Source organism: Heterodontus francisci, chromosome 6 (assembly GCF_036365525.1).
Source record: "Heterodontus francisci isolate sHetFra1 chromosome 6, sHetFra1.hap1, whole genome shotgun sequence".
NCBI lineage: Eukaryota > Metazoa > Chordata > Chondrichthyes > Heterodontiformes > Heterodontidae > Heterodontus > Heterodontus francisci.
The window spans coordinates 134,622,300-134,766,478 of NC_090376.1; the positions used below are offsets into that span (position 1 = coordinate 134,622,300).

Genomic DNA, 144,179 nt, shown 5'->3' on the forward strand with positions numbered 1-144,179 from the left:
GCTTGGTGTCATATTTTGCCAAAATGCATCATCTCCCACTTTTCTGTATTAAATTCCATTTGCCACTCGTCTGCCCATTCTGCTAGCCTATCTATGTCCTGTTGCTGTTGATTTGTATCATCCTCACTGTTTGCCACACCTCCAAGTTTGGTATTGACAAATTCTGAAATATTACACTCTATTCCAATCTCCAAGTTATATATATTTTTTAAAAAGCGCTGGTCCGAGCACTGACCCTTGGGGCATACCACTGTCTACCATCCTCCAGTCTGAAAAATAGCCATTTAGCACGACTCTCTGTTTTCTGTCCTGAAGCCAGTTGGATACTGACCCTTCTATTGCATGAGCCTCAATTTTATTAACCAGCCTTTTATGTGGTATTTTGTCAAACGCTTTCTTAAAATCCAAGTAGACAACGTCCACCCCATTCCCTTCATCAACCTTCTCTGTTACTTCATCAAAAAATTCAATTAGTTTCTTTAAACATGATCTTCACAAATCTGTGCTGGCTCTCCTTAATTAGCTCAAACTTCTTCAAGTCCCTGTTGATTTTTTTTTCCCTGATTGTTTCTAAAACCTTACCCACCACTGATGTTAAACTGACTGGCCTGTAGTGCTAGGATTGTCCTTGCACCCTTTCTTGAATATTTGATTTGTAACCAGAAACTTATGAATTTGAGTCACAAAGTGTTTATCACTCCGATGCGCTGATCTTTATTGCACGAGTTCTGCCCATTCTTGGCCACGGTGAAGCCAGATTGGACAATCTCGAGAGAGAGAATTGGTAGTTAGTTTATCCCACTTGAATCATCCCTTGATCCAACCAGTCAGAGGAAAACCTTTCTTTCCCTGTGGGAGAAAGATATGTGACAGAATTAGACTGTCATATGAAAAGGAAGAATGTGCAGGATTACAGGGAGAAGGCGGGGGAGTGGAACTGAGCGGATTGCTCTTTTGGAAAGCCAGTATGGACACAATGGGCTGAATGGCCTCCTTCTGCACTGTAACAATTCTGTAATACTATCTCTCTTTGAAGCATTTTGGGGTGTTTTATTACATTAAAAGGTGCTATATAAATACATGTTGATTGTTTGCAGCTAGTTATTTTTGAATAATTTATCTTAAATAGATCTTTTCTGTCTCTGCTGCCCCCCAGTTATCAGGGTTCACTATCCCTCAACAAAATAGCCATGGTTGCTGATTTTCATCGCTGTTTTGCTCCTCCTGTTGCAAATACTTGGATATGTGCTTGAGGTACCATAACCCTACATGGCTAGGGACCAAGAGTTGGAAAGTGAGATTAGACTGGATAGCTCTTTTCTGTCTGGCACAGACACAATGGGCTGAATGGCCTCCTTTTGTGGTGTAAATTTTCTGTGTTTCTAAGTGAAAGTGTTTAGAAAATAGATGGAGCTGTGGTGTGATCAGCATTCAGTATTCATTGTCCAGGTTTACACAGAATTAATGGTCCTTTGGGTGAAGTATTAGAAGGTTGATTATACCTACAGAAAAGTTCCTATTGTAAGCTCTAACCTTCAGAAGATTGGGAGGAAATAAGGAAGAAGAAACAATTCCGAAATGATTAATTTTGTAATTCTATATCTTTCTTCCAGAATGTGGCTAATGAGCAACTCGAACATTCCTTCCTAATGTGAAATGTGCAGATGTTGTGCTTCAAGCTGCCAAGTTATTTGGATGTAAAACTACTGAAGAATAAATAACATAAGGTGTTACCACAAAATCTAAGCAAAATACTGAATTTCAAGATGCTTCATAAAATGAGCTGAGTTTGAGTTGCTGGATGGTTGGAACCTTCCCTTTCAAATTTTAAATACCAAGTTATCCTTTTCGATGTTAAAAGGGTTTTAATCTACAGATTGCTGCTGAAGAAATACCGTGAAGCCTTCCTTGTACCCTTAATCATTGACGCTGAAATCAGTTTATAACTGGATATCCAAAGTGCTTTGCCTTCCCACCTAACCAGCCCATAATCAGTTGATAAATTTGATTTAAAGAAAACTGATCTATTTCTTGAATTATTTAAAATGATTGAAATTTCAAAGCAGCCTTTTTTTCCTGTTAACATAATATTTGAAGAACAAATATGTAGTTTATGGAATTATGATTAGAGCTCTATTAAGTATCTTGATATACCTTTCTAAAAATTTCCAGAACAAGAGGTAGTTCCACTTATTTGTATGGTTTTCAGCTTTTGAAATAGCTTTGCTGGTTTATTCTCAGTGCTCACTTTTTACGGTGACTATTGCATGACCTGAAACTGCTTTGTTAACACAACTATTTTCTTATTGGCTTAAAAAATGCATCAGATTGCTAGAGAAAATAACTGGAATTTAGGGAAGACTACAACTCCTGCTATTAACATTGAGGTTGTAAATTGTTACAATTACTTTTTACACCGTATTATAAAAGTGCTTCATTGGCTGTTTTTTTAAAAGTATTTTAGCAAATCAAATGAGTTTAAAAGGATTGTTCATTTTGTGCTGATTTTTAAAAATTAGATCATTTGTAAGCAAGTTCAACAGAAACCAAGTAATAAAGAAAATCAAGGTCCTATTTGAGAATAATAATGGTGATTCAGTTATGACTGAAAAAGATGTATAAAACCAGAATCCTGCACTTGTAAAAGCTTGAGGATAAAGAATAAATGCTGATTTAGTAATTCCGTTTTGTTTTTTCATCAACTCGCGGACTAGAAAATTGGAGTACTTTTAGTTTCTGAATTTGAATAAAAATGTGTTTGAAAACTTTTGTAAAACTATATTGCTTTGATTTCAGTCTAGATAACATAGGTTCTTTTGCATACACTTTAATCTTGCAGAAACATATTTGGATGTCCGCATCCAAAATATGGAAAAGCTCTTCTTATCTTTGACAAGTAGCAGAATTAAACTTGTGTAGCCTAATAAAATGTAGCACTTTCCAATGCACAAATTATGGAATCAAAAGAAGGAAGCTTGGGTCTGGAAAATACATCACGCTTAACATAACTGGTTGAATTAGTCACGCATGTATTACCCTGGTTCAATGAGCAGTATAGAAGAGCATGTCAGGTGAAGCACTTGGCTTACCCAAAAAATTAGTTGCTAACCTGGTGAAGGTCCAACACAGGACAACACAGATGCTGGACAGTGAAGCAGCATGCTACAATACAGAGCTATGCAATCTCGCAACCAACAGATCAGATCATAGCTCAGAGGTCCTGCCATATTCAGTCGTGAATGGTGATGGACAATTAAACAACTAACAGGACAAGGAGGATCCATATCCTCAATGACGACGTAGCCAAGCTCTTGACTGCAAAAGACAAGGCTGACATGTTCGCAATCATCTTCAGCCAGAAGTGCCAAGTGGATTGTCCACCCTTGCTCTTGAGGTTGCTTTCAACACAGAAGCCAGTTCGATTCACTCCACATGATATCAAGAAATAGCTGAGTGTGATGGAGTCCGTGGTTTGTGAGACCAGTGGGAAAACCTGTGCAGACTGTTGTTGGAACAGATGACTTGTTAAATTCTGTTAGGTGCATGACTCTGGTTTCAAAGCTTTTTTTTTTTGGAGACAGACCCTAACCAGAAAAGACAGTCATTTGATCAGAGCCTATTTGATGAGGGCTATCCAAAATTCGATTTCAAGATTGCAGAGTTCAAGTAGGCTGCATGCTTTTTGGCAGACAAGCTGCAGAGACAGAAGGTTGATTCTGGGAGCTGGCCATTGGTAAATAAGAGTTGCAGCAACAGCTTTTGGTGACTTATAGAAATACTGGTGGGACCACGCCATCGCATCTTGAGCTGGGCCAAGGACGTTCGAGAGGCAACAAGACCGACACGTTGAAGGGAAGACTACAACTCCTGCTATTAATGAGAAGGCATTGGTGTCTGCATCTTGGAGGTCAGGAGCTGGAAATCTACCAAAACAATTCAGAGTTTAGAAGAACTTTGTGGCTGTTCAGTAGCATTTTTGCTGAGAGGACTGCCCAGTAAATCCGTGACATCTATTTTCGTTGCATTTGATAATTAACATGTCTGTAAACTGTGATTTGGCCAGTTAATTCACGTTTAATGTTGTTTGTGGTTTGATTCACAATCACAGAATCGTAAGAGCACAGAAAGAGGCCATTCGGCCCATCGTGTCCACACCGGCTCTCCGAAAGAGCAACACCCTCAGTTCCACTCCCCTACCTTCTCCCTGGAACCCTACACATTCTTCCTTATACAAGTTCAACATAACTTCCTTGCTCTTATACTCTATGCCCCCTTTAATACTTTATTAATAAAGCCCAGGATGCTGTATGCTTTAATAACCGCGCTCTCAACCCATCCTGCCGCCTTCAATGACTTATGCACATATACACCTAGGTCCCTCTGCTTCTGCATCCCCTTTAGAATTGTACCCTTTATTCTATATTGTCTCTTCATGTTCTTCCTACCAAAATGATTGTTGGAGTAAGATTTATAAAAATGAAATCTTACCCATTTGTTTTTTTATTGGGTCCGTTCGGTAAATAATTTCTTTTTATTTGTTGCTCTCTGTGGGGATCATAACAATATAGCAAAGGCTATTGGCCCTGACAGCAATACAGCTGTAGTGCTGAAAATTTGTGCTTCAGAACTAGCTGTGCCTCTAGCCAAGCTATTCCAGTAGAGCTACAACATTGATGTGTACCTGACTGTTAAGACCGGGTGAGGAAGAGGTCTTCGGCTCCTCTCCTGCCCCTTTCCTGGTTTGGCCGTAATAGGGTTTGACTTTTAAAACACAGTATCTTTAGCTTCACCTCGGTGAGTCCTTGCTTACGCTCTCTTCTTTGTAATTGTAAACGAACCAACTAGACAGGCTTTCTTGGGTTTAAACAGGAAAGGTGTAAATTTATTAACTTTAACACTCTAACTCTGTTAAAATGACTAAAAATACGCGGCGTAACCATGCTAGTATGCATACGCGGTAAACACACAAATAGATAGAGGGGAAGATGGAATAAAGGCAGGGGGATTTGGAGTAGTAAATGGAATTCAGTTACTGTCTTTGGTTTGGATGTAAAGACCATGATTGGACTTAAGTCTTGCAGTTCTCGTTGGGGCCCAGTGCACATTTTCAAACTTGTTTCGCTGGAAGGCTGAAGACCTCTTGAGCTGCTTCCGTGGGTCCCTGAAACTTTACTGGAGAGAGAGAGAGGTGCTTTCTTCTTGAAGTTCAATTGCAATCTGCCCCAAACCTTTCTGTGAGGTACAATTCAAGCAATTCCCAGGTTGGCCAGTAGGTTAGTCATGTGACCAGCTCTTTGTTTGAAACAGCATCACCTGTGAGGGTTGTTGGTTCTTCAAAGCTTACTGGACACACTTGGCGGGGTGGGTGGTGGATGAGTGCTGGTTCTTACACAGACAAGATGTAGATCGTCACTGTTGCCCAGCCCAATCTTGCTAATTGAATCAGGGGAGCACTTCCATTGTCTCTCTATTAAATGGTCTCTCAATGCAAATGTGCAGCCATGTTTTTAGCCGTTCACCTCTATGGTCTTTTTAAACAAGTTATGTTCAATGTCCAGTAAAAGTTCAAATAGTGTTCTGTATGCTGAAATTAATGTTCCCATTTGGCAGGTGTAGTTTTGTCACACTGACAAACTGAAAAGTTGCCCAAGTATGTCCTGTCCACAAAAATCAGGACCACTTCAATTCAGTCAATTACCACACCATCAGTCTACACTCAATAATTAACAAAGTAATGGAAGGCATTGGCAACTGATGCTCAGTTTGGGTCCTGCCAGGACCACTCTGCTCCAGTCCTCATTACAGCCTTGGCCCAAACGCAGGTACTGGGGCTGAATGCCAGAGGTGAGGTGAGAGTGACTGCCCTTGACGTCAAGGCAGTATTTGATCCAGTGTGGCATCAAGGAGCCCAAGTAAAATTGGTGTCAGTGGGAATCGAGGAAGATACTCCACTGACTGGAGTCATACCTAGTACAAATGAAGATGGTGGTAGTTGTTGCGGCAAATCATCTCAGCTCCAGGACATCACTTCAGTGATCTGGCTACAAGAGCAGGTCAGAGGCTGAGTTTTCTGTGGCAAGTGCCTCACCTGAGTCCCCAAAGCCTTTCCATCATCTACAAAGCACAAGTTAGGAGTGTGATGAAATATTCCCCACTTACCTGGATGAGTGTTGCTTGGGCACCGTGGCTGCAGTGTGTGCCATCTACAAGATGCACTGCAGCAGTTCGCCAAGTTTTCTTCAACAGTATTTCCCCAAATGCATGACTTCTACTGCCTAGAAGGACAAGGGCAGCAGCTGCCTGGGACCACCACCACCACCCCACCTGCAAGTTCTCCAAGTCACAGACCATGCTGATTTTGAAATATATTGCCATTCCTTCATCGTAACTGGGTCAAAATCATGGATCTCCCTACCTAACAGCACTGGGGGAATACCTATACCACACGGACTGCAGTGGTTCAGAAAGTGGCTCACCACCACCTTCTCAAGGGAAATTAGGGATGGGCAGGAAATGAACATAAGAAATAAGAGCAGGAGTAGACAAAATGGCCCCTTGAGCCTGCTCTGCTATTCAATATGATCATGGCTGATCTTTTGCCTCAATTCCACTTTCCTGCCTACTACCCAAATCCCTTGATTCCCTGAGATATCAAAAACCTGTCTAAGTCGAACTTAAATACATTCAATGATGAAGTATCCACTACCCTATGGGGTAAAAAAATTCCAAAGATTCCCAACTGTTTGAGTGATGGAATTTCTTTTTATATTAGTCCTAAATGAACAGCCCCTTATCCTGAGATTTTGCCCTAATGTTCTAGATTCACTAGCCAGGGGAAAATCCCTCTCAGTGTCTACCCTGTGAAGCCCTTCAGAATCTTGTAAGTTTCAATCAGATCACCTCTCCTCTCATTCATCTAAACTCCACAGACTATGGACCCAATTTACTCAGTCCTTTATCATCATAGGACAACCCTCTCAGCCCAGGGACCAATCTAGTGAACCTTCGCTGTACCACCTCCAAGGCAAATATATCCTTCCTTAGATATGTAGACCAAAACTGTCCATGGTACTCTCGGTGTAGTCTTGCCAAAGCCCTGTGCAATTATAGCAAGACTTTTGTGTGGAACCTTATCGAATGTATTTTGGGAATCCAAGTATACTGTATCAGTACCACCCTACCAGTTACATTCTCAAAAAACTCTTTTATATTTGTCAAACGCGATTTCCCTTTCATAAAGCCATGTTGACATTGTCTGAAAGTACTATGATTTTCTAAGTGCATTCTTCTTCTTCTTCGGCCTTCTTGGCTCGGGAGACAATGGGTAAGCGCTTCGAGGTGGTCAGTGGTTTGTGAAGCAGCGCCTGGAGTGGCTATAAAGGCCAATTCTAGAGTGACAGACTCTTCCACAGGTGCTACAGATAAGATTGGTTGATGGGGCTGTTACACAGTTGGCTCTCCCCTTGCGCTTCTGTCTTCTTTCCTGCCAACTCCTAAGTCTCTTCGACTCGCCGCACTTTAGCCCCGCCTTTATGGCTGCCCGCCAGCTCTGGCAATTGCTGGCAACTGACTCCCACGACTTGTGATCAATGTCACAGGACTTCATGTCACGTTTTTTAGATGTCTTTAAAGCGGAGACATGGACAGCCGGTGGGTCTGATATCAGTGACGAGCTCGCTGTACAATGTGTCCTTGGGGATCCTGCCATCTTCCATGCGGCTCACATGGCCAAGCGTCTCTGGCTCAGTAGGGTGTATATGCTGGGGATGTTGGCTGCCTGAAGGACTTCTGTGTTGGAGATACGGTCCCTGCCACTTGATGCCAAGGATTCTCCGGAGGCAGCGAAGATGAAATGAATTGAGACGTCGCTCTTGGCTGACATACGTTGTCCAGGCATTGGTGCCATAAAGCAAGGTACTGAGGACACAGGCTTGATACACTCGGACTTTTGTGTTCCGTGTCAGTGCGCCATTTTCCCACACTCTCTTGGCCAGTCTGGACATAGCAGTGGAAGCCTTTCCCATGCGCTTGTTGATTTCTGCATCGAGAGACAGGTTACTGGTGATAGTTGAGCCTAGGTGGGTGAACTCTTGAACCACTTCCAGAGCGTGGTCGCCGATATTGATGGATGGAGCATTTCTGACGTCCTGTCCCATGATGTTCGTTTTCTTGAGGCTGATGGTTAAGTCAAATTCATTGCAGGCAGCCGCAATCTTGTCGATGAGTCTCTGCAGACACTCTTCAGTGTGAGATGTTAATGCAGCATCGTCAGCAAAGAGGAGTTCCCTGATGAGGATTTTCCGTACTTTCGACCCCTTTCCTATCCTGAGTGGTGTGAAACAGGGCTGTGTTCTCGCACCTACACTGTTTGGGATCATCTTCTCCCTGCTGCTCTCGCATACGTTCAAGTCTTCAGAAGAAGGAATTTTCCTCCACACAAGATCAGGTGGCAGTTTGTTCAACCTTGCCCGTCTCAGAGCGAAAACCAAAGTATTAAGTGCATTAAGACTTCCATAACAATAGATTCCAGCCTTTTCCCGATTACTGATGTCAGGCTAACCGACCTATACTTTCTTGTTTTCTCTTCCTCCTTTCTTGAATAGTACAGTTACAACTTCCAATCTGCTGGGAATATTCTAGAATCTCGGGAATTTTGGAAAATCATAACCAGCTCATCCACTATCTCTGCAGATACCTCTTTTAGAATTCTAGGGCTGGATTTTGTTTTCCTGCTGCTGAAAAAAATGGCGGGCAACGTGTGCCACCTTGCCACCACGATCTTGAGCCCGGCGGCTTATTACAATTTGCAGGGCAGCGATTTCCCCCCCCAACCCCCCGCAAATCACGTGGCGGTGCGGCCTCGACAATGCCGTAAATGCGTCAGCTGTCTCTGCACAAGTGCTGGCGCCATTTTTAAAGGGTTGCCAGCTCTGCTTAGAGAATGCAGAGTTGCCCCCATTCCCCCGTACTACACTGAAAATAAAAGTTTTTCCCCGCAACTGCACAAAGTGCAGAGTTCACCCCTTCCCTACATCCACACTAAAAATGCAGAGTTGACCCCGTTCCCTGAGTTAACCCCTTCCCGCCTCGGTGGCGCCAGCTGTCCCTGGACAGGAAAGTGAAGGCACGAGTGCTGCCTGTCGCACTGAAGATTTGGAACTGCCGGTAAGATCACTGCAGGTTTGGTTTTAATTCACGCAAGCACCCCATTTAAATATTGAAAGTCGGGTCCCGTCGCCAAGCAGCAGAAGGGCTGCCACGGAGCCTCGCCATCACTGGGAAGATTGGGCCCGGCAATCCCAGCGTCAGGCTCCGTAGTAGGCCACTGCCATTCCGATCTTCCGGTCCCCCTGCCACGGAGCCCAACGTCAGGAGCTGAACAAAACTCAGCCCCTAGTATGTAAGCCATCAGATCATGGGTATTGGTCAGCATTTAGTCGCACAAGTTTCTCCAGTACTTTTACTCTGCTGATATTAATTACCTTAATTTCCTCAGTCTTATTAGCCCTTTGGTTACCCTCCATTTCTGGTATGTAATTTGTGTCCCATTAATGAATAAAAACATTTCGCACTACAATTGAGACAAATGTTACGGTAAGAAAATTTAGTGTCAAATTTTTGTTAAAGAATCATTAACTAATTTACTAAAAGTAGTTATTACTATCATGAAATATGCAACACTGCAGCACCAAACGATAGAAATTCCCATCATCAACGCCGATGACTAAATGCCTTCACCACGATGTTTATCTTCAACCAAATCTTGCCCCACATGTTTCAACCAAACCATAACTTGAACTGGTCCCTACAGGTATAGCTGAAGTGTCACAAACAGGATGTTGTCATCTTCAGGCCATTGTTTCATGAGTGATGCCAGTGATTTTATGTAGCAGTAATTATACATCTATAAGTCATTTGATTGCAAGTCATGTATCAGCAAGAACAACCTGCATTCATACGATGCTTTTAACATTGTAAAAAGTCCCAAAGTGCTTCACAGGAGTGTTATCAGACAGAACTTCACACTGAACCACATGAAGAGGTACTAGGACAGGTGTCCAAAAGCTTGGTTAAAGAGGTAAATTTTTGAAAAATGTTTTCAAACAGGAGAGAATTCTAGAGTTTAGGGCTTATGCAGCTGAAGGCACAGCTGCCAATGGTGGGGCAATGGAAATTAGGAATGCAAAAGAGGCCAGAATTGGAGGAGGGCAAAGATCTCAGAAGGTTGTAGGGCTGGAAACCATTGAGGGATTTGAACACAAGAATGAGATATTTAAATTCCAGGTATTACCAGACCTGGACTCAATGTAGGTCAGCTAGCATAATGGTGATGGATGAACAAGACTTGGTACAAGTTAGAATATGGACAGCAGATGATACAGTATATCATATGTTGAAAACACTGCTTCCAAATATGATTTCAGCTTTTATTACATAAACAGATTTCAAAAGTTAAAAAGTATGTTTGTGCTCCCTTTTCATAGCGCTTTTAGTAGACAAGGATTAAACTTTTTAGAGGTTTTACTTAAACGTTTTGTGTAATTTAAGCCTTTTGTCTGAGTGAAGGAAAACTACTGTTTGATTCTGCCTTGTGTACTTGAGCTTAGTCCTCTTTGCATTCATTCCCATATGTCTGTATGTTCTAACTTTAAAATGTCCTCGCCTGTGCCTGTATGTGTCATAATTTGGGTGTAATATTATCATTCTCTTGCTGGTGCCCTGCTATTGGCATTTTCATCACAAACACAGCTTCAAATTGGATTTGGAACCGAACTTTTGCAAATACCTTTTGAGTTTTGTCTGAACTATAAGTTCAGCTCTGTCATGAAGTAGTAAATAGGGATTTGAGGTCAAAATCCCTGAAGGTAGTGAAGGGGAACATTTAAACATCGTGAGTTCAGACTTGTTTAAACAAAGAAGTTAGTAGAGCTGATAACAATCGGTAGTGTGGGCTGAGCCCACAGTAGTATGGGCGGAGCCCAAGTGTATGTGCCTTGGCTGCGATTGGAGAAGTTGAAAACCACTGTGAATGTGTTTTTAAATGTGATTGGATAAGTTTGAAATGATGCATCATGATGTAATGCGAGGTATAAATATTGCATGGTTCTTTGTCTTGGTGGAGAAGCCTCATGGCTTGACTAGCAGAGGTTGTCTCCCCACCGGTGTAAAAAATAAAGACTGATTGCCGATTGAACTACAGACCTCAGGTGTCGAGTGATTATTTCAGTCATTCCATCCAACAGTAATAGTAGAGCTGGATAAGGTGGTTAAAAAGGCACACGGGATACTTTCCATTATTCACCGAGGCATAGAGTAGGGAGGTTATGCTACAACCGTATAAAACACTAGTAGGTCACAGCTAGGGTACTGCATACAGAAAGGATGTGATTGCACCAGAGAGGGTACAGAGGAGATTTATAAGGATGTTGCCAGGACTGGAAAATTTTAGCCAAGAGGAAAGATTGGATAGGCTAGGGTTGTTACTTTAGAACATAGGAGGCTGAGGGGAGATTTAATGGAAGTGTGTATAAAATTATGAGCGGCCTAGATAGGTACTTCTGATACACTCTATTTCTCTTAGTAGAGAGGCCAATAATCAGGGGGAATAAATTTAAAGTAATTTATAGGAGGATGAGACTGTCTAAAAGGGTGGTAGTGGCAGATACCCCTCAACACACTAAAAGATATCTAGATATGCACTTGAAGTGCATAACCTACAAAGCTACGGACTGAGAGCTCAATAAGGCTGAATAGCTCTTTTTCGGGTGGCACAAATGGCTGCTTTTTGTGTTGTAAACTTTCATGATTCTGTGTCAACATTTTATAACTAATAAAAGATTTGCATTGCATATGTTGGTTTCTTTAAGTGCATTAATACTACAGTATTTACATAATTTAATGGAATATTAGATATTCCTTAATTGCTCAAAATTGATTTCAGTTCAAGTAAATTACATGAGTTTATCAGGAGTAGGATAGGGTTAATCTAGTTTCTTCTTATCTAATTCTAAGCAAGTTTGTTGGCTATGGTGTGGAATTCTGAAATTTCATCACTGGGAACAAGGGAATTGGGCATTATTTTCAAAGACAAGCAATCTTTTCCAGATGTGCCAAATGCTGAGTTCCTTCCATGCTATTTCCTGTTAGCCTAGATTGGAGCAGCTGCTACCATGGTTTGGGGACACCTAGCCAACTTTTTCCTCTTCCTTAAGCATGGAAAAACTTGCAGTGTCAGAGTGATTTATTGTCTTTGGTTCCCAGAACTTCTTGATCATCTGGGATCTTAGTCTGACTTAGAACATAATTGCTCTGCGCGCTGCACACTAGAATTTGGTTATTCATTCATCATGTATGTGCCGCTGGATGACTGGGTAATTGATGGTGTAGTTTGATATAAAGATGATATAAATTTGATGGTAAATAAAAGTCATTATGTTTAGGATTTTTCTTCATATAGGTATAAAAAAATGATAGAAAACCATTTTAAAGTAGGTCACTATTTTATAAATTGCTATTTTCAACTATTCTGCTTTCTTAACTGCACATACTTGTGTTTGGTACTGCTCCTACAAAATGCATCTGTCTACCAGGTGACTTTTACAACTTAGGTTCTAAGTCACATTTTGTAAAATCTATCTGTAATATTAGATGTTTTCAAGATTTAAATCTGCCATTTTTGACAGCTTCCAGCGAGAACCATAGTCTGTTTCAAAGAACATAATTCCACATTTTATTTTGTATATTAGACACATTATAAAAAGAAGTGGTTGTTTTGTCTTTCTGAATTTGAAGGATTGGTATGTTATTGCTTTATTGGACACTTTATTGCATCAGGTGCAGTGATAAATGGTTAGACCTTCTTTCGGGCACTATTTACTCTCCATCGTGGTTTATGAACAGAAGTTTAACTTACACAAAATAGCCCTCGAGATAAAAAACACACAGCTGTGGTTCAGTTGCATGTCAACATCCTTTGGCAAAAGAGGCTTACATTGGGAGACAAGTAGGAAAATATTTATGCCACATCTGTGCACTAGAAAATGTGGAATTATTTACATCCATGTTAAGTGACAATTATTAAACTTCGAAGATTGAAACAAGTTGCCTTTGGGATACAGACTGTTACTGAATTTAATATTTAAACTTTAGTTAGGGGATTTTCAAGATGGTGACCATTCACTTCTGGAAAAGACATAACAGGCTTGCTTTTGCAAATTTGCAGTCCAACCATGGAGCTTTGCACATTGGGAGAGCATATCGGGAATTCAGTCAATGAAATCAGTGGGCCTGATACTAATTTCCATCTATCCTTGCCTGAATTCCTAATATGCACTCCTGATGTACAAAACTCTGGAAGAATGCTAGATTAAGAATTCCTAGTGCTTCTCCAATTAACTGCACAATACCCTCGTGTAGTAGAATTCATGAGGAAATAGGCCCCTCTTATGTTTACACACTGCATTAATAATAATATATCACTGTATGTTACACTTGCTCCAGTGGGGTCCCCAAAGCTGACTGGAGCCCCTGGCACAGACTCCTTAGGCCTATGCGTTAATCTATTGCTGCTCTAGTGTGGGAGCACAATCCATAAAATCTACCCGAATGTGCTTGTGTCACTTTTTGGCTGAGTAGGTAGTACAATTGCCTCACGTTAGAAGGTTGTCAGTTCAAGCTACACCAGGATGTGAGTACCTAATCCACTCTAACATTCCAGTGCTGTACTGAGAAAATGTTGCATTGTTGGAGGTGCCAATCTCCAGGTGAAGCATTGATCTCAGGCCTCTTCAACCCATTCAGGTGAAAGCTATGATACTATTAGCAGGAGAACAGTGAAGCCAACATAATTGCCTTAACCAACTTTAATGCAAAATGTAAACTTGTCTTCAGTTGATTGACAAGTGAACTAAATAATATCTAGTGCCTTTCACATCAAAACATCTTGGTGCTTTTTACCCAATTAATTTTTTTGAAGTGCAATGGCAGTTTTATAAGTGAATTACCTTGTCATTTTTGTAATATTTTGTACACATGTACAGGGAACAATGAAACAGACATAACATGAGGAAAGCTTTTTATGCAACAAGTGGTTAGGATTTGGAAAGCACTGCCTGATAGCGTTGTGTATACAGACTCAATAGTAGCCTTAAAAAGGAAGTTGGATAAATACTTGGTGAAAATATTACAGGGATATGGAGAAGGAGCATGGGAGTGGGACTAAACTCGACTGCTCGTCAAAAGAGTCAGTGCAAACTCAACGGGGCGAACGGCCTCGTCCTGAGTTATACTATTCTAACACTTCAAAAAATTGATTAACTGGTCATTCATCTAATTGCTGTTAGTGGGATCTTGCTGTATATAAAATAATTTGTATACATGACTGCACTTCAAATTATGTGAAGCATTCAGCATGTTTCTGAGAGATATGATGAGGTGCCATATAAATACAAGTCTTTTAATTGGGAGTATTCATATACCATCTGAATATTGTTTTAACTAATATTGAATTGCATAGTTATAAATTACTTTGTGTAAATACTGAGTGGTTGACAATGTAATGTAACTCACTCATGGAAATACTTATTACAAGCCTATTCATTAGTAGCATAGATGTGGAATTAATTATATTTGATTTTCTAAAGTCACCACATGATTTTGTTTTGTGAAGAACAGAATGGAAAATGCAATCTTTGCACAGAGGAGATTAACTTTTGCCTACCCAGAGTGATTAACGTAAGTACAACACCACACAGAGTATTCTTCAAAACTGGCATAACAATGTTAGTTATACATATTAGGGCCAGTTTTTGAGGTTAGTGGTGAATGAACTCACAAACTTTCTATGGGCTCTTATACTGGAAGTTTCTATCAACCAACCATCCAAAAAGCACAGTGCTGTCAACAGGGCATCTGGGTCCTGTGTGGACAGGAGAAGCAAATTTGTATCTCCTTAACCAATCAGATTGAAGAATCATTAAAATGCAGCACAGAACTAGATAGTGTTACTTATTTTAATTCAATGTCATATTATGTACCGAAGGCAAAATAAAGAGGGCGATAAAGAAAAGGTTTTTAAAAATGTTTTATGCAAATTGTTTCATTTCTGAAGTCTCCAAGAATAATTAAAATCTGAACGAATGAGACTCCACACTTGTAAAAGTTAATTTTCACTGCCGGAGAGATTGCTTGGCAGTAATTAAGACTTATCAGGGTGTTAACTGGGTACTTACACAGGAATGGACAAGCCTACGTTTCTCTAGCAAGTTTAGTGCATATCGATGAGGTATGTACAGGAACTTTACACTGTTCAATGTATTTGAATGGGGAATCTCTCAGCAAAATGCTGTTGTTGTGCAGCTTTTAGAGGAGCAAGACATTCCAGACAGCAACTTACTGATTTCTGCTGTTACGACCCAGTGAGAAAGGTGTCTAGGGGTCCCTCTCAGCCTTCACCTGGTCTTGCCATGACAGGGTTTAATTTTAAACACCATGTTTTTAACTCCCACTTGGTGAATCCTTGTTCACCACTTTCCAATTATAAGGCAAAGAAAACAGCACAAACAGATTTTCTTAGGTTTAAAGAAGAAAAGTTGAAATTGATTGAACTTAAAATTAAACTCTAATTCGGTTAACATTTAAGGATACACGATGCGCCCATGCTAGCATGCATGCGTGATATACACATGCAAATAGAGACAGAAAAGAGCAGAAGAAGAATAAAGTAGAAAAGTTTGAGACAATATTTGAAAGGTTTTTGTTATGGTTCTTCGAGCTCACTGTAGAGTCCATGATGGTAGGTAGATCTTGCTTTTCGTTGGAGCCCAGTATTCTTCTTATACCTTAAATGAAAGCAAAAAACCTTAAACCTTGTTTGCTATAGGAGACTTTTCTCTCTTGGAGCTTCATGTGTCTTCAGTGGATTCAGAGGCTTGTGAGAAAGAGATGGGAGCAGACAGGAGAGATCTTATCAATCCAGGGGCAAACAGACACTCTCAGTTCAAACTGTTTGTACAGTTTAGAAAAACCCAGGTTGCCAAGCAGGTTAGTCATGTGACTAACTGGTCTGACCATGTCTTGGATTGTATCACCTTAGCAGTCGCTGGAATGCTGCTCTTACACACAATACCTGGTGATCAAGGTCCATTGTGGGTTGAATGTGTCAGGGAATAGCTACTTTGTCCTTCCGAGCACCCGTCTGATAATATGCAAATGTCTTTTCCAGCCACGGCGGATCTATTTAACAAGTCCTTTCTTCACTCCAGTAACAATTTAAAATCAATGTTCATGGCAAAATTAATGTGCCTCATTCTTGGCAGGTGGGGGCCTAGCATGACACTGTGTTTAACTGCGCATGTGTGGTCTCTAGAAGTTGCTGTCCAAATTACACGTCAATAATGATGAGTGCTGTTGGCCTCACCGTTAATTCTACTGCAAATTCCAACCCAATATGTTATTCAGTGCACAGAAAACAAGTCTTTGTTTTAAGACTATTGTGCGTGATGACAAAATCTGGTAATTCATCAATAGAATTCATTAAAGAAAGACATGGTAGGGTAAGGGTTAATTGTTTCCAGAATAAGTAATTATATAATGGTAGAACCAAATGGGGTCACATTCTCCACATGGCTTAATGATGTCCTAAAAATAAGTTGTTCTTTTTAATCCAGACTGATATCAGTGCCCACCCAGAAGGCTCAGTAACCATCCCCTTTGCTGTGGATTCATTTATACTGTACTCTTCTTTCCTGAATCTGGCAATATAAATTTTTAATGAATAACCTATTTGCATAACTCCTTGCCTGTTGGAAAATGTTTTTGATGTGAAACTCTAAATAGCTGCTGTCTGAAACCTCACCTCCCTGACCCCGTATGATGTCAATGCTTGCAACTAGCCTGAGAAGAAACAGCACAAGGGAAAAGTGCTGACAATAATTGTCCACAGCCAGTAGAACCGTTGCGTTAGCAGTGACTTTTACTTCCTGCTGCTTGAAGTCTTAAAGTTTCAGTGACTTAAACAAACGGTCATTCAATGCTTGAATATAAAGGTGAAAAACACATTCAGAGTTACATGGTGTTTACTTTAAACTCCAAGCACCTGGTTGTTTTGTGTGTTGTGTGTGTGTCTCCTCCCCACAGCATTACTGTGACAGCTTTTGGGCAATGATTCGTTCCTTGAAATCGCACTATTGGCAGAATTTCCCAAACCAAACATGTTTGTTATTAAATGGCAGTTTTGTTTCCTAAAGCCAGGTCAAGGACTGTGGCTTTGGGAGTATAGCACTAATATATTTTTTCAATCATTTCCTGAAGTAGTTTTTTAAAAATTATTTGATGAATGATGTGATTAGTTAATATTCTTTGATTTAAAAATTGTTCCTTTAAAAGAGCAACATAAAAAAGTACTTATCACACGTGTGTATTATGTTCTGTGGTATATTGCCTGCTGCATATTGTCATATGCCACCACTGCAGCAATGTCACACTCACAGCACTTAATATAAGAATATAGGAATAGATCATTCAGCCCCTTGAGCCTGTTTAAGGTCTGTACTTCAATTCTATTTGCCTTCAGTTGATCCAAGTCTCTTGATATGCTTATCTTATACTCGAATGTATAGGAAAGAGCTTTTCTGCATCTACTGTATCGTATACTTCTATCATTTGAAACACCACAATTAAATCATCTTGGAACCTTTTAAATTCAAAGGACTGAAAGTTTATACAACATGTCCTGATAATTAATTGCTGATATATAAGGTCAATTTTAGCTCGAGAGAGGAATCAGATGGGAGTGGAGTGGGGTGGGGAGAGTGGTGGGGGTTGAGTGACAAGCCCTCCTGATGATGTCAGTGTGAGTCTTTGACCATTTTATCTCCCAGAGCTCAGTAACTTTTGAAGGACGGGCTGCCGTCAAAAATGCCTGGCACGTGTACTTTTTGACATAATTCTAGAGGACTACTTAACGTGGGGATGCACCTCCTAATGCATCATCTGCTTGCATTATTTACTGAACAACTGTTCGCTGCAAAGAAAGAGTCATAGGGCTGCCCTCCGCTTTTCAGATGCCTCCCTGGGGGTTCTAGTGGAGGAAGCGAGGGCTAGGAGGGAGATACTGTTCCCCAGCACCAGCACGTGTATCCCCAAGGCCACTGTCAAGCTGACTTGGACAGAGGTCAGTGCCACCAGCATCATCCCCAGGACCTGGGTTCAATGTAGAAAGAGATTTACTGGCCTCACAAGAGCAGCAACGATGAGTTCACCTCTCCACCTCTCTCACCAGCACCTCACAGCAATCCTCCCACAAGCCCGCCATCATTCTCAATTATTGCTTCGCCTCCAGAACATCTTAAAACATACAATCGCAACACCTCTCTTGTTTTTTCCAAAATCATCTCTTCCTTTCCTCTCTTCATTCAATGGTAACACTTATGTTTCTGAGTCAGAAGGTTATGGGTTCAAATCCCACTCCACAGACTTCAGCACAAAATTCTAGACAATTCCGGGGGAGTGTTGCACTGTCGGAGATGCCATCTTCTGGATGGGGCAGTAAACTAAGTAAGGCTCTGTCCTATCAACATCAAGAGGCTCCTGCAGAAGAACAGACCTTGGAGGCAAGCAATCCTCCTGAGGATACAACTTATGGCACTCCACTCTTCAGCGACACCAGCTCAGAAATCTGCATGACAGTGAGCTAAAAGGGGATTGCAGGTGGTGAAATACCCAGGACCAGTGGGCTGCAACATGTGGTGGTGGCAGAAACGGACCAGGAGAGACTTCACTTGATAGAAGGGCCCTCTTCCAACTCTGCTGAGAAGGACACAGGTGAGGATTTTGTGGACCCAACAAAGAGAAGAAAATTGCTGGCCTCATATGCAATTCCTTTATTCAAAAAGGGAGGGAGACAGAAAGCAGGAAACTACAGGCCAGTCAGCTTAACATCTGTCTTCGGAAAAATGTTAGAAGCTATTGTTAAAGATGTTATAGCAGGGCACTTTGAAAAATTGAAGGTAATCATGCAGGCTCAACATGGTTTTGTTAAAGGAAAATCATGTTTAACCAATTTATTGGAGTTCTTTGAGTGAATTACATGTGCTGTGGATGAAGGGGAACCGGTGGATGTATTGTACTTAGATTTCCAGAAGGCATTTGATAAGGTGCCACATCAAAGGTTATTGCAGAAAATAAAAGCTCATGGTATAGGGGGTAACATATTGACATGGATAGAAGATTGACTAGCAAACAGGAAACAGAGAGTAGGAATAAATGGGTCATTTTCTGTTTGGCAAGATGTAACAAGTGGTGTGCCACAGGGATCTGTGCTGGGGCCTCAACTTTTTACAATTTATATAAATGACTTAGATGGAGACCGAAGGTATGGTTGCTAAATTTGCTGATGACACAAAGATAGGTAAGAAAGTATGTTGTGAAGAGGACATAAGGAGGCTACAAAGGGATATAGATAGGTTAAGTGAGTGGGCAAAAATCTGGCAGATGGAGTATAATGTGGGAAAATGTGAAGTTGTCCATTTTGGCAGGAAGAATAACAAAGAAGCATATTATCTAAATTGTGAGAGATTGCGGAGCTCTGAGATGCAGAGGGATCTGGATGTCCTAGTGCATAAATCGCAAAAGGTTAGTATGCAGGTGCAGCAAGTAATTAGGAAAGCTGTGGGCGGCACAGTGGCGCAGTGGTTAGCACTGCAGCCTCACAGCTCCAGCGACCCGGGTTCAATTCTGGGTACTGCCTGTGTGGAGTTTGCAAGTTCTCCCTGTGTCTGCGTGGGTTTTCTCCGGGTGCTCCGGTTTCCTCCCACAAACCAAAAGACTTGCAGGTTGGTAGGTAAATTGGCCATTATAAATTGCCACTAGTATAGGTAGGTGGTAGGGAAATATAGGGACAGGTGGCGATGTTTGGTAGGAATATGGGATTAGTGTAGGATTAGTATAAATGGGTGGTTGATGGTCGGCACAGACTCGGTGGGCCGAAGGCTGTATCTCTAAACTAAAACTAAACTAATAGAATGTTATTGTTTATCGCGAGGGGAATTGAAGACAAAAGTAGGGAGGTTATGCATCAGCGATACAGGGCATTGATGAGACCACATCTGTAGTACTGTTACAGTACTGGTCTCCTTAATTTAAGGAAGGATGTAAATGCATTGGAAGCAATTCAAAGAAGGTTTACCAGGTTGATACCTGGAATGGGCGGGCTGTCTTATGAGGAAAGATTGGACAGGCTAGGCTTGTATCCGCTGGAATTTAGAAAAGTAAGAGGCGACTTGGCTGAAACATATAAGATCCTGAGGGGTTTTGACAGGGTAGATGTGGAAAGGATGTTTCCCCTTGTGGGAGAATCTAGAACTAGGGGTCACTGTTTATAAATAAGGGGTTGCCCATTTAAGACAGAGATGAGGAGAATTTTTTTCTCTCAGAAGGTCCTGAGTCTTTGGAACTCTCGTCCTCAAAAGGCGGTGGAAGCAGAGACTTTGATTATGTTTAAGGTAGAGGTAGATAGATTCTTGATAAGCAAGGGGGTAGTGGTGAAAGATTATCGGGTATAGGTGGTAATGTGGAGAAATCAGTTCAGCCATGAACTTATTGAATGGCGGAGCAGGCTTGAGGGGCCGTGTGGCCTACTCCTGGTCCTAATTCGTATGTACGTATATATATGGTATTGGCAGATGTGCCAAAGAGCTTCAGTATTATGGCTGAGAATGTGGAGGAGTCCACACCAAGCCTCTGTGGTACTTTGTTTCATGGCATCACTACTCTGTCATCCACCCTGGAAAATGTGTTTACCTCCAGGGATTCTGCATCCAGACCCTCACAGCATAAGTCCATGCGAGTTCACTTTGCAGTTTTGATGGAAGCCTAAATGACTGTCATGGAGACCGTGGGCTTCACAATGGAGAGATTGGTAAGTTGAATTGATAAGGGCTTTTAAGGGGTCACTCATCTTCCGCAGTCTGCTCTCCCGAGATCAGTGGAAGTGACGAGCCCACGGGAGTGGGAATGGCAGTGACGTGATGGGAGCAGTGTGTGCTGGGGAAGTGTGAAGTTGTTCACTTTGGTCGTAAAAATAGGAAAGCAGAATATTTTTTAAAAGGTGTGAAACTGGTAAGTGTTGATGTTCAGAAACACTTGGGAATACTTGTACAAGGAACCCACAAAGTTAACATGCAGGTGCAGCAGGCTATTAGGAAAGCAAATGGCATGTTGGCCTTTATTGCAAGGGGATTGGAGTACAGGAATAAAGAAATCTTTCCAAAACAGTACAGGGCTTTGGTGAGACCGCACCTGGAATACTGTGTGCAGTTTTGGTCTCCACATTTAAGAATGGATATAGTTGCACTGGAGGTGGTGCAGTGAAGATTTACTAAATTGGTCCCTGGGATGAGGGGGTTGTCCTATGATGAGAGGCTGAGTAAATTGGGCCTATATTCTCTGGAGTTCAGAAGAGTGAGAGGCGATCTAACTGAGACATAGAAGATTCTGAAAGGGCTTGATAGGGTAGAAGCTGAGAGACTGGTCGTAGAATCTAGAACGTGGGGGCACAGTCTCAGGATAAGGGGCCAATCATTCAGCACTGAGATGAGGAGAAATTACTTCACTCAAAGGGTTGTGAATCTTTGGAATTCTCTATCCCACAGGGTTGTGGATGCTCCATCATTGAATATATTTAAGGCTGGGATAGATCGATTTTTGGTCTCACAGGGAATCAACGGATATGGGGAGGAAAGTGGAATTGAAGCCCAAGATCAGCCATGATCATATTGAATGGCGGAACAAGCTTGATGGACCATATGGTCTACTCCTGCTCCTATTTCTTGTGTTCTTGAATAATCTTTTCATGCACAAAGGAAGCAAATCACTTTAGGATTCCAGTTCTATCTACATTCCTTCACTGTCGCTGGGTCAAAATTCTGGAATTCCCTTCCTAACAGCACTGTGGCTGTACCTACCCCACATGGACTGCAGCGGTTCAAGAAGGCAGCTCACCACCACCTTCTCAAGGGCAATTAGAGATGGGCAATAAATGCTGGCCTAGCCAACGACGCCCACATCCCATGAATTAATTTTTAAAAATTAGAATATTTCTTTATATCAAAGGAATTATAAACTCTGTTATTTGGGAAACATAATAACATTTCAATATAGTAGGTTTTGGTGTTCCCCAGTTCAAATTAAAACACTTTACATTTCCAAATTATTTATAAATTTAAGAAATACAGAGGTTTTTGATCTGCAACTAAGGAAATGAATGTTAATCAAGAAAAAAAAGCTTGAAACAGTTTGTTTAAATATCTGGACTGGTAATATTTTTCAAAGATATCTATTCCATATTGGTGTCTTTATCTGTTCTAGGCATTTTCTAAATTAGCAAGCTATTTCTGTTTCCTATACAAAGTCATCTCTTTTATTGACAATAGCATTACATTTTTCACAGAGTGAACAGTAACAGTAACAGTAACACTTCGCAGGTTTTCACTTTAATCACTATTTCGCTTTTTCAATTTGATTTGAAATATTGCTCTTGGAAAGCATCCAATCTGTTGTTTGTTTTGCGCTTTGAGGCTTGTAATCAACTTTGCAGTTTTACTTTTCCAGTCCAGAGACGATACGCTCGACATCTTGCTTTCCAATGAAGAGTGAGATGTTCTCACTAGCGATTGCTTCAACAATCTTTGTCAAATAACACAGGTCACTTCATGCTTTAACTTGGGGGGTGAAAGTATCGAGAGAATTTTGGCTAATTAGCATGCATGACTTCATAATCCTGGATTTTCACTTGTATTTGAAAACTTCCCAAACACCTTGTCTCATTCACAAGTCCCATGTTCTCCCTGCTGAATACATCATTCTAACTACTTTCTATTGTCAGATGAATGAGATTTTGGGGCCAATAATGAGATGCATGGTGTATATTCACTACACCAGGCATGTACCAGCCTCATTGAGGCCTCATGAAAATGTTAATAAGATCATATTGTCCCATAATGTGAACTCATTGTCTGAACTTAACTTCTGGGAGCCATTTTCACTCTGGGGATCAGTGGAATACTGGTGGTTGCAGTTTGACCGCCCATTATACACCTCGTCTGATTTTGCTTTCCATTGAAGTCATGTGCAAAACGGACAGCCAATCCACAATGCCCAGGTTACTACCCAGTGGTCAAACTTAAAATCAAATCTGTGGAGCTCACTGCCTATATATAACTTGCAATATGGGCTGGGCTTTCGGCCCCCGCTGGCACTAGGATTGGAGGAAGGTGGGAGCTAAAAATAGCCTGGTTTCCTGGCTCCATCGCGCCTGTGGGTCATTTTTGCAGAGTTGGGATTGGGAACGTCAGGGCTACCTGCCCGTACCCGGCGGTTAGCCAAGTTGGCTCATTAGGATCTCCTTGAATCCAATTAAAGGAGGCCGACTGGGATTTTCCAGTCGGCCTCCAGGTTCCCACAGATGGTGGAGGCCAGTTTAGGTGCCTGGAAGTGGCCTCCCCGCAGACTGAGAGGCCCTCCCTGCCTGCCTTGGGTGCAGGAACAACTAAAGGCCGTCATGTAGAGAGGAGAGGGGTTCCCTACCTCCACCCACTGCCCTCCCACCCCCGACAGTGGTGGCCTGGCTGCAAAAGCTATTTCTTAATTTAGATTTGAGAAAGTTGGAGAGAGGTCTCCTCCATCTTGAAGCACCCTCTCTCTTACTTACCATCCATCGTAGCCTGCTGCTCCTTTCAAGCTGGAAGACCTCTGATTGGCCCTACAGCTTCGAGAGCCTGCCTGCTCTCCTTAATTGGATTGTGAACCTGTCTGCAGGCCAATTAAAGGGACACCCTCATGAAAATCACAATGAGTGACTGTTTCACCCCGGGGAGCAGGTTGGGTATCCGGAAAGAATCCCAACCTCTGTTTCCCACCTCCAGAGGGAAAATCCAGCCCTATGTGTTTGGCCCATTCAGCCATGTTGATTCCAGTTCTTAAAAGGGAGCCCCTTTGCAGTTGGTCTTACATTTTGAGTTTGAGCTAGATATTCTACTCAGGTTTAAGTTGTTAGCTAACTTGAATGATGCGCTCAATATTCTGGGAAGGCATACCAGAACATAAAACATTAACAAACTAGTCCTCACAGCTACATTCGATCAACAGCTATTATACATAATACTTTAAAAAGAAACAGAGTCCTACAATGAACTGAACAATCCCCTTCCCCATTTCATTGCTGCTGCAATATGTTTCCAGCAGCATTTTAGAAAACAATTGTATAGGCCATCAACCACAAAATTATTCATTTTCTATGCATGTCCCATCAATGCTTATGCAATCAACCAGCTAGGTTCTAAGCTGTTGCTCATCAAAAGTGCTGGGCATTGTCTGCAAATTATCTGGATTTAACTCCTTCTGTGCCATGAGTGGTTAAGAAACATATAAACATAGAAAATAGGAGCAGGAGTACGCCATTCTGCCCTTTGAGCCTGTTCCGCCATTCATTATGATCATGGCTGATCATCCAACTTAGTAGCCTGTTCCTGCTTTCTCCCCAAACCCTTTGATTCCTTTTGCCCCAAGAGCTATATCTAACTCCTTCTTGAAAACATACAATGTTTTGGCCTCAACTGCTTTCTGTGGTAGCAAACTCCGCAGGCTCACCACTCTCTGGGTGAAGTAATTCTCCTCATCTCAGTCCTGAAAGGTTTACCCCGTATCCTTAGACTATGACCCCTGGTTCTGGACTCCCCCACCATCGGGAACATCCTTCCTGCATCTACTCTGTCAAGTCCTATTAGAATTTTATAGGTTTCTATGAGATCCACCCTCACTCTTCTGAACTCCAGCGAATATAATCCTAACTGACTCAATCTCTCCTCATACATCAGTCCCGCCAACCCAGGAATCAGTCTGGCAATGGGTGGCGCAGTGGTTAGCACCGCAGCCTCACAGCTCCAGTGACCCGGGTTCAATTCTGGGTACTGCCTGTGTGGAGTTTGCAAGTTCTCCCTGTGTCTGCGTGGATTTTCGCCAGGTACTCCAGTTTCCTCCCACCACCAAAAGACTTGCAGGTTGATAGGTAAATTGGCCATTATAAATTGCCCGTAGTATAGGTAGGTGGTAGGGTAATATAGGGACAGGTGGGGATGTGGTAGGAATATGGGATTAGTGTAGGATTAGTATAAATGGGTGGTTGATGGTCGGCACAGACTTGGTGGGCCGAACGGCCTGTTTCAGTGCTGTATCTCTAAATAAAAAATAAATAAACCTTCACTGCACTCCCTCTATAGCAAGAACATCCTTCCTCAGCTGAGACCAAAACTGCACACAATATTCCAGGTGGGGCCACACCAAGGTCTTGTATAATTGCAGCAAGACATCCCTGCTCCTGTACTCGAATCCTCTCGCTATGAAGGCCAACATACCATTTGCCTTTTTTACCACCTGTTGCACCTGCTTACTTACCATCAGTGACTGGTGTAAGAAGCCAAGTAAATAATCTAGTGGACAAAAATGTTGCACTCTAGTTACAATTGCATAAATTATCTGCATATTGACCCAGCACTTTTATCTTAATTTCATGATGCTCTTGAGTTTCACTCCTGCAGCTTATTCATACTTTCTTAAAGAGGCATACTATCTGATATATGTGAGTATTAGCTCATGGAGAGGTAGGTTATTTGAGCTTGGAATAAATACAGCCACAAAGCATTCTACTGGTTATCTCTCTTTACCTAATAGATTTGGAGGAGAAAGGACAGGATCAGAGGAGGCATGCTGTACTTGTTGGCCTAGGTATCCAAGATGATTGCAACCTAATGTGCCTCACTCAACCTTAAGCTACAAAGGGCCATTGCCATGGAACATGCAGACAAGAAGAGAGTCTGTCTCCCCAACAGAAAATCTCATCCATCAAACACCTCATGTGCGTCTGTGAACATGTAGAAGCAGGCACCTTCTGTTGGCTGTGTGTTTGGGAGTTTGTTTCTTGCCACATTTCATGGGTCATGGGGCAAATGAAATAATAGTGCAGAGTGCAATGTTATCATGGCCATGACTGTGCCTTTGGAAAGTGTATGAACAGGTGCCAGAGTGCTGCACATTCTCCTAATCAAACTTACAGTGTAGTGCTACTAAGATGCATTGTACAGTAACATTGTAAAAATAGAGCGTGACCACATGCACTGAGGTAGCCTCCTTCAGAGCAGCTCCTAGGATCTAGTTTGATGATATTCACTTTTTCTACTACTTTAATCCAGGATGCTCTTGTGCTATTCGTCAGAGAACGTGTATTCTGCTCCAAAAGGGACCACCCATTTCTCCAGCAGTTCCTGCTGTAAGACCTCCAAAGTTGTATCTTGGAATGGTGCCATTTGTCAAACTGATGTTACTGCAGACATTTCTCTCTTCCAATAACATTATCCACTTTGAGATGATTAACAGCCTCTTAAGAGCTTCTAGTGCTAGATAACACAACCATTTACTTCAGGTGATCTGCACCAGAAACGCTGCAATATTATGTAAAGAGACTGACCTTGCATTATAACCCAGTCAGCCTAAAGTACTACAGGCACCACAATATCCAAAAAACAGCACTCCCACTAGCATAATGATGGTATGCATCATCGACGCCATTATGAGCAATGTGTAGTGTAGTCTGGCATCCAGCTCCGACTGGTGACCAACAAATTCTTGAATTAATGAGAAACACCCAAGTTCAGTGGTTGATATGTTGACTGGACTTCAGACACAAAAGTTCCATCATTATCCAATATTCTTTCCTTCAACCTTGTGAGCACCTAGAAAACAAGGTTGTGTTAATAAAGACAAGCAACATTATTTGGAGGCTAATTAAATGTTCTTTAAATGTGTATTGGTGTCTAGATTGGAAAAGTGGTTTTGAAGACAATCCACATAGCAGACGTATCACTATGTGCTACCTAAGCATACATTAAATCCACCCACATGGGGTAAGTCTGACATTCCAGGTTTACTGTCAATCAGTGGATGTTTTTAATCACAGAACAGTCAGCTCTTTTTTGTCCAGCTGGGATGGTCTTTGCAAACTCTTTGCTGCTTTTTTCTGGATTAATTGCTGCTTTTATTCTGCTGAGCCTTCAACCTGTGCCAGTGAAGATAATGCTGACGTCCCCTTATTCTTCCTGTTCCATCACATTTAGTACTGCACCTTGGTTCAGTCACGCCTACCATTCTGCAGTCTCCTGTAAAATTCAGCCTCTTGCACCTGGCCTCTTGATCATGCTGAAGCCTCCTCGTAACCCCTGCAAATTCACTATTAGATCTGCCAAACACAATATTTTTGAAAGGACACGTCAACTGCTGTCTTCCTGCCTTCCTAGCAGCTGCTTCTTCTGGCCTTTTGCCAAGGTTGCCTCTTATGACTTCTACAAATGCTCCTTTCTGCACTTTTTCTGCCCCGATGGCTCTCCTAAAAAGAAAGCTGACTTTTTGTCTCATTTTGCTCCTGAAATCCTAAACTCAATAATGTTCATAATGAGTTCCCTCCATGATGGCCAATATCAAGTCTTATTCACACCAACTCCATCAAATTCTCTGCTTTCTGGAGTCAATTAGATCTGATGCAATCCCATCTAGTGTCTGCAAAATGTGTGCTGCTGACTTAGATTTTCCAGAAGACAATTGATAAGGTGCCACATCAAAGGTTACTGGGAAAAATAAAAGCTGGGGGTAACATATTGGCATGAACAGAAGATTGGCTAACCAGCAGGAAACAGAGAGTAGGCATAAATGGGTCATTTTCTGTTTGGCAAGATGTAACGAGTGGTGTGCCACAGGGATCTGTGCTGGGGCCTCAACATTTTACAATTTATATAAATGACTTGGATGAAGGGACCAAAGGTATGTTTGCTAAATGTGCTGATGGACACAAAGATAGGTAGGAAAGTAAGCTGTGAAGAGGACATAAGGCTACAAAGGGATATAGATCGGTTAAATGAGTGGGCAAAGATCTAACAAATGGAGTATAATGTGACTGATTGACACATCATATAATGTGAAATTGTCCACTTTAGCAGGAAGAATAAAATAGAAGCATATTATCTAAATGATGAGAGATTGCAGAGCTCTGAGATGCAGAGGGATCTGGGTGTCCTAGTGCATGAATCACATACGGTTAGTATGCAGATACAGCAAGTAATTAGGAAAGCTAATAGAATGTTATCGTTTATTGCGAGGGGAATTGAATACAAAGGTAGGGAGGTTATGCTTCAGCTATACAGGGCATTGGTGAGACCACATCTGGAATACTGTGTACAGTATTGATTTCCTTATTTAAGGAAGGATGTAAATGAGTTGGGAGCAATTCAGAGAAACTTTACTAGACCAATACCTGGAATGGGCGTGTTGTTTTATGAGGAAAGGTTGGACAGGCTAGGCTTGTATCTGTTAGAGTTTAGAAGAGTAAGAGGCAGCTTGATTAAAACATATAAGATCCTGAGGGGTCTTGACAGGGTGGATGTGGAAAGGATGTTTCCCCTTGTGGGAGAATCTAGAACTAGGGGGTCACTATTTAAAAATAAAGGGTCGCCCATTTAATACAGAGATGAGGAGAAATTTGTTTCTCACAGAGGGTCGCGAGTCTTTGGAACTCTCTTCCTCAAAAGGCGGTGGAAGCAGAGTCTTTGAATACTTTTAAGGTAGAGGTAGATAGATTCTTGATGATCAAAGGGGTGGAAGGTTATCGGGGGTAGGTGGTAATGTGGAGTAATCAGTTCAGCCATGAACTTATTGAATGGCGGAGCAGGCTCGAGGGGCTGTGTGGCCTAATCCTGCTCCTAATTCATATGTTTGCATGTACTGCAAACCAAGTTTTTCTATTGTTCGCATACCATCTATCATTCTCTTTGGAAGTGTGCTTATGTTCAACCTGTCCCTAAGAAAGGGCTTCCCTCTTACCTTAATTGTGGCTCTGTTACATCAGTAATTTTTTTAAAGTTTCACTCCAGTTTCATTCTTACTAGTTATAATCGAGCCAGCACATCTCCAGAACTGGTTTCCCTTGCTGCTACCACATGGTCACCTCCAAATCCCAAGGCTCCATCCATGGTTCCCTACTCTTCATTATCTGCACACTGTCTCTGGGACTAAAATGTCACAGCACTTCTGCTGGAACACTGACAGGAGTGTAGTGGAAAGGTCATAAACTAGGCCAGGATTCTGAACCTTTGCATCAAATTCCCAAATGGCCATGTAAGAGATGGAATCTCCAACCACCCCTTACAAAGCCAATGATACAGAAGGAACAAGTGGTCATATCAACCCTTTTCCCATAAATCACTGAAACGCTTCCTAAAAAAAAAGGTCCTTTCACCATATTTTTCTAAATAACTCATATTCTCAATCTTCAAAAGTATTAAACAAAATTATAAAAAATTCATTTCACAATATGAGTAAATTACCCAATAAATTGTCTTTATATGGTTTTATTAAGTTTTTAACTTGAAAATCTCAGCTTCTCCCAAAAACCTGAGCAGTCTGAGCATGAGCAATGGTTTTAATTTCCCAGATACATCAGCTGTGTTCAGTCACCCGAGATAATGAAATATCTTACCCAAGTATCTAGCAGTGTCTACGCCATTGATTTTAAAATTATTGGAAGAAAAAGCTAGAGGACAAATTTTAAAAGCTTTATTCAGGTACCTTTTAGAGCTAGTGTTCTTTGTATGGCAGTGTGGCTGTAAGTGTGTGTGAGGGAAATGACAGTGTACTGCTGACAAAGCTGGTGAAGCTTTTATTGTGTGTTAAATAAATTTTAGAAAGTTTTGGGCCTAGATGTGATAACTCTACCACCTGGTTGCATGCCTCCTGGCATTAGCTGTCTTGTGAATAATGACCATATGGGCAAGGTACTGGAAGACTCCCAGTAGCTGTAGAATTTTACCTCAGCAAGGAACCAATATCTTCAGGAAAGGATAGAGAGGGAGTATAATGGGAAAGAAAGCTTCATATAAAAGAGGCGGGGGAGGCGGTGGTGTAGTGGTATTGTCACTGGATTAGTAACCCAGAGACCCAGGGTATTGCTCTGGGGACATGGGTTCGAATCCCACCACAGCAGAAGGTGGAATTTGAATTCAATTAATAAATCTGGAATTAAAAGCTAGTCTAATGATGGCCATAAAACCATTGTCGATTGTTGTAAAAGCCCATCTGGTTCACTAATGTCCTTTAGGGAAGGAAATCTGCTGTCCTTACCTGGTCTGGCCTATATGTGACTCCAGACCCACAGCAATGTGGTTGAATCTTAGATGCCCTCTGAAATGGCCTAGCAAGCCACTCAGTTGTATCTAACCGCTACGAAGTCAATAAAATGGAATGGAACCGGACGGACCACCCGGCATCGACCTAGGCACCGGAAACGACAACGGCAAACCCAGACCTGTCGACCCTGCAAAGTCCTCCTTACTAACATCTGGGAGCTTGTGCCAAAGTTGGGAGCCTGACATAGTCATATTCACGGAATCATACCTTACAGACAATGTTCCAGACACTGCCATCACTATCCCCGAGTATGTCCTGTCCCACCGGCAGGACAGACCTACCAGAGGTGGTGGCAGAGTGGTATACAGTAGGGAGGGAGTTGCCCTGGGAGTCCTCAACATTGACTGTGGACCCCATGAAGTCTCATGGCATCAGATCAAACAGGGACAAGGAAACCTCCTGCTGATTACCACCTACCGCCCTCCCTCAGCTGATGAATCAGTACTCCTCTATGTTGAACACCACTTAGAGGAAGCACTGAGGGTGGCATGGGCACAAAATGTACTCTGGGTGGGGGACTTCAATGTCCATCACCAAGAGCGGCTCGGTAGCACCACTACTGACCGAGCTGGCCAAGTCCTAAAGGACATAGCTGCTCGACTGGGTATGCGGCAGGTGGTGAGGGAACCAACAAGAGGGGAAAGCATACATGACCTCGTCCTCACCAATCTGCCTGCCGCGGATGCATCTGTCCATGATAGTATTGGTAGGAATGACCACCGCACAGTCCTTGTGGAGACGAAGTCCTGCCTTCACATTGAGGATACCCTCCATCGTATTGTGTGGCACTACCACTGTGCTAAACGAGATAGATTTCGAACAGATCTAGCAATGCAAAACTGGGCATCCATGAAGCGCTGTGGGCCATCAGCAGCAGCAGAATTGTACTCAACCACAATCTGTAACTTCATGGCCTGGCATATCCCCCACTCTACCATTACCATCAAGCCAGGAGACCAACCCTGGTTCAATGAAGAGTGCAGAAGGGCATGCCAGGAGCAGCACCAGGTATACCTCAAAATGAGGTGTCAACCTGGTGAAGCTACAACACAGGACTATCTGTGTGCCAAACTGCGTAATCAGCATGCGATAGACAGAGCTAAGCGATCCCATAACCAATGGATCAGATCTAAGCTCTGCAGTCCTGCCACATCCAGCCGTGAATGGTGGTGGACAATTAAATAACTAACTGGAGGAGGTGGTTCCACAAATATCCCCATCCTCAATGATGGGAGAGCCCAGCACATCAGTGCGAAAGATAAGGCGGAAGCATTTGCAACAATCTTCAGCCAGAAGTGCCAAGTTGATGATCCATCTTGGCCTCCTCCTGAGGTCCCCAGCATCACAGATGCCAGACTTCAGCCAATTCGATTCATTCCACATGATATCAAGAAACGACTAAAGGCACTGGATACTGCAAAAGCTATGGGCACTGACAATATTCCGGCAATAGTACTGAAGATCTGTGCTCCAGAACGTGCCGCACCCCTAGCCAAGCTGTTCCAGTACAGCTACAACACTGGCATCTACCCTGCACTGTGGAAAATTGCCCAGGTATGTCCTGTACACAAAATGCAGGACAAGTCCAACCCAGCCAATTACCGCCCCATCAGCCTACTTTCAATCATCAGTAAAGTGATGGAAGGTGTCATCAACAGTGCCATCAAGCGGTACTTGCTTAGCAATAACCTGCTCAGTGACGCTCAGTTTGGGTTCCGCCAAGGCCACTTAGCTCCTGACCTCATTACAGCCTTGGTTCAAACATGGACAAAAGAGCTGAACTCAAGAGGTGAGGTGAGAGTGACTACCCTTGACATCAAGGCAGCACTTGACCGAGTATGGCATCAAGGAGCCCTAGCAAAACTGAGGTCAATGGGAATCGGGGGAAAACTCTCCGCTGGCTGGAGTCATACCTCGCGCAAAGGAAGATGGTTGTGGTTGTTGGAGGTCAATCATCTGAGCTCCAGGACATCACTGCAGGAGTTCCTCAGGGTAGTGTCCTAGGACCAACCATCTTCAGCTGCTTCATCAATGACCTTCCTTCAATCATAAGGTCAGATGTGGGGATGTTCGCTGATGATTGCACAATGTTCAGCACCATTTATGACTCCTCAGATACTGAAGCAGTCCGTGTAGAAATGCAGCAAGACCTGGACAATATCCAGGCTTGGGCTGATAAGTGGCAAGTAACATCCGCGCCACACAAGTGCCAGGCAATGACCATCTCCAACAAGAGAGAATCTACCCATCTCCCCTTGACATTTAACGGCATTACCATCGCTGAATCCCCCACTATCAACATCCTAAGGGCTGCCATTGACCAGAAACTGAATTGGAGTAGCCATATAAATACCATGGCTACAAGAGCAGGTCAGAGGCTAGGAATCCTGAGGCGAGTAACTCACCTCCTGACTCCCCAAAGCCTGTCCACCATCTACAAGGCACAAATCATGAGTGTGATGGAATACTCTCCACTTGCCTGGATGGGTGCAGCTCCAACAACACTCAAGAAGCTCGACACCATCCAGGACAAAGCAGCCCGCTTGACTGGCACCCCAACTACAAACATTCACTCCCTCCACCACCAACGCAGCAGTGTGTACCATCTATAAGATGCATTGCAGCAATGCACCAAGGCTCCTTAGACAGCATCTTCCAAACCCGCAACCTCTACCAACTAGAAGGACAAGGTGAGCAAATAATGGGAACACCCCACCTGCAAGTTCCCCTCCAAGTCACACACCATCCTGACTTGGAACTATATCGACATTCCTTTACTGTCGCTGAGTCAAAATCCTGGAACTCCCTTCCTAACAGCACTGTGGGTATACCTACTCCAAATGGACTGCAGCGGTTCAAGAAGGCAGATCACCACCAGCTTCTCAAGGGCAATTAGGGATGGGCAATAAATGCTGGCCTAGCCAGCGACGCCCACATCCCATGAATGAATAAAAAAAAGGCATTGAAACAAAAACCAGATACAGCCTTGAGAGAACTGTAATACGTATGATTATACCATGAAAGTGACTCCGGTGGTTGCTACAAGCATGGGAAAATTATCAAGTATTATACTAGAACACCAAAGACAACAGGGATAGACTTTCCTTTTCAATGCTGGAACTTAAGAATTGACCGAGGTGGAAGTCCAATATAAAGGAGTTGCTTACCATTTTTCAACCATCAAAACAAATGGGTAGAATACTGCGAAGCAGCTTGCTCCTAATTTTGTAATAGGGGCTTCTGCCCACCAAGCTCTTAACCCTGAAGAGGAAAACAGATTTTCCACATGGTTCAGGGAGTGATTGTTAACTCTGCATTTAAACTTGGAAGCATATTGGCAATATTTAGAGGGGCAGAGGTGTGGCAATGCCTTTCACCATCTCTTTCTGTAGCCGATCTTACATTTTTATCTCTCTATCTCAATAAATATGTTTGCAAGATTTCTGCCCAATACCTTGGTCCCTGGCTTTTGAGATGGATAAGCCTCCCTGTGTCTCCTGTTACTATATTAAATACCTCTGCTACCTTCACTTTTGTAGTGGGAGAGAGTGTCTAGGATCATTGCTGGGAAGGCCTTCTCCAATGCTCTGAAATTGGTCCAGTTCATACAGTGATACACTATTTAATCATTCCTTTTACTGTTGTATTATACAGCACTCAGTGTTTTATCATCCATGCTTCATTGTTTGATCACAGTTTTGAAACATCAAGTACAAATAACTCAAAATGAAAACGTACCACAGACATTTTTAATGTTTACATCACAGCAGGATATGAGTGTTCCCTAAGCAAGCTGTAAATATTCTGAACAACGGAATAGTGTAACCATGGACACCCTCCATCTGATTTGTTTGTGTTTTCCAGTGTTTTCAAGTGGAGCTGAATTTTACTTTAAAAATACAGTAAACCTAACATGTCAGATAACATTGAAACTGTTTGCAGAGCTTGGAAGCAAGTCTTGAGTCATTTCTTTAAGGAGACAGCTAGAAAAAGCAATAAGCCTAACCACTATGATCTCAATTTCCAGCAAAATGTGAGGGCCAGCTCAAAGCCAAGCATCAAACACATAACATTCATCACAAATTCTCACTTGACTAGATCTGGAAGGATGGTAGTCAATAGGACCCCACTAATGCAAACTTTCTGGTGAAATTCATGCCATCAGACAGAATCCCTGGAGACTGTGAAAAGTCTTGACTTGTCTCACAATCTCCCCTTTCCCAATCCCTCTTGCTGTCTGTTTATGTTTAGAGATACAGCACTGAAACAGGCCCTTCGGCCCACCGAGTCTGTGCCGACCATCAACCACCCATTTTATACTAATCCTGCACTAATCCCATATTCCTACCGCATCCCCACCTGTCCCTATATTCCCCTACCACCTACCTATACTAGGGGCAATTTATAATGGCCAATTTACCTATCAACCTGCAAGTCTTTTGGCTTGTGGGAGGAAACCGGAGCACCCAGAGAAAACCCACGCGGACACAGGGAGAACTTGCAAACTCCACACAGGCAGCACCCAGAATTGAATCTGGGTCGCTGGAGCTGTGAGGCTGCGGTGCTAACCATTGCGCCACTGTGCCTGGTTCAACCTTACTAACTTGCACTGCTCTCAGTAGCCACAGCATAATGCACATTTAAAATATTGCACAACCTGACCACTTCCAATACAAAATGAAAAGTCAAAGAAGTATGGGTAAATGTAGCAAACTACTTAAATAATATTCAGCCCGATTGGAATATACCACAGCACATTTGTAGACAGGCCTGCAATACAGCTGAACATTTAAGCAGATATATTATAAGCCTGTGTAAATTAATAAAATATAATGACGTATTTCCCTCAATTTACTCTCTTAACACACTGGGCATCAAGGCTGCCTATGAGTGTCCAGTTTTGCTTGGGTCAGGGAGAGTAAGGGATAGGCAATTTTGACAATCACTGACCAATTTTCCAATACAATGAACTGCATTGCTTACAGCAACAGAAGATGTCAACATCAGTTTTCTTTTAAATTCCTTCTACATTCTTCAAACCCACAGCTTATTAATACTGTGACAAAGTACCAAAACAACATCCTTCACCCTCTGTCAGCCAGGTGCCCTAGTTATGTGGGAAACAGCTTGGCTAAGAGATGTTAAATAATTAGACTCTGGGATTTCAGACAGAGTCAGTGTCCTCCAACAGTGGGTGGGAAGTTCTGCTCCATCCCTCATCTGCCCTCTGGCATCCCCAGCAATTTCATATCTTTTGTCTTTATCCCTTCAGCAGAACATGTCTTGTGTATCAGCCATGGCTCTGTTTGTACTCTGATGAAAGGTCACAGCCCTAAAACGTTAACTCTGTTTCTCTCTCCGCAGATGCTGCCTGACTTGCTGAGTATTCCCAGCATTTTCTGTTTTTATTGCACTTATGTAACACCTTTCACGATTTCATGATGCCCCAAATTAAATACTTTTGAGGTGTAATTGCTGTTGTAATGTAGGAAACACAAAAGTGAGGTCCCACAAATAGCAATGTGATGATGATCAAACAATCAGTTTTAATGATGTTGGTAGAGGGATAAATGTTGGCCAGGACAGTAGGGAGAACTCCCCTGCTCTTCTTCAAAATAGTGTCAGAAGATCATTTTTTGTCCATTTGAGAGGGCAGATGGTGCCTTGGTTTAATGTTCCATCTGAAAGGCAGCACCTCCAGTGGTGCAGCACTCCCTCAGTACTGCACTGGAGTGTCAGCCTAGATTTTATGCTCAAATCTTTTGAGTGGGACTTTCAGGCTTTGGGCAGCAGTCAGTAACCCTGCAGCCAGCAGTAATAGCCGCTGTCTGCAGGCTTCGTAGACCTTCATTTCCCTCTCCTCATTCCAGGCCTGCCAGTCATGAGCTAGGGAAATGTCAGACCTATGGTAATGATCTGAATCCAGAAATATAAGTGTACTCCACTTAACTTGTGCACAAACAGGAATCAGGAGGAGAAGGCGTGTTGACCCTGCCATCAACAAGTAGAAAACTTTCTTGACTGCCTATCATGTTTTGAGAACCTGCTGATGTGGGAAAGAGATAAAAAGAGACACTGTAAAGTTAGGAAGAGGGGCTAAATAGATGGAAGAGAAATCTTGTTGGCCTTTATAGCAAGGGGATTGGAGTACAGCAATAAAGAAGTCTTGCTACAGTTGTACAGGGGTTTGGTAAGACCACATCTGGAATACTGTGTGCAGTTCTGGTCTCCGCATTTAAGAAAGGATATACTTGTATTGGAGGCGATACAGCAAGGTTCATTAAATTGGTACCTGGGATGAGAGGGTTGTCCTATGATGAGAGACTGAGTAAAAATTGGACCTATAATCTCTGGAGTTTAGAAGAATGAAAGGCAATCTCATTGAAACATACAAGATTCTGAGGGGGCTGGATAGGGTAGAAGCTGAGAGATTGTTTCTGCTGGTCGGGGAATCTAAAACACGGGGGCACAGTCTCAGGATAAGGGGCCATTCACTTAGGATGGAGATGAGGAGCAATTATGTAATTGAAAGGGTTGTGAATCTTTGGAATTCTCTACCCCAGAGGGTTGTGGATGCTCCATCGTTGAACACACGTAAGGCTGGGATAGACAGATTTTTGATCTCTCAGGAAATCAAGGGATATGGGGAGTGGGTGGGAAAATCGAATTGAAGACTAAGATCAGCCATGATCGTATTGAATAGCGGAGCAGGCTCTATGGGCCATATGGTCTACTCCTGCTCTGATTTCTTGTGTTCTGTGTGGCAGATGGTATCTCTAGCTCTTTTGGAAGCAGGAATGATGATTGTTGTAGGGACTTAGTGGCCAATAATTATAAAACCAATTATCTTCCAGTCCTATGGGAGATGTACCAGCTCTTTTGAAATCCTTTTGCCACCAGCTGTTGCTGGTTTTGCGCACAGTTGGGATACTTTTGCATTAAATTAGTTGTATAACACTGGGAATTTGGGACCCATTGAAGTTGATATCAGACCCGCAAAAATGTTGAGAGGATGGATTTTAACCTTATGCACCAGGAAGAAAGGTTTTAGAAAGGTAATTAAACCACCTCCCTGGAGCCCACAGATGTATGTGTTTGGCGGGGAGGGGGTTCGGTCTGATGAAGTCATTGTATTTTGCCTGCAATTGTAACTCTGCCCTGTGTGGGGAAGCTGCTGCAACCTTCACAGCAGGTTAAGGCCTGTCACAGGAGGCTTGTAAACAGATGAGACAATTCACAGCAAGTTTTCTTTAACCTTCCTTTGTGGGGCATGGGGAGCAGGACTACTTATTTAGATCCCATCGATTTTTCCCCCTACCCACCGTGAGATGCCGTTGGAGCACCCGATGCCTACAGTTACCTGAATATTGGTAGGCGGCCAAGAGATGCCCAATATTTCACAGGCTGGCAGCCTCTCCCTGCTCACACCAGCTTGTTCAGGGTGGGAAACCAAAGGGTGAAAAATGAGATTCAGTTGCGCATGGCCTCATTCTGCAGTGGACAGGCAGAAAACAAAATCTCCAGCCTGATCTCTTACTGGAAGCCCACTGCAACACCCAACATCCAACCTACCCCCTCACCCCAAAGTCTGTGTGTTATGCCAGGCTCAGTGCAACACTTAGAACTGACGCAGTGTGAACGGTTAACCCATTTATTACTATAAATCGAGTGATTGATTTACGCCAATAATCAATTTAAACCTGGATCTGGACAGGTGAAGTGAGGCACACGGACATGAATAGCATGCACACAGAGAGTGGCTTTGATCTTCACTGTGGAGTACTGCACTTGCTCTGCCTGCATATATATAATGACAGTCCCAGTTTCAGGTGAAGCCAGCAACAACAAAGTTAACTGTCAATGGGATTGATTTAATCCCACAAAAGAAGTGGGCAAATTCTTTATCCAGAGAATGGTTGTAATGTGGAACTCGCTACCACAAGGAGTTGAGGTGCATAGGATAGATGCATTCAAGGGAAAGCTTGAGGAGGACATGAGGGAGAAAGTAGAGAAGGCTTTGTTGATAGGGTTAGATGAAGTAGGGTGGGAGAAAGCTCGTGGAGCCTAATCACCGGCATGGACCAATTGGGCCGAATGGCCTGTTTCTTTGGATTAATTTCCATGTCATTCTATGTAATTCATATACATATCACCTATACAATAACAGGGTAACAGTAGCATTAAATGTGACCATGAGGAGAAAAAGAGATCAAATGCATGGTATTTCCTCTTTCCCATAAATGTTTACCCCATTCGGTTGTTCAGAATATCTACATCCTGTTTATCAAATACTCACATCCTGCTATGAAGAAAGTATCAAAAATGTCTGTGGTGAGTTTTTATTTCAGGGTCTATGATCCAAACATGATGCACGGATGACAAATTGGCAAGGACTCCTTTATACAAGAGTGAAAAGAACAAACTAAACAGAGCGCACCTAGTGTTTAGATAGCTGAAGTAAGCACATTAAATGCTTGCAACACATAGGTACTAGCATGGCCTCCAGATCATGGTTTTGTCATTATTCCATCTGTAACCTTCCGCTTTGATATATCACTTTGTCTTCCCTCACTCCCAGTCTTTCAGACTTCTGTTGAGACTGCAAATTTTTATTAAAGCATACCTTAGCTGAACCTGTGTATATTGAATTTCACCATTCTTCTTCCAGACAACTGTGGAAATGGCTAAAAGTTTTTTGGCTTGTAAGGCTAATGTGGAAGTAACTGTTTAAAAGCTAATTCCTGTCTACAGCTTTAGCTAACAATATTTTTGGCCAGTGCTGATTTCTAAACACAAAAAGTTAACCTATTGAAGCATAATGTTTTCAGCAGACCATTATTCAGGCTGCAAGTGTTGCAATACTATCCTGCTGTCATTCGTTCAGTTATAATTTTAGTTTTACTTTATCATTGGTGATTAAACTACCTCCCACAGTCTGCTTTATATGGGAAAATTCAGCCATGCAAAACATTTAAGACAGAGCATATTTCTGGAATTTTTTTTCCCCTTCCAATGTCTCTGCTCCTGTCCTGAAGACAATGATTCACGTTGTCTTATGGTTCCACAATCAGTGGCTGTCTTATGGTAATTTGCCCAAACAGTCATTCTTCATGGTGGGTGCAGAGTGTTGTTGGACAATTTGACCATGAAAGTCATCACAGCTGAGCTCAACACTGTCCTTATCTGATATCCTTGCGCATGTACTCCAGCATTGGAAAGCAATCAGAATTAGGCCCATGACTGATTCCGTTTTCCTCCTTAGTCTAAAGGGCACTGTTCTTATTGACACCCGAGCTGGGACCAGTTAACTGGGGATCTTCCTAGTAGCACATAAGGAAGTCTATTTACTCATTGATATCAAATTGCAGCTCACTCAAATTTCCTAAATTTATCCAAGTTCTCAGAACTGTAAATTTACACACAGCATGACACAAATTAAAATTTCTGGTGTTTAACGCAATGTTTTCATCATTTTTTTTATTTCCCCTCATTGAGACCTAAAATGTATTCTCTGTAACCTTTATTGAATATTTATGGAATCAGAATATGCACTAAAAATTCAAAAACTTGCATTCATGCCTAATGTGCAAAAATGGCACCCTGATAACTTCAAATTTTAATTTTCATGCATAAAGAGGGACTTGAAGAGGGAATATAGTGCCAGTTCGATGTTTTGCTCAGGACCCTGATTGTTTACACTGATTTCCACCTTTGTTAACGTTCTGGAATATGCTCATGTGTTAGGAAGATCAATGCAAGTTTTGGTGTATGTTTCAGGATAATTTACCAGTTACGCTATATCAGGAAATTCCAGGTCATGGTTGTGAAAGATGTTTAATTATCCAAAAATAGATACGGATAAGGAAAATGTTTGTGGTGAGAAAGGGAAGTTTTTTTTGCTGTGTGTTCAGGTCTGTTTTCTCAGTCAATATGTTGCCAATCCAACAGAGAAGGAAACACTACTTAGCCCAGTTCTGGCTAACAAAGTGGAAAAAATAGTCAACCTAAAAATAGAGGAACGCTTGGGAAGCAATGGCTGCAATATAATTAGATTAAGAGAAAGAATAGAAAAAGAAAAATTGAAGATGAGGGTATTTAACTGGGAAAAAATGTGAGTTAAAATGGACCCTTAACTATAGTAACAAATAGAAGAAAAAATTGGCAAACAGACCTGTAGATCAGCAATGGGAAATATTTAGACAGGAGATGGAAAGGGAAGGAATCAAGTATACTCTAATAAGGGTACAAGAGAGTGTATTAAAGACTGGGAAGTCATGGATGAATAGCAAGATTGGGACAAATTTGAAATGTTTACATTTTTCAGTCATCTAACCTTCTTAACCTAGATTATTTTGGCTCTCATATTGGTATGACTCACATTGGTAATTTCCAACCTTGAAATTGAGGTAAACTTTTGGTAAAGCATCTGAGAAACAAACAGCAACCCCTATGTGGTATTGCTTTTAGCTAGTGGACTTATATTTTCGTAAGATGGTACTCTGAGTATTTAAAAGTAATGGAACATTACGACATACTTTGCTTTCAGTTAAAAATATCAAGTTGTTTATTTACAGCAGGCAGCCTTCCATCTAACACCTTGAATGGACAAGGTAACAAAAAAGAAATCACACTTCTAAGAACTAAGCTAATCCTTTGGGAATAACTTTTAAATAAATGCAGTATTTCTCCTTTTGTTAAGGAATATCAACTTGTTTGTTACAAATTCATGGATTTGCTTTAGATACCTTCTTGTGTTCAGTGGATCCCATGCCCTTTACATGGTGAGGTTGACTTACACTTGCCAATATCTACTGATCTGATATTGTAACCTAAAGGTTGTAACAAAAGTGTCCCCCTTGTCGGAAGAAGTCATCATCAATGGAAACCAGAATAGTGCAATTCTGTAATCATCAAGAGAGAAAGCAACATCATTGTGCTTGCCCCTAATCCTGGGCTCCATGTCACCCTACCCATTGATCCAAGGTAAACTGCAAAGTTTCTATCCATGCATCAGTGCACATTACGTGAACAGAATTCTCCATGTTGGCTGCCTTATCACCCAATAGATATATCTTCAAATGACTAACAAGTTTGCAAAAGCATCCTTCTTTTGGACAAGTACCAGAGATCAGCTGTGGATGGATAGAATTCCACCCTTAAGCTAGGCACTTCTTGTTCCACCTGTGCCACCATCACTGCTCAGTTGTTCTGTGTTTCATTCAGTGCAATCTGCTCAAAGTAACTTTCTAAATTTCTTGGGATGGATCTACCTTACCTGTCCTATTGCTCACCGGGGTGAGATGCACGATTCTTCCTTGTCACTGTCTCTACCTCAGCTTCTCCTGCAATAACAACAGAATCAGAAGGGTATAAACTATAATGCGTCCTTTTCAACATGTCCTTATTATAGGGGTGGGGTGAAAGTGGTTACACTGTACAGGCTCCTACTTAAGGAGATGATACTGGGAAAAGAGGCCACTGGGAAGTGTAGAACATCCTGAATCCCCCACTATCAACATCCTGGGAGTTGCCATTGACTGGAAACTGAACTGGACCAGCCACATAAATACTGTGGCTACAAGAGCAGGTCAGAAGCTGGGAATTCTGCAGTGAGTAACTCACCTTCTGACTCCCCAACGCCTGTCCACCATCTACAAGGCACAAGTCAGGAGTGTGATGGAATACTCTCCACTTGTCTGGATGGATGCAGCTCCAACAACACTCAAGAAGCTCGACACCATCCAGGACAAAGCAGCCCACTTGATTGGCACTCCATCCACCACCTTAAACCATTCACTCCCTCCAACACCAATGCACAGTGGCAGCAGTGTGTACCATCTACAAGATGCACAGCAGCAACTCACCAAGGCTCCTTAGACAGCACCTTCCAAACCCGCAACCTCTACCAACTAGAAGGACAAGGGTAGCAGATGCGTGGGAACACCACCAACTGCAAGTTCCCCTCCAAGCAACACACCATGCTGACTTGGAACTATATCGCCATTCCTTCACTGTTGCTGGGTCAAAATCCTGGAACTCCCTTCCTAACAGAACTGTGGGTGTACCTACACCCCATGGATTGCAGCGGTTCAAGAAAGCAGCTCACCACCACCTTTTCAAGGGCACTTAGGGATGGGTAATAAATGCTGGCCTGGCCAACGATGCTACATCCCACAAACTAATAAAAAAAAAAGGAAACTAGACAAAGAATGTGTGGGGAAGAGGAAATATTTCCTGTTTGGTAATAGCTGCTAAGATGACTGGTGAGCCAATGGTACTTTTCCTGATGTGCAGATGGCACAGCATGTGATTTATGCTGGTGTCCTTGGACCAGAGGAAAATTGCTCCCATGCAGTTCTTAGCCAAAACTTGGTTCTGTGAGTAGCATGCCTTCAATACACTCTGGAGTCTCCAGTTGTCCTCTATTCCTCCTGCTGCTGCACTAGATATCAGACACACTTCATTGCATCCATGCTGTATGTCAGAAATGTGCTTTGTGTTTGTCAAATCTGTCAGTGCTGTGGTGATACTTCAAAACGCTGCTCTTCACTCTGCTGACTGATGTTAAGTTTGTTGTTAGGCCTCCCTACACCTCCCTTCTCGTTTAATATTCTCCTTATAACCTACCTTTTTAACCAAGCTCTTGATGACCAGTCCTCATATTTCTTTGTGTGTTTCAGTGTTAAATTTTGTTTTATAATCGGTCCTGTGTAGTGCCTTGGGCCATCTTACCATGTTCATGATGTTATATAAATGCAAGTAGTTGTTGTAAAATTGAAACCTTAAGGCTCACTTTTTACTTACAAGAAGGCATACGGCACGCTTGCCTTCATCGGTCAGGGAATAGAGTATAAAAATTGGCAAGTCATGCTGCAGCTGTACAGAACCTTAGTTAGGCTACACTTGGAATATTGCGTACAATTCTGGTCGCCACACTACCAGAAGGATGTGGAGGCTTTGGAGAGGGTACAGAAGAGGTTTACCAGGATGTTGCCTGGTCTGGAGGGTATTAGCTATGAGGAGAGGTTGGATAAACTCAGATTGTTTTCACTGGAACGACGGAGGTGGAAGGGCGACATGGTAGAGGTTTACAAAGTTATGAGTGGCATGGACAGAGTGGAGATTCAGAAGCTTTTTCCCAGGGTGGAAGAGTCAGTTACTAGGGGACATAGGTTTAAGGTGTGAGAGGCAAAGTTTAGAGGGGAGGTGCGAGGCAAGTTTTTTATACAGAGGGTGGTGAGTGCTTCGAAACTGCTGCTGGGGGAGGTGGTGGAAGCAGATACGATAGCGACGGTGAAGAGGCATCTTGACAAATACATGAATAGGATGGGAATAGAGGGATACGGACGCCAGAAGTGCAGAAGGTTTTAGTTTAGACAGGCACCAAGATCGGTGCAGGCTTGGAGGGCCGAATGGCCTGTCCCTGTGCTGTACTGTTCTTTGTTCTTACATCCACTCCCATGCATTTTTGCTGAAGTCTTCATGATTCAACAAAGTATTAAAGAACAAAAAGCAGCTTTTATTCAAGTTTTGTTGATTTTCTTTAAACACATTTTTCGATTGGAATAATTCTCAGTGCACTCCCAGTTATCTGCTGCTGCTCTCTATATTTTATGACTTTTTTAATGTCTATTTTTTTCTAATGATTACTGAACACAGGAAAATGTGGCCCAAGCCTGCAGAAGCTGCCACTGAAAGCTGATTGTAAAGCTTCTTCTTGTGGGGTGTTCCCTGTAATCAACAGTGAGAGTCCTTACTCTATAGTCCTTACTTTTCCCCAAAACACTGAGTTACTTACAGTTTCACTTCCAAGTACCATATAATTTCCAATACTCAAGCCCACACATACAATCAAGACATTCCTTCCTTATCAGAATAAAACAGGTCCATGATTTTCCTGCTTGGCATTTGTAGCTTAAATTCCATCTCTTACCAAACATGCCGTAATAAATTTTGTAACTAAAGTTAACAAAATATTATTTTCCTAACACACTGAGTAAATGAATTTCTTCAATTATGTTTGCTTTCAAGGGCAGCGTATGGCATAGACCCTTTTTGTTTTGAACATAATCACAACACAAAATCTTCATATCACTTTGGCGGTCTCCTCTCGTGGTTTACCTGTTGTCTCAGGAACTCTGGTCACCACGTCAGGATTAGCGAATGTCACCAGCCCCTCTGGAACCGATGTTTCTCCCTCTGGATAGCAAACTGTCTGCCTGCCAACAGTATCACTAGCTTCTGAATTGCTGAATATCAGCTTCACCTCAGCTCCTACATCTGGTTCATCTGCTGCTGTATCTTTGTCAACACAATACTTTTTGACGCATGAAGAATTTCTGTCATACTGTACTCCTTTTGGCGACTGCACAATCATACTGTTTCCCTTCTTGGCAATAGCACTGTACGGCTTTGGATAATATAATGCATCCATCTCACTCGGACTCTCCTGTCTCAGCAGTACTTTGTCACCTGGCGCCACATCAGACTGTCTAGCTCTCTTTCTGTGTTTCTGCATAAAACTTTGCAGCACCCTTTTTCTTAGTATCATGATATTGAACCTCCTGATCAACTCTAATGTCCCTCAGCTCTGGTATCTTGGTGCGTATTTTGCGTCCAAATAACAACTCAGCTGGGCTCTTTCCCGTTGTGTGAGTCATTGCTCTATACATGGCCACATATGATAACAACACCTCCTTCCAGTCTTTACCTTCAGCCTGATCAATCCTCATCCATTTCTCTAAGGATTGGTTTTGTCGTTCCACTTCCCCATTTGCCTGTGGCCATTTAGGTGTTACTCTGTGATGGTGAATGCCTGTGACTTGCATGTAATCTGCAAAGGTCTGTGAAATGAATTGTGGGCCATTGTCTGAATACAAAGTGACAGGTAGACCGTGTCTTGCAAATATTTCAGTCAATGCAAACACTGTTTTATCTGCTGTTGTGAACTTCATTACCACAAACTCATAATAATGGCTGTAATAGTCAATCACCACAATTTCCTGATGGAAAAGGCCCAAAGAAGTCAACTGCAACATCCTCCCATGGTCCAGCCAGTAACAGTGTGTTGCGTACTGGTTCTGGTGGATTGGGTCTACTGACAATTTGACACCCATGACAAGTTTTGACAAACTGCTCCATATCTTTCTCCATTCCTGGCTACCATACTTTGGTTCGTAAGTTTTGCTTAGTACAAACCACTCCCAAGTGACCCTCATGAGCTAGTATTGCCAGTCTAGTCTTAAGTTTTTGTGGCACTACAAGTCTGTTACCTCTGAGAACACATTTCTCAATTGTGCACAGTTCATCTTGTATAATAATGTACATTCTGAATGGACAATTCTCCCAATTTCCAGCTTGGATTCTCTGTCTGATGTCATTCAATTCTGGATCTTTGTTTGATTCTCTTTCAATCCCTCTAGTTGTCATTGCTCTGGGTGCAGATGAACTGCCACAAATTGCAAGAATGATTCAGCTTCCTTCTCAAGTGGAGATCTGTGTGCTTGTCCTTCAACTGGCTCTATGATGTCTTGGTCAACCAGTTCCTTGAATTTGCCTCAACTTTCCCTCTCAGACCAAAAGGTGTTCTGTGTACAGGCTGAGCTACAGGCTTCACATTCTTGTCCATTGTTAATCACACTTGGCAGTTGTGCAACTTCACAATTACTTGAAACACTGGCCCAAACTCCTCTCGAAGCTCCACATAGAATTTCACAGAATTCATTGTCAATCCAATGTGTAGCATCCTCAAGGCTTGGCCAGTTTCTCTACTCAGAAGAGGCTCACCATTCTCCTCAATCACTACGAATTCTGCCTCCACACTCTGATTCCCAGCTCTCACACTCCCAGTTAAACATCCAACAGTTTGAAGTAGGGTTTTTGATGTGTAAGGATAAAGCTTTTTGACACACTTTCGAGATGTGCACTTGATTCTCTTTGTCTTCAGTTCCTCCCACAGTGTTCTGCTGATGACATTACTGTCACTGCCTGAATCTACAATAATGCTCACTTCAACACCCTCAGCAATCGCTGGAACTTTCTCATGGTTGCTTCCATTGACAGATAACATGTATCCACAATTGCTATGCATGTCCTCACGCTCTGTATCTTCTTCAACTTGTCTCACAGTTGTAATACTTCCATCTCTCTTTCCTTTACATGGTTTGCCAGGCTTCCCACTCTGTTCAGCTTTGCTCCTGCGCTTCTTGGCAAAATGGTCTCTGCCCCCACATTTACTGCATATCCTTCCCTTGGCAGGGCAGTAATCATCTTTTCCATAGTGCCCCAAGTTGCTGCAACTGAGACTCTTTCTCTCAGACCTTTGCTGTTTACATTTACACGTAGCTGGATTCTATTGTGTCACTCGATTAACCTCAGATTTTGTCATGCCAATGGCAGAGGTGGGACCAGTTTTCATGCTGTGAACTTGTCCATCCACTGCTTCCAATGTAGCCACAATTTTCAAAGTGTCATTCAACATTAAGTAACCACCTCTTTCCAGCAGCCTGCGCCTCAACTTATCCAACTTGCAATGTTGGATCACCTGATCCATATTATGGGTATTCAAATCCATCGCAACATAATTGCATCCACCTGACACCTGCCTCAAATAAGTCACAAATTGGGCTACTGTTTTCCTTGTTTTTTGTCTCATTTGACGGAAAATGTACCTTTGGAATGTGGCATTTGGCATCACCACATAATGGTCCTTCAAAGCTTTCACTGCACGTTCATAATATGTCTCTTTGCCCATGTCAGGCAATGTCTTGAAAGTCTCTCTCACTGATGCACCCACATTGAACAGCAATAAGGTCCATTGCTGTGCTTTCTGCACCACCGTCGCCCCATCCAAAAACAAACTGTGACTGTCAGCATACGCTTCAAACTCCTCCAGCCATGCTTTCCATTTTACACTGATGGTACTGGCATTACCGGTTGGATTAAACAGCTCAATTCCCTGAACTGCAGACATATCAGCTCCAGCAAATGTCATGACACAATCCCAAATATCTCCGAATTTACTTTTGTATTGTTTCTCTTTTATATCCTCATTGCCAATGTCACATCTCAGGCTGAAGAATCACACTTGAAGTCACAGATTTAAATTTAACAACGATTTAACAAGCTTTAACTGCTTTAACAAGCTACAGCAAAAACACTGAGTTACTTTCAGTTTCATTTCCAAGTACTATATAGTCTCTAATACTCAAGCCCACACATACAATCATGACAGTCCTCATTTTCTGGACATTCATGTTGAAACTTATAATGAAGCTTAATTTGGGAGAGAAATCTCAGGAGAACTGCACTCTGCCTGAAAATATGGTCCACAGAGCAGTTTTATCATTCCCTGTGTGACTTATATTTGAAGAAGTCATTGTCTGTATATATACATACATATATATATACATATAGGGTTGTTCTACTTATCTTCAGTAGCAATGTTACTCTGCCATCTAGATTTATTGTAGATAGTCTTTTGTACTTAAAGGAATTTTTTTTTGTATCACAATTTAATATAAACTGCAACATTTATTATTACCCTGAGTAGAAAGTATAACACCTATAAAATGTACTCCTAGTACTAGTAGAGGAAGCATGGTATAAGAAACACCCCAAATGATCTCTCTTAACTCCTTCCTCCAAGTTTATATGAACAATTTGACTGACATCTTTGTCAGATTTCAGGATTCAAATAGCTCCAGGCTGTAACGTGCAATTTAACTGAGACTTCGCCTTTTTATCTACAGTCCTAAGTTAGTATTCTGGCTATGATATATGATTTTTATGCCACAGCTTACTAAATCAAATAGCCCACAGGAATAAAGGCACAAATTGCTATGCTGTTTCAATTTAACAGTGGCATGGAATGTACAGACCACAAATAGCAGCTGGGTTTTTAAAAAATATTATTACTTAAGGAAAATATTAGGGGTGGATTTCCTCTGTGGGTTATGTGCAAAAATCATAAATCTATTCATAAATACATGTACAATTCCACTACCCATTGTGCACAGGGAAAATCTGAGCTAGATTAGTTGTTCATTACATTGAAGTACCAATGTACATTTTCACCATGAAAGGGAATATAGATTCTTTCCCTTTCCCCACACACGCAATTTCCTCTTTCTGTCCGACACATTCGGGTGCTGACAGCATTCCACTACCTTGTCCAAGCTGTTATTCATCATTTATGAATTGTTTGCAAGCTATTAAACTGTGGGGTCTTCACATGTATCCAAGCACATGTGCTTTTCAGCACACATCACTAGGTAAAAATCATGAGTGGGAATCCTGACTCATCGATCCTTAACCTAACTTACTCAGTACACACAGGGGAACGGTCATGAGATATTTCTGGTCCATAACTCTTAGAATCATTGAACATTTACAGCACAGAAGGAGGTTATTGTCCTCAACTCCCCTCTAATCCTTCTACCAATTACTTTAAATCTATGTCCCCTGGTTATGGACCTCTCAACAAACGGGAATAGGTCCCTCCTATCCACACTATCTAAACCCCTCATTATTTTATACACTTCAATTAGGTTTCCCCTCAGCCTCCTCTGTCCAAAGAAAACAACCCCAGCCTATCCAATCTTTCCTGACAGTTAAAATTCTCCATTCCGTGCAACATGGGGGATGGTAACATAGTGATAATGTCACTGGACTGGTAATCCAGAGGACTAATACTCCAGAGACATGATTTCAAATTCCAACACGGCAGCTGGAGGAATTTAAATTCAATTAATTAGTAATGATCATGAAACTATTGGATTGTTGTTAAAACCCATTTGGTTCACTAATGTTCTTCAGGCGAGGAAATCTGCCATCCTTACCCGGTCTGGCCTACATGCGACTCCAGACCCACTGCAATGTGGTTGGTCCTTAACTGCTCTCTGAAAAGGCCTAGCTAGCCCTTCAGTTGTAGGTGGCTCACCACCAGCTGCTCAAGGGAAATGAGGGATGGGCAATAAATGCTGGCCTAGCCAGCCATGCTCACATCCCAAGAACAAATTAAAAAAACATACTCGCAAATCTCCTCCACACCCTCTCGAGTGTGATCACATCCTTCCCATAATGCAGTGACCAGAACTGTACACAGTACTCCAGCTGTGGCCTTGGTACCACACTGCGTGGTGCATTTAGCCGCTGTGCCACAAGGGTTTGGGGGGATTTAATGCATTGCTAAGCAAAGCTGCTTACTAGAAGTCAGGGAGGAAGGGCAGCGAGAATAATTGGAACGGAAATGGCTGCAACCTGCCCACATCTCATAACCATGACAACCTTATATGTGGGCTGGGGAGATTAGAGCGATGAGGGAAAAAAAAGCAGCTCAACTCCAACTAATGTTATGTTGAGCACTGTATCCATGAGAAAGAATTGGATATCACATTTTCACAGAACAAGACTATGGCAGATAACAGTTTTATTAGAGTTTTAGCTAACCTGTCAAACCACTAATAATCTCAGTGTGGGACACAGATAATTTTAGAGCATTACTCCTCAGCGTTATGATTTGTGTAAGTGTATTGGCATTTCACATAGTAATTGCACTGAAAGCCATGCTGGTCTTGTTCAGTGCCAAGCTCTGCATTTCATTAAATGGTAGAGCAGGTTGATGAATGAATAAAAACTTTATTTGAAAGGAGCTCAGACCCGAGTTTGTGTGGTTCTCGTAACAGCGCAGTTTTACAGCAGTTATGTGCTGTTCTGAGAGTTTGCTGTGTGTGCAACACTTACCATTCTAGACTGTTTTGTTTATCAGTTTGTATTCCTACCAGTGTGCTTAAAAATGCTTCCTGCCTTCAAATTATTTGACAAGGTTAAGCTGCACTGATGATAAACAGTTGAGTACAGCTCTGTGTCTTTTTTCTGTCTGTTTGTTTTCTTAAATAGATCCCTGGCAATATCACTGACATGAACCTAGAGTGCTTATTTTTGCAGTATGTCTTGAGGTCTGGTGAGATGTACTGATTATGTGTTAGAACCTGGATTTCTAAAGTACTTGCATTGCAATGAATGAGTCTGAGTTTAGGTTCACACATGGCAGAAGTGTTTAATGGAACATTTTTGCTTTTGTAATTGCTCACTGAGTTTTCTAATAAGTAGCTGAACTAGGCTGAATTTGACCTGTGGTTGGTGCAGAGTTAACTGATGTCAGGCAGGGTGGTGATAGGGATGCTGTAGTTGGCCTCAGAGCACCCAGTTTTCAGAGGAAAAAATGGGCCAGGCTTCCTGCCCCTGATTGCCTTTCAGTGCTGATTGCTGGAAAATGTGGACATCAGGTGAGGATGGGATCAGGCCTGGATGTGACACCCCCATGGTCAGATAACTTGCTGGCACCTGCTGCTAAGCACATACACATAATTAATGGCCGCTTGGGTGAGGTATCGCCGGGTAACTAGCACAACCCACTGGGGAGTTAATGATTTCAGAAGAGGAGGGGAAGGAGGAGGAAAACATTTTGCAATAAGAAATAAAGCACATTTTTTGTGCTCAGGTGGACATTTGGTATTTTAATCAAATTTATTTTATCTTTATTTAATATATTTTGTTTTCCAGCTCCTCGGGTTCTCTTCTTACAGTGCACTCCAACTAACAGAATGGAGGAACCATCTGCTTTCCATTCCCCACTAGTGCCACTTCTCAATCCATCTCCTTGTGCATTGTAACAATGCTATGGGTTGGAATTGGAAGCACGTGGTATTAAATGGACACTGGTTACTTGGGTGTGTAATTGTTTAAGGGATAGGATGCAGTAAGGTCCCCCAGGGGATGATATTAGGAACATTGCTTTTCTTGTTACATATAAATGACCTGCAATTGGGTATAGGGAGTACAATTTTGAAATTTGTAGATGATACAAAACTTGGCAATATAGTAACTAGTGAGCAGGATAGGAACAGACTTCAGGAGGACATAGGCAGACTGGTGAAATGAGCAGTCACATGGCAGATGCAACTTAATATGGATAAGTGTGAAGTGATACACTTTGGGAGAAACAATATGGAGAGGCAGTATAATCTAAATGGTTTCATTTTGAGGGAGTGCAAGAGCAGAGGGAGCTGGGGTGCATATTCACAAATCTTTGAAGATGGCAGGGTAAGTTAAGAAAGTGTGTGGGATACTTGACTCTGTAAATAGAGGCATTGAATACAAAACCATGGAAATCATGGTAAACTTTTACAAATCATTGGTTAGGCCTCAGCTGAAGTATTGTGTACCATTCCGGACACCACACTTTAGGATGTCAAGAGAGTACAAAGCATATTTACCAGGATGATACCAGGGATGAGGGACTTTAGTTATGTGGAGAGATTGGAGACACCGGGATTGTTCTCTTTAGAGCAGAGAGTGTTCAGTGGACACCTAATACAGCAATTCAAATTAATGAGGGGTTTCATGAATCAGGCAGGCTAGTGGGTCAGTAACTAAAGGTCATAGATTCAAAATAATTGGCAAAAGAACCAGATGGAAATTGATGAGAATTTTTTTTCACAGAGGGTTGTTCAGATTTGGAACACACAGCCTGAAAGGTTGATGGAATCAGATTCCATCGGAACTTACAAAAGGCAATTGGAGGTGCATTTGGAGAGAACTCATTTACAGGGTTATGGGGAAAAGCTGAGGTGTGGGACTAATTTGGGCAGCTCTTTCGAAGAGGCAGCACAAGCACGAGGAACTGAATGACCTTCTTCTGTGCTGCAAGTTTCTATAATTCTCAGTGATATTTGCCTTGCAAAGAGAAAACAGGTCTAATTGCCAATTGGATGAATAATTGAATTACTTTCAATTCCACAGACTTACCAAAAGTCTACATTTTTTTTTGCAAATTTTACTCTTTCAGGACACAGTTAATGTCTGGGGAAGAGGCTTTCTTTCCATTGTTAACTCTGAAGGGAAGTCTTCTCATGCTGGTCCATAATTAGTTTATTCTCAAATCACAATGTTGCTTATAATCCACTAGCTGGCGATGTCTTTATGTGAAATATATGGTTGGCATCCTTCCATCTAGGAAAGATAATGGACATGCATCAAACAATCCATTTAGGTGGAATAAAAATAAGAAATGCTGGAAATACTCAGCAGGTCTGGTAGCATCTGTGAAGAGGGAAGCAGCGTTAACGTTTCAGGTCAGTGACCCTTCATCAGAACTCTTCTGTTCTGAAGAAGGGTCACTGACCTGAAACGTTAACTCTGCTTCTCTCTCCACAGATGCTGCCAGATCTGCTGAGCATTTCCAGCATTTCGTGTTTTTATTTCAGATTTCCAGCATCTGCAGTATTTTGCTTTTAATATAATTCATTTAAGTGTTGTGTCTTCTCTTGCTGCACCTTTGCTGATGGCTGTGAAGGCCAATCCTTGAGAGGCAGGTTCTGCCACAAGTGAGTTTTAACCCATTTTACCAGAACATCTAATTACAGCACATTTACACTGCAGGCCACTTGACTGATCCTTTGGCCTAAAGGCATCTGTAAACACCACCACTTTCAAATTTTTAATTGATCACCAAATGTTTTAGCTTTTCAGTCATTCTAATCACCATTCTATTTCCTACTGTTCTTTCCACTGAACTATCTGATCTACAAGTATTAGTATTATTTCTGGAAAAATATAAAAAAGATTGAACTGTACCTATAATAACAATTTAGAAAAAATATTTTTGACATAGTGGTCTGGAGCTTCTGCTTGGTTGTGTTTCCTTCAACCAGAAATTGGCCAAGCCAGAGCAAACGATGGAGAAATTTCAAATGTAAATTTCCATGATTTATTGCCTTACTTTAAAAAACATCGCCTTAGAAGCTGGCCTCACACACTAAACTGGCCACATCCTCAACTGAGTTTATCACCATGGCAAATTATCCCAAATTATGCCTGCTTGCAGGCCTTTGAGCAGACCCTTAAAATTAAGCTTTTTTTTTTAGACACAAGGACCTGAATTTTACCGGCTCCTAGGTGGCAGGAGTGGAGGCAGAGGGGCCGGTAAAACAACGTGAAACCGCATCGGGATGGCTCCCTGTCACTGTCCTGCCGCCGGGCAAGTTTCCCAGCGGCAGGCAGGAGAAGAGCCACAAGGTGGATCGGCTGCCCGCTCCATGGAGGCAGGCAGCTGATTTGCATAATTAAGGGCCCAATTATGGACCATTTTACCAGCAGTGGGGCATCCTCCTTGCCACGTGGGGAGGCCACCAACTTCATGTAGGCAACCACCCTGTGGCAGCCTAGGAGGCCATCGGAGCCAGAGGCTCCACGGCCCAAAGAAGGGGCGGCAGGTACGAAAGCTACCCCCACGGCCCCAACTATCTCCCAGGAGGGGTTTCTCCTCCATCCCATAGGGCCTACCGCCCTTGGCCCCTGAGATTTTATATCTGTCCAAGAGCATCTCCATGCTGAGGTGCCTCGCTGTCCCCAAGCTGCCTCAACAATGTCCACTTCTCCTGTGGGGTCACCAATGCTCTAGAGCTGCTGGGCCTCTGATTGGATGGTGGGCCTACAGGCGACAAATTAGGGGGCTGCCTTTGGTAAAATCGTTGAGCTGGTCCCGCTGCTGGCAAGTGTGGGCACAGGAGTTGCTTTTCAGTCCAATGTGAAGGCTGTGGCAAAATTCAGTCCAAGGACACCAAAGGGTACATTTTAAAAGCTTTTCAAATTTTAAAAATTTACTAAGAAACTGATCGTTATACAGCAATGAATTTAGTAGATGGTTCTGTATAGTGTTTTAAAAGTCATTCTCAGTTATTTAAAAGCGGGTTACTCACAGATAGTGGACTAGATTAAAATGATTATTTTTTTGTGATAAATCCATGTTCAGTTGTATTGATAAAATTGCACCAAGTTAACATTGGAATATTTTTAAAGACAAATTTTTTTCAAAAAATTAGCTTTAAAACACTGCCTGGTTCATGGAGGATTTTACATTCGGTGATATGTAAATGAGTTTGAGTGGAAACGTGAGGAAAAAAACTTGTTAAAACTGGTTCAATTCTGAGTGCAATTTGTGGCCGGAACGCTGATTGCACCCAAAGCGGAAACTCTTGGCCAATAAATTTTTATTCCTTATTTGATTGCTCACCAGGCTATTATCTACTGAAATAAAAATGGTATTTTATAGCATGCTATGTACAACATTCTCTCACACAGGACAATACAGAAATGTTGCTAAAATAACTTTTTTTGCAGCAACAAGCATTCCTCAGCAAGTTGGAAGTGGAAATAAATCAATCCAGCTGTTGGAGTGTGTTTGCTATGGTAACCATGCAGCAATATTTTTGCAAAGTATGCGAGAGGGTCATTTGATATGAGCATCGCTGTGCAGACTATGTAGCAAACCCTTGTGCTAGCCTCAGCCAAAAAGAAACACCAGTACAAGTACACACAAAAGTAGGTCAGGACACTGAGGTAGACAAGCCATGACGGTTCATGGCTCACCACTACTGTGATGACTGGTTTAAATACCAGCCAGCGATTGACGCTTGAATCTGCCAGCCATATGTGCAATGCTGTTTGCCAGTTCTGAGCATGTGCATCTTATCTTAGGGACATAGAAAAGCACGCGAGTTATTAGATTGTGACAAGTAGGCAGGTAGGATGACCTAATGAAGAACTTCCACCGATAACGCATTTTTCAAAAATTGTGTAGAATGTACAAATATTGTTCAAATGAAATTACATAATATTACTGTGAACTTAAATTGTGGAGATGGAAGATACTGCAAGTGAACTTGTCAGTGAACCGCATAACAGTCAATCCAATTGAAAGATTTAGGCGGTCTTATAAACAGTGAGAGTAAAATGCAAATGTCACTGAGGAGGCAAACGTTGGAGAAATGGAGAGAATTGCAACGCACAACACTGCCAGAAATTACAATGAGGTGGACTGAAAAGTGGCATTTGCAGAACACAGAAAACATGTTGTTCCTCCACTCTGTTCATTGGGATGCAGTGATGAAAATGTAAGGAGTTAGATAAGAAAATATACTTAATGGGGATAAAATAAATTTGATTAAAATATGTCAGCTAACCTCTGAGATTGTACAACTGACTTAAGTTCACTTACTCATCTGTTATATCACATTTATTATATTTTAAGCCAGAATATTAACTATCATCATATCTCTTGTTCAATTTTGATATAAACCCGTCACCAAAAGAGTCTCATGATCAGAGCCAGATTAAGATACCTTGGGACTGTGGGCACAATGAACATTCTGGGCACTCTGCACAATCCATTCATCGATCCACTAAAACATAAAAAGGTTGTAAAATTCTTGATGAAATTGGCCCACACAATGATGACCTGCTGCATGAATAAAGCAAATAATTTCACAATATATTATGCTTCTTTGCTGTTTTTCTGCATTATAACAGGTTTTACCATGACCCCTGAAGCAATTTTGATTATTGACACTTCTCTTTGGGTGCAGCGCTATGAAGTGTACTGAGATTCTCTTTTGAGTTTTTGGACTGAGCAACCTCAAGTATGAAACACTTTCACTTCTCCAAATATTAGTTAGATTTAAAATCCATTTAACCATTTAAAATGTTGAGTTTGCAGCTGATTTTAATTATTTTGCCAAATGGCTAATTTGTACTCATTGGAGATATTTTGATGGTGGCCGAAAGGGTAAAACAGACAAAGACAATGGAAATAAAAAGGGGGAGAGATGTGAAATGTCCTGCCAGTTCCTCACCCATTTTACAATATTGCACAAGGACCAAATCTAGCCCAATGTCTGTTACTACTAACCCATCCACACCCTCCCCATTCTGGGGGCCAAGCTCCTGCCATTGAGTGACACCTCATAACAATCTCTCTCCAAACTGAGTGCTCGATGGTCCTTTGTTTCACAGGATTATGGCTCATGAGATTAGGGGTAATATATTAGCATGGATGGTTAACAGACAGAAAGCGGACAGTAGAAATAAATGGATAGTTTTTGAGATGGCAGGGTGTGACTAGTGGAGTACTAAGAATAGTTTTGGTTTATTTACTTAAGGAAGGATATATTTGACTTAGAAGGGGTAATTAAGATTCATTATATTGATTCCTGGACTGCGAGGGTTATCCTATAGGGAGAGATTGAGTAAAATGGGTTGATATTCTCTAAAGTTTAGAGAATAAGAGGTGGGGCTGAATATTTACAGCTTGCTGCCGATCTCCGAACGGAGATCCAAAGACGCAGGAATTCTGGCAACCGGCTGGAATTTCAGTGTGGGATGGCTGTCGGGACGGGGAAAGTGATTATGCACCGATTAACATTTATTTAAATATTTAAATTAGGATTCTGTTGTTGAGCAGCGAGGAGGCCACCATGAGGCCTCGCCGCCGCTAGTAATATGGGGCGGGGCCTTCCCGGCGTCGAGGCCCGTTGCAGGCCTCTCCTGGAGGTATTTTCCGGCCACCCCTGCCACGACCCCCGACGTCGGGGGGGCTGGTAAAATCCAGCCCGTGATCTCATTGAAATGTATAAAATTTCTTTGAGGGCTTCACAGGGTAGATGCTGAAGAGGCTGCTTCCCCTGGCTGGAGAGTGTAGAACTCGGGTGCATAACATCAGATAAGGGATAGGCCATTTAGGACTATGATAAGGAGAAATTTTTTCATTAAGAGAGTTGTGAATCTTTGGAATTCTCTACCCCACTGGGCTGTGGATGTGTGGATTCAAGACTGAGAGCAATAGATTTTTGGGCACTAAGGGAATCCAGGGATATAGGGATAGGGCAGGAAAGTGTTGATGTAGAAGGTCAGCCATGATCTTTTTGAATGGCGGAGCAGGCTCAAGGGGCTGAATGGCCCATTCCTGCTGCTATTTTCTATGCTCTCAATATTTGCTACTCGGGTTGCCTGGAGATGCTGAGCAGAAACTTCTGGTTGTTTGATTCCCTGGAAAATTATTGAGAGCAAATGAATTTCAACGACATAGTGATTTGCTGATAGGAGAAAGCAGCGAGGAAGCAAGTATGAATTGAGATATTTGGTAAAAACTAGTTAATTCAGATTTAAATTGGAATAAGTTAGGCGGAACAGGAGTTAAAGTCAAGGTGCCTACTTGCTGCTCCATTCCTGCCCTACGTAAGATTTAACTCACCTCTTTTTGCAGGTGGCCGAAGTGTTTGCCTGACTTCGGTAGACGTCTCATTAATATATGCTAATTGGCTTGCATTAGACTCCAATGACATTTTAACAGCATAATGTGTATGTGAGGTGTCCATCGTGAGTATTCTGCTTAGTAGAACCTGTCAGGGAAGAAGTAGAGGCCCTAAACGGTAAGTTCCAGGCTCCACCAGGAAAATCTGGGCCACTGCTGCCTGGGCTGCCTTCTCTCTCACCCTTGAGACCCCTGCCGATCACTCCCCCCCGTAACTACCTGAGCGTGGGCGGATCTTCGCATGTAGGCAGCACGCCAGTTATGGCTTTACGCCCCTTTCAAGATGTATATGGGGCGTGGCCGCCAATATTGGATTGGCCAACCAGACAGACTGTTGGGCAGACAGCCTGTGCATTCCAGCAGCTTCCAGTTTGAGAGTTAAAGCTCCCCACTGTGGAAGACATAAATAGGAATTTACCCAGTCCTATTGGCAGCATTTATTTCTACCTTCCAGTTCCCAACTACATAGGAAATTGCAAGTCCAAGCAACAGAAGACAGCCACATTAAATTATCAGTACTACTACATTAACTTGGAGCACAAGCAGCTCATTATTTTTCCATGCATTTGGGTTCCTGCCCATGCAGTCTCTTTAAATCAAAACATATTCATCTCCAACTCTTTTTCTTCTCTTCAGCTATTTCCTTTTCATTTCTCCCATTATTGTCTTCTTGTAAATCATTTCTTAGCTGAGTGAAGAGAGTCTCAAAGGGGTGACAATCATTTGTGAGTATCAGGATTTAGCTACTCCCTTGTACCAAATACTTAACTGACAGTTGAGAATCTGACTTCAAACCAGAAGTTGGAGTGTTGAATTCTCCGAGCTGTCTGTCATTGATGTCAGGTGACTTTTATCAGCATGCCATTGAACAACTGGATGAAATGGTATGTACAAGTGAGGGCTTCATCTGACAAGCAAATGTTGACACTAGCTGAATGTCTATTTTCTTTAAAACCGTGGTGGAAGTTCTTCTTTTGAGTATTGCAATTCAATATTATGAAATAAAGTTAATATATGTAAACAATACTCACATAACCAGTAAGTGTATATAGATCACACACAATAAATAGAATTAGGTTTTAATGATCATTTCCCCTAAATCTATGCAATTACAAGTGTATGCCATATACATTGTGCAGTGTATGTTATCATATGCTTTGTTCTGATCTATAGGGTATAACTTTAAAAGAGAAAGACAGCAAAGGGATATATTTTCAATATACTCGCCAGCTGTACAGTATAAGAAATCACCTAACAGTTATTCCCTTTATTAAATTAAAAGGGCTCTGTTTGTGTCTTGAGAGAACAAAAATGCTGCAGTCTTTCAAGTTTTGACCAAGTCAATGCAACCTAGCTGCACAATTTAACCCTTTAAGCCCTGCTGTCAATCTGGCAAATCTCTGTTTTACCCCTTCCTCGGTCAAAATATCTTTCCTGAGGTACAATGCCCAAAGTTGAACACAGTACTCCAGATTGGGTCTGACCAATTCTCTGTACAACTGAAGCATATATTCCTCTCCTTTATATTCTAACCCCCTTGAGATAAATTCTTTCAACATTAAGAAAATACACTTACCTGCTTTCCTTGGATCCAAAGTGGATGATCTCACACTTCCCCGTATTGAACTCAATCTACCATTATTTTACCCACTCACTTAATCAATATATGTCCATCTGTAAGTTCATGCATGCTCCAATCTACATATCTCACTATGCCTCCAAACATGGCCTCATGAAAAAATTTGGATATACAGCTTCATTCCCCATGTACTATCAGGATAAATATATCCTAATTTTGCTATATAACCAGGTCTATGTAACTTGAGGTTAGTGGGACAAAAGGAATTAGTCTTGGATAGAGCTAAATAGGGCTAGTCGCAGAGTGTACTAATTGTCTTAAAATAAGTACTGTAGTGGAGATAGGCATGATGGGATACTTGACCAGTGTCAGTCCTGGGACTGCAAATTCAGCAACGTGATAATAAAAGCCTAGCAGTCTGTGTAAACATGTTATTCTGTGGGAATGAGATAAAGAGGAAGTGATGGCCAGACAATCACCAAGTAACTAGCACTCTCATGGCCAGGCACTGAGATAGCAGGGAACATCTGCTAGATTGGTATTGTCCATTGATCAGGTTATTAACCACATGATGCATGTAATGAATTAAAGTGATTAATGATTGATGGCAGTCATAGAATTGTATAGTAAATCTAGGAAGTTAAGAACTAAAAATATTGCTGCAAACTCTGTATTGCTGAGAAGTTCTTTGGGATACTAGAAGCTTCACCCTTGCATATGCTTGAATAAACATCTTTGCTTGCTTAAATCCCATGGACTCAAGAGTGGTCAGTTTAATTCCATAACATGTGTTCATTGACTTGTGCATTTTGGCTGCTGTCCAGACCTGAGCCCCTCGCTTCCATTTCCACTTTTTCTCCCCCTTTTTTCTTCTTTTCTCTTTAGGCTTCCTGGACCTCTCTGTCCTGTTGTCATGCCTCCTTTAATTTCTCCCCTCTCAGGTATTCTGTCCTCCCAAATACCTACCCCAAACCTTCAGCACTCCTCAACCTTTCTACTCTCCTGCTACAATCCCAGGCTTGACTCCCTCTTAGATAAGCATACAGCTCCACTCTGTGCCTCTCTTGGGATCCACTGAAATGCCCATTGAGGCACACACCATTGCCTCCTTAAAGGGCAGTAACCCCAGCTGTCCCATGCAACTCTCTTGCCGATCGTTCCACCCAGTGAACTGGCTGGGGGGTAATCGTTCCTACTTCCTCCTGTCCCTCCCGATACTGAACCTTTTGACTCTCAAGGAGGATCAAATATCACCGCCCCTCTAGGCAACCCCTCTAGAATCACTTCTAAACAAGGCCCTTGCCATTCATGAGGTTATTGTGGATGATTGCATTGACATCATGGCCTTGATGGAAATCTAGCTGAGGGGTAATGTCAACTTCTCCTTAAATGAAGCCTTGTTGGCTGGCTATATTTTCCACCACTTTTCCCTGCCTAGACCATCGCGGTGGTGGTATAGCCCTTATCACCAAATCGACCTTGGCCGGATCCCCTACTCACCTAGCACCTTTTCCTCCTTTGAGTATCTTACCTTGTTCCACTCCTCTTGCCTCTCATTTAAAATCTTTGTCCTCTCCCGCCCACCCAAGTACCCTGCCAACTTTCTTACTGCGATATTCTCACTGTTTTCTTTGCTCAGCCTCTACATCAAGGAAATTCTCATTCTCAGTGTTTTCAACCTCCATTTCAACTCATCATGCTCGCTCTCCTCTGAGTTCACTGCCCTCGTATCCCCCTATCTCTCTATCAATACCTCTCCTCTACCCATATTCTCAGTCCCTCACTTACCATCTCACATGGCTTCATTACTCCCATTGTGTAAATCACAGATAAGGCCATCTCTGATCACTTCCTTGTATCACTCGCTACCCACACCCCTCATCCCCTGCCCATCCCTACTTCCTTCTGTGTCTGCCTCTGGAAACACTATCCCCCAATTCACTTACAATTGCACTTGCAAAATCCCAACTGTCTAGCCTTTGGCCTTCTATTCACCATCCCATTTCTGTAGCTAGCGATCTGCGCAATCACACCCTCACCTCTACCTTTGATGCCCTAGTTTCCATGAAAAACATTACTTTCTTTCCCCCGGTCATTCCCTGGGTACGGCCCTTATCTCTGCTCCCTTAAGTCCAATGGATCCAGTCTTTAAACCATATGGCACACAACTGGATTAGCAATCCATCCCCAGATCTCATTGGACTAGATAAAGCACTATTGGGTTCTGCAGTCCTTTGCCAAAACCGCTCACTATTCCAGGATGATCCTGGAGTGCAAAGATAACCCCTACCTTGGTTTCTCTACCACAACCTGTCTTCTTAAATCTTTCTCTCCTGTCTCCTGCACCCTGACCTCCAATAACAAGAGCGAGGAGCTCATGGATTTCATTGCCATCAAGATTGAGACCATCCAATCAGCTGCCTCTGCCACTTGCCCCCCTTCCCCTAACTCACTGGACTAAACTTCTTCCAAGTTTCCCCCTGCCCTAGTCCTGAAGTTGTATCTTTCTCTAGTTTCTCTCTTATATCCCCTCATGCCCTCTCTAAGCTCATCTTATCCATGAGCCCCACCTCCTGCTCTCTCGACCCGATCCCCACTAAACTACAGACCACCCAATTTCCCTTCCTGCTTCCCACGTTGGCCTGTTAACGATTCTCTCACCTTCAAATTTGCCGTTATCATCTCTCTCCTCAAAAACCTAATCCTTGACCCCTCCGTCCTTACAAACTACCGCTTCATCTTCAACCTCCCTTTCCTCTCCAAAGTCCTTCAATGTGTTGTTGTCTCCCAAATTCATGCCCATCTCTCCCGGAACTCCATGTTTGAATCCCTCCAATCAGGTTTCCTCCCCTGCCATGGTACTAAAATGGCTCTTATCAATGTCACAAAAGATATCCTTTGTGACTGTAACTGGTATTTATATAGTAATAAAACATCCCAAGGTGCTTCACATGAGCGATATAAAGCAAAATATGACACTGAGGCACATAAGGAGATATCAGGCTGATGGCCAAAAGCTTTGTCAAAGAGATTGATTTTAAGGAGTGTCTTAAAGGAGGAAACAGAAGTAGAGAGGCAGAGGGAGCTAAAGGCTTAGGCAGTTGAAGGCATAGCCACCAAAGGGAGAGCGATTAAAATCAGGAATGCCCATGAGGCTAAAATTAGAAGAGCGCAGATATCTCGGAGGATTGTACAGCTGGAGGAGATTACAGAGAAATGGGAGGTGAGGCCATGGAGGGATTTGAAAAGAAGATTGAAAATGTTAAAATCAAACTTTTGCTTAATCAGCAGCCAATGTAGATCAGTGAGCACAAAGGTGATGGGTGAACAGGACTTGGTGTGAGTTCGGACACAGGCAGCAGAACTTTGGATGACCTCAAGGTTACAGAGGGTAAAATATGAGAGACTGGCCAGGAGTGCATTGGAATAGTCAAGCCTAGAGCCTTTTCTCATGGTTGATCACACCTCTCCTCCCCCAACACCTCTCCCCTGTCATCCAGTTGCGTGTGACTGCATTCGCTTTGTTCCATTGTTATCTATCCAGCTTTAGCCAGAGAATCACCTGCAATAGTTTCTCTTGCTGTTCCCAGGGATCTATTCTCATCTCCCTCCTATTTTCCATCTAAATGTCGCCCCTCGGTGACATCATGTGAAAACACATCAGGTTCCACATGTACACTGACAATACCCAGCTCCACCTCATCAACACCTGTCTCGACCCCGCCACTGTCTTTAAATTTTCAGATTGCTTGTCTGACAACCAGTTTTGGGAGAGCAGAAATTTCCTCCAACTAAATATTGTGAAGTCTGAAGCCATTGTCTTCGGTTCCCACTACAAACCCCGTTCCCCAGCCATGAACTCTATCCCTCTCTCCAGCTAATCTTTGAGGCTGAATCAGACTGTTCTCAAACTCGGTGTCGTAACTGTCCCAAGTGAGCTTCTGACCATATCTGTGCCATTGCTAAAACTGTCTACTTCTGTAAGAAAGCAGAACCTTATCAAATGCCTTCTGGAATTCTATATAGCCAACATCCTTAGACATTCTACTAGCCACCATTCTAGTGAACGCCTCAAATATTCACCCAGATTAGTCAGACATAATCTACCTTTCACAAATTCATACCGACTCTCTTTGATCAACTCATACTTGTCCAAGTTCTCAGTCTGGTGGGGTCTGACGATTGATTTCTGAAACGTAGTGCTGTGGTGACGTCACCTTTAAGAAACCGTACCTTTAAGAGACCAGGCCATTGATGCAACTGATGACATCGTCATGCACTTATATGGAGGAGACACCATTTTGAGACACACACACACACACACACACACACACATGGAAAAGACCTGGACCTGCCATCATGCAATGTAGATAAGTAAGGCAATAAATAGTGTTTGTGTTGAATCCAAATATATAGTCTACATCTGTCTTTAAAGAAGACTTAAGAACATAGCACAACACTACCATTTCTGGTGACAAGGAGATAAAAAAGAAAAAAAGCCGAAGCATGGAAGGTTCCAAGGACAGAAAGAAAACACAGAAAAACAAGTCAAGAGAAAACCAAGACTGGAACAATGTGAAAAGCTAGGCTCGAACAGCAAAAAATACATTTTGCAGGTACACAGAAATAAGGAAAATAAACATGATGCAGCCATAAATTAGTTATTAAAAGAGGTGTAAACCTGAACACACCAGCCATTTTAAGAAAAAAAGGGTTTACAAGAAGGCAAACCACACAGACAACCCAGGAAAATACAGAAGACTTGCATCAGCGATTCCAAATTTAAGCAAAAGCAATCGACATGGATTGGATTTTATAAGCTCAAAAATGGCGGGCTGCACACCAAAGAGTCGCCAAGATCTCAAGCGCGGCGGCTCGTTTAAATAGCCAGGGTGGGCCAACCACCCCTATCACGTGGAGGGGGCGGGCTGTCCGTCCCTGGTAATGGCATCACCTGCTGATGCGCAGGCGCTGACACCACTTTTAAAGGGCTATTAGACCTACCGGCTAATTTAAATTTTTAAAGACACAATGAATTAAATTAAGTAAAAATATTTCTTTCGCCCCTCTTCCACCCACCCCCAAGAACAATTAATTATCTGCCCTTTCTCCCTCAAAAACACTTACCTTTACCATCTGGCCTTACTCCCTCCCAAACTGTATAAAGTTTAAACACCAACCCTTCCCACCATCCTCTACACCCTGACGTTAATTTGTCCTCTCCCACCCCCACCGCACTGATAAACCTACCTCCTCTCCCCTCCCCACCAGTGTTGCACCTTGTTTCCCCGGATGGTGAGCCGAAGGCACGGAAGTGCCGGGCCAAAGATTGCAGCGGGACATTGAGATTAATGGTAGGTATATGCAAATCTATTAATTTACTTTATTTCCATATGGTGATTGTGCTCTCATCGCCGAGTGGCGGAGGGCTGCCATGGTGCCCCGCTGCCACTGGGAGGATCGGGCCAGGCCCTGCTGGCGTCGAGGTCCGTGGCGGGCCTCATCAGGGGCCATCTTCTGGCCCGCCATGGATCCCGACGATGAGGGCTCCTAAAAATCCAGCTCCATGCGTGCGCAACAGTTGCCAGTCTTTCCAGCCTTTATGGAGATGGAAGGCAACCCAGGGTCAATCTGGAGCCAATGGCTAGCAGGATTTGAATGCCTAATGGTGGCATTCAATAGCAATATATCCCGAAGAAAGAGAGTGTTACTCCTACGCTATGCTGGACCAAAAGTCAACAATATCTTCGATATACTCAGGCATTGGAACCGACGATGATTATGACACAACGAAGAATGCTCTAACAGGATATTTTCAACTGAGGGCAACATTTTTTTTGACCCTGTTCCATCCCACTCCCAATAACAATTAAATTAATTATCTGTTTATGTCTTCAGGCAAGCAAAACAAGACATGTGCGAGACTCTTGACCATTACATGATGAGACTCAGAAGTCTGAGCCAGAATTGAAACTTCACAGACATGTGGAAAGAAGTCATCTCCCAGATCATTATGATCTGCTAATCACCAAGACCAAGAAGGAAAGCTCTTAGAGAATTGTTAAACTTGCAAAGGTTGCTTGATATTGGCAGAACGCTGGAAGCCAGCGAAAGACAAGCCATTGTCTTAGAAGGGAAAGAGGCAAATAACATAAGATGAGAATCCCCTGAGGCCAGGTTCGGATCATCAACAGAATTTGTGAACACCACAATGGGAAGGTTTCACCAGAGAAACACACCAAATACAAGCGAACAGACGAAACCCAGGGTAAGGTCTGAGGCACGTCAAGGAAGACCAAGACATAAGTCACAATCATATCATTTTCCATCATACAATCATTATGGTTGTGCATATTGTTACGACCAGGTGAGAGTAGTCTGGGGGCGGGGGGGGGGGGGGTTCCCTCTCAGTCTTTGCCTGGTTTAACCGTAACAGGGTCAATTAAAAAAAAACATGTTTTTATCTTCCCCTCTGTGAATCCTTGTTCACTGCTCCAGTTGTATGGCAAAGAAATCAATTCAGATGGGTTTTCTTAGATTTTAAACAAGAAAGGTAGAAGTTTATTCATCTAAAACTATAATCTGTTTACCGACTACAAATATACGACGAGACCACACGCAGATAGAGACAGAAAAGTAGAAAAGGATAAAGGGGAAAAGTTTGAGGCAATAGATGGATTTCTATTTTACTGTCCTTTGAGTTTGTTGTGAAGTCCTTGGTTGCCAGTCAGACTTGCAATTTGTTGGGGTCCAATGCACACTTCAACTTGTTTCAAGGTCGGAGTCTTTTCTCGCTTGAGGTTTACATGTCTTCCGTGGGTCCGGTGGCTTGGGAGAAAGCGAGAGAGAGAGAGAGAGAGAGAGAGAGAGAGAGAGAGAGAGAGGCTTCCTTGCTCCAGGTTCCAGTTCAAACAGCCTTCTGAGTCTTTCTCTGTGGCACAATTCAAAAAAACCCAGGTTGCCCAGCAAGTTAGTCATGTGACTAGCTGGTTTGACCACTTCTGTTTGTGGATTCTGCCATCTTAGCAGCCATCCTGGAATGTGAGCTGACTCACCTTCAACGTCTGGTGATCAGAATCCATTGTGGGTTAAGTGGACCAGGGAATAGTCCTTTGTCTCCACAAGCACTGTCTGTTAGTATGCAAATGTCTTTCCAGCTAAGTGTCTGGTGATTTTTTTAACAAGTCCTTTCTTCACTCTACCACCAGTTTAAAATCAATGTTCATATGACAAATTAATATGCCTCATTCTTGGCAGGTGGGGGTCTGCATGACAATATGCTCACGACAAAACTTGTCCTGCGAGAGGAAAGAAGTGTAAAACCTGCAGAAAAATGAGACATTTCACAAGAGTATGCTGATCGAAGTCTGCACAAGATATTAGTCGAGTTAAATGCCAGAAGGAAGATTACATACTCGCAACACAAGAGAAGATTTTTGTTACTCGCAACCACAAGTATCAATGCCTGCCCATGTGTGATGTGTTCATAGACAATTTGGCAATGTCTGCATTAATTGACTCAGGAGCAACAGTCAATATATGTGATGACCCAACATTCCACAAGTTTTTAAAATCTTCTTCTACGGATCAGATACCCTGTACTGGTCCTAGGGATGATCCAAGTTACTCTCAAATCCTCCGATGGGTCCACATGTCAGACTGAGTTCCATGTTATAGACTAAAGCAAGGGAAATCTGCTAAGTTTTGAAACTGCTAGCAAATTGAAGCTGATCATGATCAACATTGTCAGAGGACAGAACTACCTAATGAAAGAAGACATCCTGAAGAAGTATCCACTGCCACAATTCATGCTTACATAACCCAACATGCACCCAATGGAAAGCATGAGGGATAGAGAAAAGAGTCAAAACAGAGGATAATGTAATGTAGTGCAGTGGTGACTTCACCTTTAAGAAACTGTACCTTTAAAAGATCAGGCCACTGGTGCAACAGATGACATCATCAGGTATATATTGTTATGAGTGCTTCCAATTTTTATTACATTTTGAAGATTTGTGTTTTAAAACTGAAAAGGAGTCCATGGATGTGTTTTTTTATACAAGGGTTACTGAGAGGTCTGAATTATAAACAGTTACTGGAAGGCACCCGTTTTCAAATAAATTACCCAGCAAGAGTTGTTTTTGACTTGGTGAAAGATGTTTACTGAAGTGACAGGTCAAGATTTATAGGGGCCAGGAGGCTTGATTATTGTGACATTGGTTTTGGTTTTGCTTTGGACAGTGAGTTGGAATATGGACAATGGTTTGAAAAAGACAGTTGGAGAAAACCTGCCTGTTCCAGCTCTTTGGGAAAGCCTGCCATTTCTCCATCTCTTGGAAGCTGAGAAGTGTAAGAAACTGCCTGAAACCCTTGTAACTGCATTTTCCTTGCAAAGCCTGTCAGAACTGATCTTCAGTGTCACCTGACAAAAACTGTTCTCAGAAGATCCTAGTGACAGCCGTCTACATGTATTTGGGATGCCAAACTGATAACTTTTCATATCTTTTTTTTCCTTCAAGAATTAGCAAGTATTTTGGCCAACGTATTCTATTTTTGTTTTTTTTTGTACTAGAGCTCTAAAGAGTAAATCTCTACTTATTTGATTAACGTGTGTGTGTGTGTGTGTGTGTGTGTGTGTGTGTGTGTGTGCGCATTTTTGCTAACTGAATAGATTATCCAGATCGTCCTCGTTAGTGGGTCATTCAAAGTCATCCTGAGGCATTCATAAGTGGAGACATCCCTCCAGGACGTAAACACTGACAACACCATCTGAGAGAGGTTTTGGGTTTTAGACTTTGGATCTCATTTAAAAAAAAGGGAATTGAGAGAACCATATAACTGTCTGTCCATCGCTGAAAAAACTGGCAGTTTTGTTAGACACGAGACAAGCAACAACTGAGTGTGCAGCAACAGAAAGCTGTGTGCTTCCCTTTTTTTTCTCTTCAGAAAACATCAAGTTTGAAAACCGTCTGTGACTGTGGAACTTCCAAGCCTACAGACCGCTACAGCCAGAAACCAGGGGAAGAGAGCCAACTACAATTCTGCCTCCAAGAAAACCCTGAGCAAAGCAGGACAGCCACAAAGTGCACTTTGACCAGCCAAGACTTCAAGAATACAACTCCAGCTGGAAGACCAGCGAATCATCCAGCCTCAGACTATGTATTAAACTTTTATTTATTCTGGACTTTAATTCCACCAAAAAAACCTACTTTCCACTTTGTAATCCATTTGTGTGTGTCTGATTCTCGTGTGAATGTGTGCATTAATGTGTAGCATATTTTTATTATTTTTAAATCGGGGTTAGATAGTTAAGTATAATAAACTTACCTCTTTCTTGTTTAAACTCAAGAAAACCTGTCCGATTGGTTCTTCATGATCACAGTAAAGGTGAAAGGTAAAACACTCACAGAGGTGGTGTTCAACTCCAGAAAGCTGGTTGTAGAAGGATAAGGCTGGAGCCTATATTTACTCAGTTTCACATTTATTGTGCAGAATAAAAGGATTACAAACATGTAGGTCATCACACTAATCCCTCTCCCAGTCCTACTGAATATCTGTTTTTAAGTGCTCAACTAAAACCCCAATTAATTCCCTTCACCTGCTTATAATCACACAATTAACAGGTGGTAAGCACAAATATTGTTTAAAAGGAACAAACCCTGTTGCGGTCAAATAAGAGGAAAGGAAAAAGGAGTGACTGTGAACCCCTCCTCACTTGGCCGTATGACCTGCATCTGTCTTTAAAGAAGACTTAAGAAGACAGCACAAACTACAGGTTCCAGTAGCTTCCCCATAACAGATGTTAAACTGATGGGTTTGTAGTTACTTGGTTTCATTGTGTGTCAATTGAATAGACAAACATGTGGCAACAGTTTATACACTGCATGAGGAGGAGAGATTATGTGTTCTGGTGATGAGAATGTGGTCGATGAGTGGAGAAGGTATTTGTCTGGAAGCAAGAACAGAATGGGGAAAGGATGTAGCCTTGGAGAACTCAAGAGTTAATGGAAAAAGAGTCAGTGGATGAGCCATCAACTATACCACAACCAAAGTAATTTGGGAAGACTCTGCAACAAAGTTAATTAAAAGTGTTGAAGAATCTCCCCATGTGGGGGAAAAAGCAGCCCAAATTCATTATTCCGATTCTCTTTAACTGTGGCTACCGTAAAGGCATTATGGGATTAATGAAGATATCAACAATGAAATTCCAAACTGTTGTTTCATCTCCCCTTTGGTTTATGCCAGATGTCAAAATGGGTAGAATAAATTTTTAAAAAAGCCTTCCCCCCGCACCCTCCCTCCCCCACCCCCCCGCGCCCCCGCCCCCAGCTCCATGAAGCTACCCCCAAGTGATGCCATGGGAAATTAAATAGTAAATGTTTAAAAACTGTGACATTATTAGGGAACTTATAGAATTGCCAATATGTTGGTGAATGCCTGTGCTATTTTCAACAAATGATGAAAATAACATATGGGGACTTTTGAAATAAAAACAGAAAGTGCTGGAAATACTCAGCAGGTCTGGCAGCATCTGTGGAGAGAGAAGCAGAGTTAACGTTTCATGTTTGTGACCTTTCATCAGAACTGGCAAAGGTTAGAAATGTAATAGGTTTTAAGCAAGTAAAGTAGGGGTGGGGGGAAAGAGAACAAAATGGAAGGTGATAGGACAGCGTACCGGAGAGATGAACTGACAGGAAGGTCATGGGGCAAAGGCAAAAAGAGTATGCTGGGGATGTGATGAAAGACAAAGCATTAGTGCAGAAAGAGTGTTAATGACAGAATAACGAACAGCCATAACCAAAAGCCCAAACATGAAAAAAACAGTTTAAGGCAGGCACATGGTAAAAAAAAAATAAAATAAAATAAAATTATCAGTTAGATTATTTAATGTAATAAAACATCCGCTGAAAGTTTTCCCTTTTTTTGATGGTTTAATTGCATCTACCCAACTTCTCACCAGAACCCTCCATCCTTCTCCTCTGGACACATTTCCAAATGTTTATTGAATCAATTTACGCTTTAATTGGTTTCCTTATTACATAAGTCTTTTATCCTTTAGATAAACATGCTATAGTTACTTTCCCTTTTAATCCTAAATTCCTAACTTTTAATTTGTGTCCCCTGATGGCTGAACCCTTCACCATGGTTAATAGTTTACCTGGGTCTATTTATTCAATTCCCTATATAATTACAAAAACTCAATACCAGCTTCCGTTAGTTTTCCTCATAATTTATATTCCTGATACCTGGGATTATTTTCATTTCTTTGCTATATATCCTCTCAAGGAGGAAAATATTCATTCTATGATTACATGACCAGAACTGAACACAATATTCCAAATAGAAACTGTATGATTAAACCTCTTTATATGTATATTGTACTTCTCAAAATCCAATCAGTCTTGTATTTTCACTTTTTATTACATAGCTTTTCCTTCTAATCAGCGTACTGTATCACTGTTCCATTTAATGCTTGCTCTCTCATTGGTTCCTTACTGCCATACTAATTTATTTCCAATTATCGACACTATTGCATTTACTACTGATTTGCCCAATTATTTAGAAGACCAAAAGCTTCTTGATTGAGCTTGTACTGTTTCTTATTGTTTCATCTGTCTGCTATTTTGGTATCCTTTTTAGCATCATACTTTATCTCCTAACTCCCTGGAACTTTGCAAAAGCTTTCTGAAAATCCAAGATCCTAAAATTATAATATGAGATATCTAATGTAATGTGCTTTTCTGAAATTCTCTTCTCCACTATTTTAATGGTGATGTTTGCTCGTATATTTAAAATGAGTTAATGTCGCTATTATAATGGTGAAGGGAGAAAATTTAGGTGAAATATAGCCATTATGCTAGTATCACGCTGTGTAATTTCAATGCTCAAATGTATAATATTAAACTGCATTTCTATGTTTACCTTGCCAGGAATGTCTTTGAAAAATTCCAGAAGGAATTTGCATTCCTGAATCCATGCAGACTATTCTTTAGCAACATGCACTTTTCCAGGTGTTCACCCACCAGGCCTCCAGAATGCTTTCTGTTAAACTTACTATTCTGTAATTTTCAGGTATGTCTCTTCACTCTTTTTAAATAATGGAGCTTGTTATAAATTCCAGTCTGCCATTGATACCTTCTCAGGTTCATTCACATCTGTCACTCTTGTAAGCTTTTATGGGAATTGACACACAGCCCTATATCTACTTGTAGGATAGTATACCTTAGGGATGTAATGATATGACTTGCTTGCGATCTGGACTGAATAATTATATCTTTCACATGTATTTCTCTCTGTGGACCACGCAAGCAATTGGTGAGATGAGACTTGATATGGTCATTAATCTGCTTTGATTTGTTGTAGAACCACCTTAAGAGGCTGTAAGTGAAGGTCACTGGAGGAAGTGATATCACATTATACAGGACCAGGGAGTTATGGGTGTAGCCTGATAGAGTAAGATGTGTGTAGATGTGCTCATATTGTAGCTGTGTATGTATGCATGCATGTATGTATAATATTATATTATATTCCAGTTAAGTTATAATAAAACCCATGTACTTCTTTGGATATTACTTGTAATGAATCTTACAACTGTTCACATACCAAAGGAGCAAGTAATATTAAATGGTGGCAACATTTGGGATATATTTTTCTGAACACCACCAAATATACATCATGGTAATGTTCGATTTTTTTTGTCTGAAGAACACACTGAGAGAAAAAGGAACAGCAGGTTGCTTACCAGGAGTGCAGTTGGCAGCATATCCCACAACAGTACAATGAGCTAGGACTGCAGACAGGACCCCAGAATGTATTGAAACACTGTGAGTATAGAAGGCAACTGCCAAGGGATCAGACCTTTCAACTAATCTGGTAGTGGGTCAGAAAATTTGAAAAGAAGTAGCTGTAGCCATTATTGCATTTGTTTTCCCAGGTTTATTTGCTTTGTAGCCAGGGCCGATGCCAAAATGAGTGGGAAGAGCTCAACAGCGCCACTGGAGGTACAGCAGAAAATAAAAGTTTGGTTGTGGCAGCTGCTGGTACTACAAGCTGCAGTTTTGAAGAAAAAAACTGCTCTGTTTTAAAAAAAAAGTGAGCAATGTAGACAAAGAAAGCAGCTATAGTCTCTCACTTTAAAAGCGGCGGGCCTGCAAAAACAAATCTATCTAAAAAAAAAGGAAATAGAAAGCTGTACCTGTGAGACAGAAAACCTGTAAAGCAGACAGCCTGTTAAAGAAGTGTGCCTGTGAAAAAGAAAACCAGTATAAGTCCTATTTTTTTAAAAAAAATCATCCAGAAAGTGACTCCAGTTATGGGTTGGAAGGTGTCGGACAAGGTGTCTGAATTTAAACTGTTTCGCCAGCGGATGGAACTGTGTTGCTTAGATCAAGAAATGAGCAAACCAGAGAAACAAGCTATAAAAATCAATATTGAATGGGACAACAAAGGCCTGCAGTTGATTAACACATCAGGATTGTCAGGTGAGGATATGAAGGACTCTAGCTAGCTATGGCCATTCCTGGAAGATCGACTCAAGGTAAAGGTCAATTTCTGAGTACATAGGCTTGATTTTATGACCTACCGGCAAAGGCAAGATGAGTCCATTGACCAGTTTGTTGCAAGGTGCCGAGACAAAGCTCAAGAATGCGACTTCGCAGATACTGAATTGTCAGAATGGGTTATAGAGCTAGTATTTGCATCTACCCCAATAGAGGCCTTTCAAAAAGACCTGCAAGAGAAGAAGAAAGGGCACACCATAGATGCACTACTCAATGATGCAAGGAAATTTGAAGCCATCATGACTGGGCACCAATAGCTGGGGGTGCCTATGACAATTGGTATGGTAGCCAAGGCTCAGAAGTCTGCTAAGCCATGTGGCAAATGTGGTTTGACTCACCCAATTCACAGTTGTCTGGTGTACCAGGACCTGTGCAAAGCTTGTGACACGTGAGGACATTGGGCGAGGCAATGCAGAAGACTGAGCTCAGATACAGTACACAGGAATAGTGGCAGATCACATGTAGAGAGAATGACTGCAAGACAGGATGGCAAACACAATAAAATATATGCTAATGCACAACAAAAGCCCAAGCAGGTCCATCAGGTCAGCAGAGAGACAGATTGCTAGAAGGACACGGATGAAGAATGCACTCATGCAAACACGAGCAAGCATTTCACATAGTTAATTTGGATCAACATGTCAATGCTATTATGCAATCTGAGGCATTTGCCATAATCAGAATTATATGTCCACAGAAAAGTGGCAAGCATAAGCTCAGAGTAAAAACCAACACTGGAGCAAGTGCAGATATTCTGCCCACCCGTATACTGAAGAACATGTACTTAAAGAAATAGGAATCCATGGTGCGACCCAACATAACTAGGTTGACTGCCTATAATGGTTCTCTAATCAAATGCATTGGAACAATAACCTTGCAGTGAAGCTATAGGAGCTCCAAATGGGTACCACACATATTTTATATTCTAGACACAACCGGACCAGGACTTCCAGTATGCCAAGGTTTACAAATTGTCAGGATACGTGAAGTCAGTAATGCACTGAAGATGGTACAAAATATCCAGGTCGAGCATATCAGGTGACCCCATCTAAAGGACGGCACAAAGGCAGGGAGTCTCGACACGAAGAGACGATATGACTGGGAGTCTCTCCTTGGGCTTCAGTTTGTTGCAGCAAGTACCCGGAGGCCAGAGGGATTGGTGATGTTGGCAGTCATTATTTTTCCAAGCTTTCCAAACAAGCGAAGATGAAGGCATCATATGACAGGCAAGCAGTGTTGTATAAGGGGTTCAAAGGGTTAATATTTGAGACAGTGAGTGTAACCCCTTGCAGTGTAGTGGTGATGTATTAGTCACATGGGTGTAGGCTTGGAAGAAGTTAACAGCATCATGAGAGGTGCTCACTGGACATGCTTAATGAGAGGGTAAATAGTTATGTAAATAAAATAAACGAGTTACTATTTAGTAATACAAAGACTCCGAATAATCTGTAATCAATGCTTGAACTATGCTTACAACAATATACAACAAGCAGGACCAGAATTAGCTTAATTGCGAGTAGGACAGAAAGTCAGAGTCCTCAATCATGCGTCGGGAACTTGGTATCCTTCAGAGGTTGCTAGGCTATGCAACCAGCACAAATCGTACGAGGTCCAGACACCCTATGGTGTGATTCTCAGATGGAACCAAAGTCAACTCAGAGAGCTGTACGACAACACTACATGTGACAACTTTGTGGCATCGCGGACATATTCAAAGACAAAATCTCAAGATGAAGGTACAGTGGCTATGAGCACAGAGGAAGAACATGCTAACCAGAGCTCCGAGTCACCAGAGTCTCGGAGTCGCCAAGACCAGCTCAGCTCTGAGAAGAGGATGACAATAGCAAGATCGGGATGAATAAGTAAATCTCTCTACATTTTAGAGAGTCTTCAACTTGCTTACTTGTAAATAATGTTTTGATTTAATCATGTTATAGTTACTCTGAACCGCAACATCATTGCATATTGTACATATGTTTTTATCTTTGGAAAAAAGGGGGACGTTGTGAGACCACCTTAAGAGGCTATAAGTGAAGGTCATCAGAAGAAGTGATGTTGCATCACACATGACCAGGGAGTTGTAGGTGTTGCCCAACAGAGTAAGATGTGTGTGGAAGTGCTCGTGTAGTAGCCATGTACTATATTCAATATCAGTCCAAATTCAAATTCCACTCTGTTATGCTGAACGCCAGGCTCACCTTGTACGGATCTGGTAAAACAAAGTCCCCTCCACCTCCCCAACAATGATGCAAAATGAAAGGACATTCCCCACCTCTCTCCCCGCCCTTCATACTGTCAAACACCAGCAGCCCTGCTGCTGTACTGCCAAATCCAGGACTGCCTATCTCTCATTCTGTCAAGTTTCAGGATCATTCGCGAGGCTATGAAAACTCAGGACTATATCCGGTGCTACCAAAGTGCAGGACTGCCCCAAATGCAGCTAAACACCATTCCCTATCACCAACACCACTAGATAGTAGAAAGCTACTTCTAGTTGGTGCATCTTGGAGAGAATCTTGCTGTGTATTCTCAGCATTAAATTGGTAAGGGCTAAAAATTAAATACATTGGTAACGGAATGTACAAAAAATGAAATCCACTCATCTACAGTTTTCACAAAATAATGAACAGAGCCATGGAATTCAATCCTCAAAAGAACTGAAAATATCCCACAATATGATTTATTAACAATGGAATTTGATGCAGTCACAGGAAGCCAATGAACCTTGCTGTTATCACCTACATAATCTAAAAGTCTCTATGATTAGAAAACAGCAAAACCTCTGACTTACCATGAGCAACGCTGTGCGACACCTACTAAATATACTACTCATTATTTGTGTATTGTTTGGCAGCCCTCTGCTGTCTCTGGAAATCTATGGGTACAATCTCAGTGCGGGTTGTCCCGATCTCCCGCTGTAACTTCAGCAAATACCCCGGGAAAATGGGACAATTTGCTGTTTCTCTGCAGATTCCACCAGCCTTCCCCTAAAGTTAGGGCGGGACATCAGAGAACTTCTGCAGAAAATATACGCTGATATTTTGCTTGAATTTCCCTCCTTTCTGTTGAAAGATGTGAAGATAGATTACCTGAATTACCTGCTTTGTACACCAGAACTGCATATTTAGAATTTACAGGAGGCCAGAAAAATTTCTCTGTTTGAAAATTCTTACAAGGCCCGCTGACCTCCGTGCTCAAATTCTTAACATGCATCCCGAGACGCAGAGTTCTGTACCAAGAGCACATGTTGTCCAATCTGGTACAGAAAGAGAAATAAAGAGAGGGAAATGAAGATTGGATTAAGAGAATGAAAATAGGGACAGAAAGGAAAAGTAAGAAACAAAATGAAAAATTTAAAATTTGACATTTTTAAAATCTCCTGAAACAAGTCAGAACCTGAAGGAATGAAACTCCACACTAAAAATGGTCAAATTTCAACGTCAAAGAAGTTGATGGGCAGTCTTTGACATTTACCACATTGCTAAATTGGTACTTATGCTTGTAATTATGAGACCTAAAAATTGGCAGCGTGTTTAGTTCATATCTACTGAGCAAATACAGCAACCTCCTGTGGGGGACTTTATCAAAAGCCTTCTGAAAATCCAAGTATACCACGTCCACTGACTCCCCTTTATCAATTCTGTTACTAACATCCTCAAAAAACATGATTTCCCATTCATAAATCCATGTTGACTATGCCCAATCAGATCATTATTATACCCAATCAGATCATTATTATGTTTTGTTAACTGCTTTGCACAATGACTGAATTCAAAGAAATAACTGCAAAATCAAAACTAGTTTAGGTCCAGAATAGCCTCTGCCCACATTGGCTGGTGAGTGAAGAAACACTCCTGCACTATCACTAAGTATATGTGTTTCTTCTTAGTTTGTTTCACTGCTCTTTTCATTCCTATCTGGATAATCAGAAGCTCCCATCATTTATATTCAAGCTTGGAAATTACTATTTAAGTTATTCATGGACAAATGGTTATCACACTGATAATACATTTTTCTGCGTGCAAACCATGCTGTCTTGGCCAATGTCCAATTGTTGCTAGGCAGGTAGGAACATAAGTTGTACTAAACATGAACCAGCAGTCAGCCACAGAACCAACCAATCAAATTGTTCATTTCCTCCCAAGATCTACCAACCTGAAACCAACTACTAATACAAAACAAAGAACAAAGAACAAAGAACAGTACAGCACAGGAACAGGCCATTTGGCCCTCCAAGCGTGTGCCGATCTTGATGCCTGCCTAAACTAAAACCTTCTGCACTTCCGGGGACCGTATCCCTCTATTCCCATCCTATTCCCATCCTATTCATGTATTTGTCAAGATGCCTCTTAAACGTCGCTATCGTACCTGCTTCCACCACCTCCCTCGGCAGCAAGTTCCAGGCACTCACCACCCTCTGTGTAAAGAACTTGCCTCGCACATCCCCTCTAAACTTTGCCCCTCTCATCTTAAACCTATGTCCCCTAGTAACTGACTCTTCCACCCTGGGAAAAAGCTTCTGACTATCCACTCTGTCCATGCCGCTCATAACTTTGTAAACCTCTATCATGTCGCCCCTCCACCTCCGTCGTTCCAGTGAAAACAATCCGAGTTTATCCAACCTCTCCTCATAGCTAATGCCCTCCAGACCAGGCAACATCCTGGTAAACCTCTTCTGTACCTTCTCCAAAGCCTCCACGTCCTTCTGGTAGCGTGGCGACTAGAATTGCACGCAATATTCTAAGTGTGGCCTAACTAAAGTTCTGTACAGCTGCAGCATGACTTGCCAATTTTTATACTCTATGCCCCGACCGACGAAGGCAAGCATGCCGTATGCATTCTTGACTACCTTATCCACCTGCGTTGCCACTTTCAGTGACCTGTATGCCCAGATCTCTCTGCCTGTCAATACTCCTAAGGGTTCTGCCATTTACTGTATACTTCCCACCTGCATTAGACCTTCCAAAATGCATTACCTCACATTTGTCCGGATTAAACTCCATCTGCCATTTCTCCGCCCAAGTCTCCAACCGATCTATATCCTGCTGTATCCTCTGACAATCCTCATCACTATCCACAACTCCACCAACCTTTGTGTCGTCTGCAAACTTGCTAATCAGACCAGCTACATTTTCCTCCAAATCATTTATATATACTACAAACAGCAAAGGTCCTAGCACTGATCCCTGCGGAACACCACTAGTCACATCCCTCCATTCAGAAAAGCACCCTTCCACTGCTACCCTCTGTCTTCTATGACCGAGCCAGTTCTGTATCCAACTTGCCAGCTCACCTCTGATCCCGTGTGACTTCACCTTTTGTACCAGTCTGCCATGAGGGACATGGTCAAAGGCTTTACTGAAGTCCATATAGATAACATCCACTGCCCTTCCTTCATCAATCATCTTCGTCACTTCCTCAAAAAACTCAATCAAATTAGGGAGACACGACCTCCCCTTCACAAAACCATGCTGCCTCTCACTAATAAGTTCGTTTGTTTCCAAATGGGAGTAAATCCTGTCCCGAAGGATCCTCTCTAATAATTTTCCTACCACTGACGTAAGGCTCAGCAGACTATAATTTCCTGGATTATCCTTGCTACCCTTCTTAAACAAAGGAACAACATTGGCTATTCTCCAGTCCTCTGGGACCTCACCTGTAGCCAATGAGGATGCAAAGATTTCTGTCAAGGCCCCAGCAATTTCTTCCCTGGCCTCCCTCAGTATTCTGGGTTAGATCTCATCAGGCCCTGGGGACTTATCTACCTTAATGCTTTGCAAGACACCCAACACCTCCTCCTTTTTGATAATGAGATGACTGAGGCTATCTACACTCCCTTCCCTAGCCTCATCATCCACCAAGTTCTTCTCCTTGGTGAATACTGATGCAAAGTACTCATTTAGTACCTTGCCCATTTCCTCTGGCTCCACACATAGATTCCCTTCTCTGTCCTTGAGTGGGCCAACCCTTTCCCTGGTTACCCTCTTGCTCTTTATATACGTATAAAAAGCCTTGGGATTTTCCTTAATCTTGTTTGCCAATGACTTTTCATGACCCCTTTTAGCCCTCCTGACTCCTTGCTTAAGTTCCTTCCTACTGTCTTTATATTCCTCAAGGGATTCGTCTGTTCCTAGCCTTCCAGCCCTTACGAATGCTTCCTTTTTCTTTTTGACTTGGCTCACAATATCCCGCGTTATCCAAGGTTCCCGAAACTTGCCAAACTTATCCTTCTTCCTCACAGGAACATGCTGGTCCTGGATTCTAATCAACTGACGTTTGAAAGACTCCCACATGTCAGATGTTGATTTACCCTCAAACAGCCGCCCCCAATCTAAATTCTTCAGTTCCTGCCTAAATATTGTTATAATTAGCCTTCCCCCAATTTAGCACCTTCACCCGAGGACTACTCTTACCCTTATAATGAATGGCGGAGCAGGCTCGAAGGGCCTACTCCTGCTTTCTATTAGACGAGCTTTTAATTCCAAATTTATTAATTGAATTCAAATTTCACCAGTGGCGCAGTGGTTAGCACTGCAGCCTCACAGCTCCAGCGACCCGCGTTCAATTCTGGGTACTGCCTATGTGGAGTTTGCAAGTTCTCCCTGTGTCTGCGTGGGTTTCCTCCGGGTGCTCCGGTTTCCTCCCACAAGCCAAAAGACTTGCAGGTTGGTAGGTAAATTGGCCATTATAAATTGCCCCTAGTATAGGTAGGTGGTAGGGAATATGGGATTACTGTAGCGTTAGTATAAATGGGTGGTTGATGGTCGGCACAGACTCGGTGGGCCGAAGGGCCTGTTTCAGTGCTGTATCTCTAAACTAAAACCATCTGCCGTGGTGGGATTCGAACGCATGTCCCCAGATTATGGGCATTGGATTAATAGTCCAGTGACATTACCACTATGCCACCGCCTCCCTGCACAATCAACTCACTGAAACAGTTTCTTTCTAATTTCTTTGACTGCCATTTTGTTTCTTCAGCCAGATAACCATAAAATTTATAATATAAACACATAAAAACTTTAATCACTTACAAAAGTCTTAAACTTGCCCATAAAATTGTTACGTCCTGTTGGAAATTCATCCAATATGTTTTCCTTCAAGAGACCCAGGTCCCTCAGGGCTTAGGGGTTAGGTTTTACTCCTTACTTGCAGCTTGCCTTGTTCAGCTGTGCCTTGCTTCCTGATATTTTTTGTACATCAACACATGTGCAGCCTTTCGAGTCATTGCACATGTGTGACTTCAATGTCCAGTGCCTGTCCGATCATCCCACATCCTCATTGTTCACTGTGGAGGTTGGAGTGATTTGCTGCCAATTCCCCATGACAGCAGCAAAGGTCATGCAAGGCCACATGATTGAAAGCTAATTAAGGAATAAGATGAATGATTTTCACGGGGAAAAGTTCAGAATAAATATGTATCATTAGGAAATTTCAATTTCAGGGTTCTACTAACAAATAAAGAAGTTAGAAATAAACTAAAATTGAAGAAGAAAGCATGTGGGGTATGACAAAAGTATGATGAGAATACAAACATAAGGAAAGAGATCCAAAGAGGGAGAAGGAAAGCAAAGAAGGAGTATGTGAAGAGAATCTCAAACATCATTATATGGAACAGTGAAGTATTCTGAAAGTTGTTAAACGTGGGGTGGGATCTTTTGACAGGAGAGAATAATGTTAGGAGGCAATAAATGGAAATTGCTGGAAATAATTAATAAATACTTCACATCAGTGTTTACACAGATATTGGGAGGAGTAAACCGTGAATTGATTAAAATGGGATAAGAAATATCATAATGAATAAAAGTATTAGAGAATGCAAAATACTGGGTTAACGGTAGGGTTCTTGGGCATGTGGAGGAGCAGAGAGACCTTGGGGTCTATGTGCATAGATCATTGAAAGTTGCAACTCAAGTGGATAGGGCTGTGAAGAAGGCATATGGGGTGTTAGCGTTCATTAGCAGAGGGATTGAATTTAAGAGCCGTGAGGTGATGATGCAGCTGTACAGGACCTTGGTAAGGCCTCATTTGGAGTACTGTGTGCAGTTCTGGTCGCCTCATTTTAGGAAGGATGTGGAAGCCTTGGAGAGGGTGCAGAGGAGATTTACCAGGATGTTGCCTGGAATGGAGAATAAGTCTTACGAGGAAAGGCTGAACATTCTAGGCCTCTTCTCATTAGAACGGAGAAGGATGAGGGGTGACATGATAGAGGTTTATAAGATGATCAGGGGAATAGATAGGGTAGACAGTCAGAAACTTTTTCCCCAGGTGGAGCAAAGCGTTACAAGGGGTCATAAATTTAAGGTGAAGGGTGGGAGATATAAGGGGGATGTCAGGGGAAGGTTCTTTACCCAGAGAGTGGTCGAGGCATGGAATGCCTTGCCCGGGGAAGTTGTTGAGTCAGAAACTTTAGGGACTTTCAAAAGGCTTTTGGATAGGTATATGGATAAAGGAGAATGATGGGGTATAGATTAAATTGTCCTTGACAGAGGACAAAGGATCGGCACAACATTGTGGGCCGAAGGGCCTGTTCTGTGCTGTATGTTCTATGTTCTATAAGCCAGTTAAGCTAAAGGAGAACAAAGTGCTGAGACCTGATGAGATATATCCAAGAGTCCTGAGGAAAAGGGGGGAGAAATAGTGGAGGCTCTTTTTCAGGGCTCTATTGAGAGTGAATGCGTGTGGGAGGACTGGAGACTGGCAATCTAATATCCATTTTTAAAAAGGGAGACGGAAATAAGCCCAGTTATATACAAAGCAGTTAGTTTAACATCTGTGTTGGGGAATGTTTTGGAATTTAAGTGAAATTGCTAAATATCTGGATGAAGAAAAATATAATTAAAGACAGCTCACTTGGATTTCAGAAAGGAATACCGTGCTTAACAAAACTTTGAGGAGGCTATGAAAATGGTAAATAGGGGAAATGTAGTGGATCTGGTGTACATGGACTTTCAGAAATTCTTGAACAAGATACCACATAGGAGACTACTAGAGAAGATTAAGGGCTGTGTAATTAGGGGAAAGGTAAATTAAAATTGGTTAGAAGGGAGCAAGCACAGAATAGGAGTTAAGAACAATTTCTCAGAGTGGATAGAAGATGATAATGTTCCACAGGGTTCTGTTCTAGGACTGCTTCTGTACATCATTTACATAAATATTTTGCATACAGGCCAGAGGCAGTGGTGTCCAAATTTGCAGATGATAATAAAAAAGGAGGCATAGAAAATAAATGTGAGGGCTAAAAAAAGCTGCAAGGGGATATTAATAAGATGGAGAATGGGGAAACATGGAATTCGATGTTTGTCTGAGTTAGTACATGGTAAATCAAAAAGGTAAAAAAAAAAGTTCTTCTACTTTGACGGGGAGAGGCTGGGTAACGGGAATGGATTCTGAATTTCAGGTTCACAAGATATTAAAAGCAGCATCTCAAGTGGAGAAGGCCATTCAAACAAATCTAATGGAATGCCAGGTTTTATGACAAGAGGTGTGGAATAGAGGCGTAGAGATGTAATGGTGAATCTATTAAAAACCTTTAGTAGGGCCATAGTTGGAGTACTATGTGCAGTTTTAGGTTCCGGAAGGAAGTTAAGGCAATAGAAAGGGTACAGTGCAGATTCACTAGGGTGCTGCCTGGTATGAGGGAATGCAACTACAAAGAAAGGCTTGGAAAATTGACATCTCTTTGTTACAACATAATTATATAGATTATACACACACACATATGTATATTTATATAAAACACACATATATATATATAAAAGCAAAATACTGCGGATGCTGGAAATCTGAAGTAAAAACAAGAAATGCGCGAACCACTCAGCAGGTCTGGCAGCATCTGTGGAAAGAGAAGCAGAGTTAACGTTTCGGGTCAGTGACCCTTCTTCGGAACCAGGGTCACTGACCCGAAACGTTAACTCTGCTTCTCTTTCCACAGATGCTGCCAGACCTGCTGAGTGGTTCCAACATTTCTTATTTATATATATATATATATATATATATATATATATATATATAACATCCACAGTGGTTTATGAAATGATTTGAGGAATAAAGGGAACATTTCCGGTGTATAAATTAGTACTATTGCTCATAAAGAGAGTAAAGTACAATATTGAATTATTGGACAGAATGGCTTGTTTCCATTTTGCAACTTCTGTGTAATTTGATGCATTTGAATCTTTCAAAAGAAACTGGATAGATTTTTAATTTAACAGGTGAGAAGTGTGGTCATGGACACAGAAGCAGGAATAAGACAAAATAGATCTGTTCACATTCTGAACAGGAATGTAACTGATACATTGCGGTGGAAGGACTCATCAGTTGTATCAATTCTGTCTTTTTCAGTTCTTTTGTTCATTATCAGACGTAACGGGACCTATCAGAATCTAAGATAGAAATAGGCAGTACATTGTCTGTGGTACCAACTTTATTCGCTTTAAAGATAAAAATGACAAATATAAATGCAAAATATCTTTTCTTATTTGAATGGTAGATTATCATTTAATATATTTGGCAGAACCTGTGTACTTAACAGGCAGATTCTAACTTATGAGTTACATTTTTTTAAGACAAGACATGAATGGTGTTTTTATATTTTACCTTTGCTTTTAAATGTTGACAAGAGTGTAGAGTGATGGTGTCCCTGCCTCAGGAATGTTGCTTGGGTTGGACTACTGCTCTTGTTGTTTTGTTCATTTTAGTTCTTGTTGCTTCTGTTACTATGGGAAACCCAACATACAATATATTATGTATCATTTGATATGTAGCTACTTGTCTGATAAATTAGTACAAAAAATGCAGTAGACATTTTTGATATCTATCTAGGTATAATGGGGTGGTTTGAAATAAAGTCAAGCTTCTACCTTCCTCTTGTCTTCAGGGCTGTAAAGATAGCTTTTAAGAATGCATTGACTCATAGCCCTAAGTCATCTTCTGCAGTTTTGCTGGATTTCAAATCACAACTATTGCATATGGGAAAAACCTGGATGGCTAAAAATAAAGGAAACTATAGCTATGTTAATGTTCGGTTACCAAACAACCTATTATAGAAATTCCAATCAAGGCTGAAATGTGTGTGTGCCAGTCAATTGGGCAGAACTCCAATAAGAATAAGGAAATGGCCTAAAGGACTGAAAGAAAATGCATCGCATGTAAATTAAATGAAAGTTGGCAAGCCTGTAAGTAAATCCAAAGGAAATACCTGGTTTTAAAGACTCTTTGCATGTGTATAAAGGATAATTTATTCAGAGTCTTGAAGAGAGAAGTCAGGAAATTACAGACTGGACAGAATGTGAACTGAATCTTGGATTAACAAAAGGAAGAAATTATATTTGGGAAATCCTGTGGGGAAAAAAATTAAGAATTGAAAATATACCATGACTGGCTAGAGTTAAGGCCAAGAAGACTCAAATAAGGTTTTTATGGAAGGAAAAACTCAAATTCAGGTTATCTGCAGAATATCAGGGGTAAGTGTTTTGGGTATTAGAAGAATTTAAATATCTGTTAATGCTAACTCTCGCAACTTTAAGAAGACATGAAATGAGAAAAGGATATTTGCCAATTATGCCATTCCTTTCTACAGAGTTGTGCACTTCCTGACTTATTTATTCATTTATTTGACTTTTCTTTACGCTCATCAAGGTGACAGCAGTTACAGCTGGGAAATGAAACACTTTCAATTTTGGGCACAAGTTATCAGAAGCAGGTTTTTCCAGCCATTCCCATTTCCTGTACCAGCCACCTTGAGATTTCTATGAGCAATTTGCTGATTTTGTGTGAATTGATGTGAAATTAGGACCATTTGTGCTGTGGAAGCTAGATTAAGTAACCTATTTTGACTTGCACACAAATGTTTTTGATACACATCCCAACATTTCATTAGCTTTGTTGATAACCACTTCAAATTGACTTGATAATTGCAGTGTATGGTTCATAATCATACACAAATATTTTTTCTTTCACAAGTTTTGTCAATTAACACCTTTCTATTATGTATGCGTAATCGATGTTTCCTGTTCCGGCATACATAACTTTATATTGATCCACATCACAGAGCCAATTCCGCACTCTGGCAGAGCAGGTGAACAGCTGGTGCAAAGGAAGTGCCTAATTGATACAGTAAGATTTGTGCCAGCTTCTTTCTGTCCTCCAATGCTGCAATTTTCTACTATTAGTGTGCTTGTTCCTTTTTTTTAACAAAAGCTCCCTTGATGGCCCAGCTTAAATGCAAAAACTAATGAGATGAATATCTCGCAAATGGCATATGTTAGACTTTCTCTTTTTTTCTTTGTTCTCCCATTTCGACTAGGAGCAAGGGGAGGATTCATGGGACTCAGCTCCTGACCTCATTACAGCCTTGGTTCAAACATGGACAAAAGAACTGAACTCAAGAGGTGAGGTGAGAGTGACTGCCCTTGACATCAAGGCAGCACTTGACCGAGTATGGCATCAAGGAGCCCTAGCAAAACTGAGGTCAATGGGAATCGGGGGAAAACCCTCCGCTGGCTGGAGTCATACCTAGCGCAAAGGAAGGTGGTTGTGGTTGTTGGAGGTCAATCATCTGAGCTCCAGGACATCACTGCAGGAGTTCCTCAGGGTAGTGTCCTAGGCCCAAACATCTTCAGCTGCTTCATCAATGACCTTCCTTCAATTATAAGTGGGGATGTTCGCTGATAATTGCACAATGTTCAGCACCATTCATGACTCCTCAGATACTGAAGCAGTCCGTGTAGAAATGCAGCAAGACCTGGACAATATCCGGGCTTGGGCTGTTAAGTGGCAAGTAACATTCATGCCACACAAGTGCCAGGCAATGACCATCTCCAACAAGAGAGAATCTAACCATCTCCCCTTGACATTCAATGTCATTACCATCGCTGAATCCCCCACGATCAACATCCTAGGGGCTACCATTGACCAAAAACTGAACTGGAGTAGCCATATAAATACCGTGGCTACAAGAGCAGGTCAGAGGCTAGGAATCCTGCGGCGAGTAACTCACCTCCTGACTCTCCAAAGCCTGTCCACCATCTACAAGGCACAAGTCAGGAGTGTAATGGAATATTCTCCGCTTGCCTGGATGGGTGCAGCTCCAACAACACTCAAGAAGCTCGACACCATCCAGGACAAAGCAGCCCACTTGATTGGCACCCCATCTACAAACATTCGCTCCCTCCACCACCGACGCACAGTGGCAGCAGTGTGTACCATCTACAAGATGCACTGCAGCAACGCACCAAGGCTCCTTAGACAGCACCTTCCAAACCCATGACCTCTACCAACTAGAAGGACAAGGGCAGCAAATGCATGGGAACACCACCACCTGCAATTTCCCCTCCAAGTCACACACCATCCTGACTTAGAACTATATCGCCGTTCCTTCACTGTCGCTGGGTCAAAATCCTGGAACTCCCTTCCTAACAGCACTATGGGTCTACCTACCCCACATGGACTGCAGCGGTTCAAGAAGGCAGCTTACCACCACCTTCTCAAGGGCAATTAGGGATGGGCAATAAATGCTGGCCTGCCCAGCAATGCCCACATCCCATGAATGAATAAAAAAAAAGAAAAAAAAAGTTCTTAAATAGTCTTTGCCATTTTATTGTTAAGTCCCTATTTATTGCAGCATTCTTTATTAAACATTTATTTCCAGATTTCTGATATTTTTAATAACATGCAATTTAAAAAAAATACAATTTGTAGCTATTTTATTCACCCTACATGTTTATTTGAAAGCACGGTTGTCCAAAATACGGGCTGCCAAAAGTTTCCATCCGGCTCGTGGGAGTAAACTGTATCCAGGCTGTTCAAATTCATCAGGGGTCAGTGACTGCAGAGGAAAATTTTCCCATTGTTTTCTTGCAGATTGACTTTAAAAAAAAATCATGCTGAGTTTCACAGCTGACAGATCCTGACATGGGGAATAACAGTTTCTGAACTTCAGACAGATTCGTGATTTTTTAAATGGCCGCCCGAAAACCCTGAATCTATCCAAAGTTCAGAAACTGCTATTCTCCATGTCAGGATCTGTCAGCTGTGAAACTGATTTGAGATTTTAAAAAACTGAGCAACCATCTGCTGAGTGTTCCCGCTCTCTGCAACTGTCAGAGAGAGAGGGGGGGGGGGGGGGAAATGGAGGGGGAACAGAGAGAGGGAGGGGGGACAGAGAGGGGGGTGCAGAGAGAGGGGGACGGACAGAGAGGGGGGTGACAGAGAGAGGGGGATGGGGACAGAGGGGAATGGGGACAAAGAGGAGGGTGACAGAGAGAGGGGGGTGACAGAGAAAGGAGGGAGAGAGGGGAAGAGAGGGGGGGACAGGGTGAGAAGGGACAGAGAGATGGGGGAACAGAAAGTGGGAGGGACAGGGAGAAGGGGCAGCAGAGAGGGGGGGTGAGGAAGGGGGGGGGGGACAGAGAGGGAGGGACGGGGGGACAGAGAGCGGGGGGGGGAACAGAGAGAGGGGGCACAGAGAGAGGGAGTACAGAGAGGGGGAGGCAGAAAGGGGAGGACAGAGTCAGGGGGACAGAAAGGGGGGATAGAGATGGGGGGACAGAGAGGGAGGGACAGAGAGGGAGGGACAGATGGTGGGACAGAGAGGGGGGACAGAGAGGGGGGACAGAGAGGGGGGATAGAGAGGGGGCAGAGAGTGGGGTCAGAGAGAGGGGGGTCAGAGAGAGGGGGGTCAGAGAGAGAGTGGTCAGAGAGAGGGGATCAGAGAGGAGGCAGAGAGAGAGGGGACAGAGAGAGGGGGGACAGAGAGGGGGGCAGAGAGGGGGGCAGAGGGGGAGGGAGAAAGAAAGAAAGAGAGAAAGGGGAGTGGGGGGGCAGAGAGGATGGGCTGAGAGAGAGGGGGCAGAGAGAGGGGGGACAGAGAGGGTGGGACAGAGGGGAGGCAGAGAGAGAAAGAGAGAAAGGCGAACAGAGAGAGGGGGCAGAGAGAATGGGCTGAGAGAGAGGGGGGAAGCAGAGAGAGAGAGAGAGGGAAACAGAAAGATGGAGCAGAGAGAGGGGGCTGAGAGAAAGTGAGGGGGCAGAGAGAGAGAAAAGAGAATAGACAGATGGGGCAGAGAGAGAAAAGGGGACAGAGAGAGATAGAGGGACAGAGAGAGAGGGACAGTGAGAGAGGGACAGAGAGAGAGAGAGAAAGGGGAACAGAGGGAGAGAGAGAAAGGGGGTCGGTCATAAAGGGAGAGCGAGGGGGAATCAGAGAGATGGGACAGAGAGAGTGAGCGGGAAGGCAGAGAGAGAGAGAAAGGGGACAGAGAGAGAGGGGAGGACAGAGAGTGAGGGGGGTCAGAGAGAAAGAGAGAGGAGCTGAGAGAGAGAGGGGGTGACAGAGAGAGAGGGAAGAGAGGGAGAGGGGGCAAAGAGATAAAGGGGACAGAGAGAGATAAAGGGGGACAGAGAGAGAGAGCGGGGAACCGAGAGAGAGGGAGAAAGTGATCAAGATCATTCCTGACAGAATGACATCTATCCAGAATACTCTGCATTACTACAAGAAGTGTGCAGGCAAACATTGACTACTTGTGCAAGCAAAAAATCAGCGTCCAACATAGTGACCAGAAAGTAAGTCAATAAATTAATCCTCATTTAAATCTTCTTCACAAAAATGCACCTTTGTTGTTGTTTTGATTAATAGAATGATAAATCTTAATGCCTTCCTCTTTCTGCGGTTGTCTCATCGGCCCCCAATGTAAGACGAAAATTGTAATGTGGCCCCCCCCCCCCCCCTCCACGTGAAAAGGTTGGACAACCTGTTTTAAATAATCTCAAATAGAATACTGCATGTTTGAGGTGGTACAAGATGAAAGAAGGGATGCCAGAGAAATCAGCAAACTCTTGAGCTATCTGCAAATCACCCTTGATCACTACTTAGTTTGCTACAGTTCAATAGGACAAAACTTTGTCACCTGTAACTTAAGGACAGCACAACCAGTGGTTGGCAAGATCACTACTGCTCTCAATTATTATACCCTTGGCTCATTCCATGCTAGCACTGCAATATGGATCAAAAAAGAAACTGATGCTTTAATCAGCATGACCAGCACTTTTAATTCCTTTACAACTGAATACCATGTTATGCATGTCTAATATAACCACATTGGGGAATTATAAAAGTGCAGACATCACTGTGACCACCCTGAAGTCCTCAGAAGATGTGAGTGTGACAGGCTTTCAATTGATGGTTACATCTTGACTGTGTGCCTGCTGAGACATGACATGTGCTAAAAGAGCTGTATGATCATTTGAAGGCTTTGCATGGATGAACAGTAAACATGGAAGAGATTAACATGCTACCCTAGAACTTTGTGCAGAAGCCCTTTAAGGAGTGTATGCTCCGAAACAGTGCCCCCCAAACCCTTTCATATTCATTATACTCCATATGCAAGGGAGCACAGATAAATTATTAAAATTAACTTGCCTGCTGAATCTAGCTCCCTGTTCCAGGAATGTGCTGTCACACACAACAATCTCTGGGCCATTTGCCCTAGAATTAGGGAATTGGCACTCATATTTCATCCATTGTTTCAAAGCCAATCAATTTTATTTATTCATATTTATTTGCATGCCAACAATTTCCCTTACTTCATCAACCAGTTACATTACTTGCTTTTATTATTATTAGAAATATTCGCTCAGCATTTCTGCCAAACAAAGCCTTTTCTATTTACTTTCACCATGGATGTGCATTTAAGGGTGATAAACTTGCAGGGCTCCAGGCTTAGAGCAGGGGAATGGGGCTGATTGGATTGCTGTACAGGCAGCTGGCATGGACTCAAAGGCCCGAATGGCCTCCTCCTGTGCTGTAATGACTGTATGACTCTATGACTGATGTCTCCATTATCAAGGGTTTTCAGTTAATTTACTATTAACATTCCTTCAGTGTCTTGCAGCACTGCCACTGTACTCTCAAGATTCAATAATTTGTACTTTTTTGGTTGCAGAAAGGTTTGATTTAGTAATGTTTATAGGATGCCTGCTTTAATTTTAATTTGGTACATGATTTTTTTTATTAGAAGGGATAAAATGGCCTTACTAGTTAGAAAAATTGGAGGAAAACTGGATCAAAGTTAGCACTGGAGGTCTCAGCTGTAATGGCCACATAGTTCATCCAGAAGGGTTAACACTGATCTGAGGCTGCAAGAAGCTGCTCCCTGCTGTTTGTCCAGCAAGGACAATCCCACCCATTGAGCTAACAACTCGCAGTGTTGTCTGGAGCCAAGTGGGAAGAGTCCTGAACACCAGTGACAGGTTTAGCACTCCATGTTGCATTAATGAGCCAGACTGACTGGTCAATCATTGACATCGTCCTGGAATGCTGTGGGCTTGCCAGGAGCAGGTATTGGGTTACTAAGTCTGCCAAAGAGGGTTGACTTAATTCTGAGCCTGAGAAGGAGGGATGCAAAAGGAGGCTGTCATTTAGTTGTGAATTCTGATCTCATTGTCTAAGCAATGGCAGTTAATTCATGTTTGACTTAAGAATACTGTGATTATCCACTTGCACTTTCTAAAGGATGCTAGCCAATAAATGCTTCGCTTTAAGGCGTAAGAGTGGCAGTAATATTTGGATCTAAAGTCATAAAAGATCAAAAAAACGCAGTGAGGAAAATGTTTTGTTTGCAAGGTGGCACTTGTAAATTTGATGTTACCTAATACAATAATAGAAGGTTTACATGATGTAAACCTAGTTGATTAAAACACTTCTACTTTTCAAAAATGGATTAGCCTTATTTAAGCTGCTTTATAGAATATGTTGACATATTAGAGAAGCTAAAGTACAGAGCATTAATACAATACAAATAAGTAGCTTTCCTTTATTATTTATGTGTAAATCATTGTATAATAGCATGCTTTTGTGGCAAGGCAATATAAAATTGCAATGCATTGTCTATATAGTACACCCGAAACTTTTGTTCTTTTCCCCTACAGAACACAACACTCAAAGGGGCCAAACTACTGAGTAATTCCAGAGCAAAATATTTATTGTCAACCATCCTCTTTGGCAGAGGCACACTGACCTGCATCCAGTATACGTCACCAGCATACTTTATGGTATGAACTGATGCTATGAGATTTCTAAGTTCACCAACTTCCGTGATTGCAGTTTCTTTTCTCATACTGGTGTGGGCAGCTGACATTTGAAAGTAGCCACCGCTGTGTGTGTCTTTCCAACTGGGCTCACGCTGTTTTGTTTCCCATTGGGTCAGTGCATGGGAACTCAATACCTACTGTTAATCTTGCACAGGCCATTACAGAAATTTTAGATCCATTTATGTGTGGTGATGAATCACTTCAATGTTTGGCAAATATTGAATAACATCATTTTGCTAACATGGAAGTGTGACCTGCAGGCTGCAGCTGGTTGTACATAGGTTTTACTTTCTGCAGCCCGCCTTGCCCATTCCTCTTCACTATCAAAGCACAGTTGGTTTCTGTCTGTCACAATCAAGGCAAAGACATTTCCGAACTGGTAATTACTGAATGGATCCAGTTCTGACGGCTGTTGCAGCTGCCAGTCAATGGTGCACCAGGCTCCTTGCTGAGAACAGTGTGTCTCCAGTATGCTAATTTATCTCACTTAACCTATAAGAACTGGATCTTTGTGCAGGCTCCCTACATGTGCCATGCAATAATAATATTCAAGGCTATGTTTAAAATGTAAAATCCGCCCTATGTGAGGGTTTGAAGTCTTTATTAGCTGAATTTGTTAGTACATGAATTGATATGCACACTTTAGTTTTTGTTCTCAAAGTGCGAGGATCCCTTTTTCTGTGCCTTTATGGATTGATCATTGTACCCGTAATAAACTGAATAACATATACCTGCACACACTTCCTGCCTATGGAACCCTTCTTGCTGCCATCATGTTTTTGTCACAATTTTATTTGTCAGATTTTCCCATTATAAATTTCTTCTTGCATATTTATAATGAAAACTGTTCATGTAAACATATCACAGCATCATTGCACAGTCTGCTAGGGAAGCCTCAGCTTTGGGTCTCCCAGCTACTCCACATGTACTACAGAGAAACTCATATGTTCCAGCCAATTCTTTTACTCAATTTCCCAAATTATTGTACATTTTGCTACTTAATTGTAAATAATCATATCAAACCAAAGTATTATATGAAAATAAGACAAAATGTATGACTTTGAAATACGGAGTGCATTACATCTATGAACACTGGTCCAATTATCTCTCAACTTCTACCCTTGTTTCACCTGAAGGTCACATTATTACAGCATCAACAACAACAACTTATATTTATATAGCACTTTTAACGTAATAAAACGTCCCAAGGTGTTTCACAGGAGCATAAATAAACCAAGTATGACATCGAGCCACATAAGGAGATATTAGGTCAGATGATCCAAGGCTTGGTCAAAGAGATAGATTTTAAGGAGTGTCTTAAAGGAGGAAAGCGAAGTGGAGAGATGGAGAGGTGTAGGGTGGGTATTCCAGAGCTTGGGGCCTAGGCAACTGAAGGTACGACCACCAATGGTGGAGTGACTAAAATCAGGGATTCACAAGAGACCAGAATTAGAGGAGCGCAGACATCTCTGAGGGTTGTGGGGCTGGAGGAGATTACAATGATAGGGTGGGGGGTGAGGAGCGAGGCCATGGAGAGATTTGAAAACAAGGATGACAATTTTAAAATCAAGCCGTTGCTTGACCAATTGGCCAATGTAGGTCAGTGAGCACAGGGGTGATAGGGGAATGGGATTGAGTGCGAGTTAAGAGATGGGCAGCAGAGTTTTGGATGACTTCAAGCTGAAGGATGGTGGAATATGGGAGACCAGCCATTACACTAAAAGTCTTGTATATGCATGCACTTCCTGCTGGTAGGATTACTTAATACCAGTGTCATGATTTTGTCATATTTATGTGACATTTTCTCATGTCTGAATAGTGGGCTGCAGTGTCTGGGTTAGAGCATGGCTACCTGACCTGAACCCGACTAGGCCCGACGACATGTGTCGGGTTCAGGTCGGGTCGCTCTTCCGGGTCTGACATTCGGGCTCAGGTCGGGTCGAGTCGGGCCGGGTCGGACACAGTGACAGCCAGGACGTCAAGGCAGGAAACGTGCATTTGGACTCCGCACTAGTCTGAAGTGAGCGATTCCATCCAAGGTAGAGCACAACCTCTTCAATAAAGTTGATTATATTCCGGAGGTCAAGTCAGGTCAGGCGCGGGAAAAAATGAAAGGACTCGGGCCGAGTCCGGCTCAGGTCGGATGTGGTTCTGTCAGGCTCGTGTCGGGCTTAATTTGCAGATCCGAGCAGGCTTTTAGTCTGACTTACTTTACTTTGCATTGCAGGTCTCCTGACCTTGGGTGACACTGTTCATCTCTTTTTTTGTCTCCCAAATCACCTGACCTAACCCTTCCTTTCTTGATGGCCTTGCTGCTCAGCATCAAACTCTGCCCCATTCCTCTTCTTCACCCTATCATTTGTTTCCCAACCTGTGGCTCACTTCCTGTTCTGGCTTGCTCAACTCTACCCTCACTTCCTATTATCCAGGCTGTCCCATTCACCATCCTGAGCACCTTATTTTTGCAGTTCTGATGTGACTGTCCCAGGGAAGCATAGATCTGCTGTCTGCCTCTGACATGCCAGCCTCCAAAGCCCTGTGTAGGAATTATCTTCAACAATCCTCCGCCAGAACACATTCTTCAGATGTCTCACCTGGGTAATGTTGTAATAAAGCCTGTTGTGATCATACGAATGTCTATGTAAAAACAGAAAATGCTGGCAAAACTCAGCAGGTCAGGCAGCATCTGTGGAGGGAGGCAGAGAGTTAGGGTTCCAAGTTGAAGTGTTTTGTGTTGTGATGAAGACACAGATGGACAGAGGGAGAGAGGCAGAGAGAAAGTGAAGGACCAAAATCAAAAGAGAGAGATGGGGTAAGTCAGTGAGAGAATTTTAAGTGCTATGTTTTGCTATCCCACAACTGTTGCCCAAGATGCATCCATATTGGCGCAGGTACCGAACTATTTTATGTAAATTGCCTGAGCTAGGAAATGTGTTAGGACTATTCTTCCCACAGAGAGTGGGTGGAGGATGGGAGGCTGATTAGGAGATCATTAGAATTGACGAGTCCGCAGGTGACAAAGGCATGGGTGACAATTGCAGCAGCAATGGGCTGAGACATGGGGAGAAACTGCCATATTGTAGAAGTAGAAGACAGCAGTCTTTGTGATGGCAAGGATATAGGGTCATAATCCTCGGTCAGGGTCGAATTGGACTCTGAGGTTGCGAACAGTCTTGTTCAACCTAAGAAAGCATGCAAGAACAGGGATCGAATTGGTGAGAAGAGCATCAACCAAAGAAACTTGAAGATTATAATTATTTTACTTTCTTACCTGCCCCAAGGTAAAATATGAATGGTGATTATTAGAAAATGCTACCAATGTATTTTTATTATGTGCTGTTCATAATAATTGTGTAACTTTCCCAGTTAAACCCCGAAAATGTTACAAAACCAAAATATTGCGGATGCTGGAAGTCTAAAATAAAAACAGAAAATTCTGGAGATATTCAGCAGGTCTGGCAGCATTTGTGAAGAGAGAAACAGAGTTAACGGGCTGAATTTTACGCCACCCCAGAGGGTCGGATGATGGCGTGGGGGCGGCGTAAAATTGAGCGGGAGGCTCCAGGAGGCCTACCTGATCCGCTCCTACCTCCGGTGAACTTTACGGCAATTGGGCGGGGGGAGGAAATGGCCCGCCCGCCCGAGGCCAATCAAGGCCCTTAAGCGGCCACTTAACGGCCACTTAAGGGTCCTCGCCCGCCTCCATAGGTATTTTACCCATGGCAAGCGGGCGTGCAGGGGGCGTGAAAGGCCACCCAGCGAAAGCTGCCGGCCTTTCATGCCCTGTGGGGAGGGGGCCATGGCAGTTGGGCACAGGGTGTCTGATTGAGGGCTGCCCCTGCCTTCCAACCCACCCCCAGGACCCAAGACGCCCCTCCCCCCAAACACCACCCTAGCCTCACCAGGGCATGACCGATCTCCCTGGTGAGGCATGCCCCTACGTACCCACTCTCTAAGGTCCATGGTTTCGGCTGGGCTGCAGTCCCAGCAGTGGTCATCGCTCCCGGTGGCGCTGCTGGGACTAAGAACAGATGGCTCGCTGATTGGCCGGCAGCTCACTGAGGCGGGACTTCCTCCCTCAAGTGGATGGAAGGCCCGCCTCGGGACAATTAAAGCCTGGGGACCCGTAAAATACGGGACAGATCCCCAAGCTAGGTGGAAGCGGGTTCGCCACCGACGCAAAAGTCGGTGGTGAATTCCCGTCCGCCTAGGGTAAAATCCAGCCCAACGTTTCAAGTTGATGACCTTTTATCAGGTTGTAACCTCCACCCTGATTTTGTTTCCTTTTTCTTTGCTGGTTTGTTTTCTCACTCGCTTATTTTTCTCTCATTTCCGTTTCCTTACTTTCAGATGGCAGCTATCCTTTATCCTTTCATGCATGCCTCCTCTAGGCACATCTTTTGTTTTTTTTTTACTTGTCCCATTGCTCCCTCTGAAAATATTAAATGCTTGCAGCTAAAAATTTCTCTCTGTATGATTTTTGCTATCTTGATTTTCAAAAATCGGTATTTTCCTTCAGTGAAACGTACTAAGTGGACATATTGATTTAATTTCACTAAGGTGCGTGCCACAGCTGTAATCCATTGAAATTTCCCACTCTCAAATTCATGGTAACCCATTCCAGTAACGTTCTATCTAAGCTCGGGTGAAAAAATGAAACACGTTTAGTTGGGGTTGTAAAAAAGAATCCACCCAAAAGCTTGAGCCAATTTTACAGAGCTGTAATCGTAAACAAATGTACTTGTTGAAAAAAATGTTAAATAAAATGATGCTAAGACCAAACATGCTGTTTATTATGTGACTTAAATGTCACCTGAATATTAAATGTGAATAACATGTGATGATTTGTGACAATACAAATTATGACTTATTCAACTGAAAGACCTCACTTGTGAAGCTAAATGTGACACTTATCATGCCTTGTCTTCCACTTACCACACCTGTGTCTGCTGGGAGCTGTAGCTGTATTTTCTGTTATTTTCACATTACGTTGACAAGTTTCAGATGGTTGGAATGATCTCCAGAGGAGAAACCATGAATGCTGGAAACTGGAAGACAGAAAGCTTGAGAGTTCTAATAATAATTCCCACGTGAAACCTTTAACCTATTTTCCTCTTTCAAGTGCTGGCTGACTTGTTGCGCATTTTCTGTGATGGGTTTCTTCATTTTTACTTCCTAATAATTGTCAGTGTTTACAATCTGGGAAAGAATATTGCGTGTGTTGAACAGAATATGCAGGGCCTCCGCGTGAGCTAATCTTTGTGGTTGCACTGATCTGTTATCCAATCAGCCTTACTCGTGCAAATAGAAATGATATATTGTGATGAATCACTGACGATCCTATTTATGATTTACTTTGAGTTTGTGTGATACACCTGTGCTATTTAGAAAGGTAAATATTTGTTTCTGTCTTACATGAGGGTGTTGTAGTTTTAAATATTAAATGAGTGGCATAAAAATTGCATTGTACAAATTTCTTTCTGGTGTGCTATATGAAATATGCCTTGCTGGCACAGGCTGTTGGCAATTCAACAGACTGCGCCATGACTGGACAAAAAGATTGCACATTTGAACCTGTGATTTCCAAATAGAGGTTCCTGATATCAGCCACATGCCCAGATGAAGTCACAGAATAGAGGCTAGAGGAGGGAAGAAATCCAGAAGTGACCCATGCTCGATTCATCACCTAGTAACCAGCTCAATAGTATTTTTGCTACTGGCTTGAAACCAGCATCTTGATTGGGGAACAACAGGCAACCTAGAAGAAATGTAAATCTTTTTGTTGAGAAATCAAGGAAAGCAACAAGCTTCAGAGTGCAGGACATCACTAAGATTGCAAGAGTAGAAAGAAGACACGGTGAATCAAGAAGTAGTTATTAGGTGATCTTAACAACAGCAACGACTTATATTTTTGTAGTGTCTTTAATGTAATAAAATGTCACACGGCACTTCACAAAAGTGTTATAAAACAAAATATGACACCTAGCCACATAAGGAGATATTAGGTCAGATGACCAAAAGCTTGGTTAAAGAGGTCTAGGTTTTAAGGAGTACCTTAAAGGTAGAAAGGCAGAGAGGAATGGGGTGGGAATTCCAAAGCTAAGGGCCCAGGCAACTTGGAGGGTTGTGAGGCTGGAGGAAATTACAGTGATAGGGGCAAGGCCATGGAGGGATTTGAAAACAAGGACAAGAAATCAAGATATTGCTTGACCGGGAGTAAATGCAAGTCAGCGAGCACAGGGGTGATAGGTGAACGAGACTTGATGTGAGTTAAGACATGGGCAGCAGAGGTTTGGATGATCTCAAGTTTATGAAGGGTAGAATGTAGAAGATCAGCCAGGAGTGCATTGGAATAGTCAAGTCTAGAGGTAATGAAGGCATGAATGAGGTTTTTAGCAACAGATGAGTTGAAACAGGGGTGAAGGCGAGCGACGATATGGGGTGAAAATAGGTGGTCTTAGTGATGATGTGGATATGTCGTCGGAAGCTCAGCTTGGGGTCAAAATGACACCAAGGCTGTGAACAGACTGGTTTAATCTCAGACTGTGGAAAAGGAGAGGGACGGTGTCAGCAGCTGGGGGGGGAATGGAGTTTGGAGCAAGGACCAAAAATGATGGCTTCAGTCTTCCTAATATTTAATTGGAGGAAATTTCTGCTCATCCAGTACTGGATGTCGGATAAGCAGTCTGATAATTTGAAGACAGTGGAGGAGTTGAGAGAGGTGTTAGTGAGGTAGAACTGGGTGTTTTCAGCATACATAATGAAACTAATGCCGTGTTTTTGGATGGTGTCGGCGAAGGGCAGCATGTAGATGAGAAACAGGAGGGGACCAAGGATAGATTACCATAGGTAACCGTGTGGGTGCGGGGAGAGAAGCTATTGCAAGTGATACTCTGGCTACAATTAGATAGCTAAGAATGGAACCAGGTGAGAACAGACCCACCCAGCTGGACGATGGTAGAAAGATGTTGGAGGAGGATGGTGTGGTCAACCATGCTAAAGGCAGACAAGTCAAGAAGGATGAGGATGGAAAGTTTACCTTTGACACACTCACATGGGAAGTGATTTGTGACTTTAATAAGAGCCGTTTCCATACTGTGGCAGGGGAAGAAACCTGAAAGGAGGGATTCAAACATGGAGTTCCGGGAAAGATGGGAAAGGATTTGGGAGGTGACAACATGTTCAAGAACTTTGGAGAGGAAAGGGAGGTTGGAGATGCGGTGGTAGTTTACAAAGTTCAGGATTGTTTTTTTGAGGAGGGGGTGATGATGGCAGATTTAAAGGTGAGAGAGACAACACCTGAACAGAGAGAACTGTTAACATCGGTGACATGGAGACCAGGAGGGGAGGGTGGGTGGGGAATAAGGTTGAGGGAGCTGTAAGTGGGTCTCATGGAGAAGGTGAGCTCAGAGAAGCCATGAGGGGAGATAGGAGCCAAACTAGAGAAAGCTGTGAGTTCTGGGCTAGGGCAGTGACGAATTATAAAGGTAGTTTGACCCTGTTGGCTAGTGGAAGTGAGGGTCGTGCCAGAGTTAGCTGATTAATGTTATCTATCTTAGTGCTAAATAAGTCCATGAGATCCTCCCACTTATTGTTGCAGGCGAGGGTAGAGAAGACAGGATCGAGGGGTTTAAGATGACAGTTTGAAGTAAACAAAAGAAGCCGGGGGTTATCTTTGCATTCCACGATGATCCTGAAATACTGAGCAGGTTTAGTAGACTACAGCAGGACCTGATAGTGTTTTACGCAGTCCAGCCAGATCTGCCAGTGGATAGCTAAACCAGTTGTCCACCATATTCTTTCAAGTCTGAATCCCTTGGACTTAAGGGAGCGGAAATGAGGGTTGAACTGGAGAAATGCCCTAGGTTTTTTTTCATTCTTGGGATGTGAGTTTCGTAGGCAAGGTCAGCATTTATTTCCCATCCCTAATTGTCTTTGAGAAAGTGATGGTGAGCCACCTTCTTGAACCACTGCAGACAACGAGGTGCAGGTATACCCACAGTAATGGTTTTATTGGGGACTGGAGCATCAAAGGTGGAGGTGGGGGTGCAGTTAAGCAAATCAGTATCTGCAGAAATGTTGTGATGAATGGAGGGCCAAAGGCTAGATAGTTAAGATTTTGAAAGTGCCACTGTAAGTGAATTGGCTTTTTCCAGGGATGGATACAGAAGGATGTAGGGATGGGACTTGGATGGGGAATGTGGGTGGAAAGTGATACAAGGAAGTGATCAGAGATAGCCTTATCTGTAATTGATACAATGAGACTAGAAAAACCATGTGAGATAGCAAGGTCAAGGGGTGGGGGGGGGGGGGTCGTGAATACGGTTTGAGCAGTTTACCTGGAGGGAGAAATTTATGGAGGATCAGAGGGCTGTGAACTCAGAGGAGACAGAGCATGATGAGTTGAATTGGAGATTGAAATTCACTGAGGTTGAGAGTCATTCAGTGCAGAGGCTGAGGGGAGAAAGCAGTGAAGATGGCTCGGTGAGAAAATTTTTAATCGTACTTGGGAGGGTGGTAAAGAAAGAGCATTTTGAATGAGAGTAAGAAAGATGGAATAAGGTGAGATGCTCAAAGGAGGAGAAAGTGCCAGAGGAGTAGGGGGTCAGGCCAAGGTGTGATTTAATGATAAACGCCACACCACCACTGTGACGGTCTTGACAGGTCAAGTAGTGGAAGATGTAGCCTGGTGGGGAGGATTCATTAAGGGGAAAGGTGTCATCACTCCTCAGCCAGGTTTCTGTTAAGGCCATGATGTCGATGCAACCATCCACAATAGGTTCATGGATGGCAAGGGCCTCGTTCACAAGTGAATGGACATTCTGGAAGGAGGTGTGTGGAAAGGTGGTAAAGACAGAGTCCACAAAGTCAGCAGTGGGAAGGGTAAGTTTGACAGGAAGGAAATTGGTAAGATTAGCCCCCAGCACACTGGGAGGGGAAGGTCAACAAGAAAGTAAGACGGAGTAATTGGGATTTCTGCACATTACAAGCTGCGCTGGGTGCCTTGATCAGCCCTTTGGAGGATGCTGAGAGAGAGGCACAGAGGGAAGGATTATCTAATAGGGAGTCAAGCCTGGAACAGCAACAAGAGAGCAAGAAGGTCGAGAAGTACTGAAGGGTTGGGGTAGGGAATTGGGAGGGCAGAGTGTCTGAGAGTGGGGAAGTGAAAGGAGACATGATGATTGCTCAGGTTGGCGTATGGCAGGTGTTGTATTTCTCCTCTGCATGGGTTCCTCACAGACGTCAGTGGCCATGTTCTCAGTGGGTAGCCCTTGTCTCCAAGGATCCATCCCTGGAGGTGCACAAGGAACGAAAAAGTTCTGGCACCTGGGACTGCCAAAGTATGCAGGTGTCATGGCTGCTTCCCGGGAAGCATGCACACACCTGTAGGATCCGTTTGTGGTGTTCACTGACCAGTTGCACATTGAGCGAGTGGAAGCCCTTCCTGCTTACTGGTCAGTGGGAACTTTGATGGCCACACGCATGAAGTCGATGACACCCTGCACCTGGGGGAATCCAGCGATGGCCTCAAATCCTATAGCCCTCTCAGTACCACTGGCATTGGGTCCCCACCAATTCTCATGGAGCTTAGCTCATCCTGCATCATGTCACACAGATCAGTGACAGCCTCCCTGGCAAGGCAGAGTCTTTGGAGACACCACATCAACAAGGCAGATAGTTGAGCCTTGGCTGGTATACTCGGACTGGATGGTAGCTTCTTCTGTGTGCAGGAGGCTGTTGGTGTGCTCCTCTCCGTCCTTCTCCAGTGTCCCGTTCCTGAGGCTGGCCCTCCTGTGGACCCCCAGGCTGCGGTGGTGCCCCTTCCTCCCTCTATGCTGCACCTCCTCCTCAATGGGGGCCTCGAAGCCAGGGTAAATGAGGTGCAGAACAGGTTGCCTTTCTCTGAGTGCAAGGCCTTCACGGTAAATGGCCTCCCTTTTTTCCCTCACTTGTCACCTCTAATGAGGTGGCACCACCCCGATGGCACCCTGGTATGGCTCCCCGCAGTGCTGGCACCTTTGTTCCCACTCCTGATCATGGTTCCTGATGCCCTTCCTTCTCCATCCTCCATGCCAAGCGATGCTGCCTCACCTGACAGCTTCCCAGTGAAGCCAGCACTGAGCTCCCACCTCCTTTAATCAGGCGAGGCCCTGAAGCCCCGTGGTTCCAGTGAGCCATTAGTTAAATTGAACCCAGTGAATAAAATTGTTGTGTATTGGGCTCTTAAATACACTAATTGGATGTGTGAAGTCTGCCCTCCATGTCAGCTGCCGGCAGTAAAATGCAGAAGGGATGTCAAGGCTTCGGACTTCTGGTCCCTATTTTATGCCCCCGCCAGCCCTGCGTCCGGTACCCTCTCCAACAGACCCTTAAAATTCAGCCCCTGGTTACATAAAAATGTTGATACAAAAAGACCTGATGGCAAATGGGAAATAGGAAAAAGATAGGTGATAACATGAAGGAGTCCAGAATCAAGGTCAGGGATCTTGTGGTGGGAAAAGAATGACCTAGGCAGGGTGGAGCATTGACGAATTGTTGTCTGAGCTTGGAGATGGGTGTAGTGAGTGAAACTATTTGAGGATATTCCCCTTTACTCCAGCTGGGGTTTAAAACTACATAGGTTGTCGAATGAAGGGAAGAGCGAGGCAGGTAAGAAGTTCCATAGTTTTGAGCTCCTGGGAAAGAATGAGCTGGATTAGGAATCCGTATGGTGGGGCAGAATGTGCTCCTGTTTTATGGATGTAAAATGTGTGCAACAAAGGCCAATTTCTGGGACCTACATCCGAGAAAGTGGCCTCCACCAAAAAGGTAAGTTAAAAAAAAAATTAAGCTTAATGTGGAGCAATGAGGAGCAAGGGTGATCCACTGCACTCCCGAGGTCTGTTGCTATCCTGCGATTACATCCCTCCTGTTTGCTGTCCCCCTCCTGTCCCCCAAGCACTTACCCAAAGGCTGCTGCTGTTGAGGCAGGAGGCTTGAAATGGAACACCTCAACATGGCTAACATGGGACTGGAATGAGGTTTAGCTGAGTTTAGTATAGGATATGTGAGACAGGCTGCTGAACATAAAGGCTTCTTCTTTAGTCTGTTTTACTTTCACTTTCCCTTTGCCAGCATGTGTGTTCTACAGCAGCTCCAAGTGTACACAAAGCACAATGCAATTGCAGTTTCAAAACGCTGCAACACTATAGGCAGCTCGCCTGCAATGTTAAAACGTGGCACCAGGACCAATTTCACATGGTCCTTAGGCCGTCCTCTTCTGACCGTGCCCACTCGGTTCGTGCCCAAAAGTGGGTGGGAACCATTTGTCCCTGATCAATCAACTGATGAAAGGAGGAGGAAAAGTGGGAAGCATGGTGCACAGACTGATTTTGTTGCTCCAGAGGAGCAAGAGAGGAAAGTTCAGTAGGGCAACTGCCATAGTAATATCCATTAAATAGAGAAAGACAAGAAAGATTACAACACAGTGAAAGGTCAGGGACCAGAGTTGATTGCCTATCAAATAACAAGCAAATGAAGCAACAAAAGGCATCAGGAAAGGGCAAAAGTAGAGTGCGAGAGTATCAAATATCATTCAACAAATCTTTACTAAATTTTACTGAGTTGGAGTTGATTTTAAGAAATAATATATTCACGTACAATAGAAAGTAAATTATTCACATTAATACTTATTAACTCTACAGTACAGGAACTGTATTGTCCAGGCAAGGTTAATATGGCCTGTGATAGAATATTAACATTAAACATTACAAAACAATGTTAACATGACTAGAAATATTCATATTTCTAGAAATATGTATGAAAAAAGGAAAAATCGTGTAAAAGCTCAGAAACAACAGGCAGGACTAAAATTAACAACTTCTGGAATGTCAGAACAGAACAATAATCACTTTGATTCTAATATTTGTCTTGATGTAATTTACTGCATTTATTGCCATAAATTATAGTACTGTATTTTATTAAAATTTGGATGAAACCATAAATTGAATGACAGCTGTGTGCTACTTATCCTCAAGATCATACGTATTGCAGGAAACCAAAAATAACAATTAGTATGTTACATTTTTCTTTAGATCTAAACGCCAGTTATCCCAGTGAGCAACCATTTTGCTCATTGTGCTTTCTTTGATTTAGTACCCTTGGTGTAGGAGAATGTTAAATTATAGTGGAAACTGGTTTAATACTTTCAAACTCTATTCACATGAAAATTGCTGCTTTTAAATTTGCTTGCAGGTCTCATCAAATTACACAATTATAGCTCTGAATGTTAATTAATAGTTGTGTCTTTTTGAAGTGTAAAATATTTAAAATATTTCTTCTGACATCAAAACTAATTGTTGTAAAATGTCTCACAATGTGTATACATTTTCAAATCTTTCTGGGCAGATGCTTTTGTGTTTAAAGCGGCTGCACTCCATAATCAACTGTTTCTGGTTTTAAAGTTCATAATTATACTTGGTTATGCATCAACAACCACCTTCCATTTGAAGTCTCTTTTCACGATATTCAGGGATAAATTTTATTCTAAAGGCGGATTTGTTGATGCAGCAAGTTAAGGCTTGCTTTCACCTCTATCTTTAAATCTGATTACACGAAACTCTCCTTTGTTTGCTATATGTTGGGTCCAATGCAAAACAATTTTGGGCTGTCTCAATGCATTTCCTGCTATCTGTGAATCCAGAGCTATCTATAATTCAGTGTAACTTAGTAATCTCATAGAAATCATTAAGCATCTTAAAGATAACAGCAAAAAGAAGCCACCTACTGGGTCCTACTCTTGCGAACCTAGTTCCCCAAAACAGGAGACCACCAAACTTCCCTTCTTGGCTTGGAAAAGTTGTAAACACTTACCTCTCCTCAGGTATTACCCCCCCACCACCCCCCCCCCCACTTCAATTCTGTCATGCCCATCCTCCCCTTGTAAGAAGCCATCCTTGACCCTTCTGTGCCGCAAACTGCAACCCCAACTTCAACATTCCTATCCTCTCCAAAGTCCTTGAACATGCAATTGCCTCCCAAATCTGCCCATCTTTCCCACAACTGCATGTTTGAACCTCTCCATTCAGGTTTCAGCCCATTCCACAGAAGAAATATGACCTAATCAAAGTTACAATAACATCCCCTGTAACTGCAACTCACCAAGACTCCTTCGGCAGCACCTTCCAAACCCGCGACCTCTACCAACTAGAAGGACAAGGGCAGCAGATGCATGGGAACACCACCATCTGAAAGTTCCCCTCCAAGCCACACACCATCCTGACTCGGAACTATATCGCCGTTCCTTCACTGTCGCTGGGTCAAAATCCTGGAACTCCCTTTCCAACAGCGCTGTTAGTGTACCTATACCCCAAGGACTGCAGCGGTTCAAGAAGGCAGCTCACCACCACCTCCTCAAGGGCAATTAGGAATGGGTAATAAATGCTGGCCTAGCCAGCAACGCCCAGATCTCCCAAATGAATAGAAAAAAACTGTGACTATGGTGCGCTATCAGTCCTCCTCTTTCTTGACCCCTCTGTGACTGACTACATTATTCTCCTCCAACACCTCTCTTCTGTTCTCCAGCTATGTGGGACTGCCCTCACTTGGCTCCCCTCTTACCTATCCAGTTGTAGCCAGAAAGTCTCCTGTAATGGCTTCTCTTTACAACCCCATACCATTACCTCAGGAGTTCCCCAGGATTTATCCTTGCCCCTTCCTATTTCTCATCTACATACTGTCCCTGGGTGATATCATCCGAAGACATGAAGAGAACTACATTTTAAAATTTTGTTCATGGGATCTGGATCTCACTGGCAAGGCCAGCATTTATTGCCCATCCCTAATTGCCTTTGTGAAGTTGCTGGCAAGCTGTCTTCTACAACTGTTGCAGTCCATGTGGTTTAGGTACACCTACAATGCTGTTCAGGAGGTTATTCCAGGACTTTGCCCCAGTGACAGTGAAGAAGCAGCAATATAGTTCCAAGTCAGGATAGTGTGTGACTTGGAGGGGAACATGCAGGTGGTGGTGTTCCCATGAGCCTGCTGCCCTTGTTCATCTAGGTGGTAGAGTTCACATGTTTGGGACATGCTTGGTGAGTTGCTGCAGTGCATCTTGTAGATGATACACATTGCTGCCATTGTGCGCTCGTGGTGGTGTAAGTGACTGTTTAAGGTGATGGATGGGGTGCCAATCAAGCAGGTTGCTCTGTTTTGGATGGTGTCAAGTTTCTTGAGTGTAGGTGGAGCTGCACTCATCCAGGCAAATGGAGAGTATTCCATCACACTCCTGACTTGTGCCTTCTAGATGGCGGACAGGCATTGGGGAGTCAGGAGGTGAGTTACTCACGATAGAATTTGAGAATTGCTGAAAACAGAGACTCTCTTCTCATATAGTATAAATTTGCTGCTTCCCTTATATTGGTATTCTTTCGAATTGTCCTGATGAGTGCAAGATAACAAAATGTCTCTGTTTTCAGCAATACTCAAGTTATGTACTGCCAAACAACCATCACGAGAGGATTCCTAGCCTTTGACCTGCTCTTGTAGTCACAGTATTTATATGGCTGGTCCAGTTAAATTTCTGGTCAATGGTAACCCCCAGGATATTACTGATTGGGGATTCAGCAATGGTAATGCCATTAAAACTCAAGGGGAGATGATTAGATTCTCTCTTGTTGAACATGGTCATTGTTTAGCAGTTGTGTGGTGCAATTGTTACTTGCCGTTTATTGGCCCAAGCCTAGATGTTAATCCAGGTCTTGCTGCAGGCGGGCACGGACTGCTTCAGTATCTGAGGAGTGGCAAATGAAACTGAACGCTGTACAATCATCAGCCAACATCCCCAATTCTGACCTTACGTTGGAGGGAAGGTCATTGATAAAGCAGCTGAAGATGGTTGAGCTCTGGACAGTGCAGTTATGTCCTGTGGCTGAGATGATTTGTCTCCAACAACCACAACCATCTTCCTTTTTACTAGGTATGACACCAACCAGTGGAGAGTCTTCCCCCCCAATTCCCATTGACTTCAATTTTGCCAGGGCTCCTTGATGCCACACTCGGTCAAATGCTGCTTTGATGTCAAGGATAATCACTCTCACCTAACCTCTGGAATTCAGCTCTTTTGTCATGTTTGGACCAAGGCTGTAATGAGGTCTGTAGCCAAGTAGTCCTGCCAGAACCCACACTGAGTATTGGTGAGCAGGTTATTGCTGAGCGAGTGCTGCTTGATCGCACTGCCAATGACACTTTCCATTGTTTTGCCTTTGATTAAGAGTAGATTGATGGGCTGGTAATTGGCAGGATTGGATTCATTCTGCTTTTGTGGACAGGACATACCTGGGCAATTTTTCACTTTGTTGGGTAGGTGTCAGTGTTGTAGTTGAACTGTACTGATGTATCTGTATTACATAGATGCTGATGACAACAAGCTCTACCTCATCAACAGTGTCCTGAACCCTCCACTGCTTCTGTGTGGTCAGCCTGCATGTCCATTATCCAGTCCTGGATAAGCCGCAATTGCCTCCAATTAAATATTGTGAAGTCAGAAGCCATTGTCATCGGCCCCTGCTGCAAACTCTGTTCCTTTGTCATCAATTCCAACAGCCCTTGCACCACCACCCAGCTCCACCCCAGACACTGTCACAGGCTGAACCAGATGGTTTGCAACATCAGCATCCTATTTAAACCAGAACTTCCAACCCCATATCCTCTCCATCACAAATACCATCTACTTCCACCTCCATAATATTGCCCATCTCTACCCCTTAACCCATCTGCTGTTGAAACCCTCATCTAAGTCTTAGTTATCCTAATGCATACAAAATCCTGTTCCCCCATCACCCCTATATTATGTACACAGACTCCCCATCTACCAACACCTCAATATTAAAATGCTCATCCTCATGTTGAAACCCCTTTATGGCCTTGTCCCTGTCTATCTTTGTAACCTCCTCCAACCCAACAACTTTCCAAGAACTTTGCATTCCTCCAACTATGGCCTTTTGTGCATACTGGAAGGATGCTCATGTAGTTCCCATTTAAAAAAAATAGACAAAGCAGTACCAGGGAACTACAGACCAATTAGTTTGATTTCAGCTATTGGAAAAATGCTCAAAGGAATCATAAGAGATGCTCTACAATGACCATCTAGACAGAAAAGGAGTCAGGGTCACCCAACATGGCTTCTGGAAAAGAAGCTCATGTTTTACCAATTTGATTGAATTTTTTTGACGAAGTCACTAGATTGGCAGATGAGGGTAGCCTACTAGACATTGATAAGGTACCTCACAGTAGTTATTCCACTAGATTATCTCCTGGACTAGTTTTGATTACCTAGAGGGGTTGGAGACAAATTTTCCAGATTTTGCTTTGCTAATTGACCTTGGGTTTACTCTTTTCCCAGGAGACTAGTGGGTAGGGAGTTTCCAGGCCTGATGCTTAAGGCATCACAACGGTATGTGGAAGCCTAGATGAACCAGCTAATCTTTCCCTGTCTAACACTTTCGTATATTCATGACAGTTTATTTCAGTGTTTCTAAATCAGGATTTGGAAGGGAGATAACAACCTGAAATACTTGGGGAAAAGATTTTTTTGTTGCTTCTCTTTTGCACTGGGAGAGGAGAGAGATTTTAAGGGGTGTTGAATATTTGTGCAGAGAGTATATTCACCCTCCGCTATGTGACATTCTGCATCCTTGGCGTTTAATCAACACAGAGGCTTATTGGTTCAAGTTACTGAAAAAACAGATATTATTGCTTAATGTTCAGCTACAGGGAGCAATCAAAAATAATTAAACTTCAACCAGAATTGTTACCTTGTTTATAGTGTTATGACCAAGTGAGAAAGGTGTCTGGGGGTCCCTTTCAGCCTTCACCTGGTCTTACCATAACAGGGTTTAATTTTAAACACCCCGTGTTTTTAGCTCACCCTTAGTGAATCATTGTTCACACTTTCCAATTGTAAGGCAAAGAAACCAGCACAAACAAGCTCTTAGGTTTAAAGAAGAAAAGTTGAAATTTATTAAACTTAAACTCTAATTTGGTTGACGCCTACAGATGCATGATGCGCCCACGCTAGCATGCATATGCGATACACACATGCAAGTAGAGACAGAAAAGAGCAGAAGAAATGAAGTAGAAATGTTTGAGGCAATATCTGAAGAGTTTTTGTTATGGGTCTTCGAGCTCACTGTAGAGTCCTTGATTGTAGGTAGATCTTGCTTTTTATTGGGGCCCAATATTCTTCTTAAACCTTGTTCATTGGAGGAGACTTTTCTCTCTTGGGGTTCATGTGTCTTCAGTGGATTCAGAGGCTTGTGAGAAAGAGATGGGAGCAGACAGACAAGAGAGGCTGTGGCGAGCCAGCCAGGAGAGATCTTCTCAATCCAGGAGCATTCTGCTTTATGCCCCAAACTGTCTGTACAAATTCAAAAACTCAGGTTGTCCAGCAGGTTAGTCATGTGACTAGCTGGTTTGACCATGTCCGTTTACGTAGTCGTCCATCTTAGCAGTCAACCTGGAATGCGAGCTCCCCCACCTTCAACGTCTGGTGATCAAAAGTCCATTGTGGGTTGAATGTGTCAGGAAATGGCTGCTTTGTCCTTCCAAATACTGTCTGTTAATATGCAAATTTCTTTCCAGCCACGACTGATCTGTTTATAAAGTCCTTTCTTCACTTCAGTAACAGTTTAAAATCAATGTTCATGACAACGTTTATGTGCCTTATTCTTGGCAGGTGGCCTAGCATGACAATAGTGTCATCACGTTTACTCTAGGATCAGTAGCCAAATCTGTGCTGATAGACAATAAGGAGCAGATGCATCTTCATAACCATACAAAATAAATTGTACTTTTACATGTACTGTAATGTGTGCAAAGATTTCACACACACATGCCAACTAAAAAGGTGCAGGTGCAGTCGGAGTAACTGAATTAATTATAAGGGAGAATGAAGCAGATGTAGGGGTAAACACTGTGCCTGTTTTCACTGTGTGACCTCTGACCTGGTTCTGGGATAAAACCCCAGCTATATTTGAGTTTGCATTATTGCAGGACAGATTGAGAGTGTAGAAGTTGGCACGTTTACCCTGGTAATTGTAGATTAGATTTCAGAAGTCATTGAATCCACTCTGAATTCTACTTATCAAGATAAGGAGAGAGTGACTTAAATTACATATATTTGTAGATGCTGAGCAGAAAATGGGCACATGTAGTTGTCATATTCTTTCTTTGCTAAATGTCCAACAGATCCATTATTGGATTGTTTTTCCCCACTGGCATTCCTCCACTCATGGCTAAAAGAGGTTGTCATTAGGTTTGCAATTCAAGCCCAGTAACATTAGAGGTGAAGCATGAAATATGTCTCATGGATGTGCAGTGTATCTTGTTGTTAGAACTGTGGAGGTCAGACACAAGTTTTATTGTGAGAAATATCTTCAAATTAAACTTCTGAAGAGTCCGACAATATTATTATAGAGTTGACACGTGTAGGGAGATTAGTGAATGTAAACTATTTGTTAACCATGAAGAGCTTTTGTTGTATGCTGTAGGTGAGACAGATGAGGGGGGTGGACTACTTAAATGAGCTGCACAAAGAACCTGTTTGTGAAATGACAAAGGAAGAAGAAACAGTTAGCAACAGTAAAGAGAAGTAGTAATATAGAAAGATCAATTCAGTACTGCAGGGAATAAAAGGGTTGAACAAATTTCAGATAAGAAAATGAAACAAAGCAATGTAGAGGGAGAAAGCAATACTTGATAAAGGAGAGGGAAGGGTAATGGTAGCAGGAGGCTTAAAGGTATAAAATACTTCTTCCTACCAGAAAAGAATTGCCTGCCTTTGGCAAAGGTTGGGACTAACGGTGAGAAGGTGGATAAACTAGTACAAAGCCATTGGCATTAAAGATAACTAGGTCTGTTTCTTGGATCAACCTGGCAGAAGTAGGCAGATCAGCCACTTATACAGGAAAGTACACAGAAGTCAAGCAGCCTGAATTTTCTGCCTTTTTATTACCTTGCTTTGGGAGAGGCGGATTCAGAACATGAAATAATGCCATGTTGCCACCCCTAACAACATGTCTTGTGGACTTTCTGCCCTAAGAGGTCAGCAGTGGAAGCCCCGATACAAATCTTGGTCCTCCTTGGTGATTTTTGGTGGGTTTGGGGTGCCAGGCTTGTGCTTTTCTTCAGGAGTCTTTGGGATTGTTGTGGGCCTTATCTCAGGACAGGAGAGATCGCGGAGGGACTTGCTGCACTCTGTGTTTTACTTGCTGCCGCACAGGGCAACTTAATTCAGGCTGCTTTCTGCCAAATGTGCAGGCATCCGAAGATCTGGCAGGAGGACAATTAATTTTTACTGCTTGATGTACCTGATCTTCTGTTTTGCTCTTTTACACTTTTCAGGATAATAGGCCCTTGGCTTTTCATCTTGGATCACCACAAAGAAGTCAAACAAATCTAAAAAGAGAGAGGCATTCTCACACAAATACAAAAAAAGGGATACATGTATATCATGAGAAAGCCACACACAAGAAAACCTATATGCATAACTCATGGACCAGCATGGTAGTTGGACAACACACCTCTGTCTACGATGCATTGAACCGAGTGCATCTGATATTAACATTGCCTGTGATTAGTCACTTCTTCTGACAAGTTTCCATTTTTAAAATTAGTAATTCATATCAAAATATGTTTCTGAGGATATGATGATTTTGACACATTTAGATTCGAAAATCATTAAGATATTTTTACATCTTGGTCAATATTTCAGCACAGTAATAAGCATTTTGATTCTGCTTCTCTGCTGATTTCACATGCATGAGGTCAAAAAATAAAGATTAATGAAGGCAAAAAGTAGTCAGCAAATATAAACCCTGAAGTCTTGCTTCAGGAATTAATTTCATCAACTGAATATTAAAAACTGAATTTTAACATGAAATTCAAATGTACATATTGATAGGATTGTTAAACACCTCGAACAAAAATGTTTGACTATTTGTGATCTCTGATATATTATTGCTGAGATGATAAAGAGCTAAAATTTCTGAACTGTAAGGATTACCAATTATAATTTTATTTTAATTATTACTTTGCCAAAGCTTTAATGCTGTTCTATTTGCTTTTAGATTGACTGATTTCACAGTACACAATAATAGTGGCTACATTTCCAGCTTCCTCCCCCTCCGAGGTTACTCTTTGAGCTGTGTTTGCCAAGGTATCCTATCTCTCCCCGGTACATTCTTTCCCAAGTGGCTACAGAGCCTGTTCATATCCGGCAGACCCAGGAACTCCATGGTGACTGCATGAACAATTGCAATGATGTGACAAAAAGTCATAAAAAGGCTATTTGCTTTGGGGCGGATATTGAGGGACCTCTGATATGTGACTACACAGGTAAGTGTCTGCAAACATCCCTTCCAAGTGCACAGACAAGGAAAGCTTAAAATGTGCATAGTTACTTATCATCATTGTTTACTTTTGCATATGGGTGGATGACAGGAACTGGACTGAAACTAATTTTTTTTCCTTTCAGTCTTTCCAAAGACCAAGCAATCTGGATTCAGGAACTTAGTTTTTGCATCATATATTACAGGTTACTCTTAAGATGGCGGTGTGATACTGATGGCTTCCTCTGCTCAATGCTGGTATATTGAGGCTTATAAGAATTAAAGAATATGAGAATATGAGATATGAGGCAGTCAGATATGAATTTTATCCCTATGCATGATCTGACCTAGTAACTCACCTTTGTCATGAATTACATATCGAGTCAGATCACAAATGATATACTTCAGCACTCACAAGTTTTAAAAAATGGTGCGGATATGTATATATTTTAATAACGTAATTAAAAGCAATGTATATAAGCATGGTATTAGAATCTATACTACTTAAAATACATATACAACATTACATACACCTAGCTGTACCAGGAATCAAACATGACGGAATACTCACACATTCCCAAATATTCTTCACAAGATTGCTTTTATAACATATGTAACATCTGTTCTTGTTTTCTACCATATTGAGTTCTACATCATAGTAAATTTAAACTGCTAGGGACACCAATGAATATGCATACTACCACTAGTACATCCAACTTCATAAGTTTATGCCTCTCTATCACTGGACTGACAGAAATTAGATGCAGAGTAACCAATAATTCCCAAGGAAGTAAAAATACAACCTTTACCTACACTGTTCTGCTATGGTATATTATTTACTAGACTGCCAGGATTAGATACACACACAGCACTGCTTTTTCAGAGAATTCAGATGCATTCTACCTTTTTCCCTCCCCTCACCCAAATAATAGTACCTTTCAGTGATAGAGCATTTGAATGATAGCTCTTGCCCTCTCCATTAGACTGCCAAGCATCAGATGTGGACTTAGCAAGAGTGCAATTGTGTCCTATCCTAGATCAACTCATACTTAGGATTGCCAAAATATTGCATCACCCTCCAGATCATCAGATCTATTTATTTAAAGCTTTTCAAAAAGCAAATGACCTTTATAGGCAATTTTCTCCCCTCCTCGCCTCCTGAAAACATTGGTTGTGTTAACATTCAGTTTCTTGGGCTCTAGGTAACTGCTGCCACCTCATGAGTGGCCACCCTTCTTGTAAGAGGCTAGAATACTGACAGACTATTCAACTATTATATTGTTCTCATATCTATGCTTTCCAGCAAAACTTCCAGAATAAAAACCACAGATGATTTTAATCCCTTCCCTAACCCTTGGCCGCTGAATGCATATGTAACCCTAGCTGAGATAGGTGGCTTAGAATAGGCTTTGAATTGAAACTGGCACCTTCTGGTCTGCATGACTCAGTTATTATATGTATATACATCTCTCCCAATAATTATTTCCATTGAAGTCAATCAGAATAAAATTTGGGATGGAGATACAAAACAGTCTGCCAATTTGCTTTCACCCATTTTACAATATCGCACAAAGTCAAAAATACCCCCATTGTGTTCCTGCAGCAGTTTGTTTAAAGAGACAGTTTCACTCCAAATTCAAATATTTGCACAGTCATTCAAAATAATCTCATCTGGTTGTTTCAGGTTTTCAGTTCATTTCAGTGCTTACCCCTGCTGCATTTTCTAGATGTGATTACCACTGTCCAGCATGGTTGAGGTGCCTTCTCCTGCAAATTAAGTAGTATTAACAAATAACTTTTATTTATTTTCTTTCTATGGGGTATCAGTAAATGGGATATTTCTCTGAATTTCAAAGAGTCAAGGTTATGCAGCATAGTTTAGCCTATGTCCTTCTTGCTGAACTGTGCCCACTATGGTGCTTTGAGCTTGCTAATCTCCCGTCAGGGGAACCAATTTGTGCCAGCTTTGTAAGACCTTTTGCAGCTCAATCAGGGTAATACAAGCTATTGAAATTGTCAGTAGAGAGAGCGTTCTCCTTTTGCTTGCTGATTAAGCAACTCTACTTTTTCTGGTCTTATCTGAGCTGGTTAGAAAAGCAAATATCGGGCTGCACATTCTTTTTGTTGACGTGCAGGAGGTCACTTTGCATGTCCCATGAAACCCTTGCTTTTCTGTTTATGAGTGTACAGAGACAATCCAGAACTTATTGGAGGCAGGGACATATGCAGACTGCAATACGGTGTTTTAAAAAAAAATTTACTTCCTCAAATCAGATTGCCAGCAGTCTAGTTTTGCAGCAAATCACAAATGTTTTTCTTACCATTACCCCGATGACTTTTGTCAGCTAAGAAATAATAAGGCATTCCATGCCAGCAGACTTTCAGGTATTAGGTAATTATCGCCTTGCTAGCGGCAGCTGAATGCTGAATATTACTTTCAGTCTAGCTTGGGAGTGGTTCGGTTAGCAAGAGAACATACCAAGAACATATATTAACCTCAAACAGTATTTACTTTATCTCCATTTACACAGATCCAGATTGAACCCGAGTCAGGATTTAAGCACCAAAATACTGAAGCCATTTGGAATGACCATGAATTATTGTTACATATGCAAGGCTGTGAAATCATTCATTGTTACACTGATATTTATCTAACTAAGATAAGAGTATTTATAAGAGTATTACGCTTTAAGTGTTGTGTATTTTTACAAAAATGTAATTTTGCACAGGCTTAAAAAAGCCACAAGTTGTGACCACTGTGACAAAGCATTTATTTTTAATGAGACATGCACTGAAGCTGGTATTAAAGATAGACAATCCAGTTTCTGCAATGCCATGACTCACAGCTTACTTCCAACTGAGACAATGGGAGTCAATGTACTCATCCCAGGTTCATCGAGCCAGAATGGTTTGCATATATTGGAGAAGAGCAGGAGGTAGTTCTTAAGAGTCATACTCCAAGGAGGAAGGAAAATGATGTGTTTTTTATTGACAGTCTGCCTGCCCGCCAAATCACTGAATGGGGAAGTTGTTATTGTTTTAAACAGGAGAGAGCAAGGCAGTCAAGGTCAGTTTGTGCAGTGAGAAGTTGCCTGGAAAGAGAGGTAATGCCAAAAACAGGTAAGTCATACCACAAAAGGAGTATGGTGTTGTTATGGACAGATGAGAGATGATAGGGATGGCTCCCCCTTTTCCACCTCTCGACTGACCGAAGACAGCATGAGTGCTTTAATTGTCAAGAGCAGACAAATGACAGGTTTTCTCATAAGTTTTAAAAGAAATATAAATGTTTATTATTCAACACTCAAAATATATGCAACTATATCCACTCTCACACTCATACAGATACATAGACACTGAAGAAGAGATTGAGATTACAAAGTAACATGTCTTTATGTCTTATGAATTTTTAAGAGTTCTCTGTTGCACTTGCTTTTCCCCGAGGTGAAGACTTGAAATGGTACAGGACTGTAGTTTTTTCCTTGTTCACTGAAGAAACAACTTGGGAGGTTTAAAAGGATGGATGCACAGTTGCAGATTTCTCTTGTTATATTCCAGTCAAAGGTCCATGGCAAAACCCTGGTATGATTTCACGGTGGGGAGTTCAAGGCCAACTCCAGTCTCTGCCTACATGTAGCTTAAAAGCTGGTGGTGTTAAGCAGAGTCATTTCTCTTCAATGGCACAGATGCTTCTCTCTCTGTCTTTTGTCTGGCCAAAATATACCTTTATTAAAACTCCTTATCAGAAAATCTATTTCCTGTCTTGTGACCAGAGTTTTTCTTCCATTAAATTCATAAATAGTTTCTGATGGTTAGGCCATTGTCAGACAAAAGAGTTCTGGTGTCAATCATATACAATCTTGATAAAGTAGAGATTTTCACGCCCATTCTCTAGAGTTCAAGGCTGGAGTCAAAAAGTCTGCAACAGTATTGTTAGCCCAATTGGTTGGAGAGATGCAGTCATTACCATAGCAAGGGCTATTTGCATCTTAATACCTTCTCAAAGATATGTCCAGAAAGATCATTTGTATTTTAATGATTTCACCAAGACTTGTCCAGACATGAAAATTAGCTCAGCGTTCTTGCAGTTTTATGTGTATTGGCAGGATAGGAAAGTTCACCTGACCTCTCAAGTCCATTTTGTTTCACAGGAAAAGTACCCATTTTGGGTTGATTTCATATGTTCATAAATTTGTATTGTGTGAGCATGACAGTTTGTGGTTTATTATTTATTTAGAGATACAGCACTGAAACAGGCCCTTTGGCCCACCGAGTCTGTGCCAACCAAGAACCACCCATTTATACTAACCCTACAGTAATCCCATATTCCCTACCACCTACCTACACTAGGGGCAATTTACAATGGCCAATTTACCTATCACCTGCAAGTCTTTGGCGGTGGGAGGAAACCAGAGCACCCGGCAAAAACCCACGTGGTCACAGGGAGAACTTGCAAACTCCGCACAGGCAGTACCCAGAAATTCATCAATGGAAAGATTGAAGAATCACTTGTCAGGACATGTGCAAAATATACAATATCCAGTTCATATCAAGAGGTTCCTAATGCTATACCTCCAGGTTTCCGTTATCATATAATTAGATATTTGGCAGTTTAAGCACACTCTTGAATCTAACAAGATCGGACCACTTATGGGGTGAACAGCATCTGAGAGGATATCTAAGGCAGGCCTGAAATTTGTAACAACTGTAAAGTTTCTCCATCCTATTCTTTGATGAGGGCACATATCTACTCATGCACTTCTGAAGAATAACTATATACAATATTAAACAAATCTTTGCTAGATGTTGACATAAATGATGTGCAATATTTTTCTGTCAAACTAAAAGTGAGGCTAATGGGGTTGTTATTGATGCACAAATACTACAGTAACTTCAGGCAAGGGGCAAATGTGTGGTTAATAGCTAAAAGTTGCCATCCAAAATGCACAGTTCTGTCCTTAGATTTGCGTAAATGACAGTTTGTCGTCTGCCTCACCATTTACATACAGTAAATGTTGTCAAGTTGCTATATTTGCATGAACTGAAACCACCACAGATGTTTAGGGCCAATAATTACAAGTCTCAGTACCCTTTTAACAAAGTGATGTGTTAATGACTGTCAACCAACCTCTCTGGCACCGAAAATCAACTGTTGGAGGTATGCAGGCTCTTACCTTCAATTTGTGAATTGTTTTAAGAGATTGTAAACATGCCAAATTTTAATTGTTGTTCTTACTTTTCCTTTCTGTCTCTTTTACTCTGTCTTAGTCCAATCTTTATCTCCTTCTCTCTCTATTTCCCTTTCTATATCTGATTTGCCTTTGAATTCACCCTCTTTAATTCACCCTCTTTCTCAGCCCTTCCACTGTTTATTTCCCAATCCTTAACTTTGATTGGTTAAGGAGATACCCTGTTGGTTGACTTGTTCAGTGAAGTCCCAGATGCTCTGTTTCCCTCACTGCAATGCTATCAGCTTGTACTTTCAGCAACTTAGTGGGCAAAATTGTTTTGAACCAAAGGATGCAGGGGCAAGTCTAACTAATCACAGACACCATCAGATGCACTGTGACAACAAAATCCAGTTTATTCTTGCAAATGAAAAAGGGACACTTCAAGATTATCCATCTTTATCTCCTGTTTGCAAGTGCCTTTTTTTAATCAAACATTTTCCATTTTTGGATAGTCTTTTCCAAATGTTCTGACACAAGGAGATTAATTTTTTGCAGCTGTACAAATGTATGCAATACACATGGAGTTGAAGCTGGCACAAAAGGATAATTCTGTGTACAATGATGAACCAAATAATGATTTTGCTAAGTGACTTTACATTCATTTCCAGCATATTTTTGCATCAGCCAGCTGGAATCTTGACTGAATTTGATGGAAGGCAGAACCTCACCATGTAGTGGGAATTTACCTAGCAATTTCCATTTTGGCGGTGGGACTGGGAAAAAAATAACCAAAGTAATTGCAGAACCTAGGGAGATATTTCAAAGGAAGAACCAGTGTTGTAATATTCCCTGAAATACTACCTGTGCCATTTGTAGGAGCAGAGACACAGGCTAGGATCACAGGAGTCAAAATATTTTTAAAGGTGCATTACATATCACAAAGTTGTAGGTTCTTACGGAACTACTGTGCTTTTTGGCAAGGAGATTTCCTGTATGGATCAGATGAGCTTTATTAAACTGAACAACAAGTGCTATCAGGCCTTACTCTCCTCTGCCAAAACTGTCTACGATTCCAGTATTATCCTGGTAAATCTCCAGCTTCTATGCTCTGCTACCAGCCATATTGTTAAACCCCTCAACACTACCCCTTCGTTCTTACCTCCAACAATAAATGAGAGCAGCTCATGGACTTCTTGACCATGAAGACTAAGAGCATCCATTCAACTGCATCTTCTGCTATTCCCCTTTCCCTTTGCTCACCAAGTCAAACCTTCACCAGGCTCACCCCTGCCCTTGCTCTAATTTCTTTCCTATGTCCCTTCATGCCTTCTCCGACCTCACCTTGTCCATGAGACTCAATGCCTGCATCCTTGGCCCCATCCCACCAAACTGATGCGTGGAACTATGCAGAATGGATTAGAAATGAAGGTGTACTTGACTACTGACCATGAATGAGGGCATTATGGCAAGAGCTGAGGTGGGCAATTGGGGAACAGTGATCATAGAAGAAGGGAATGTAGATGTTTCAAGTCCTTGCCTAAACTTTGCACAGCAGGAATGAACACTAGAAAATTATGGGCCCATTGCCTGTAATTTGCTGTTCATTGAAATTGGTTTTCTGATGAGCACTTATAGCAAGAGATGTATCTCACTTCACATGAGGATTCATAACGTTTACCCTCACATTTTTTTTTAGATTGGCTGGGATTATGAAATTGGAATTATAATAGATATGGTTCCAGGTGCGGGGGGTGGGGGCTGCGGGTGGTGCGGGTGGGGCAAAGACAAATTCCAGCTGTAGAGAAGTATTCTGGAAAGCAGTTCAGCAAAAGCCCTGGACCAGGTTACACAGGGATTGATAGGCGGGGGAAAGACAGCTTGGGCCTTTGGAGGGGCCAAGTGGGGGCCAGGAGACTGGGTACCAACAAGTATCATTCTACTATTTTTGCTGGGATTACACATGCACATTTTCAGGACCGTGAATCTTATAACTGGGCATAGACCATCTCACATACATAGACACTCCACAATATGTGTGTAGGTGTAATCTAAAACTGTGTGCACAATAGTCAGTGTCATGAGATATACAGATCTCATGGCAACCAGGCTATTCAGTTTGTCCTGTTTGGTTTTCTCTCACAAAACCTCACGACAAGTTTGGATGTAGAAGGCCCTTTGACTTATTTGATCTCATTCCTCGAGAATGTTTTTTTGGAGTTGGAATGAGGATGAAGTGAGACAATAATTTATGGAGAGGCATAATTCTGCCTGTTGCTCCATAAAACTGGAGATTGCTTATGATGGGTAAAAGAATCGGGTTTCTATTTAAAGCAATGATAGATTTGCAGAATTGTTGCCTTGCACCTCTTGAAGGTCCATTGGAAAACTTAGGCCCATTGCCTACAAAGTCAAGATTTCTCACCATTGGAGAGGAGTTGTATATAATTTAGCTGACTGTTAAAACTCAATTGGGGTAATTTTGACTTTGGATGATAGTGTAAAATGGGCAACATAGATTCATGTCAATGGGAATGAAAATCAGAAGATACATATAATAAGCGACTGGATTAATATTGCTCATGTTACACTATCATGCAAAGTCAGAAATCCCCCCAAAATTAAAAATATTGCATCTTTTTGTGTTGTTTTCAGCTTTGGAAACACCTGGATGAGAAACAGATGATGTGCCTAACCAAGCAATGAAAGCGGCACTGTGGCGCAGTGGTTAGCACCGCAGCCTCACAGCTCCAGTGACCCGGGTTCGATTCTGGGTACTGCCTGTGTGGAGTTTGCAAGTTCTCCCTGTGTCTGCGTGGGTTTTCTCCGGGTGCTCCGGTTTCCTCCCACAAGCCAAAAGACTTGCAGGTTGGTAGGTAAATTGGCCATTATAAATTGTTCCTAGTATAGGTAGGTGGTAGGGGAATATCGGGACAGGTGGGGATGTGGTAGGAGTATGGGATTAGTGTAGGATTAGTATAAATGGGTGGTTGGTGGTCGGCACAGACTCGGTGGGCCGAAGGGCCTGTTTCAGTGCTGTATCTCTAAACTAAACTAAACTTAAAGGGACCCCAGCAGGATTCATAATGGCAGAAGTGCAGCATACAAGGATACCAGTGGAAAGGAGCAAAGAACTGCAGAATGGATGGAAGAGATGGAAAGGCTGCTCCCCCCCAACCCCCACGCCAGTTCCCAGAGGTGATGATTGATTCAGTGAGGGCACGGAGAGAAGTCCTCTTCCCTGTGGTATTCAGGAGGAGGCCAGCTAGCCTCACCAACCAAGCGAGCATGCCGAAGAGTGGTGTCAGGGATTTGGATCCAGTGACGGAAAAAGTTTAATGACCTCATGAGGTCCGGCAAGGTGAGCATCCTGCAACTCTCAGCTGGCAGCCATCACTCTCTCACCTCCCACCCTAACAGCACTCCACCAACTGACACACCTTGCTGCCACATACATTCCTTTCTCTCCAGCTTGCTCCTAAAATCTCCATCTCAACAGACAACACTCACAGTCACCCTTGACCTATCACCCTCTTGCACCCATTCCTTAAAGTCACGTTCCTCAAATGTTCACCTTCTATCCTCAGCAATACTCACACTCCTAACACTGCCTTTTCTCATTGTAGGAGAAGAGAGTCCACAACTCCAGAGAGGGGCAGAGAACTGGGGGTGGACTGCAGTCATGGCCACAATAAAGCCCTGGAGATCGACAGGATGGCACCAGAACAGGTTGTGGTGATGGAGAAGTGGGGGTGCCCCAGAGACCCGATGACAGCATTAGATATCACACTGCCACTTGGCACTTAACGTCCATTAATGCTGCATTGATGTCACTAATACACTAAATGTCATGATCTGCACTATGCTAACTTGCAACCCTATTTCACTTACGCTTAGTACGAACCCATGTCTTTCATCTCCCACAGATGTATTGATGGCGCCGATGGAGGAACCTGAGAGTCCTCAAGAAGGACGAACACTCTGAGGATGCATTATCACATGACTCCTCCGCATCCTCCACCAGTGCAGATAGACGCACCTTTGGTGGGTCCAGCATCCCAGATAGATGGGGTGGCACATGGTGATGAGCATCTCACATGCGAGCAGGTGTTGGAGACAGAGACAGCAGTGGAGAGTCCCCGTCGGAGGGTGTAGGACACTCCAAGCTCAGTTCAGCTGGTTACAGATGCTGAGCCTTGGGGGTCATCTATGAAAAGGGAACTTGTGGATCAGCAACAGGAAATGTGTGTGCTTCTGTCAGCATTTCCAGAGGCGGTGTGCACCACGGCACAGAATATGGAAGAGTCAATCTCTATCGTGACTGCCATGATGTCTCAGGCATTTGTGCTAATGACCACCTCCATTGAAAGATTGTCCAACCTCCTGGAGAATCAGACGGGGCAGGCCACTGAGTACATGTTGGACCAAACTGATGGCATGCACACTCTGGATGCCAGTTTACAGAAGATCACAGAAAGCAGTGCCTTGGTGGCTGAACTCCACACTCACATGCAGTCAAGTGCTCTCCTGCTCTTGGTTACCCCAAGGACTGCAGTGGTTCAAGAAGGCAGGTCACCACCACCTTCTCAAGGGCAATTAGGTATGGACAATAAATGCTGGCCTAGCCAATGACGCCCACATCACCCAAACAGATATAAAAAAAGGCCCTGAGAGGGAAGATGGAGAAAGGACTCATGGCAATGGGGGCTCTTCTCCAGGCGCCCACCTCACGGCCATTGCCCTCCCCCTCCCTAGCCAGACCCACACACGCTGCCTCCTGTCCTGATGACCAAGTCAGCACCTGCACAGATGGAGGTGGGGCACTCTTTGACAGGGCCCTCACAAGCTCCAAAACTCAGAGGACTTCTGCCACGGGCATCTCATGTGTCAGAGCAGGAGATTGAGCAGCCTATCTCTAGCTCAACTGAAGCCATAGGGTGGCACCGCATAGAAGTAATAGAAAGAGTCTTAGTCTCATAAACGGATTCATTTGGGTACTGAGAACATTATTACTGTTTAACTGATCCTCTTTATTTGAATGAAAGGAGTTTATGTGAATTATTCATTGACATGCCCTCTGCTTTGTTCACTCTCCCCATTAACCAAGTTTAGTTTGATTCCAGTGAATGGAATGAGCAGCCTTGAAGGCTGTGAATGAGATGGTTGGCTGGATGATTGTAGGCAGAAGGTTTGGTGGTGGTGGGGAGTTGCGAGGGTTTCATAGGCGTTTTGATGGAAAGCAAACTTTTCAAGTGAAACATGCCTGGATGAGGGTGCCACGGGCTTTTCTGGCATGCAGGTCTGTGGCTGCAGGAACAAATGGTGCATTAGGACATACCTCCTCCTTTTCCTCCTCATCTTCTGAGGGTGCCTGGCAGCTCCAGTCCTGTCTGCAGAGCCATGTAAGAAAGGCACAGCAGACCACAACAATTCTGGATACTGAATCCTGAATTCTCTACCGCAGAGGTGAACAACTTCAAGACAGAAATCGATAGATTTCTGGATACTCATGACATCAAGGGATATGGGGATAGTGGGGAAAAATAGCGTAGAGGTAGATGATCAGCCATGATCTGTTTGAATGGCAGAGCAGGTTAGATGGGCCCAAATGGCCCACTCCTGCTCCTATTTCCTATGACCCTATGATCCTATTATACCCATTGCTGGCCAATATTGAAGGGCACCTCCAGATCAGTAAGGCAGTGGAACCTCATTTTGGAGGCGTCATCGCTCCTGTTGTGCCTTTGTGCTTGGGTTCCTCATTGGTGTCATCAGCCAGTCTTGAGCCAACCGTTGAGACTGTCTGGTGGCGAAAACAGCTGTGGAGCTTGATTCGGGTGAAGGATGGAAGAATCCTGGCAGCTCCCTGGATACCTGGTGCATACTTGCATGATGTTCTTGCAGTGGTCACAGACCAGCACATTAAGGGAGTGGAAGTCCTTTCGATTAACAAAGATGCCTGGCTGATCTGATGGTGACTTGATTGCCAAACAAGTGCAGTCTCTGGGCTGCTGCACCTGTGAAAATCCTGAAAGGGAATCAAAGCCAAGAACACTCTGGTTTTGACTGGCCTCGTCCTTCTCAAACTGAATATAGTTCAAGGACTTCACATACAAGACATTGGTGACCTGGGTGATGCAGTTGCTGACTACAGATTGCGAGATCCTATGGATGTCACCAGCAGATCCTGAAGGATCTGGACATTGTTATGAGAGTGCTTCTACTTTTTCTTTGCAAGATATGTTTTAAGGACTTACAGTTGAATTATGGACATTGATTCATCTGGAATCTTGAATAGATGCTGAAATTTGTGTTTTTTAAAAGAAGTCCCAGAAGATTCCTGGATTTGACTTGTAAACAAGTCTTACTGGAAGGCACCTGTCTGTGGACAATCACCCAGCATCATTGTTTTTGACTCAGGGAGATGTTTACAAAGAAGTAACAGGTCAAGATTTATAGAGGTCAGGAGACTTGACTTCTGGAATGTTTTTTGTTTTAATTTGAAGTGTTACAACAGACAGTTGGTTTTTGGCCTGACAAGAATACCAAGCTCATTTCTCTCTCTTGAAAAGGAATCCTGCTTTTCCAGTGCATCAGTTTCCTATTTCCAACTGAATTTGAAGAAACCCTATGTATCGATATATGAGGACTGAAACCTTGTTGTTGCAATCCTACTGTAAGACCTATCTGAAGCCTCGGTAGCTGCATGTCTTGAAAAGCCTACCCAAACCGATCTTCAACATCACCTGGAAGTTCTAGGAAGATCCCAGTGACAGCTGTCTATACACATTTGGGATACCAAACCAAAACAAAGGACATCTTTCCATACCTTTTTTTTGTCTTCAAGTATGATCAAGTATTCAGCTTAAGTGGTTTTTCTTCGATTTCTTTTAACAGCGCTTTAAACAATAATCCCTTTTATTTTTCTGGTTAACTGTCGTGTATGTATGTGCGTGAAAGTGAGGGGCAAAGATAAAAAAGGGAGCTTTAATATTTCAATCTGTGTGTTTATGTTTTACTTCATTATTAGCTAAGACTTGTTTTATAATAAACTGACAATTTTGTTGTTTATTAAAGAAACCTGGTTGGCGTGTTTTATTCTGGAGGGGCAGTGGGGGGGAGGAGAGCCAGAAAATGTCTCTGGGAGAGGCCTGCCATGGGACTTGACACCGTGAAGGCCCGGCCCGATATTGCCAGTGGCGGCTTGTCTTGTGGCAGCCCCCCACCGCCTCTCGGCAACGGAGACCAATCTAAATATGTAGATTTATTAAAATAAATGATTTAAATACTTAACTGCATCCACCGTCACTCCTGCTCCAATATTGTAGCCAGTGGCTGGCACTCCATCACCTTCGGATCTCCGTTCAGAGATCTAATACGGGACACTAGTGGGGAGGGGGAACAGGTAAGTATTTCAGTGAGGGATTGGGAGAGTGGGGTCAAACTATTATGATTGATAAAGGGGATGGTGGGAAGGGTTAAAGATAAAAGTTGGTGAACTTTGGGGAAGGGATGGGTCAGGTACACGTGGTAAGTGTTTTGATGGGGAGAGGGCACGGAATGAAGTGTATGGAGTTGGGAAAGGGGCTAGAAACATTCATTTAATTTATTAAAATGAAGTTTAATCCAATTTTTCTTTAAATATTTAAATTTCCATGTTGGGCTCAAAGCCCTTTAAAAATGCTGTCGGCGCCTGTGCAGTGGCACCTGACACCATTGCCGGGGACGGAGCACCCGCCCATCCATGTCATCGAGGTGGCGGTCCGCCCCGGTCATTTAAATGAGCTGCCATGTTTAATATTGCGGCGGCTCAGCGACGAGTGGTCTGCACATGCGGACCGCCATAGTTTACGGCCGGTGCTGATGTTGGCAGCAGTGATGAAAAATTCAGCCCAGAGTCTATGATTGGCCCTATCAGTAAGTGGGAAAAAATTTAAATATATGTTGTGACTTGTGGAGTAGTGGGACTAGAATAAATAGTGCACTCCTCCCGCCTCAGTCATAACGACATGGTGAAACTGAGGGCTGTGGTCACCTTAACCACCACGGGCCATCTGCTCCTCGTGGTGTGATGTCTGCTTCCAAAAGGCTGCAGATGTCTGTGACTACCTGCTGTAAGAGCCTGAGCCTTTGGAGGCACTGTCGTTTGGACAAGTTAAGGAAGCTGATCTTTTCCCTATAGACCGTCTCCTGAGAGTATTGCCTCCTTCAAGGCGCAGCTCTGTGTCCATCCCCTCTGTCCCACAGAGCTGCATGTGGCTGTGGATAAGGCAGCTGCTGCTGGGGCTGCTGTGCTGGAGTAAGCTGCACCTCCTCCTCAGTTGACTAAGCAACCCCAGAATATGTAACTCCCATGTTGTGGGAAAGTCTCACAGGCAAGATGTTGAGATTGACCTCAGTGGAATCCAAGGCACTTGAAAGTAACTGAACAACGTTGCTAATCACAAAGAAAAATCAGTGAATTTAGGCTGATAGAATGGCTCCTGTCAGCACAAGCCTTTCGCTGTGGCTAACACAGGCTTGCTGATTTCAGCCTTTATACTGTTGCTATCAGGTCAGTTTCACTCACCAATGACTTCCCGCTGTGCACTCGCTTTCTCAAAACTGGCCTTCTCCCTTCCACTCCATTGCTGGGGCCTGCCAGACTGGCCCCAGTGACCTTGCCTCACATAACTGGTGTCCTGGGCTTCAGCGCTGGGCCTGCTCCCAGGTCTCCTGTAGTACCGTCAGTGGCCACCGCTCCCCATGGTGTTGCCAATACTACTGAGCTGCTAGCCCTCTGATTGGCTGGCAGCTCTTGGAGGCGGGTCCCTGTCCTTAAAGGGACAGGAATCCTGGCGCTGGGCACTTAAGTCCCTGAGCGCTGCTGAATCGCACCAGGAGGGCTCCAAAAGGCCGAGGTGGGGTTCCCCTCACCTTTTTGGCCCAGTGCCGGGAGATCCGCCAGCACGACTAAGTCCAGCCTAGTGAAACCCGCCTCCCCTTGGCTGGGAAAATTTCCCCCATTGTTTCATTTTGAAAAGAAATATGTGTATTTTAGAATGCAAATAATTACTTTTGAAACATGGAACTAGTCCTGGCAAATCAAACTTAAATGGTGCATAATAACTTGTTTTATTTCTTATAAGGTCCCATTCCACCAAACTTTCCCTCCTCCTCAAAAAGCAGCAACAAACATTTGGTCTGTCCTTCATTAAACTGCACCTCAAACACTGGTTTACTGGGCTAGATTGGAAGAAGAATAGAAAGAACGGAATCAAAATTACTTTATGTTTTGGATTATCCCCTTAATCATCACCAGTTTTGAACCATTATTTATGACATATATCTCTGGTAGCATATTTATCTAAGGCAGCTGTTACTACAGTAATTGTTGCCATAAAAAATAAACAGAGGTGACTAAAATGCCCTGTCATTTGGGTATATACTCAGCGTGTACACTTACCGCTTCATTATGTTAGTTGTATTATGACTTTGCTCTACAAGTCTTCTCAAAGTAAGAATTTAAGAAAAAAAATTGATACCATATCATAATTAAATAAATGGTGGATATAATAGCTACCACATGGCAGCTAATTCAAGTAATAAAAAGTAGGTGTGGGGCAGAGAAAGGAATGTACAGAGTTTATTCAAGTGAGACAGTATATGAAGCAATAAAATTTGACTGCATTAGATAAATGGCAAGGTGGAAAGTTTTCATGCTAAATAAATTAACTCATAACAGATTTTATTGCTATTACAGCCTGCTTTATGTAAAATTATTGAAAAACCATGAATGCAATCTAAATCAAAGTGAACACCCTGAATGATGTAAATTGGGTAGTTTGGGCATTCATTGGGAATAGTTGAATTTTGCCTCATTTGCACCATTTAGGTTTTGGTTTTAGCCTGCTCCTCTAAAAATTACTTATGCACGTATACAGATACAAAATGCCACTCCGGATAGGTATCACATTTTGCTTATCGTGCTGTAAATTTCTATGCCAGTAAAGGCTTGCAGCAAAGAAAAAACTGGTTAAACTATCCTAAGCAATGAGAGATCGCTGTTAAAGTATGAAAAAGAAACAACCAAACTATTGAAAAAATTAAGCACAATTTCTCATAGCTTCTAATGTATATTTTCTACCTCTGTTTTACATAATAATGTGTTCTTTTGGGTGACTCTGAAGTATCTATTTTTCTCTCGATCCAAGTCTCACTCAGCCACATGCTTCCTACAACTCAGAAGGCAGGCAGGAGATCTGATTCCTGGCTTCAACCAGAGCAATTTGCCACCTAGAGGAAACACAATTTTCTGTCCTACTTCTTGTCCTTGTCAGTAGATATTTTGCCTCTGCTTGAAGCCCAGCAGTGTGGCTGAGATTAGACAACACACTGCAGTGGTGGGGTGCGGATTATGTTGTATCCCTTGACTTCATGGTACTATGTGCCACTGCTCCAAGTGCTGCACTACCTCAATCCCATTAATCTACATTTGGTCATGCGTGTTTTGTTGACGACCATCCTGCTGAGCCGCTTTAGTAAAAACAAGTGCTCACTTGCAATAAACCTGAAACTCTGATGCTTATAAAACTCAAGGAAAATGCAGTTACTTTTTTGGTAAGAGGGTGACAGAACGTCTCTAGCTCACACAATAAGGTTACCATGGAGACCTCTTGGAATCATAATTTAAGTTTTTGCAAAGTGGAGCCAGTTGACATGTAGCTGCTTCAACTGTAACCACTTGGCATGCAGAATCTTTGAACTGGAAAATATTACTGATGGTCAATCCCGTTGAATCCAACTGATTGACTTAATCAAACCAGTAAGAATACCTGCAGCTTAAAAAAATGCCCCATTGTCTCTGTCTCTGCCTGTGTGTACTTTGGTTCTTTAAGGAACCCTGCTTTTGTATCTTTTTTAACAGAGCTGCCTATGTGATATCCATTGAATTGGACTGTATTCTGCATTGCTGCACCTCTTTTTCAAATACAGCTCTGGAGAAGATGCAAAATATGTTTAAAGTCATATGTTGATCTGAAAGGCTGTAAAATATGTTTTAAGTCATTTATGAAAATTGCAAGGATTGTTGTGTTAGTTTTTTTAATGAAAGTTCTTTTGCAAGATGGTGCCATTAAGTCTGTGGTGAGACAGGGGAAGCCAATCGGGATAGGACAAAAAGTATCAATTGTTATAAGGTCAGGAAGGGCAAGCTAAACAGAATTTGCACTTTGGCACATATAGGCAGCTCTGAAAAAAAGATACAAAAAAGCAGGGTCCAACCACAGAACAGGCAGAGACAGAGACACAGCATGAACCACAGAAGAAGATCCACGCAGAAGAAGAAGCCAGAGTAGAAGAAGATATCAGAGAAGGACCAAAGACAACATCACCTGTGTCCAGGCAACTTTGAGGAGCAAGGATCAAAAGCAGCTTATCTACTATCACCTATTGTTAAGTATTTTGTTTAAGCATTCGTTCTGTTGACTTGTACCAAAACCATCGTCTGTTGCCCTTTTTGTCTTGTCCAAGAACTCGGCTAAGGTCAGGGCTCTTACAGCTCTGCCCGAAATGTTACGGCCATGTGGCGTAGGGTTTGGGTGATTCCCACTGTTCAGTTCCCACCTGATCACAGCAAGTGTGTTTTGTTATTAGGATTTAATCCCTTTGTGCTTCATTTGTCAAATAAACAGACAGCGATAGGTTTTCTTGTAAGTTTAAACAGAAAATCAGTTATTTAGTGATCAATACGCCTTAACCTGAAATTGTCGTAACCACATCCACTCACGCATTTGATCACGTGAGCACACACACACAAGAAGAGACAGAGAGGAAAAGGGGTAAGTGGCTGTAAGTGGGAGTAGGTTTCAAGGGTCACAGTAAACCTGTTGGATTCTCTCGGAAGTCAAGCTCTTGTTAGTTGCAGGCCTAAGGTGTGTTTGTAGGTTTCTCTCTTGGTTGAAAGTACATTTGAAGGCAGTGGATCACTTCTAATTCATTGCTGTATAAATGTAGATGTAGAATTCTGACTTGCTGGAATTATCCCAGCCTCTTTCGCTGGAAAAGCTTCTTGGATGCTTCTTTCTGGGTGCCTCTCTCTCTCTCTCTAGGGCTACCTTTTAAGGTAAAAATTTGTTACATCTTGCCTCTGCTGGGAGATAGTATTTTCTTCCCTGTAGTGACAGACAATGGCCCAGGATGTGGCTACTTCATACCTTTCTTTCAGAAGAACCCATTCAATTGATGGGTTCAATTGACACCTCTCAAGACAGTTAGGCATTCTTTGTTCTAAACAGACAGTGTGGGCATGTTTGAATGCATATGTGGCCATTTTTAACAGCATTGTTCACTTTTTAAAAGGCCCATTTTTTAAAAGACAAAATTCATTTTTGTTTCCTCTCCAGTTTTAGTCCATAATTTTTCATCGTCGTACTTCTTGTATGCATGACAGATCGGAAACAGATGATGGAGTAAATTAGAGTTGCACAAATAGTCTCCCAACTCTGATATATGAATGATGCAAATTATTTTTCTTCATGTTGCAGCAAGAGAATCGTACATGCTTAGGTGTGGCCGTGCATCCCCAGCATCACGCAAACAAACAGTGTCGGACACGCCTTCACCCCCAGCACCAACTAGGCAGAGTCAATAAGCCCAAATTCTTATGGAGCATGAAAAGGCCATGCAGTGAGCTGTTGTATACTGCAATTGATGGCAAAGTAATTATTCTTGTAATTAATTTTCAAAACATTAGATAATCATTGTTGGTTTCAACAGAAGTTGTTGGATCACTATGACATTTGCTGCAGTGCTAAACTTGCCTTAGAGTTCAGAACATCACATACTCTCTCAACAGGAGCTTGCAGGGAGGCCTCTTGTTTTGGAAGTCTGTGAATTTATCTTTTTGTCTTATTTACATCGTGCTTCACACATCACCTCCAAATGCAGGGGCTGAGTGAGGGATCTGTCAATTGCTGACAAAATACAAGACCTCAATAGAAGACCAAAATCTGGCAAGCCATCAAACATCCAAATGTATGTTGAAGTTTCGTCTGTTGATTACAGCTTAACGTTTTTGCACTTTAACTGCTGTGTTCACTTCTTTCTTGATTTCTGCACTATGTTTAATTTGTTTTTGCTATTTAACAGAGTTTTGTGTTTTTCTGCATCACAATAAAATTTGAAATGAGCAGCACATCAAGAGTGTATTTAGCTTCACTGCATGACCACAGCCCACACCACATAGGTAATTTTCACTTGTTAGTGGTATTTAGCACTTTTTGTAAGTTTATACTCTGGCCTCAAATGGAACAAGTTAAGCCTGAAATCAGTCCAACTGGTCTCAACTGGAGCAAATATAATTTTCATCTGGAACCAGTGCAACTGGTCCAGTTGTCCATATTTCCATGGTCAACTGGTTCAAGTGGATCAGTTACAACTGGTTTGGATTTATGTGGTGTTATAGCGGGCAGGATCCATTGTAAGATTACAGCTCAGTGATGGAAAATAGGCCAATCTGTTACAGGTAGCCCATCTCGGAAAGCACACTACTCTGTACTGGTACCAGCATTTGCTTTCAAAGCAAGGAAGGTCATATTATGACCAATGCAGTGAATTAGCCTATGAGCTGACTTGTTTATCTCCCATAATATTGTTTTAAAAAAAATTGGAGTTGGGAATATATGGGCTGGATTTTAAGAGCCCGGCAGCTTGCTTGCCAAAGGTCCGCAGCGATCTCTCGCGCGACAGCTCATTTAAGTAGCCGGGGCAGCTTCCTCCTCCCAATCATGTGGAGGGGGCAAGCTGCCCATCCCCGGCAATAACGTCAGCTGCCTATGCACAGGTACTGCCGCATTTTTAAAGGGCAGCCAGCCCTGCCGGCTCATTTAAATTTTTAAAGAAGTATCCACTCAAAAAATATACAATAAATTTCTAATGCCCCTTTCATGCTAGGCACCCCCCCCCCTGCCAAGAATGAGGCACATTAATTTTGACATGAACATTGATTTTAAACTGTTACTGGAGTGAAGAAAGGAATTGTTAAACAGATCAACCGTGGCTGGAAAGACATTTGCATTTTAACAGATGGTGGTTGGAAGGACAAAGGACCATTCCCTGACACATTCAACCCACAATGGACCTTGATCACCAGGTATTGTGTGTAAGAGAAGCATTCCAGAGGCTGCTAAGGTGATACAATCCAAGACGTGGTGCAACCAGTTAGTCACATGACTAACCTGCTTGGCAACCTGGGGTTTTCTAAATTGTACAAATAGTTTGAACTCAGAGTGTCTGTTTGCTCCTGGACTGAGAAGATCTCTCTTGTCTGCTCTCATCTCTTTCTCACAAGCCTCTGAATCCACTGAAGACACATGAACCCCAAAAGAGAAAAGTCTCCTATAGCGAACAAGGTTTAAGAAGAATACTGGGCCCCAATGAAAAGCAAGAATTACCTATGATAAAGGAATCTACAGTGAGCTCGAAGAACCGCAACAAAAACTCTTCAGATATTGCCTCAAACGTTTCCGTTTTTTTTCTTCTGCTCTTTTCTGTCTCTATTTGCATGTGTGTATCACGTATGCATGCTAGCGTGGGCACATTGTGTATCTGTAGGCGTCAACTGAATTAGCGTTTCAGTTCAAGTTTTAAAAATTTCAACTTTTCTTCTTTAAACCTGAGAAAACCTGTTTGTGCTGGTTTCTTTGCCTTATAATTGGAAAGCGGTGAACAAGGATTCACCAAAAGGGAAGTAAAAACACGATGTTTTAAAAATTAAACCCTGTTACAATAAGACCAGGTGAAGGCTGAAAGGAACCCCTAGACACCTGTCTGACCTGGTCGTAACAACCTTTTCCCGCCCCCCAATAATATTTACATTAATTATTTGCCCTTCCCCACTCCCCAAAACACTTGCCTTTTCAATGTGAGCTTCTTCCCCCAGACTGCACAAAGTTTAGAGGTCACCCCTTCCCACCATCCCCTACACTCATTGTTTGACCCCATCTCCCCCCACCCCACACTGAAAATCTTAACTCTTACCCCTCCCCACCAGTGTAACACCACCTTTCCCCGTACGGGGAATTGAAGGCACAGGAGTGCTGGCCGCCGCGCCGAAGATCGCGGCAGGCTCAGAAGATTGAAGGTAAGTCCATTTAAATGTATTAATTTTATTAATTTAAATATTTAATTTCAGGTCCCGTCGCCCAGTGTCAGGGGGGTTGCCATGGAGCTTTGCCGCCGCCGGGAGGATCGGGTTGGGTCCTCCATGTGTCAAGAGCCGTGGCGGGCTTCTTCCGGACCCATCTTCAGGCCCCCCCCGCCACGGATCACAATGTCAGGGGCTTGGTAAAATCCTCTCTATATTTATGAAAAACGTTGATTATATTTGTTAAACACCTACACAAAGAATAGATTAATATACGTGCATGCCACATTCTGTTACTAAAACAACTTTTTGCTGCATTAAGTAGGGGCAGCTTACTGACATTGATAGTCTTCATTAATGAATCACTACGTTTCCTCATTAAGTGGGATTGCTTTTTGCAGCAACTACTGGAAGGAGCAGTAGTTTGCAAACACAGTTAAATCCTCATAAATTCAATGACCAAGTGATTTTTACTTGTTTATAATTGTAGAAGACATTCTCTTAGAGCTTTTAGAGCAGTATTTTTTCACTTATCTACTGATATTTTCACCGCACCATTTCTAAACATCTTTTCTTGATTCCTGAGTGGAATTTACAGATGACCAGCAGAGCTAACACTTATGAGGTTGTGTTTATACTAGTGCAGACTATGAACATCCCAGACAAGATTTCCAAGGAGGCCAGCAATACAGTAAGATTCTGTTTCTATACTGGTGCCCCCTACATGTTGGAGGCATGCAATGCCAATCAACTGAAACAAACTCTTTTTGTGTGGAGCCACATCTACACCATGGTGACACTGCGTGTATAGAATGGACGCCATCAGCTGTTCCGCTACACAGGTCCCAAATCAACCAAACAGATTATGGTGTCATTATTACATTGCTATTTGTGGGAGCTTGCTGTGTGCAAATTAGTTGTCGCATTTCCTACATTATCAAAGTGACTACACTACAAAAGTACTTTATTGGCACTTTGGGAACATCCTGAGGTCACAAACAGCACTGTATAAATGAAAGACTTTCTTTTCTTTTTGTTACTTCTCTTTATTGGACACTGTGTATGAGCTTGAAGGTCTGATTTGACTAAGATTTACATATTTTGAACACAATAAGTTGGTCCAATTTAGAATGCTTCAGTATCCCTATATAATTTAGAACTCATCTTCACATATAACTGCAATTCAATCCTATCTAACCTATTACTAACTTGTTAGTCAGACAGGTCATGAACCTGAAACCCTATTTTAAAGTACATTTTATATTAAGCCTCTTTATTTTTTTCTTGTAAGTGCTCAAATTGAAAAACTAAATTCAATCTTTTTATATATTTCACTCTTCATTTTCTTTACTGGGTGGCTTCTCCAAATAAACATAAAGGGACACTTCATTGCATTCAGTGACTTATGGAAAATGAGTCATCAAGTGGTACAGGGCATGTAACTTAGGGATAAGTGGTTTATTTACCAGAAACCACCATTTCCTGATGTACCGTGGGTAGAAATTAAACCTTGTTGTGCTCATTTTATGCAAAATGGGCACAATGAGGTCCAATGTCACGTTGGACTATTTTTCAGATGTCCCTAGAGTGAGCTAAAACAGGTGTTAGGCCTTTACATGTGTAAATAAGGGAGACTGTCTAACACCTGTTTTAGGACCTATCGGAAAATTGGTGCCCCGGAAAGCAGTTGACAAGCCTCTTCTGTTCACCTTCTCCTGGGGTCAATGCAGTCTCGGAACCGGCTCCACTGAAAAGGTGAGTGGGAGTCCTTTTTTAAAAGTTCATGTGGAGTCCTGAGGAGCAGGAGCAATAAGAACACGAAAAATGGGAGCAGGAGTAGGCCAAGTGGCCCCTCGAGCCTTCTCTGCCATTCTTCCTCACTCCACTTTCCTGCCCTATTCCCTTACCGTGTCCAAAAACCATGTCTTAAATATACTCAACGACTGAGCATCCACAGCCCTCTGGGGTAGAGAATTGCAAAGATTCGCGGCCCATTGATGAAGAAATTTCTTCTCAGTTCAGTCCTAAATGGCCAACCCCTTATCCTGAAACTACACCCCCTAGTTCTAGACACTCTAGTCAGTGCTCCCTCTGGCTCCACAGTACTTCTGTCCTCGCCCCCCCGCACCAATCCTGCCCCACCCAGGCATTTACCTGAAGCTGCTGCTGCACGGGCTGAAATTCACTCCTTCAGACGGACTAGTTGCACTGGCAGCCTTGCCCATGTTATTTAGGGAAGGCCCAATCCAGGCCTTCTGGTTTAAGTGTTGCTTGAGGCCGCATCGCAGCGTTCACACCCGCTGAAGAATTTCTCCTTATGGTTTATTGATGGTTGTTGTGTTAATGATATATATTTTTGTGATTTAATCCTGTGCTTTGTCAGTGTTTCGAATCTGGTTTTTTTCTCCAACAGATGAAATGTGGTTTAATGCATTGGTGGAACTTACAGCTTTCAGCATCGACGTGTTTGGGTCAAAATTTACATCGGGGGTACTTCAAATATTTGTGTTTATGGAAAAAAATACTTTTTTTATTCATTCATGGGATGTAACATCACTGGCTAGTCCAGTATTTATTACCCAACCCTAATTGCTTTTGAGAAGGTGTTGGTGGAGCTGCTTTCCTAAAATGCTACGGTCTACTCAGGTATGTCCATAGTACTCTTAGGAAAGGGAGTTCCAGGTTTTTGACCCAGTGACAGTGAAGGAACGGCAATATTGTTTCAAGTCAGGATGGTGTGCAGCTTGGAGAGGAACTTGCAGGTGGTGCTGTTCCATGCATCTGCTGCTCATGTCCTTCTAGGTGACAGAGGTTGCGGGTTTGGAAGGTGCTGTCGAGGGATCCTTGCCAAATTGCTGCCAAGGTGGTGTTGAGCTTCTTGAGTGTTGTTGGTGAGTGGGGAGTATTCCACACACTCTTGACTGGTGCCTTGTAAGTGGTAAACAGGGCAATATGTTGAGGAAGTTTGATGAATTACAGAACACAACCATTAGGACCGAGTAAATTTTAGACAGAATAAAAGAGTGAAAAGTGGTATCTAGACAAAATGCCAAACGGACAGACCCGGGATTTTCTGGGCACTGACTGCCTGACATGGGGCTTAAAGGAAAGGGATGTTAATGCAAACATTGGGCTGAATTTTACTGGCCCCCGATGTTGGGGGTTGTGGCAGGGGGGGGAGGCCCAGAAAATACCTCCGGGAGAGGCCCGCCACGAGCCTCGATGCCGGGAAGGCCCCACCCCATATTACTGGCGGCGGCGAGGCCTCGTGGTAGCCCCTCCACCGCTCGAAGATGGGACCATCATTTCAATATGTTAATTAATTAAAATTAAGGAATAATTACTTACCTCGTCACGCTGGCCGTCCCACTCCCATATTATGGTTGGTGGCCGGCACTCCCATGCCGTCTGATCCCCGACCACTGAAAATGTCGGAACGCTGGCGGGGAGGGGGGAGCGGGTAAGTTTTCAGGGCGAGAGGGAGGGGTGGGAGCTGAGTTAAACAATTCCGATTGGTCGAGGGGGTGATGGGAAGGGGTAAAGGTAAAAGTTTCTGAACTTTGTGGGGGGAAAGGTCAGATACTGAAGGCAAGTGTTTTTTGGGGGAGGGGTGGGTAAAAGGGCAGTAATGACATGTAAGGCTATGTGGGGGGGGGTGTGGGAGAGGGGCTGGAAAGACTGTTTTTTTAATTAGTTTTATTAATTTTACATTAAATGTTTCTTTAAAAATGTAACTTGTCATTTAGGGCTGTAAGCCCTTTAAAAATGGCACCAGCACCTGCGCAGCGGCGCCGGACACCATTTCCGGGAACGAAGTGCCCTCCCCTTCTACGTCAGTGGGGGGAGGGGGGGGTGTTGTGATCCACCCTGGCCATTTAAATGAGCTGCCACGATCAACATCGCGGCGGCTCTGCGATGGGCAGTCCGTGATTTTGGAAGCTCACTGCCAGGATCGGTGGTGAGCTACTGAAATGTGCCCATTGTAAATTAGTTCCAGCATTCCTGATAAAGACCCATGAACCAATAATTATGAACAATTGTTAGTAACAACACATGTTTTGTATTAATAAAGGAGAGCAAAGTTTGAGAACTCTTTCATCTACGCTTCAGCATTCTGCCCAATACCATGTTTTGCCATTTCATCTTTAATTGGCCAGAGTGTGGGCTAGAAATTCATTTGTGCTCAAAATGGGACCACAGCACTTGAAATTGGTGTTGGCAGCTCATTATCATGAAGCAGGCGTGGAGCCAACACTACCCACATTTTTCATTGGCTGTGTGTGTGTGTGTTTGACCAATTCCACTTAAAGGTAACCATCACCTTTTAAAGGGAAGATGCACTCTGGCTGCAGATAGGAGGGAACAATTGCAAGTGGAGAAATGGCTTCAGGAGGTCCAGGAGCCAAAGGTGTGAGAGATTTTCTAAAAGCTATACACTGTACATTTCCCAGCTCATTATAGCTTCAAGGATGTAATTGGGCTTACTCAATATGATTTGAAAGACAACATTACCAAAGGCTACTAAATAGCTATTTGACCCCAAAATTCTGGTATGAGGACTCTGATTTGGGTCTTAGGCTACAGGATGTAGTAACTACTGCTTTAGTCATGTAAAATCATGTATAAATATGGTGGTTGAATTTACTCTTCAGTTCTGCTTTGCTGCGGTGTCGTTTCAAGGATACAAGTCTCCTCCCAGTACTGCACCGTAATAGTCTTTATTCTCATGTGTAGCCTTTGCACTAAATGTCAACAGGCATTTTGATCATGGGAGAATCACAGCGAGCCCAATCCTATGCTCACCTAATGTCTACAAACATAATTTCAGTAGGGATGGCTGGATATCATTTAAGTCTGAGGATCCTGAGTGATTTTTTTTCTTCTCTAATTCCAAGGTCCTGAAACCAATTGCAGTTACCCTACTGCTGCTCCAACTGAGATGATTTAACTCAGCACAGGCTGTGGTCCAAACCTTGGACCTTCATTATCTGTAGATCCAGTCACAAAATGAACTGGCGTGGTAACTGGCACGGGGAGAGGTTGTTGACGATGCTGGAACCATCTAATACTCACCCTTCCAACTTGACATCACAATGGTTGAGATCATACCTATTTGATTGTCGTAGGGCACAAGAGTCATGGCAGCTTCCTGGATATTAATATATAGAAGCTGGGTTTGACATCACAAAATACCTATACTAATATCTGTGTATTTTGTGGGGCATGGTTTGGCCTGATGGAGCTCGAATGGGGAGATGTGTGCAATCAATGATGCCCTGTACCCTTGGAAAACTCTCAATATCAAAGATGCTTTGCTACCTGTGTCTCTGCTTCAGCATTTAGCTGCCAAAGTGCACAAAGGAGGGGAAGGGTACTTTAGCAGAGGCCCACTGGCATTGCAGCTACATTGCTATACCTTGAATCGGCTAATTCCTGTTAAATCCATGAGACAGCTCAGCAGGAAGTGAAAGTATAACAATTTGGGGCTGTCGTCACTTTAAGAGCAATGAGAGAATGCACTGTTGATTTGCTTTTGTAGGCCAGGTCGGGTGCCAATAATTGATACAACTCATTAAACAAATAATCCTCTTCAGTCCTATAGTTAGTTCTGAGGCTGTAAACATGTTCCATGGGGGTATGTGCATTCCGTGCTCCCTGTCAACGTTTGTTTTTAGTGCCTAGACAAGGAAAGCAAACAGTGGTAATGTTGTTCCCGTTGAAAACTGCTTGGAATTTACTGCCCTCTAATTATTTTAACTCCTATTCAAAACAGGAGCAAACAATAAGCACAGTTTTTATGTGAAAGTTAGCAGAGGGCAGTGCTGTGGAAGGAAATATTGTGGGAGTGCAGGTCATTAGCATGAAAACCAAAATTGACATGAACGATTTTTGCTCCATCTTTGGATCCATCAGTGGACTGCAATTCTTGTTGGAAGCAACCTTTGTCACTGCTGGCCCACTTTTCTCTGTTCTACAGCAGACGTAGTGCTGACAGAAGCAGGTGCTAGCCCAAAGAAACTCCAGCAGAGAAGTTACCCACTAAAGCACTGATACAGACGTGTTGTCAGACAGCAAATTAAATGTATAGTGCTCAAGTATTTTTTGATTGAAATGTCCCAGGATTAATTTACCCAATAAGGTAATTGGCAAACGAACCAGAGGCGAGATAAGAATATTTTTAAAGCAGTGAACTGCTATGAACTGGAATGTGGGAGATGGAAACAGATGCAATAAAAACTTTCAAAACTGAATTGGATAAATAGAATCGCAGAATGGTTACAGCACAGAACGAGGCCATTTCCGTGTCTGTGTCCGCTCTCTGCAAAAACAAGTCACCAAGTCCCACCTCTCTGCCTTTATTTATATAATTAAAAGGAAAAAAAATTGCAGAGTTATGGGGAAAGAGCAAGGGAGTGGGACTAATTGGATAGCTCTTTCAGAGATCCAGCACAGGCACGATGGGCTGAATGGCCTCCTGTTCTGTATTATTCTATTATTCAATGATTCAATTAGGGTGACTGGCTAATGGTGAACTTTTATTTGATCTTTTGTCTCCTATCACTACTTGTGACCGTTCAACCCAATTTTTTTGGTCACATATTTCCTCCTTTGTATGATTATGCCCTCTTTATTTTAACTGTTATGCAAATCAATGTATCACACATTTCCCACCTATGTCTATCACTTTCTGTAATGTTGGACAGAATCTTCCAAACCTTGGAGGTTCCTTCACAAGTGGGGAGGGAGGGGTAGGGAGGGGGGGGTGGGGTGGGGTGCTGGTGGGGGGTGGGGAGGTACCAGGAAGGAACCGGAAAACCCTGTCGGGATTAGTCCTGGATGGACTCTCAGTGCTGGATGGGCCCCCTGCTGAATCCAGAGCCAGGCAACTATTTGGAGGTGGCCTTCCAGCGGTTAAGACGAAAGGCCATCAGAGTCTCCTCTGTGATCCCTCAATGATGGAGCCACAAGGCTGAAATAGCCATCGCCATGGCACAATCACTCCTGTGGAGGGGGAATCCCCCTCCCTCCACCCAAAAACTCTGGGTCATCTTTTTTGATAATGTTCTGCAGCCATCTGAGAGCACCTCTATTTTGAGGCACCCTCATGCTCACCTACCTGCCTCAGCAGCGCTGACCTCTCCCGGGTGGGCTGCTGTTTGTCCAGTGCTGTGGGCCTTCTCATTGGGCCTCCCATGTTGCGGTCCTGCCTGTCGTCCTTAATTGGACGGCGAACGCAGAAGCGCCTGTTAACTGGCCACCTCCCATAAGATCGCGACGCTGTGCGAACAGTAGACAGCAGCGGGGTCAGGCCCGGAAATGGTCCCAACCTTCGATTATTTTCTATGTCGGGAAGATTCTGCCCACAGTGTGACTACCCATTGCCGTACAAATCCATCCATGCCGGGAAAACGAGGATGGATTTCCCTATTGCTGTGGAAGAGGAAATAACAAAGAAAGGAAATAAATTAAAAACACACAAGTGTGGACAGAGAGTATCAGTAGTACAGTGTTAGCAATTCATTGCTGCATTAAGCTACATTAATCTAGTTTGCCACTTCGTATCACCTGGAGATGATAAAATGTTTGGCCAATGGGCTTGGCTTAGTTTCAGTTCTATGTTTTCCTCATGTGGAGTCACAGCTTCAGTTGTGTGTCTAACATTATTAATACGTGTGTTGAATAAATAGCCCTCTGTTCATAAAGCAGCTTAAATGTGTACATTTCCACACAGACATACTGAAGAGGGTTCCCATGAAGAAAAACATTTCCTCAGTGATTTGTTGAGGAGGTACTCAACGAATGGAAAGGGTATACTCGTTGACTCAAACTCCACATATGCATCTAAATTCCTTCGTGTTCCGCTAACAGATGTTTGTTAAGAATCGAGCTGGAATTAGACAATGAAATTAGTGTCATAGCTAAATAAATAGTAGCCTGAACCATGGGATGCACCTGCCATAGTCCACAGACATGCTCACTCAGGGTAGGCGTGACAACTGCAGCAGCTGTTCCATAACCATGACAACGCAACTATTTATCAAATCCGTAAGCATCTGCAAACTCTATATACTGCATTCTGCCAGAAGTGAGATTTATAGTTGTGTTCAGAAAGTAGTATTACTAATTAAAATTATACCAATGTGAAAATGAAGATTCATTAAGTTGCAAGCACTTTCCAGAGTTACACAATACATTGATGTCACCATGTGTTATATTAGTTTGAGGGTATAACAGATTTGCAGTGAACTAGACATTTTGGTCACTGAACTGAAACGTTAACTTTGCTTCTTTCTCCACAGATGCTGCCAGACCTGCTGAGTATTTCCAGCACTTTTTGGTTTTATTTCAGATTACCAGCATCTGCAGTACTTTGCGTTTGTTTTATTTTCTGTTGGTTTGTGGGAAAGAGTCCCTAAGCATGGATGAATGAACAGCCCAGGAACAGTGTCTGAGCATAGTTCAGTTCGATCTCAGTCAAGCCCATTGAACCTGAACTTGCTACGACCTGTTAAACATGCTGTTCCTCCAGCTCAATGTCAAAGTGAAGACTTGGCTCAGTGACAATTTTTGTTTCTTTTCAGTGCTTCTGCATTACATTGGAACCCATGTAAGCCCAAACCATAGAAAGCTTGTTTTCTGCTTGACCAAGTTTTAGAAGCCATGTATTTTCTTTCCAGAGATGGGGAGGAGCAAGTGGAGTTTACATCCTAGCGCAACACACTATTCATCCTTAAAAAAAAAAATCCCTTTGTGTTACCTGTTGCTATATTCCAAGCTAGAACCCAGGAAAATGGACCAGAGATTTTTTTTTTACTGGTGAAGCAACACCAATTCCACTTCATATGGATCAACTAATAGATGGCATCCTTCCAATAAATTGATGGAACTGTTTCCTTAGCAATTCCACCTCTATAGTGACCTCTAGAGCTGCATGGGTCTTGAATCCGTGCTTTGCTTGTACCAATAACCGGAGCTACAAAGGGAAGCTTTTGTAATCTGCCTTTACCTTCAAACTGAGTTCTGACGAAAAGTCATCAACCTGAAACATTAACTCTGTTTCTTTCTCCACAGATGTTGCCTGTATTGCTGAGTATTTCCAGCACTTTCTGTGTTTTTATTTCAGATTTTCAGCATCTGCAGTATTTTTATGACCCTGTGTACTTTGGGGAACAGAACAGTAAAATTGGGCAGCTCTGCCAAACTGCTGCTGCCGCTTCGAAGCTACCTGTCTGACACATAGGTGGACAACACATTGGATAATACTGTTGATGACCCCTCAGCTAATCTGGAGTTAGAACTTCACTGCTACTCATAGTGCTGGAGGTGGGCTGCAAATCTCATTGGCACTACTCTATAAGAGCATTCCTACAGGTGAAGCTTGTGGAGGCAGCTCTCCATCATTGCCAGGTCGATGTGTGTGGGCGTTAGCGTAATGCTGGGTGCAGCTGATCCACCTTTGGTGTAATTTGTTATCCCTGTCATTTGTTCTCCTTCCAACCCAAAATCACTCCGTCTATGTGCACCACCAATTAAGCCTGAATTCTGCATTTACCAACATAAGATCAGTGATTATACTTAAAAAAAAAGAGAAGTGGCTGAACGCGAAACACTTTGGGATATGCTGAGAGATGTAATAAAGTGTGACACAAATGCAGGTTCATTCTTTTCCATTAATCCCAGTGAAGCACTGGAAACAGTGCTCATACCTTATAACTAAATGGTATCAATAAGAAAGAGACAGCATTTTAAAGGATTACTAATTCACAGGCAAAAACTTAGCTGGCCTTTAATGCTTATTTTAAATGGACAAGCATAGTGCACTGTAAAGGGATTTTACTAGCTTCAGTTACATTGAATTTGAAGCTCTTACACGTTTTGGGCTGAATTTTATTCTCCCGCTGCCGGTGGAAAAAATGGCTGCCCACTTGCAGGGGTTGCACGCTGCCATGCCGCCGTGATCTACAGCTGCTCAAGATAATACGCCGGTCGGGCCACACCCTCCCAATCATGTGGTGGGAGCAGACTCTGTGCCGCCGGCAATGGCGTCAGCTGCCCGTGCGCAGGCGCTAGCGCCATTTTTAAAGGGCAGCCAGATCTGCCGCTAAAATTTAAATATTTAAAACTATACCCCCCCCAGTACACTGCAATAAAAAATATTGCCCCCTACCCCCCCCCAATAACACTTACAGATAATAGTTGCCCTTTCCCCACCCCCCAAAAAGACTTACGTGCAAGACTTGACCTTCCCCCCCAAACTGTTCAAAGTGCAGTCGTCTCCCCTCTCCCCTACATTATTAATGCCCATTTGACCCCATACCCCTCTGCACCCTACATTGAAAATCCTAAGTAGCCCTCTTCCCCACCTCAGTGGCGCCAACTTTCCCTAGACGGGAAAGTGAAGGCATGCGAGTTCCGGATGCCGCTTGGAAGATCCCGGGTAAGCAGTAAGATCGCTGACAATTTTATTAAATATATTCATTTTCTTAATTTACATATTCAAAGGCAGGTCCCGCCATCCAGCAGTGGGGGGTGGGCTCTCTGGAGCCTCATTGTCACTGGGAAGATTGGGCCCGGCACTCCTGGCATCGGGCTCTGTGCTGGGCTGCTCCCTGGACAATCTTTTGGCCCGCCCCGCCCCCACCACGGATCCCGACATTGGGATCTCAACAACATCCAGCCCTTTAAGTGAGATTCTGCACCTCCAACAATCATCCAAGTAAGCAAATTAAAATGACATGCAGAGGGGGCAGGAAGGTTTCCCAAATTGCAACCCTCCCTTCCTCTGCTCCCCGCCACTTGCACAATTGCCACCAACAAAAGCACTTTTACTGGCAGGAATTTCTAGCTTATGGTCTCAATTACCAAGGCTTCTACAGTACTTGTCACAGCAGCTGGCACTTAACTGCACTTTAGGCCTCTGGCCTGATCATATTACCCATATCATTCTGACTGCTCATGATGTTAAACACAGAATCATTAAAAGCATCCAGACCTTGCCACAGAAGTCAATGCACTGCACTTGGACTCACATCTGATGTTCATAAAGGCCTACTGAGGCCTATTTCCTCAGACACATGATTTGAATGATCCACCTACCTGGGAGTCGGAGAGGCGGCAAACCAGAGTGGGAGGATATAAATAAGGGCTGAGGCTCAAGGCCTACACTTACCTGAGAGTTGGAGAGCCACACTGGTCAGCTGCTTGGAATCGGTGTGTGCTGGGTTTGTAGAAAGCGTGAGAAAAAAGCAGTGATGTCACAGCAAAGTCATAAGTTGATTGGTTGCTGAGTATCTACTGCAAGGGTTGGTGTGCAAATAGCTAGATTAATTCACAACTTTTAGAAAAGGTGTGTAAATAGCGGGAAAATAGAAAAATGTAAAAGCTGGTGAGTCTGCTGTTGTTTATTAGTTTAAGCAGTAAGGCTTATTGTATTACCACGGTTAAGTTAGCACAGTAAGTGCTGGTGAGGTGGGGCGTTAATTTAAAACATTACAAAATAATTAATTTAATGGTTAATTAAAATTCATTAAGAGTGGCAGGACAGGTGATGTGTTGCAGCTACAGTATGTGGGAGCTGGTGGACGCCAGTGGGATCCACGGCAAACGTATGCAGTAAGTGTCTGCAGCTCAAGGAGCTTTGGCTCAGAGTCAGTGAGCTGGAGGCCGAGATACAGACAGTGTGATGCATCAGGGAGGGGGATGGTTACCTGGACACTTTGTTCCAGAAGGCAGTCACATCCCATAGGATAGGGCCGTCTGATTTGGTCAGTGGTCAGGGACAGGAGGAGGTGACTGCGAGTGAGGCAGATAAGGAGATTGAGAAGGCAGAAGTGAAGCAGCCTCAGCCCTTACAATTGTCAATTGTCCAACAAGTTTGAGGTTCTTTCAGCTTTATGGGTCAGAGCGAGGGCTGCAGGGTGGATGAGCAAACTGGCCATGGCATCGTGGTACAGGAAGCCATTCAAGCGGGGTGAGTAAACAGAAATATAGTGGTAGTAGGAGATAATATAGTCAGAGGGATAGACACAGTTCTCTGCAGCCAATAGCAAGAGTCCAGAAGACTGTGTTGCCTGCCTGCTTCCAGGGTTCAGGACATCTGGTTTGGGCTGGAGAGGATCCGGTTGCCGTAGGCCACATGGGCACCAATGACATAGATAGGACTAGGAAAGAGTTTCTGCATAGTGAGTATGAACAGCTTGGGGCTAAATTAAAAATCAGAACATCAAAAGTAATAATCTCTGGATTATTACCTTCGCCATGAGCAAATTGGCGTGGGGTAAACAAGATTAGAGAGTTAAATGCATGGCTCAAAGATTGGTGTGGGAGAAATGGATTTTGATTCATGCGGCACTGGCACCAGTACTGGGGAAAGTGGAAGCTGTACTGTTGGGACGGTCTTCACCTGAACCATGCTGGGACCAATGCTCTGGTGAGTCATATAACTAGGGCGGTGGAGAGGGCTTTAAACTAAATAGTGGGGGCGAGGGAACAAGTGAGGGAAGATATGTTATATTGGAGAAAACAAGGCTAGAAAGCAAAATAGTAGAAAGAAAATAATCATAGCATGGTAGGAAGGGACAGAATGTACAAAATTAAGCATGTGCAAGTAGCTAAGGCTAGAGGTTGCATAAATAGTAAAAAGACAGAACTAAAGGCTCTGAATGCGTGTAGCTTTCATAACAAAACAAATGAATTGATAGCTCAAATAGAAATAAATATATATGATCTGATAAGCATTACAGAGACATGGCTGCAAGATGACAAAGGCTGGGACCTGAATATTCGAAGGTACATGACATTTCGGAAGGACAGGAAACTAGGAAAAGGTGGAGGGGTAGCTTTGTTAATTAAGGATGACATTA

General features: G+C 42.6%; 1 protein-coding gene across 1 annotated transcript in view; it reads left to right on the forward strand.

Annotated features, from left to right (window-relative positions):
• Positions 1 to 2,765, forward strand: part of ndfip2 (Nedd4 family interacting protein 2) — a 104,373-nt gene extending 101,608 nt beyond the window's left edge. Inside the window, exon 8 of the mRNA XM_068034362.1 lies at positions 1,614 to 2,765. The gene's annotated coding sequence lies outside the window, so the exon portion shown is untranslated. The remainder of the gene's footprint in view (positions 1 to 1,613) is intronic.
• The last annotated feature ends 141,414 nt before the right edge of the window (positions 2,766 to 144,179 follow it).